Source organism: Vombatus ursinus, unplaced genomic scaffold, assembly GCF_900497805.2.
Source record: "Vombatus ursinus unplaced genomic scaffold, bare-nosed wombat genome assembly UNPS02014832.1, whole genome shotgun sequence".
NCBI lineage: Eukaryota > Metazoa > Chordata > Mammalia > Diprotodontia > Vombatidae > Vombatus > Vombatus ursinus.
In genome coordinates, this window is record NW_020954610.1 from 19,789,933 (window position 1) to 19,934,111 (window position 144,179).

General features: G+C 38.3%; 5 protein-coding genes across 6 annotated transcripts in view; 3 read left to right on the plus strand and 2 right to left on the minus strand.

The window, feature by feature from the left end:
- Positions 1-8,189: 8,189 nt before the first annotated feature.
- On the plus strand, positions 8,190-24,362 carry NDUFB6 (NADH:ubiquinone oxidoreductase subunit B6). The gene is made up of 4 exons (XM_027839002.1): positions 8,190-8,494; positions 14,822-14,914; positions 20,369-20,413; positions 24,268-24,362. Exons 1-4 carry the CDS (start codon positions 8,321-8,323, stop codon positions 24,337-24,339), a joined length of 384 nt encoding a protein of 127 aa, XP_027694803.1. The 5' UTR covers positions 8,190-8,320; the 3' UTR covers positions 24,340-24,362.
- Positions 24,363-24,581: 219 nt separating this feature from the next.
- SMIM27 (small integral membrane protein 27) lies at positions 24,582-25,757 on the minus strand. The gene is made up of 2 exons (XM_027839003.1): positions 25,355-25,757; positions 24,582-24,995 (listed from the first exon to the last, which is right to left on the minus strand). Exons 1-2 carry the CDS (start codon positions 25,397-25,399, stop codon positions 24,879-24,881), a joined length of 162 nt encoding a protein of 53 aa, XP_027694804.1. The 5' UTR covers positions 25,400-25,757; the 3' UTR covers positions 24,582-24,878.
- Positions 25,758-30,409: 4,652 nt separating this feature from the next.
- TOPORS (TOP1 binding arginine/serine rich protein) lies at positions 30,410-44,626 on the plus strand. The gene is made up of 2 exons (XM_027839727.1): positions 30,410-30,528; positions 40,896-44,626. Exon 2 carries the CDS (start codon positions 40,899-40,901, stop codon positions 43,869-43,871), a length of 2,973 nt encoding a protein of 990 aa, XP_027695528.1. The 5' UTR covers positions 30,410-30,528; positions 40,896-40,898; the 3' UTR covers positions 43,872-44,626.
- A 13,248-nt stretch (positions 44,627-57,874) lies between these two features.
- On the plus strand, positions 57,875-116,281 carry DDX58 (DExD/H-box helicase 58). Its single transcript, XM_027839451.1, has 18 exons — positions 57,875-58,084; positions 71,692-71,826; positions 72,236-72,417; positions 75,232-75,379; positions 76,849-76,980; positions 80,162-80,257; positions 80,967-81,120; positions 82,249-82,507; positions 85,965-86,127; positions 90,366-90,494; positions 92,791-92,948; positions 100,368-100,497; positions 101,976-102,124; positions 103,553-103,643; positions 105,449-105,619; positions 108,744-108,895; positions 111,989-112,132; positions 115,347-116,281. Exons 1-18 carry the CDS (start codon positions 57,979-57,981, stop codon positions 115,641-115,643), a joined length of 2,796 nt encoding a protein of 931 aa, XP_027695252.1. The 5' UTR covers positions 57,875-57,978; the 3' UTR covers positions 115,644-116,281.
- Positions 116,282-133,437: 17,156 nt separating this feature from the next.
- Positions 133,438-144,179, minus strand: part of ACO1 (aconitase 1) — a 93,792-nt gene continuing 83,050 nt past the window's right edge. The window contains exons 19-21 of one of the 2 annotated variants that reach the window (XM_027839369.1): positions 139,575-139,697; positions 137,433-137,618; positions 133,438-134,549 (exon numbers count right to left, since the gene is read on the minus strand). In XM_027839369.1, the coding sequence (XP_027695170.1) occupies positions 134,436-134,549; positions 137,433-137,618; positions 139,575-139,697 (423 nt within the window). In that variant the 3' untranslated portion in view covers positions 133,438-134,435. The remainder of the gene's footprint in view (positions 134,550-137,432; positions 137,619-139,574; positions 139,698-144,179) is intronic. The other variant, XM_027839370.1, reaches the window with a different exon arrangement.

Sequence of the window (144,179 nt, forward strand, 5' to 3'; positions counted from 1 at the left end):
AGAAAAAAGAGCTGCTATAAATATTTTCGTATGTTGTGGTCATTCAGTAATGAATTCTTCGTTACTTCATTTGGGGTTTGCTTGGCAAAGATGCTAAAATGGTCTTCCATTTTCTTCTCCAGCTCATTTTACAGATGAGGAAACTGAGGCAAACAGGGTTAAGTGATTTGCCTAGAGTCATACAGCTAGTGTCTGAGAACAGATTTGAACTCAGGTCTTTCTGATTCTAGGCCTGGTGCTCTATCCACTGTACCACCTAGCTGCCCATTTTTTGTATATATGGGTCCTTTTCTTCTTTCTTTGATGTCTTTGAGGGTATAGATTTAGCAGGAATATCACTGGATCAAAGGGTACTCCATTACTCCTCTCCTCTCCTCCCCATCCCTCTCCTCCCCTTCCCCCTCTGTTCTGCCCAAAGGAAGGTAAATTTTGATGGCCAAAAGCTACCTAGTTAGCTTGGGGTCTACTGGCTAGATCTCTTTCTCAAAGACTAAGCCTGAAACTCAATTCACTCTGGATCTCCTGGATTGGACAACAATAGGTCCCTGCCCAAGCACCACTTAATGGTTATTTTTTTGGTCCCTCCTGGCTCAGAGTGAATGTAAACAGTAACTGTTTTTCTTTTGACCAGTGGTCCCGAGGGTCTAACCCTCCCAATTTGATTTTTTTCTTTTTGGTTAAAGGGACCATCCTCTGACTCCCTCTTTAAAGAGGCCTCTTTATAGCCTCACTCAAATCCACTGAATGGGATTGCCTCACTCAAAGTGAGAACCTGGAAAGACCTTAGCTTAAAAAGGCCAAGGTCTCCCACTGCATCCTGGGCCATCTCCAGTTGATCTGACTGATATCTGGCCACTGGACCCAGTTGGCTCTGGAGGAGAAAGTGAGGCTGGTGACTTTGCACAGCCCTCCCTCACTCAAATCAAAGTCAATTGCAAGTCATTGCATCTCCCTGATGTCATGGTCCTCTTTGAGGATGAAGGATAAACCACAACCACAGTGCACAGGCTAATAGCTCTGGGAGCATAATTCCAATTTTGTTTATGTTCTTCAGCAAAGGTATTAAATATGCACTGATCATGAAGGACCATGGCACTGACTCGATTCCATGAGAAGTTCCTTGATCCAGCAGATTAGGCCCTGGTAACTGCTATTACATATACACAAATAAGTCCTACACATGGATTCAGCAAATAAATTGCAAGGGCAACAGCATAATATGAAACTGTAATATAACAGTGATCTAACAGCCAAAAAAGATTAATGTAATCTTAGCTTTCATTTATAGAAGTACAGTGTTCATAAATGGGGAGATAATAATCCAAATATATTTTGTCCTGGTCATGATATGTCTGTGTTCAGTGATGGGCACTGCATTTTGGAAAAGACATTGTGAATCTGGTACGCAACCATACAAGAATAAAAGGAATGGTAAAATGGTGAAACTATGCCAAATGAGGATTATTTGGGGGGTGGGGGAGAAGAGGACTGTTAGCTTAGTGAAAAATAAATTTAGGGAGTGACATGATTAGTGTCTTAAAATATTTTAGGGTTGTCATTCTGAAGATGGATTAGATTTGTTCTTCTTGGTCCTAGTGGATGAAACTAGAACCAATGTGTGGAAATTACAGTGGTAAAGACTGTAGCTTAACATAAAGAACTTCCTAACAATTAGAGCTATTCAAAATAGAATATAGTAGTACTAAAGTCTCATCACTAGGAGTCTTTAAGAAAAGGTTAAATACGTGTCAAGGATATTATAGAATAAATCCCTGCACTAGATGGTCTAGGGTTCTTTCAAATTCTAAGAGACTGATTCTGTAACTGTGCTCACATACTATTCCAAACACTCAGCAATCCACCCTTTCTCATCTACTTTTTCCTTGTTCCTCTCTCTCCAACTCTTACCCCTCCAGGCTCCTGTGTAAGGTCCAGACACTTTTATAATAATAGTCACGTTAGCCCAAATTTATTACTGGAAGATTTATTTTACAACAAACAAAGCTGCCCTCTTGTGGATACTCTCAGTATATGTAAGAGTAGAATTTCATAGACAGAATCTTAGTGGAGAAGACACCCTAAAGATTGTATATTCCTACTCTCTTGTTTTAAAAAATAAGAAACTGAAGCCCAGAGAGATTGAAGGACTTGGTCACTTAGCTAGTTAATAACATTGATCGATATATTTGAAACCAATCAATGCTACAGGAACTCCTTCAGATTTGTCAATCTGTCATTTATCATTTCCAATATTCATAGAATGCTAAAGCTGGAATAGATCTTAGAGTTAATCTAATTCAGGTGTTCTTAAATCTTTTTTGTGTGTCATGACTGCTCTGGCAAGTCTGGTGAAGCCTATGGACCTGTCATCTCAGAAAAATGCTTTTTAATGCATAAAATGAAATACATAGATTACAAAAGAAAGTAACTATATTGAAAAACAATAAAAATATTGTTAAAAAATAAGTTCACAGACCTCATGTTAGGCCAGCATTCTCCTTTTACAGAAAAGAAAACTAAAGCCCACTGAGGTTAAATGATTTGCCCAATGTCAGGTAATAAGGGACTGAGTTGGAATTCAGACCTAGATCTTTTGATTCCTAATTCACTGCTCTTTCCATTGCACCATGGGGTTAACATTGGGATTAATAATGGAGGTACAAATCTAGAAGACTAGAAGAATGGTGACACCTTTCAAGGAAACAGTTTGGTAGATGAGTGGGTTTTTGGGGAAAAGATAATGTTTTGCTTTGGAAATATTGAGTGTAAACTGTCTATTGCAAACATCCATCCCTTTGAAGGCAGAGGGAAGGCTTTCAGAGATTAGCTGCATGTGCTTCTGGGAAATGCAGTCTAGCATAGTTTCTTCTAGGGAACAAATTAGAAAAAACAGATTTTTTTTTTAAGGGTCAGTTGGTAAATATCCATCTGCACACTCCTGGTGAAAATATTCTCACTGACTTCTTGTGATAGGTAAATGCTGCCTAATAACACTATCACCACAAAGAGATGATAGAGGTTAAAATCTAGGTTTTATTATGCTTAAATACAAGTTCAGAGCTCAGAAAAAATAATTCTGAACTCCCATTAGGGTTCTCATAGTTTCCAATTACATCAGATAGACAGAGAAATAATTTTTGTTTTATGCCTTCACAAAGAAGACAGAATCTCACACGTTAACCAGGGGAAGGACAAACAAAATTTTACAGAGATAAATTTAAGGGAATTATTTTTCAAGTTAGTCTGGTGATATTTATCCTTCAAGGTTATATTTACAAAAGGCTAATTGAGAGAGGAGATTTATATGCCAAAAGATAACCACAAAGTCAGAGTATGTTGAGATCCTTCCATAAATAAAACTAATCAAATTATTTTAGGAAACCTTGCCTCCCTTTTGGCTTCTTATTTCAGGAATGTCTGAGGGACTTTACTAAGTTTTAGCATCTTTTTAGCATGATGGGACAAGTTTCAACCAACCAAACAGTCTCCTAAACAGGAAAGGTGACCCTGAATCCCAAATAATAAAGATTAATAAAAGGAAATTTAAAAATTTCTTTTAACACTGATTTGTTCCCATTTTGGGAAGCCCTGAGCCAAAGCAAAGACAGAATGGGATGACAACTGTGGGTTGTCAGAGGGGAGGAGAGAAGCTGAGAGTGAGGTTCAAATAGAAGTCAAGAGAGAGAGGGCGCAACACAAGGAGGAATTTTGCAATGCAAGTCAGCAGACTGAACAGGTAAGCCCTGAGGCTCAACAGCCTATGGGCCAAGGTGCAGCTTTACTTTACTTTTATTTTCAGTGGCCAAAATGGAACAGTTGGTATCCCCAAGCAGTGGATGTCTTGAACTACTGGTCATACTGACACTCTATCCTGTGGAATATGTTATCCAACTGTAAATCACAGTCTCCTCTTTACCTTTCCCTCTCTGCCAGAGAGAGGCAGAAGTTGATTCCTAAGCACATTCTGCCCTTTAAACTTTCCCTTCTAATTTCTGTTTTATTAGTTGGGTTTTGTTTTTAATTTTTGGGCAAAATCTGAATGATCCTACTGCTCTTGATTATTTTGGAATGGGAAGCTACAAAAGAGGGAGGCCAATGAATGTGTGGGATTACAGAGATACAAAAGAAAAAAGGAGCCAGGTTTGAATTTAGCTTTAAAATGTCACACTTTTCTCCTGGTTGGGGGCTGATCCAAATGAAAATAGCTTTGTGGGGTTTTTTTTTTTTTTTAAATAATTCTTACAAACTGGCTCAGATTCTTATAATCTGGCCAATAGCTCACTAACATTCAGACTCCTTAAGAATCTGCCCCATATGACAGATGTTCTAATAAACTTTGTCTTTGGCTGAAAGAAGGCTTGGGTTAAATTCTTTCAGCCAGGACTGTCGTTTTGTGATTTTGGAGTACCAGCACCCCTAAACCCCTAAACCTCAACATTTTGGTGTCCCATATAGGGAAACTGCCTACCCCCAAGTTCTTCTCTAGCCAAGACTGTGAGGTATGTAAGCCTCCCCCCTGCCCTTTCTTGCTCTGTAGTTGGGGTCGCTCTCTAAGAACCAAAGTTTTGGAGGTGCTTTTTAGACAAACAGTTATGAGGCTGTCTAGCACTCAGCCTGACACTCTCAGGCTCTCGGTCCACTAGGTCAGTTCAAGGCCATGGACCTGGGTACACCTTCCGTAGCATAGAGGACAAGGACAGACAGCCTATCAGGAAGTGTATGCCCAATTTGGTCAATTCTCTCTGGGCTAGGGAATTGGGGAAAACTGCAGTAGTTTTTTGGTTCCCTGAGGCTTACTTATCCCCTTCCCACTACACCCCTGAATCCTTCTTCATGGAGATTACAGGGAAAAGTTAGAACAGCTAAAAACATCTTGGCAGATTCTGGAGGTTTTGTGATTGATCATTAAGGAGTTTTGAAACACTTCCTTACGACCCTGGTCACTCCCTTCCCTTGAGTCAAGAGGGCATCTGTTAACCTCTCTCATAGGAGAAGAGAGTTTCACCCTTTACCCCTCACCTTTGATTTTGCCCTCCCCCACCTGGGAAAGGAAGGGGGGGGCAGCAGCTACAGTGTGGGCCCCGCTGGCAATGGCCTTCAGCCCTAGGGCAACCTTTGCCTGGAAGCATCACCTGGGTTCAGCACATCCTGCCCAAGGTTAAGAAGCTAGCCTCCCCACTTGGGTAAGCACGCTCTTTTAAATTTGTAGTTTTAAAATTAATGATGAGATGTTGATTCTTCGTGTAAATTAATTTGGAAATGCATTTAACAAAACTGAAGTCATCTGGTTGGTAATGGTTTGTTTCAAGTTTCAAATTGGTGAACTTTTTATATCAGTTATGTCAAGCAATTTTTCATAATTTGGTTACCACTAAAATAATTTGGCTATTGTTGGTTGTTGTTTTAATGAGTAAACTTGCCAAAAAGCTTGTTTGGGTTTTGATTTGCTGAGAATTTGCATGTAGAAATCTCTAATGATTGGCTTTTTACAACAGGACAAATTTAAACTTGAGATTTAAATCCTGGAAAATTTTTTCCTAAGCTGTAATTAGTGAAACTTGCTGTTTGAAGTAAAAAAGCTCATGGGATTTTATTTTGAGTTGTCTGATGGATCTTAATCCACTGATAATCAATAATCCAATTGAGAGGAATGCCACAAGCTACTCAGAGAAGGTGATACTGGTGGGAAGTCAACATTGGGAAAAGCTGAGAGGACAATTTTAGCCTCAGTCTAAGATGGTATCCTCCTGGCTCAATTTCCCTGTTATGTTCCTTTGAAAAAGGAATGTTACCCACCGGGCTATTCCTGAGTCTGGCTATGAAGTGGATTTGATACTGTATGGTTGGAAAACTGAATTCTCTGAATCCAAACAGAACTAAGGATGTTTTATCCTGTCATATCTGGGCCCTGCAATCTTTTCTGTCAGATTTGTGTCTTCTAGACTACAGGCCATTCACCTACAGTTGGTAGCAAACAGAGGGTACCAGCCAATGTCCCCCCATTGTTCCCTGAATGCAGCCTGTGCTTGGTTCCTGTCAACCTCCTCTTTGGGACCCCCTTGAGGCAGTGACAGCTCTACACCCTTTGCCAGCAGGAAGCAGTTTCAGAAGCCAAGTCCTTCATCCCTTACTTACCTCAAAAGAATTTGGATCCCATTTGTTTGAGGGGGAAATGATGAGGATGGGATCTAGACTCCAAAAAGGAAAAACCCTGGACTTTCCCACATGGCCAAAACTCTGGTGTTGCCTGAGGCTATAATCCCATCAACTGGCCTTTCATTGTGGCTATGCCCAAACTGTTAGCCTTAACCCTTAACCTAGCCTGGCCCTCCATTGTCTTATCTCTCTATGGCCTTAAATCCTTAATCTAGGATCCTTAATCCTTAATCCCAGCTAGGCTCCATTCTCCCTTGGCCAAGTGGTCCAGGTCCCTGGCATTCTATTACCTCACAGTCCTCCCCTCCCCCAGACTACTTAGCCACTCCTAGATTTCTCCCACAGTCTTTCTGTATAGCAGGTCCATCTTGTCTCCATTAAGGTGCTCAGATTCTTAAAATCTAGCCACTGCTCAGATTCTTATAATCTAGCCAGTAGCTCTCTAATGTTCAGACTCCTTAAGAGTCTGCCCAATATGACAAATGTTCTAATAACCTTGTCTTTGGCTAAAAAAAAATAATAATTCTAACAAACTCCCCAGTTGTAGAGAAATATTATGATACATGAATCTGGACCATAGGCAATATAGTGAGGCAAGACTGAACAAATTTAAGAGGTTAAAAGAGGCTTAATAAAAGCAGGATATTCTATTTAGAGGTAAATAGCCTCACACAATTTTACCCTCCCCCTTCCCATTCTCCTTTTGAAGGCAGTTTAATGGATTCAATATCTTCCTAAATGAGGGATCACTGTGATACTAAGTCTAGGGGGAAGTGGGGTCTAACGTGAAATGTCCAATAACCAGTAAGTGATGCTTACTGAATCTGAGGAAAGAGTCTACAGCTAGGTATCACCAGGATAGAGATAATCAATCATGGGAGCTAAAGATGTCACTATATCAGAGAGTATAGAAAGAAAAGATAATAAATAGGACCCTGGATAGAGCCTTGAGGAACACCCACAGTTAGAAGGTGGACTTAACTGGATGGTGAAACTTCAAAAGAGACTGAGAAAGAGCTCTTAGATTGGTAGGAGGAGAACTAGGAGGAGACAGTGTCATGAAAACTCAGAGAAGAGAGTATCTTGGAGGTGGTCAACAATTTCAGATGTAGCAAGGGTGAGGCCAAGGAGCATGAGAACAGAAAAAAACATTGGATTTGAGAATTAAGATAGTTGGTAATTTTGAAATAGGCAGCTAATAACATGACCTTTAATAAATTAGTTGTTGAGTGAATGAATCCTGCAGATAGGATTTACATGTGATATAAAACCAGAATGGAAGGAACCATATTTAATCAAACCAGATACTTTTACAGATAAGGAAACTGAAGCCCAGACAGATTAAGTGACTTGCCTAATGTCACGGTGGTCATAAATAGCAGAACCTCATTTTCAACCCCACAACTTCTGCCTTAAAATGCAGTGTTCTTTACATCATGCAGTCTCTCCCAGACTGATTGGTAAAACATTATATATTTACAAAAATAGAAAAAAAACTTAACCTTGTATGTTACAACTTTAAGAAATGTATTAATGTATATAATAGAGGGCAGGAATTTTTTCATTTTGTCTTGGTATTCCCAGCACCTCCCACAGTGCCTTACATTCACATAGGGGATGCTTGATTAAAGTTTGGCCAATAACATTTCAAGTCATGGAAGCGGCAGAAGAGGCAGTTAGCTTATATTGCAACTCGCTTGCATGAATGGTGAATTCACTACAGGAAGGATGGAAGTGAGTCAGTGTTTTATGACTTTCATCTTCCAAAGTCTAAATACGCCTGCTAAGTCAGAATTCCACACTTGCACTTTAAGCCCTAGGGATGGATGGTCAAGCAAAAGCAGCAGCCACTTTAATTCTTTCACTGCAATTCTGAACACCAGGAGGCGCCAAGCCATCTGTGAGAAGGAAACACGCGCGCGTGCGCAGATCCTCTCGACGTTCCCCACTCCGCCTTTCGCAGCCTTCGTTCTCCTCCACTCCCCGCCTTTATTTCCATCATTGCCCCAGGGCTGCCGATCGTTGGAACGGGTCTGGAGAGCAGGTGCCTACGTCATCACCGGGCGCCAGCGTCGCTGCCTACTGTCCGGGCAAGGTCGCTTGGTCCCTGAGCAGGGGTCTCTGCGGCTCGATCCAGTTTGTTCTAGGCGGCGAGATTGAGGAGATGTCGGGGTTCACTCCAGATGAGAAGCTGCGGCTGGAGCAGCTGCGAGCCCTGAGGAGACAGTGGCTAAAGGACCAGGAGCTGAGCCCCCGGGAGCCCGTACTGCCCCGGCAGAAGACTTTGTCGGGCTTCTGGGAGAACTTCCTGCAGACCGACTCCATCTGGAGGAGATTTGTGAGTGACGGTGACCCCGGCCCCACTTACCCTAGGACGTGCCTCCTCCCTCCCTGGAAAAAAAAAAAAAGCGGGGAGGGGGAAGCACCTCCAGAGGCCTTGCTCCTCTGAATATCCATCCCGGGAGCATTTCCTTTTGTCAGTCAGTCAGCGTTTACTAAATTAATTTAATTATTTTTATTTATTAAGTTTAAATTAAATAAACTAAGTGTTTTGTTTATTAAGTGCCTACTATGTCCAAGTAATGGTGCTAAGCTCTGGAGGTAGAAAAGTAAAAGGTAGTCAGCCCTTGCTCTCAGTGAGCTCACAGTCCAATGGGGGAGAGACGGTGTGCAAACAACTGTGTACAAACAAGCTATATACAGGATAAGTTGGAAATAATTAAGTTGTTAGTGCAACAACAGGGACATTTTTGAGGTTTCTAACGTCACTGAGATTCAGTTTCCTCTCTTGTAAAATCTGCCTCAGTTTCCTTGTCTGTAAAATGAGGATAATAATAGCACCCACATCCCATGGTTGTTGGGAGGATAAAATGATATAATATTTGTAAAGTGCTTTGCAAAACTTAAAGAGCTATTACCATTGACTACTTACTGCTAATAACAACTATTATTAAAGTGGATATAGCAATACCTTCACAGGATTGTTATGATTGTTATATATGGGAAAGCCTGAAGGGTTGTGTAAATATGAAATCATCATTAGTGGTGTTAGAAAAGACAGTCTCCCAAAACAGTCTCTAGGCCACTATTCAAAACTGATCATCCCACATTGTGAGAAGACTTTTCCCTCTATTCCCTCTCCCTTGCTACTACACTGCTCCTATCTCTTCCCTTACGTGTCTGGCCTTATGATTTCCAAAAATGTAAAGGTCCTTCCCCCTCCCCTTTTTTTTAAGACTATATACAATGTGGTATGGTTTTGGAAAAGCAGTATTTTAATTAATTATTAACTTAATTGTTAAGTTAAACAGTGTTTAACTTAATTATTGTTAGAATAAAAGAGGCAGACAGAGCTCTCTAGAGCTCCCTCCAAGATGCTCTAACTCTTAGTCAACCTTTGCTTTACCTAGTCCTGACAACAAGTAAAATTTGAATGCCATTGGTTGAAAATTGCCATCCTACAGAACAGTCTGTGAGCTGTCACTAATGTTCATTGTCACCAAATTAATGGTGAGAACTTGACCTAATCACCATTCTGTCGCTAATTAGCTGTGTGACCTTGGGAAGTCATCTAACTTTTTTGGGTCTTAGTGTGCTAATTTAAACCAAAATGAAAGAAGAAAGTAAGCTTGGATTAGGTGATCTCTGAAGTCCTTTCTAGTTTAAAATATCTATGACTTAAGGGCAAGCTGAGGCATTTATCTGAGTGAGATATCCTAGGGGCATGCAACCTGGTAATAGAGGAGTCTCATTGGCCTTAATTTAGAAAGGCCAAGGTCACCCACTGCATCCTGAGCCATCCCTAGTCATCTTGACCTTTGTCTCACCACTGGACTTTGATCACTCTGGAGGAGAGTGTGAAGCTGACCTTTCTGCAGTTCTGCCCCACTTATATCTAATTCATGTGAAAGTCCTCATTGGTCCTTCGAGAAGAAAGGATGAATAACAGCAACCATTGTCACCTCTCCTGTTTAGCACAGCAGTAGAAATGCTGGATGTAGAATTAAGATAGGAACAAAATTGAGGAAATCCTCATAAGTAAAAAAGAAACAAAATTATTCCTTTTTGCAGATGATATGATAATGTACTTAAAGAACCCTAAAGACAAAAAAAAATAATTCAAATTGAGCAAACTTGAAGGATATAAAATAAATCCATAAAAATCATCAGCATTTCTGCCATTAAAACCTAGCAAGAAGAGATAAGACAAATTCCATTCAGAATTACTACAGATTGTACAAAATACTTGAGTCAACCTTTCAAGATATATACAAGAACTATGTAAATAGAACTACAAGCAACTGTTTACAAAATAAAGAAAGACATAAATAATTGGAAAAATACTAATTGCTTATAGGTGGGATGAGCCAGTATAAAAAATGACAATACTATAGCTGAATTAATTTACTTATTCAATGCTATACCAATCAAGTATCAAAGGATTACTTTATAAACTAGAAAAAATAATAGAATTCATATGGAGACCAAAAAAAGGTCACTAATCTCAAGAGAAATAATGAAAAGAAATGGTAACAGAAAGGACCTAGCAGGTCCTTTACTATACTATACTGTACTATAATACAAAGCAGTTATTATTAAAATAATTTGGTACCATTTAAGAAATACCAGTCAGTGGAACAGATTACGTCTACAAGATACGGAAAATGTAACACCTTATGATTTGATAAATACAAAGCTGCTCACTATTTGATAAAAACTTCTGGGAAAATTGGACAGCAGTATGGAAGAAATTAGATTTAGCACATCAACATCATACCAAGATAAGCTCCAAATGGGTATGTCACACCTAGATATAAAAGTCATATTGTAAACAAATTAGAGAAACGTGGAATAAATTCCCTATCATATCTATGGGTAGGAGAAAAGTTCATGACCCACAGAATAGAGATCACAGAATAGAGATCATCAAATGAGATATTCATAAAAGACTTCAGCGCATTGTAGGTACTTAAAAATGCCCATCCCTTCACAGAAGATAAGATAGATCATTTTGATTTAATTTAAAACTTTTTGCACAAATGAATCTAATGAAGTTAAGAATAAAAAGGAAACAAATATCTAGGTAAAAAATCTTTGCAATAAGTTTTTCTGACAAAAGTCTTATGTGACCGGTAAAATCTGAAATAACTGAGGAAACAAAGGTTCAAACTTCTGAGCATATTAATTTATTAAGCAATACATGCCAATTGCATAACAAATAAGGACCAGGCCTCCTTGGCTTGGCACTGGACCCTAAACACAGGGGGAGACAGATTTTTATACATTAAAAGAAAACAATTAACAGCATATAAACCAGAATATTTAAGGAACTGATTCAAATTTATAAGAAAAAGAATCATTCCCTACTTGATAAATGGTCTAAGGATATGAACAGGTATTTCTTAAGGGGAGAAATCCAGCCTTATGAAAAAATGCCCCAAATCACTACTAATTAGAAAAATGCAAATTAAAGCAACTCAGATTTCACCTCATACTCATCAGAGTAACAGATAACAAAAAAGGAAAATAGTAAATGTTGAAGGACTTTGGACCCATGAATTGGTACAACCATTCTGGAAAACAATGTGGAATTATACAGAAAAAATTGATAAACTTAAAAAAAACCCCACTATGCTACTGCTAAGCCTATACTCAAACAAGGTCAGTCAACTAACACTTGAGGAAAGCCTTTTATTTAAAAAATAAATTAGAGTAGCTTTTTTGAGGAGGCAAAGAACTGGAAATTAAAGGTATGTCTTGGGGCAACTAGGTGGCGCGGTGGATAGAGCACTGGCCCTAAAGTCAGGAGGACCTGAGTTCAAATGAGGCCTCAGACCAAACACTTGACACTTACTAGATGTGTGACCCTGGGCAAATCACTTAACCCCAATTGCCTAAAAAAAAAAAAGAAAAAAAATGTAAAAAAAAAAAAAGTATGCCCTTCAATCGAGGAATGACTGAATAAGCCATGGTATAGGAATGTGATGGAGTATTACTGTGCTGCAAGAAATAAGGAAATTGGTGATTTCAGAAAAAAAGCAAAGACTTCTATGAACTAATACAGAGTGAAGTGAGCAGAACCAGAAGAACAGTTTATCCTCTGACATTAGTATTATAAAAATGAACAATTTTGAGGACTTGGGTCAACTGATGAGGAATGAAATGAGCAGTACCAGGAAAATAGTTTATACAGTAACAACACTGTAAAATATAACTTTGAAAGCTGTAAGATCTATGATCAATACAGTGGCCATTCATGATTTCAGAAGACTGATGCTGAAACATGCTATCCATGACAGAGAGATGATAAATTTAGGGTACAAAATGAGGTAAACATTTTTGTATGCAGCCATTGAGGGAATTTGTTTTGCTTGACTATGCATATATGTTTTAAGAATTTTTTTTTTTTGTCACTGGGGTAGGGAGAGGGAGAGAAAAAAAGATTTGTTAATTAAGGTGGGAAGGATGCCTACAGATGTAAAATGTTGTGTATACTTTCTTGACAGTTTTATTTTGTCACAAATCTCTCAAAGTGTGAGTAATCTATAAATGTAATGTAAAAATGAAATATCACAATATTTTAAAAAGAACTGTCATTATGGTGAGGATTTAATATTAATTATTTCAGCATCTAAATATGTTGAAATGATAATTAATGTCCAAGTCAAGTCAACAAGTATTAAAGCCCCTACTCTGTATGAGGCACCATGCTAAGCATTGGGGACACAAAGAAAGGCAAAAACATCCTCAAGGGGCTTCACTACAGCTATGATATAAGTGTTTCAGCCTTATTGACTTTAAGAGATAACCTGTTTTCAGTCCCATTTTTTTAAATTAAATTAAATTTTAAAATAGTTAGTGGGGAGGCATTTCAGGCTTAGCAGTTAACAGTCATGAATGAAAGAGAATAAACATTTGTATAGTGCTTACTATGTGTACCTGGCACTCTAAGTGCACCTATTATGTGCCAAGCACTGTGCAAAGTGCTCTATCTCATTTGATCCTCACAACCCTTCAAGGTAGGAGCTATTATTATCCCCACTTTACAGTTGAGGAAACTGAGAAAGACAGAAGTTAAGACTTGCCCAGGATAACATAGCTAGCAAGTGTCTGAGGCCCATCTTGAACTCGAAGTTTCTTTACTTGAGGCCTAGTACTCTATTAACTACACCATCCAGCTGTCTTACATGATTTGAGTTAGGTAACTTACAGATCTAGTAGCAAAGATGGGACTCTAAATGACCTACTCTGTCATGACTTATTAGTGATTCTTTGTCTCACTCCTAGTATTCACATCTTCCCCGTCTAATTGCTCACTTTGGAATATGACATAGAAGTAAATATAGCATTACTGTTGTTTTGTTAAAGATGAAATATGTAGCCTTAAAAAACAAGCTAAATAGTTTGGATTTTATTATTTCACTTATGATTTTAACTTTTTGTTAGATTAAGTTATTGCAAAAATTGGGATAAATTTGAGAGATCAACAGTTTATCAGGTATTTTGCTTTATGGTCTCATTCCACAGATGAGAAAACTGTGGGCCAGAGAGGTAAAAAATGAATTGTTCTCTGGTCAGAGAAGTAATAAATGGCAAAGCCAGAATTTGACCCTAAGTCTTCTGACTGGAGATTCACCATTCCTTACATTGCACCATTCTGCTCACATATCGCCCCTCCAAAAAAATTTGTTTAATTTCTCCCCTTTCCCTCCCAGACACTACTCTCTCACTTTCACGTTTTCTTCTTCAATACCTTTTATGTTAAGAATATCATTGTACTTTATTAAAACTTTGTCAAGGTGTCCAGGCAAACCTTCCATCTATTCTTTTATAGTTGCAAGCTACATGTTGATTATATAGATATTAATTAACCCTCCAGTACACCATATTCCCTGTTTGTTTCCCCATCACTGACTTTCCAGTTAATCCTCTCAGGAATGATTTTGGGTTCAGTAGGTTTATGAAGGCAGCTTCAGACCCTCAGAAGTCACTTGCTGCTGATTTTTGCTCAACCCCAGAGAAAATAGTTTTCTCAGTTTGTAGGTTCAGTGTTGTTTCTCTTATGTTTAGAAGCACAGGGTAAATGGAGCTTAACTTACTGTACGTTTGGGATTGGAAATTGATAACTCAATGGGGTTAATTTGACTTAGAGATTTCTATTGAATAAAACTTTTTCATAATTTATATATAAAATCTTAGACATTATCCAGGTTGTGTGGTAAAATATACCTAACATATTTCTTTTTTTGTTTGTTTTTGTTTTTAGGCAATTGGGGTTAAGTGACTTGCCCAGGGTCACATAGCTAGTAAGTGTCAAGTGTTTGGTCTGAGGCCGGATTTGAACTCAGGTCCTCTTGAATTCAGGGCCGGTGCTGTATCCACTGCACCACCTAGCTGCCCCAATATATTTTTTTAAAAGTCTTACTCTGTTATTCTTACAAAAAACCCTTTGCCTTAATGCCTGACTTGCTTTGTAATGGGTGTGTAATTCTCCCTCAGCGGTCCTGCCCTCAGTAGGGATCTTAGGCCAGGGTTTTTTGAAAAAAAATTGTGTGAACATCTTATAGAGGTTTAGAAAATACACAGCTTATATGTACAGATAATGTTATTACAGTGAATTTAGTTGGTATGTATGCTCCAAACATTCACTTTTGTTTATTTCTAGGCTTTTAAGACATATCGAAATGGAATGTTTGTTTTTGCTAATTTCCTTATACCAGCCTGGATTGTTCACTATTATGTCAAATATCATGTACAAGTAAGTATTTGAAGTAAATATTGTTTGGGGTTATGCATTTATTTTGTTGTAAAATAATGAAAAGCTAACTGTTATCCAGGTGTACGTCAAATTGCTTTACTTTGTAATTTCCAACTTAAAAACTGAAGGGTCAGTGTCCCCAAGACTCCTTCCTTTGAATTTGATTATTTGGAATGCATTTTATTAGAGAAATAATGTGGAGGTGGGGTGGGGGTGAGATGGGGGTGGTCCTGGAACAGCCAATGAAATTCATAAAGGAGTTGAACTCTACAACTAATAGTATTTGCCGTAGATTTGAAGCCTAGGACCAAGGGTTCTGGCAGTACAAGAAGGAGGAGAATAAGTTAATTAGTCAGCTAGCATTCATTAAACACATAATCTGTGCAGGCATTGTGGTAGGTGCTGGGTATTCAAAGGCAAAAATGAAAACATTTCTGCCTTCAAGGAGCTTATGTTCTGCTGGGGAAATACAATGTATTCAGAGATAAGTAAAGACAGGATATGTACAAAATGAACAAAGAATTATCTAGAGGGCAGGGACATGCAGCCAGGGAAGCAGAAGAGTCACGCTCATAATTGGGAGCTGCAAATAGGTACATGGAGCTGAAGCAGGGCATGAAAGAATAATACCTAATCGTTATGGAAAGATATGCTGGAGCCAGATTATGAACAACCAGAAGAATTTGGCACTAAAAGCAATGGGGAGCCACTAAAGCACCTTGAGCAGAGAATAGTGACATGGTCACCCTCCTGCTTCAGGAATATCAATTTGGCAGTTTTCTGGAAGATGAGACTAAGTACAATAATGAAAAGGCTAAAGTAATACGTAAGAGGTTATGTTGACCTGAACTAGGGTGGTGGTGCAAAGGACTCCCAGATATCATGAATCCAGCCCTCTTTCCTCAGAGCCAGCTAGGAGGTGCAATGGATAGATAGAGCTGGGCCTAGAACCTGGGAGACCTGAGTTCAAATCTGGCCTCAAACACTAATGTGTGACCTTGGGCAAATCACCTATTCTCTGTTGCCTCAGTTTCCTCAATTGTAAAATGGGGATAATAATAGCACCTACCTCCCAGGGTTGTGAGGATCAATTGAGATAATTTGTCAAAAGCTTTAGCATAATCTCCGACATATTGTGAGTGCTATATAAATGCTTTCCTTCCCATGTTCTCTTGAGTCCATTTTGAGGCAGTCTTTTTACACCTCTTGGATTAATTCATTACCTTACTTAACCTGGGGCCATCTCCAGTCATCCTGATCTGTATCTTGCCACTGGATCCACGTGGCTCTGGGGGAGAAAGTGAGGCTGGTGACTCTGCACAGCCCTCCTCACTTCAGTCCATTTCACTTGCAAGTCATGGCATCACCTTCATTATGTCATGATACTCATCAACAACGAAGGACAAACAGTAACAATCCTGTAACAAACAACAATCCAGTCTGATATCTTCAACTACCTGTTTGACATCTCCACCTGGATACCCCAAAGGCTCAGTTCACATGTCCAAATCAGAAATTGTCTTCCTCCCTGAGCCTGCCCCTTCTTTTAGCTGTCCTATTTCTGATGGGTTTACCACCACTCTTCCAGTCACTCATGCTCTGCAACCAAGACTTCTCTTCAACTCCTCAGTCTCATTTAACTCCTTAACTCTTCTCTGAGCTTATTACTTGCCAAATCTTGTTGATTGTACTTCCTCAGTGTTAGAAGGAAGTGAAGACTGTAAATTACAGTGGCTGATCTGCAAAAATAGAAGTTTACATACTAAAGAGTCCCTCCGTCACCCTCTGAATGTTCTTGCCTTGGTTTTTTGTGATACACTCGGGCGGTGGTTGTTTTCTGGCAGGTCTGACAGATTCTTCCCAGTCTCTTTTCAGGATCAACAGGATCCATCTACCTACTCCCTGCCCAGGATCTATGTCCTACTCCTTCCATTTGAGTATACTCCAAGGCTGTGTCCTGAGCTCTTCTCTCTCTCTCAGTGATGCTCCCAGCAACCTCCAGGAATTCAACCACCATCTTTGTCCACAAAGCCAGTTTTCCTCTCTTCAAAAGTTCATACTTTCATTTCTCTTTGTTCCTTAAGCTTTAGACATTTGTATATACATATATTAGGCCATGGGTTTTACTGCTGGCTCCTTTCTTGGATTTTGTTCTTCTATGAACTTCCAGGTGTCTCAACCACTGTTCTTCATTCACTAGAGCTCCTGTTTCTATGTTATCTATGTTGTGCCTATACAATGATGGTTTTGTCCCTAAGCTAACTTTTTTTTTAAACCCCTTTGCCTAGATTTACAAGACACCTAGGAAATAAACTTTTGTAGGCCTTCGTTAGGTGCACTTCATCCCTGGGAAGGAGTTTTGTCATCCCTGCATTTTAAACCATAGTCCAAAATCCCATTCTTGTATACTATGTTCTTAGTACCATCCAGATGAGTTTTTCTCCTCTACATTCCTTGCCTTTACTGGGGAGCAGTGGAATACACAACTTGGGTCACTATGCTCTTTAGTTTCTTGTTCAAGATTTTGTAGTTTGAGACAATACTTTTGGTCTCTTTTTGGTAATAGCATGTATCCATATGAATCACAAGAAGTGATTAGTAATCCATTTTTTGGTTTTTGTTTTTTTTAGTCATCCCTTTTTGATAATTCTTGGACCAAAAGAGTAGTCATAATTATTACTCTTCTATTCTTCCAACATTTATGATGATCTTGAACCTAAAAGCTTCTTTATAGCTCTACTGTTTCATTCCTTGAAGAACAAGCATCTACTTCCTCCTCAAAACATCTAGTTTTCCCTCTTAAGGAAAAGCCTTAGTTTTTTAGTTCTGAATGTAAATTGATTCTTTTCTTTCTCAGTGTTTAAATTCTTCTATTCCTTAGCCTCTTGATAAGGGTAAATTTCCCCTCTTCCACTTCAGACATCTTATTTTTCCTTTTTTTAGTTGAAACCCTATTTTCATTTTTTAAAAAAGAAACACTTTTTTGTTCTTATAACTTTGAGTCTGTTCCAGGTCTTCCTCTCCAGAAGAGAGACAATTGTACATTTGAAACACAGTCAGTTGGTATGGCAGAATAACAAACACCATGCACTCAAAGCATATCATTGCAAAATTCTTCCTACTAGCCTACTGATTTCAGTTTTTTAAAGCCTTGTTTTTTGATCTACCTATGTGTAGTTCAAAACACCCTTAAAGCTCCTGGACTATACAATCAATTTATTTTTTTAGTCTCAACAACTCTCAGAGCCACTCTTCTCTCTCCTTTTCCCAGGCTCCTTTCTTTCACCAACTTTGCCTCACTCCGTAATCCTCTGTATCAAATTGCTTTATGCACCAATTTGTTTCATTTACCTTTTCTTTCTTGTTTTGCCTACTACATATCCTTTACCTTCTCTTTGAGTACTTCTCTTCAAGTTCTTGCTCACCATTCCTCCTTAATCAGATTCCTTTTTTTTTTTTTAACGCACAAAACGATTTATTAATGTGACACTTATTTGTTGTTCAGTGTTGTGGGTAACATGTAGATAGAACCAGAACTCTGTAGCACGTTTTCTATGCCAGGTACTGTGCTAAGCCCTTTACAAGTATTATGTCATTTGAGCCTCGCAACAACCATGGGAGTTAGGTACTGTTATTTTCCCCATTTTACAGATGAGGAAAATGAGGGAGACAGGTTTAATGACTTGCTTAGGAGCAAAAAAGTATTTTACATCCAACCTACATGGAGTGAACAAAGGATTGATTCTTTGAGGCTACAGGATTCCCTGAAATAACTTACTTAAATCACATATTATGTAAAAACTAGTGACCCTCTTTCCTACTCTCTTAAGTTTCACTTAAAGAATGTGGACCTGGAGGTTTTCCTCCAGGTTTTCCTCAATTTCTCCAAAATTTTTCTTTGCTAAATTTAATTGCCCTCCAAACCACCAAATATTTTCCTTCTCCTTATTCAGCTCAATTACTTCTCTTTTTTTTCTATAATCTTTAACTCATAAGGAGAAGGAAGTCTTAGAACCTGATTTTACAGATGAGAAAAAAAGACCTATAAAGATTAAGTGACTTGTTGAGAGTCTCATGGTTTAGTTGGGAGTAGATTCCAGGTTTTCTGACTCTTACAGTGTTCTTAAAGTACTGAAATGTCTTTGTCATCTAAGCCAGTGGTTCTCAAAGGATGTGTCATAATATAATAATGTGCTACAAACTATGCTGTAATATGTTGGATTTTATATTATTGCAGATAAAATAAAATTTATAAATGGTTTTGCTTAATATAAATTTTACTGCTCCATGCAGATTGCACCCTCTCTTCAATTCAGCTTTTTTAGAAAGCTGCTTAGAGCACTGATAGGTTAAATGATTTGTGAGAGGTCACAGCCATTATGTATTTAGAGATAGGTCTTCTTGATTCTGAGTTCAGCAGCTTTCTGTTCTCTCCATTTTCTCTCTCCTTTTTTCCTTTCTCCTCTCTTACTACCTCCCAATTTTTTTTTTAAACTAACCAAGCACATGTATGGTAACATATAGTATTTGCAAAATAAACAATATTGTTATTATACATATGCACTTACCTCGGAACACATCAGAGCTCAAATTCACAAAAAAAGTCAACAAAAACACTTTATATATGAGAAACCTGACCCTCCCATGGTGCTGCCAAATTAAATGTTTAGTATGTCATAATTCTGTACAGCAAAGAATACCATGCTTTTTTGAGAACAACTGACCAAGACCCAATAATATACCTACAAAATAACCATTTTTAAGTGTATTATTTCTGAACATCCATGTCAAATGAATAAGTTGTAAATCCTATATCTGTATTATGTTTCCATTTTGGATAGGTAATACCATAATTTAGGGTGCTTTAGGCAAATTTTTAGCTCCAGTTCCTTCTATCCAAGAAAGGAAAAGTCTTATAAATTGAATGAAGCGGTCTCAGGGTCTGTATATGTCTGAAGATAATAGGAGAATGGTAGTACAGTAGTTATTTTATCCAGAGTTTATGCAGATGATATCTTTTCAGAATTCTTAAATGATTTTGCTTTTCTGGGTAATAAAAGTTAATTTGGTTTTGTTCTATTCCTGGCTCATAAACTGAGAAATACTGGTATGTTTTCAAGTGACATTTTAGATAAGTAGAAAATGATTTTTAAAACTGGTAGAAAATTTTTAGGCATTTTATTTCTTGAAAGAAAATGTGCTTCAAGATATTTGCAACTTGTGAATATAAAGGTTATTTTTATATTTCTATGTCCACATGACCTTATAAACTGTTTATTTCCCTAAAACAATGGTTGCATAACAATGTTCTTAACTTCTGAAAGTGGAAGAGCCATTTATGTTTTAAATAATTGGACGGGTATATATACTTAATAAGTGCTTATTGACAATGTTATTCTTTAGTTTTAGAAGAAAGTATCAAAATAAATTAACAGAACCTTATTTTTGTTGCAGACAAGGCCATATGGCATCGTTGAAAAGAAACCCAAAATATTTCCAGTAAGTCTTTTCAACTTATTTTTCTGAATTTTTTTCTTTTAGTTCTTTTTTATTTCATGTTGCCTTACCATCATCTAATGTTTTACCCCTTGTTGTCTAAATCTTGCTTTACGTATTGTAAAAGAAAAGGTAGAAAATGGAAGCATTGCTTGTTAGTAATGGCTGGAGTGGGCAGTCTGGATAGAAAAGTAACATGCTATGTGACCTTGGGCAGTGTTAAGTTTGTTTTGGAGAATTTTAGGTTCCTATAGTTTGTCACTGGCAATTACCTCTCTATAGGGGTAGGAAGAGGCAGCATGCTGCCTTCAGTTAATCTACCCAGATGCTAATGCTCACTGAGCACTATGTCCAAAAGATGCAGAATTCTTTGGCACAACTCCTGGATCACCTAGAGTGGCTTGAGTTTATCTTGTTAATTAGCATGGTAGTCAGAGCTGATATGGACACAGGGTCTCCAGTTCTAATCCCTGGATCATTCCTAGTAACCCGCTTGTCATTTCTTTTTACTAATGACCCCATTTTCAAATTCTGACTTTAGTTGTACATATAGCATTACATATAATATAGCATTATGGTAATTTAGTGTTATCTTTTTGGATTCATAAAATTTGACTCTTGGACCCTCATTCAGTTCTTACTGGCAAAGCAGAGCACAAGCCCTGGTTGGGGCCCATCAGACTGAAACAGTTTTGAATAGGGACCTCCCAATGAACTGTCATTTTAGGATTAGCCTAACTAAATGATGAATGGTCAGCCACCAGGTTTTGATTTTTTTTTTTTTTTTTTGGTCACAGAAACTCATTAGATCATCAAAGTGTGGAGGAGTCATAGCCCTTGTCATAGTCATTGGTAGAATGATGAAATCACAGCTCCCTGAGGTAGTGAATTGTGTATTCATAAAAGCAAAGTCAGTATTTAGTCAGTCAGCAAGCATTATGTGCCTTACAGCTTAATCTTCCTAAAACATTACTTTGAGCAAAATAATAAATCCATTTATGTAAAACATGAAACTCATAAAATGCTTTGTGAGGCAGATAATGCAAATAATATCCCCATTTTTACAGGTAAGAAAATTGACTTAGGTTAAGTGATTTGCCCAAGGCCTGGGCTTTAAACTGGGTTATAACTGGGATTTAAACTCAGATCTCCTGATTCCAAGTCAAGTCCTCTTTCCACCTAACTGTGTTGTCACCCTGCCATTCCTTTATTTCAGATGCCTTTATAGCCCTTTAGTTTATCATTTAATGTTCTCCATATTTTGGCCCTAGGTCTTTTTGAATTGTGGAGTAGAAACTAAACCAGAAAAAAGAATGGTCTCTTGTTGCCTAATTTGAAATTGAGAAGACTGGAATATTGTAAAGCAAAAATAACCAGTCATTTAAAATCTTTTTACTTGTTGGGTATAATAAATGCTTAATATTTTCCTTGTATACCTGATACCAGCTTAAATGCCTGAAACCACAGACTAGAGTCTCATATTCTGTAATACTTGAAGAGGACTTAAGCAGAAATGGAATTTCAGATGCTTTGTCATCACCTCCAGTTTTGAGCTGGTGAGGGTGGTCCAGAAAGAAATGTTTGTGTGTCCAGTCTGAGCCCTCCCCTTCACTGCCCCCACCCCCTCCATGAAAACAAGATCTTCCATTACAGGTTTTATTAAGCTAAATTATGTCCTAAACAAGGTGCCTTTTATTCTCATGAACCATCAGAAAATGGTTGCCAAATTTGCCAATTCTTTAATCATTTAATTAACAGGACTTTGACTTTTCTATAAAATTCATGCACATGCATGGTAAATCTAGTATTTGCAAAATAAACACTACTATTACACATGTGCACTAACCTCAGAACACACTCAGAGCTCAAACCTTTGCTCTGACTACTCACTAAACCTGGTTATATTTACTTCTACCTCCTCCTAGCTTATCTCAGTCTTGTTTATTCTTACTTAGAAGCTGCCTGGGATTAATCATGCTAGATTTTGTCTCTAGAACTTATTAGCTTTGAGACCTTGGGCAAGTCACTTTATTTCTTTGAAATTCAGTTTTCTCACCTCTTAAAGTGGAAATCAGAGCAACTACTTGCAGGGTATTGTGTGCACCAAAAGAGATACTTGGAAAATATTTTGCAAACTTTAAAATGCTTGAAGTAAGCTATTATTGTACTACATTTCATAGTCACCTTTATTATTCAAAGCCTAGATCATTTCCCTTTTATGAAGCTTTCGGAGAATGATCTCTTCAACACTTCAGTAAGTTGACAAGTCTTAGACTTTTTTGGTGAACTCTAGTCACCTAGCATTATCTAATTCTTTTATTATTTAAATTGTCTTATTAAGCACCGTGCTGAGCACTGAGGGTGTTAAGAAAGGCAAGAAGACATTCCCTGCTCTTAAGGAGATCACACTCTAATGGGGGGGGCCCTACACCATGGAAACAATTTATGCACAAACAAGTTATGTACAGGATAAATTGGAGATTAACAATACAGGGCATGTGCTACCTTTAAGGGGAATCACAAAAGGGTTAGGTTCTTTGAAAAAAACAAACAAACAAACTGAATCTTATGATTGGACTCTCTGTACCCAGGGTACATGTTTAGTAAGAAACAGAACATTAGAACTGGAGAGAACATTAGATAGCATTTAGTCTAACTCTTACTTTATGGTTTAGAGAAACAAGCTCAAGGTGGAACTGATTTAGTATTATAGGTTAGAGCTACAAGTGAAAGTGATCTCAGCAGTTGGATTTCTCATCTTACAGATGAGGGAACAATGCCAAAAAGGCTTGCCAAAAGGTCATGCAAGTCTGGAGCTACAGACTAAGCTGGGATCCTACCTAACCCAGGTCCTCAGACTTCAAATTCAGCATTTTCCCACTATATACTTACTCAAATCACAGAATTAGTGAAAGAACCAGGCTCAACGGAGTCAGGAAAACCTGAGCTTCATTTTGGTCATTGTTGAATAGTGTCTCACTCTTCATGACCCTGTGGACCATACCGTCCATGGGATTTTCTTGGCAAAGATAGTGGAGTAGTTTGCCATTTCCTTCTCCAGCTCATTTTATAGATGAGGCAACTGAGGCAAACAGGGGTAAGTGACTTGCCCAGGGTCACACAGCTAGAAAGTGTCTGAGGCCAGATTTGAACTCAGGAAGCTGCCCAATGTGAAATGTAGCAGTCTCTTAAAGCTTTCAACTCCTACTCTCCTATCTTGGGATGTACAGGTGGAAAAAATGTTTTGGAGCTGTGTAAATGATTGGGGAGAAAAATGCAGTAGGCCTTTTGTGTTGTCGTTCCCACGCAAAATACCTCTTTTCCATTTTATATATATTTATATTGTGTGGGGGGGGGGACTAGTGGAAAAAATAGGACATAAATTCTAAGACTGTACCTTCAGAAACTTGGTGTTTATTTAAAGTGATCCACTGACAACACAGTCAGTTTTGAATAATAAGCCAAACAAATGGGTCAAAATTTTGGTAAAAATATTGCAAACTTGGAAATTATACATAAATTATATTAATGATGGAGTTGAGTTCAAATTTAGACCTATCATCTTAAATAGTGGCAAGTTACTTAATCTCTCTGGTCTTGTTTCCCTTCTCCATAGAAGGATATGTAAATTACCTTTACAATCCCTTTCCATCCCTAAATTTATGATCCTATGATCTCAGTACATTTCACCAAGTCACCACTAACATGCAATTCAGGACTAAAATTGTGAAAGGTACCTGCTAGTTTGAATTTTTTTCAAGCACTAAATATTTCAATAAATATCTTGCTTTGCTTTGTACATGTTTAAGTAAATAGAACTGGGTAAACTATTTGTTGTGATCTTTGTTTTTTAACAGGGTGATAAAATTCTGGAGACTGGAGAAGTGATTCCACCAATGAAAGTTTGTGATATACATGATTATCATTAAAAAATGTTCTTAAAATTCCAAAAGCTTGTAAATCCAACTTTTGTTTCTGTACCAGAAAATATTTTCTGTATAAGTAACTTAATAAAGTTTACTCTTCAAAAAAATTGCCTTCATACCCTTCCTTACCTAGGGCCTAGGTCTTTTTGAATTGTTGAGTAGAAGCTAAACAATGTAAAAGAATGGTCTCTTGTTGCCTATTTTGACATTGAGAAGACTGGAGTATTGCAAAACAGAAATAACCAGACATTTAAAACTTTTTTACTTGTTGGGTATAACAGCTGCTCAATATTTTCCTTGAATACCTGATACCAGCTTAACTTTCTGAAATCACAGACTGGAGTTTCAGATGTTTTGTCATCACCCTCCAGTTTGAAGCTGGTGAGGGTGGATCCTGAGAAGAAATGATTGTGTGTCCTTCTTCCCTCCCCCTCCCCCTCAACAATGAAAACAAAATGTTCCCATTACAGATTTTATTAAACTAAATAACGTCCCAAAGAAGGTGCCCGATAAGATTGATGTCGAATGCCAGTTATATTCCTTCAGCCCCAGAAACTGAATATTACATTTGGATGTGTCTTCTCCAGCATGGACCGTGACGTCACCATGCACGCGTAGATCACGAACCCCCAAGAGAGGAAAACGATGGCCAGCAGCAGCTACAGCAGGAAGGACAGAGAAGTTATGATTACTGGGGAGGAGGGAGGAGGGGGGCGGGGACTGCCTTGTGGCCCCAGGCAAGTTGCTTTACAGCTCCGGGCCCGGAGCTCACCAGAAGCTTGCTACCCGTGAAACTGGGTCAGGTTCAAAAAAAAAAAAAAAGCTGGGGGGAGAGGAGAACCAGATGCTCGTGGACGGCACCGAAGTGCCCACGCAACAATAAATTAGTAGGCGTTTGCTACGTCTCAGACCCCGCCCTAAGCAATGAGAATGCAAACAAGGAAAAAAGAGCCAGAATCCAAGGAGCTTGCGTCCTGCAGGCTGAGGGTGCCTCGAGTTCTCTCTGCCCCGAACTTACCACGGCATAAACGAAGTTCAAAGTGCGGCGGCTAACGGGCCTCATGCTGACCTCGCGGCGACCCCGACGGGGCGGGGCAAGACAGACCACCAAGCTCACCTCCAAGAAGTCCCGGTCCTGATAGCAGCCATTTTGTTTCCGGGCACAAAGCGTCTGCGCCTTCAGCTGTCCAGCTTCTGCCCGAAGCTGACGTCGGGGCCATCACGTGATTGGAGGTTGTCAGCTGATAGTAAAGGTTTCGCTTTCTCCGCCGGGTTGACGGGAGAGGAAAACGGCTAAGGTGAAACGCCGAGTCATCCGTCCAGTATATGCAATCTTTATGAGAAAATCTCCTCTCTGTTATCAGACCCCATCCCACCTGGCCATTAGGTTTAATTGCACAGGATGATCAATTTAAACAAGTATCTTTTTAATGTAGTATTTTTATTTCTCCCCACTTATATGTAAAAACAATTTTTTGACATTAGTTTTCAAAACTTGGAGTTCTAGATCCTGTCCTTTGCTCTCTCCCCACCCCACCCCATCCCTTCATTGAGAAGGCAAGCAATTTTACAGGCAAAGCATTTCCATAATAGTCGTGTTAAAAAATAATTTTAAAAACTTTTCATTTTTTCCAATAAAGGCTTATTTTCGCATGTAACTAAAACAAGTATTCGTTTTGTATGATTTTGAAACTTCATTTTATTCCTTTATTGAATAAGTGATTGAATTTTTTTTTGGCTATTATATGTTCCCATATTTTGTAGATGCTGGCTTCTGCTAGGTACATTTCGTTTCCTTGAAATTAAGCTTTATTAATAAAACTTGTTCCCATTTTTTTTCTTTTGGAGGAGGGCGGGGGTGGGAGGTGGGAGGTGGGAGATAATAGCTGCTACCTGTTTCTTTGTGGCGATACTGTGAAAGGTAACCAAAGAACAGGGACTTAACTTTTCATTTTTTGCTTTGTATACTAAGAGCCTAGCAGGTTGCATGGGCCAAAAGGATGATACTAAATAAATGTTTGTTGAATTGTACTGTATGTTCAATTACCTTTGTGTTGAGCACTTACTCTATCTAGCCGAGTGAAATGATTAAACCAAGAACGTAATACAGAAGCCTTTAATATAGTATCCCAACATGGATACTTCTACTGACTGCTCAGATCAGATGATTTAGAGCTAAAATTAGATTGTTGTGACCTTGGGTTGCTTACTCTACCTCTCCAAAGTTCAATTTACTCATCTGTAAAATGGGCTAACTTTTGTACTTAACCACCTCAAAAGTGTAGTAAGAAAAGTATTTAATTGTTCAGTCTGTCTGACTCTTTGTGACCCCATTTGAGGTTTTCTTGGCAAAGGTAGTGGAGTGGTTTGCCATTTCTTTCTCCAGCTCATTTTATAGTTGAGGAATCTGAGGCAAACAGGGTTAAGTGACTTGTCCAGGGTAGTAAGTCCAGCTAGTAAGTGAGGCCAAATTTAAACCTCAGGAAGATGTCTTCCTGACTTCAGGCCAGGCACTCTGTCCTCTGTACCATTTTATTTTTAAAAAATGTATTCACTTATTTTTACATGCATTTATGTCTCTTTCAAGCTGTCTACCTTTCCTCTTCAGCAACAACTCCTCACCACCATCCTCTCTCCCCCAAAAAATGAAAAAAAAAATCTCATCATAAGTATGCATAAATCGCCTCAAAAATAAATTCCCACATTGGCCAGGCCTGAAAATGTATGTTTCCCTGTATTTCAATTCATCATCTGACAGGAGATGAGTGATATGTTTCATCTTTAGTCCTTTGAACTCATAGTTTATGACTGCAACAATCAGAATCCTAAGTATTTCAAAGTTATTTTTCTCCATAATGTCTTATGCATTGTTCTCCTAGTTCTACTAAGCTCTATGTCAGTTCTAGAAGTCTTCCCAAGTTTCTCTGAAACTATCCATTTCGTCATTTCTTACGACACAATAATATTCCATTCAAATATAATAATTTGTTCAGGCATTCCCCAATAGGACATCTGTTTAGTTTCCAATTTTTGGCTACTACAAAAAGAGCTGCTAAAATATTTTAGTACATGTAGGTCCTTTTTCTCTTTCTTTGATCTCTTTGAGGTGTAAGCCTAGTAGTGGTATAGCTGAGTCAATAGAGGCAAAGTATTTAGCATACAGTATTTCCAAATTGCAGAAAAGCACTAAGTGTTTAAGCACTATGTAAATATGAGTAGTTTTTACCTAGTCCAGTACCTCAATTTTACATATGAGGAATCTGAAGCCTCACGATCCTAGAAGTTTTGTGGTCTAGTTTCTAACTCAGATCTTCATATTCAAAATTAGTTTCTTCATTTATAAAATTTCCACTTCCTATGGCTGCTTCTACAACCCCTTATATTGTTCCTTTTGACATATACAGTTCCTGAATGTTTGGGGGTGATTCGATTCCATAACTATATTAAAGTATAGCCACACAAATACATAGAATCATACAGTACAAAGAAGCACCTAAACTGTTCTTAGCAGATTTAGCCAACGTTTTGTTTTTATTTTGGACCCCTGGATAGGATGTTGGTGGGTGGCTTGGGGTGGGGCTGATATTGAAATTGAATTTATGTATGGACCAGTTTTATTGCTATCCCTATAGCACAGCAATCTCTGCTATCATGCTAGGAAGAAACCCCATGGAGTTGCAGCTTGGCAACTGTTCCTGAAAGTGCTATAGCCCCAGCTACTAAAGACCCACAAAAGAAAATCTTTGCCATTAAAGTCCTTGGCACTGTTAAATGGTTCAGCCTCAGTCAGTAAAGATTTATTAAGTGTCAGGCACTCAAATGAAATTAAAGGAGAGATATTAACATCTGCTTTGCTACTGTACCCTAAGGACCATGGAACCTTTTCATTGGACTTTCAGTTGAAACCTTCCATTTGTGTTGTCTCCTCCATTAGAATGTGAGCTCTTTGAGAGCAGAGACTGCCTAACTTTTCTGTTTGTATCTTAGTTGCATTTGTACAGTGCTTTTGCATATAGTAACACCTCATAAGTTCTTCCTTCTGAAATTCAGAGTTCTTGTGGTTTGCACAATTCCCAAAGAGAGATGGCAGGGTGCTGTATATCTTTTCACAAAGTTAGCTGAATTATTGGAAGTTCCAGTTGAGAGCTGTTATTTTGTCTGATTTCAGGTGGATAAAATTGGCAATTTGGCACATTGGGCCTCACAAAGATGAATTTTCCCTTTATAGCTGATCTCCCATAGAGGACATGAAGGGAGGAAGTGAAATTTTTAAAAAGAGATGGTTTAGTGAGCTAGATTACAGGTGGTCTCTCCTGTTAGAATGTAATTGGTTTCTTCAGGGTAAGGAACTATTCGCTTTTTTCTTTGCTTGTACTGCTGGTTATCACTTAGTACAGTGTCCAGCATAGTAGGCCCTCAATGAATCCTTGCTGATTTATTGATTTGTGATAGTGGTTTGAAAAAAGAAACCTTTGAACCTAAAAATCTTACTGTTTTAGCTAGGTGAAAGAGTTCTCTGGTTTATCAAAGTGATGCAAATTTTGCTATTCTTTGAAACATTTTATCTTTGCAAGATATGATTTTCTATAGTAGCTATTTGACAAACTATGGATTCTGTTTAGAAGTTTTAAAAGAATGATAAATTATATTACTATATAATTATGGTTAATGCACCATGAATTAGAATAGCATACTGGAGAGAACTGGCCTTGGAGGGAGAAAAACTTTTTGTCAGTTCTGTCTCTGACACATACTGGCCCTGGAGGCAGAAAAACCTGTGTCTGTAAGTTCCTAACTCTAACACATACTGGCTGAGCAAGTCACTTAATCTCTTAGTGCCCTCTACCAGTCTTCTAAGTTTGTAAATTATAGAGGCCCTAACTGTTTAAGCGTTTTCTTCACTCGGGCATTACCTCTATCAATGAAATGGGACCAGCCTCCATTTCTGTTATGATCAATGACGTGTTTAAAGTAGCTACTTGAAAGAAAAGTTCATCCACATCGGTAATAGCATATCATGGTTATTATTTTAAAGTTAAAACTAGATGGAAAGTGCAAAGTATTGTAATCAGTTTCTATAAATTTTTACTGCATGACTTAAGGCTTGTTATAAAAATATTCTTAATTTTATTTAAATAAAAAACAAAATTATTTGCATGGACTGCTTTACAAAAGGAGGGGATTGGGGGAATGACATTTTTTGGAAACCACCGCATTTTAGATAATTAATAATGACTATTACAAGAGGCTTTTGGTTGTCAGACTTTTTTTTAAAATGGGTGTCTTTAAGTGGTAGGTTAAAATTCTAGTTCATAGGGAATTAATAGAGCTAGAGAGGAAATGGGGTCTTCGGCAATAATCTAGTCTAATTTCTTAACTTTACACATGAAGAAACTGAGGCCCAAGGAAGTAAAAGAAGGAAATACACATTAAGTGCCTTCTATGGGCCAGAGCACCGTGCTAAGCACTTTACAAACATTACCTCACGTGTTCCTCACACCCACCCTAAGAGGTAGGTGCCATTATTAACACCACTTGTTCAACTGTTGAAACTGAGGCGACTTGCCCAGTGTTACAGTATTGCTGGTGTCAGAAACTGAATTTGAAATCACATCTTGCTGACTCCAGGCCCACCGCTGCGCCCCCTAGCGGCCTCCAGCGACTCGCTCTACAGGTATCATTAGAGGCAGGGTTTGAACTTTGTCCCCAGATTCCTTAGTTAACGTTGGCTAAAACGGCCAGGCCATTTGTTCCCCCAGGAGGCAACCGAACGAAAGGGGCAGAAGGAAGGCTTGCAAAACCCAGCCCTGGTCGAGCCCCAGGACGGCCCCAGCACCACTCCCCCTACGTAGTCCCACCAGCTCCCCAGCAGGCGTGCTTTATCACGTCACCCGTGGCGCGTGCGCAAAGCGGTTGGCGGCTTGGGAGGGCGAGCGGATGTTGTCTTGTGACGAGCCCCGGGGGAGGATCCCGTCCCTTTCTTGCGTTAGCCGGGAGCCCGCTATTGGTGACCTGCGCCTGACGACACAAAGGTCGCCCCCGCTAGCTCCTCCTCCGCCTGAAAGAGGGAGGGGAGAGACGCTCGCTGGCGCTGCGAGGGAGAGAGCGGGTTTGTGCCGGTGGGCGACTGGATCGTTTGGGGGTATCCCCGCGACAGCCTTACTTGTCGGGACGGCGCCGGAACCCTGAGAGGTAAGCCGTCGGGGCGGGCAGGGGGCCCGGGACGAAGGCGGCGGCCCGATTCTGGAGCTCCGGGGTGTCGGTAGCGCTCTTCCCAGACTGGCGAGGCCGGGGCTTCGAAGAGCTGGGCCAGGGCCTGGCAGCTGTGGCCGTTGTTGCGGCCTGGAGGGGGCTCCCCGAACCCCGCCGAGTCTCGAGGTTTGTGAGTGGGGCAACCGCCTTGGCCCTCGGGGAGCCAGCGTTTGTGGAGAGGGGCCGAGAGATCAATATGGAGCTTCCTTCTGTTTGAAGAGAGAAGGCCGGGGCCGGGGCCGAAGCAGCAGCCTCTTGGGCCTCGGAGGCACCCAGCCAGCTACAGCGATTTAGATGTTATTCTAGTGAGAAAGGGCGAACGCCCCTGGGCGTTATTTGCAGCTCCGACGTAGGATCAATCTCGTATGAGCACCTACTGTGTGCCAGGCACTTGCTGTGCTAGGTGCTGGGTATACAAAGAAGGAGACTATCCCTACTCACTTCTAGTCTAGTGGGGATAAGTACAAATAGGTGTGCACTTATTCAGCATAAATATAACATATTTGTTAGAAATTCTTAACCGATGATCTCTAACTTGGATCTAAAGATTATTTTACTAATTATATTTTGATATAATTGATTTCCTTTATAATCTTATGTATTTTATTTTTGTGCTTGTAAAAACATTTTTCTGAAAATGTGTCTTTAAGCTTCCCCAGACTGTCAAAGCGGTGATGACACAAAAAAGGTCAGAACCCCTAGTATCTGTCTGTCTGTTTAATCTGTCATAGTTTTGTGGCACAGTGGATAGAATGCTGGACCTAGAATTAGGAAAACTTGAGTTGAAATTCCGCCTCAGACAGTAGCTATGTAAGTCACTTACCCAGTGTTTGCATCAACCTCATCTGTAAAATGAGGCAAATAGTAGTGGCATCAACCTTCCAGGTTTGTTGTGAGCTTCTAATGAGACCATATTTGTAAAACACTTTTCAAAGCTTCTATAAAATGCTAAAGCCAGTGTTTTGCAAACCGTTTATATTGCACCTTAAGGTTTGCAAAATGCTTCTTTAGCACTTATATATAGCACTTTAAGGTGTGCAAAACACTAGCTTTGGTATTTATGTAGCACTTTACAGTTTGCAAAGCGCTTTGCAAATATCTTATTTATTGTCAGCTGAGGCTAAGAAAAACTAAGTGACTTGTGTTTCACAACTAAATGTTTGAGGCAGTATTTAAATTGAGGTTCAACATATTATATCTTGGGCCACCATAGTTAATTAAAAACTGGATTCCTAAAGTCTTTGAACATTTTAGAAGGGATGGCACTAGTATTGGGTGGGGAGAGGTTGGTCAGGAAAAACATGCAGAAAAGATGGTTTCTGAGCTTCATCTTGAAGGAAAAGAGATGGCTGAGGTAAGGAGGGTGGGCATGTTGAATTCCCCATTAGGATATGATCTCCTTTAGGACAGGAATCTTGTTTTTATGCTTCTTTGTATCCCTAGCATAAGTTAGTATTAGTGCTTAGTAAATTCTTCTTGATGTAGTAGACTTAGTGCCTGTTCAAAAGCACTGAGAAGGAAGATGGAGAGAATGGAGCATCTTGAGTTGAATAGACAACAGGATCAGAGTGAACAGGATGCTTTGGTTGGATTGGAGAGCTTGGGTCTTGGGTAAGAGACTTTTTTGTTCACAGGCATGTGGAAAGGCCTACTTAGGTACAGCAGATTACTCAGTTACAGGGACACCTTGGAGATGTTGCTGGTTGGACTCCAGACCCCCAAAATAAATCGAATATCAAGCAAATATCTTGATAAAGTTAGTCACATGAGTTTTTTGGTTTCGCAGTGCATAGAAAATCTGTTTACACTATATACTGTAGTCTATTAAATGTGCTCTTGTATTATATCTTTAAAAAAAAGATGTACATACCTTAATTAAAAGGTACTTTATTGCTTAAAAAAATACTAACTATCATCTGAGCCTTCATTGAGTCATAATCTTTTTGCTGGTGGAGGATCTTGCCTTGACATTGATGACTGCTGACTGATTAGGGTGGTGGCTGCTGAAGTTTGGGGTGGCTGTGGCAATTTCTTAAAATAAGAAAAAAATGAAGTTTGATGAATTGATTGACTCTTCCTTCCACTTGAACATTTAGAGGGTTATTAATTGTTCTGATTTCAATATTATTTTGTCTCAGGGAATAGAGAAGCTCCTTTCTGGAGGGACCAATCAATCAGTTGGTGGAGCAGTCAGAACATTTACAACATTTATCATTTAAGTTCACCATCTTATATGGGCAAGATTTTCAGTGCCCCAAAACTATGTTAATAGTAATATCAAAGATCACATATCACCATAACAGGTATAATAGTAATGAAAAAGTTTGAATTATCATGATAATTACCAGAATGTGAAACGACAGAATGTGAGCACATGCTTTTGGAAACATGGTGCTGAAAGACTTACTAGAGATGGAATTACTGCAAATGCAATTATCTTTGAAGTACAATAAATTAAGTATGTCTGTAAACAGAATAAGGTAATCTTCTATTCAATTAATCATCTTTCAGATTCTTCCTGTGCACAAAGTACTGTGCCTTGGTCCTGAGAATAGAAAGTCAAAAGAACTTGTCTACCTTCAAAGAGTTTACTGTTGAGTATAGGCCAGGAACATGAGTAAGTTTTTTATATGGGTAGAATGTGCCAAGGAGAAAGCAAAGATCCAAGTAAAATACTCTAGAAAATTTGATGAGCATAAGATCATTTTCAGCTGGGGAGAAAGCTTCCTAGAGCAGATAACCCCTAATCTTTGTCTTAAAGGAACCAAATCAACTAACTTAGCATTTATTAAGTACCTGTCTGTTGCTTTGCATACAAATATAAGGGATGAAACAATCCCTACTAAAAAGAATTTTACTCTCTAATAGAGGAGATATACATATATAAGCACAAACAAATACATAGAGTAAATAGAAGTATGTAAATACAGGGTATTTTGGGAGGGAAGGTGTATCAAGTTAAGAGGAAGCAGGAAAAACTTCATGTAGAATGTGATGCTTGAGCTGCTCTTGAAGTAAAGGGATTCTAAGGAGCAAAGGTGAGCAATGAATTTCATGTGGTAGGGGATGGCTAGTGCAAAGGTGGGGGAGGGTGTGTGTGTGTTTAGCAGAGAGAGTGCTAATTTGACTGTATTAAATTAGATTGAAAGAGAGGGAGTGATGAGGGAATATTGTCCAGGGAGGTTGAAAAGATAGATTGGGAAGAGCTTTTAAAAGCCAAATAGAGGAATTTACATGTGATCCTAGAGGCAATAAGGAGCCTTTGGAGTTGATGGTGTAGGGGAGGTGACATGGCTAGGTCTTCTCTTAAGAGAAATCACTTTGGCAGCATTGTTTAGGAAAGACTAGAATGGGGAGAAAGGCTAGGAGACCAGTTAGGAAGTTGTTATAATAATCTAGTCAGGAGCTAGCGAAGGATTGAACTAAGTGGTAGCTGTATTCATGGAACAAAGATCAAATTGGTGATAGAAAATTCTGAAGACAACTGATTGGAGATATACATATATACACACATATATCATGAATGTGAGGAATTAAGCATGATGACAAGATTATGAATTCTAAATCTGGGAGATTGGAAGGGTAGTGGCACCTTTGGAAAAAATATTGCTATTTAGAAGAGGGGACTGATGTTCAAGAGAGAGACTAATGTGTTTCATATATAGATGTATGAATCTCCATACAGATGATATTTATGGGAGCTGATGAAGTTACCAAAGGAGTTAGAGAAGGCCAAAACCATGGGGAATACCCACAGTTAGAGGATGTGATAATGATGAGCGGCCAAAGAAAACTGGAAGAGCAGTCAGACCAGTAGGAGAATTAGGAGAGAGCAGTGTCATGAAAACTTATAGAAAATATACTGGAAGAGACAGTGACCAGCAGTGCCACATGCTACAGCCAGGTTGAGAAGAATGGAGACTGAGAAAAGACCATGAGGTTTGGCAATTTAGGGATAAGTGGTAACTTTGGAGAGAGCAGTTTCAGTTGATTGATGAGGTCTTGAGCCAAATTGCAAAAGGTGTAGGAGTAAAGGAGTTCAGAGGCAAGGAGAACAGACAGCTTTTTGGTAGGATTCTGGCTGAATGAGAAAGGGAGAAGAGAGATAGAGGGGATGATAAAGTCAAGTGAAGGGTTTTGGGTTTTTTATTTTGTAAATGTTTAAGGATGGGGGAGTCTTGGGCATGTTTGAAGGGAGAGGGAGAGGAACTAGTAGCTGAGAGAGGGTGAACATTCCAGAGAGGCAGATTGAGGTTGCAGTCTGCTGGAGGAGATGAGATCAGTTGGAGGGGGTAAAGAAGTTGACCTTGTTGTTAAGGACTGCCTCATTACTAGAGAATGGGGGAAAGGTGGTAAGAGTGGAAATTGTTGTCACGTGGTTTTGAGCTAGAGAGAATGGAAGAAGAGGGTGCTCTCATCAAGTGGATAGCAATGTAGTGTAGTCAGTAGGGTGATGGACCTGGAGTCAGGAAGATTTGGCTTCAATTTTTATACAAGATTTGCCTTGCTACATATACTATGGGATACTTTGCAAGTCACTTAACCTTTCTAAGCCTATTTCTTTATTTTTAAAATGGGGACGATAGTAGCACCTACTTTTACTGAGTTTTTTTGTGAGGAGCAAATCATATAATGTATGCACTTTGCAAATGCCATAGTATTATTAGGTGTTATCTTGCTGTTCTTACAAATTCCCTTGTCACAGGCTGTCCTCTCTGCTTAAAATTTACTCCCTTTTCAACTTTTTATCTCTTGCAATTGCTACCTTTCTTTAAAGTTCCACTCAAGCAACATGCTCTGTGTAAGGCCTTTCTAGATTAACCCAGCTGCTAGTGCTAGTGCCTCTCCTCCACTCCAAAAAAAACAAAAAATTACTTTGTATGGGGTGGGGGGTGGGTTATGTGAGGGTACAGATGATCTTGCCCCCAGTTTTCTTAAGGGCAGAAAATGTTTTATTTCCTGTTTCCCCAGGGCCCAGCCAAATGCCTGGACTGCAGTGGCCACTGAATAAATGCTTGTTGGTTGATATTAAAATTTGAAGAGAGTTTGTTCCGCCCTTCACTAATACCCAGATGAGAGAGCATGCAGGATCAATTTTGGAACCTGCTAGTAGTTTGTTTAGCTGAAGCAAGAGTATGTGAATGGGGAAGTAATGTGAAGTAAGTTTGGAAAAGGAGTTTAGAGTTGATTGAAGGACCTTAACTGCTGTTTTATTTCATATTTTATCCCTGTACTTAAACAAGATCAGGTGGAGATTTTTTTTTTACTTAAATGAATCATAATCAGACTATAAGGGAAAAAAACTCAAAGCATGTTACAGGACAGGCTACTACTGAAATGTTGATATGAAAATAGGTCTCATACTTAAGCAGAGGAATAACTTACCAACATTTTATACCGAGAATGAAATTTACCTCTTTATGATACTATCTTAATCTGTTTTTGGAAATATTGACACATCTGCTGCCATCTTTAAACTAGGAAGGGGAATGGGAGACTGGTAGCAAAATCTGAGCTAATTAAAACAATTAAGAGGCTAAGTAAGGGATGAGAAGTGACACCAAATATTTAAAATATAGCCCTCTCTGTCACACTGGTAATCCATATAGTAGGGATTTGACCTGTCATTTCATTGATCTAGAGAACTTCTGGATGAGGAAGCTCACTTTACAGGTAAAGGTCAATGCCTTCTGCAAACCCCAAACCCTGTTCTTAGTCTACATCATGACCTCCAATCCCTGGATCCCACAGTTCTCTCCAGACCATCACCCCTGTACTAGCTACAATCTTTCTTTTTCATCTTGACCCATTGGTGAACCAGTTCTACCTACACTCTACAGCTCTACAAAGTGGATAGATAGGTCTGGGCCTAGAGTCTGGAAGACCTAAATTCATGTCTGGCCTCAGACAGTTACTAATGTGTGATCCTGGGCAAATCACCTATTCTCTGTTTGCCTCAGTTTCCTCAGTTGTAAAATGGGGATAATAATAGTACCTACCCCCCAGGGTTCTGAGGATCAAATGAGATAATTTGTCAAGTGCTTAGCACAATCTCTGACATATTGTGAGTGCTATATAAATGCTTTCCTTCCCCTGTTCTCTTGAGTCTTTTTCAAGGCAATCCTTTTACACCTCTTGGATTAACTCAGGGGCCATCTCCAGGAGTCCTGATCTATATCTTGCCTCTGGACCCACATGGCTCTGGGGGAAAAAGGAGGCTGGTGACTTTGCACAGCTCCTCTTTACTTCAGTCCAATTCACTTGCAAGTCATGGCATCACCTTCCTGATGTCGTTGTCTTCTTTGACAACGAAGGACAAACATTAATCCTACTCACCACAGCAGCATTTCTAAACCTTTTGATCCCTCCTCAAACCTCCCATGACTTCCCCTCCCCTCACCCTTTCAACCAAGAGCCTTGCCTCATTTTATAGGAAAAAGTTGAGGCCATTTGCCAAGAACTCTCCTCTTCTCTCTTTTATCTCATCTTACTTAGACGTCTTCTGCCACTCCTTCTTAACCCGTCTCACATAAAGAGGTGGCCATTCACTTTGTCTAGGCTAATTCCGCTACATGCACAAGCAATTCCATTCCATCCTGTCTTCTCCACAACATTGTCTCATCTTTCATTCCCCACTCTCACTTTTCTTCAGTCTCTCCCTGTTCACTGGGTGCTTCCCTACTCCTAAGTCTTCTGATCCTCAAAAAACTCTCACTTGGTCAGTATATCCCCACTACCATCTCATATTGCTCCCTTTTTATAGCTAAAATATTGACTGAACTTTATAGGATTTAAAATGTAGGAAGTGCAATGTTAAAGCAGACTTACGGAAATCCAACACTTTTATAACATGGTCATTGAAATCACCAAATAGTTTAAGTTGATGATTCAGTATTTTCTTGTGTATTTCTCTTGAAAAAGCTACTTATAAATTATTCAGAACTCCCTAATCGGTAACTGCATTGCAAAAGTAGCTAATTTTGTCTTCGACAAGAATTGTGATATTCTTTTCTGTCTTCTTTTCTGCCTCCAGGCTCATCTTTCTATATTATTTTCCTTTCTAAAATGGAGACTCCTTACTTCAAGTGCGTATTGCTCCACTCTTCTGCTCAAAAAGTACTAGATTCTGGGTATCAGAGAAATCTGAGTTCTTGACTTAGCACTTCCAGTAACTTAGCATGGGGAGTACTAATATGATATTTTTTGTCACTAACCACACTGTTACAAAATTTTATATTATTTAATTTCCCTAGCTTCACCACTATTTTCTACAAAAAAAGTTTTTAAATCATCTTAGACTATTTTTATGTTAATTATTTCTCCACATTGGAGATATGAGGCAGCCTTTTCCCCTAGCACAATGCATGGCCAGCTTTTTAAAACTCCTGTGGAAAATTCATGGCTTTCTTTTTTTCCCCCCTAAATTCAAAAGTTACTATTTAAAAACTTGTCTCGTGCATATTGAAGTCCTTTTCAAGACAGGTCATTAACATTCACTATAACAAGGGTGTTGTAGAGACTTGATTTTCTAGTTGAAATATATGGCTTCTAATGTGAAGGGTAGTAAACTTCTGCAGGAGAGTTCATTTTATAACTGGGCCCTTTGAATCTCCTCTTTGCTTTCCTCCCTCACTTGAATGCTTCCCATTCAGTTCTTTTAGTTCAAATTTTCAGTGCTTGAAATCAGGTGTTCTTGGTCCATGAAAGTGTGTGTGTGTGTGTGTATGTGTGTATTTTAATATAATTTCCTTTGCAATCTTCTATATTTATGCATTTAATAATAATATTCTGAGGAGTGGTTCATAGGATTCGTTAGACTATCATGACATTGAAAAAAAAACTTAAATGGCTTCACTTTTTTTAGAACACCTACTTTAAATGATTCCAAGTTCCTCCTTGCCACTAAAGTTCCACTGCCACTCTTCCCCCTTAAACTAATCTAGCAGTTATGCTATATAGATAAGTATAGTAAGGCCTCATTAGTATTATTAAAAATAATATGACCACATCCTGATATTATAAAGTCTTTTGTCTTATTTTGAATGTAAGTTGTTCTTGAACAGAAGATAATTTGATGACTAATCTTATTTTTCCTTACTAGATCAATAGTTGTTTTGCTTGTGATAACCAAGCTAATAATAGGAATTTTGTTATTGTTTTAGTTAAGAGAGAGCATTCTGATTGGAATTGGTGGAATTCTGTCCATCTGAACCTTTCCCTAGCAGAAATTATTGTCTTTAACAAATTGTCTGACAGATTTTGACTAAAATGCACTTTTCTTCCATAATGTGAATCATAGATCAGCATAAATGCCAAAGAATCAAAGTTTCAGATGACCAGAGTACAACGTACAAAAGTGGGCTGATTGATTTGTACATGGGCTGTGTCCTGTTTTCAATGATAACTTTTATATGAGAAATGATGGTAATATGTCATCAAGGACATGTAACATTGGAAGAAAACAGGTAGTAAGAGCAATAAAAGATGAACTTCTCAAATTCTGCATTGGTATCCACAAAATATTGAGACCAGGAAGAAGGGCTCTAGTACATTTGGTCATCCTTAATGGGAGGAATTGTGAAAAACAGTGGGTGAAAATGGAACAGGATAAGAAGACATGGACGGGTTTCAGACTGCATTAGTAGAGGAAGTATCCACATCCACGAGGTCAGAGCCATCGAAATAAAATCTCAAAGTTGAAGCAGTTTTCTTCTAAGATTACCTTGTTTAAGCTTGTTGAATTTGATATATTTGGTACTCTCAATTGAAGATAAAGAATAGAGGGCTAATATTCATGGATAGTGAATAAATGAAATCCATGACTAATCCAATGTTACTTTAAGCAATCAGTTCAGATCTGCTATCAAAAATTTTTCCTAAGCCAATAACAAATAGTAAGATTGATTGATGGGCTATGAAACTTTTTTGTAGTGTATTTTAGGAATGAACAACATGTTGCAGAACTTAGACAATTAAAAAACTATGCATACCAGCCTCACAATAACTGATCTGACTTTTTTTGATAGGTCTGCAGTTTGTAATCCAATAAGAACTGAGGTGTAACTGTTTTCTACTATAATTCTTTGAATATCATTTGATGGTAGTGTGCTATGGTGATGAGCAGTGGATTTGGAGTCAGAAAACTTGAGTTCAAATGTTGCCTCTACTGCTTACTTACAGCTGTGTGTGTATGTGTGTGTGAAAGAGACAGACAGATACCTTAGGCAAATCCCTGAATGCCTTCTGGCAATTCAAAAGGTAAGGTGATTCATTTTTTTTCTTATCTGTAAAAAGAATAGGTAAGGCTAGAAAACCTCTAATGGCTCTTGCAGCTTACTATGATCCTTATTATGGATAAAATAAAATGACTGAATTTTTGTAAGTCTTTAAAAACATTTTTGAAATTTTTTACTTCCAGCAAAAGGAAACAATAAAACTTGGTTAAGCCTTTATGTACATAATTTTTATATTATGTACATAGTGAGCATAGAGGGAATCTGGTTACTGACTATACTGTGGAAAGAAAGATAACAAATGAAACTGAGGCATGAGAAAAAATAAACAAGATTGGGGCAGGGAAGAGTAGAACCACAGTAGGGGGAAAAACATAGGTAAGGAGGAGAGGGAATTTCAAAGGGAACAGAGAATTTGCGACATAGAACTGGAAGGAATCTTCATGATCATATAGTTCAAACCCATCATCCAATGAAATTGGAAACTGAGGCTTAGAGGGAAGATGATTTTCCTTTTGTCACAAAAGTGCTAAGTAGCAGAACTGGTATTTGAACACCTGATCCAGTGTCCAAGTTATTATTTCATTTTCAATAAATCTTATCAGCCAGTGTCAAGATGAATAAAGAAAACAAGCAGCAGGACAGACAAAATCTTCCTACAGTATCAGGTAGAAAGTCCTCTTGCAATAGCAGGTTAACTATAGAAGATGTCTTTTTTAGGAACCAAAAAAAAAAAAAATTCCCAGGAAGTCCAACAAATTAACCAAAGAAAAACTCTGGATACTAATAGAAAGTAGTAATAGAAAGTAGTCCTGAATGCCCATTCTTTAAATACCTCCTTTAGTTGTTTTTTAGAAATCAAAGAAGTAGAAAAATAAAATTCAGTAAAAAATAGCCTTCCTTTCAGGTTCCAAAGTAAGGAGCTCTAACTAGTTAGTTGAAGAATTTAACCACTCGTGAATACTTTTAGTATTGTATGTTACAAGGTTCTATGTTTCATTTATTTTTGTTACTATAACTTCATTCTTAATAAGGTTAACAACATAGTATACTGATGTTTCTTTTTCTTGACAGGTAATGGCATCGTCCTCTGAAGAATTTACAGTGGACAACTTTTCACCTAAAGCTGGTACCAGCAGGTTGCAGTGGACAGTTCCTGCTGATGCCTCTCCTGATTCTAAGTGTCCTATATGTTTGGACAAGTTTGACAATGTGGCATATCTAGGTCACTGCTTACATAAGTTTTGTTTCCGCTGTGTACAGGAATGGTCAAAAAACAAAGCTGAATGTCCACTCTGCAAACAGCCATTTCAGTCTATCTTCCATTCAGTGAGGGCAGAAAATGACTTTGAGGAATATGTGCTAAGGCCCTCATATAGGAACATGACCAAGGAATATGTTCCTAGTCCTGATGGGCTAAGATTTCGCCACCGAACAACTAGCTGGAGAAGGGAAAGAAGGGCTTCTGCTTATTCCCAAAGGAGTGCTTCTCTTCGAAGGACGGAAACACCACCTGACAACGGAGTACTGTTTGAAGGGTTATCTGCTCCACCAATACGACAGAGAGACAGTGGAATTCATCATATATTGAGACAGGAAGGAAGATCCTTGCGGAAAATTCAAGAATCAGATATGATTAATTTCAGAAGAACATTATATCGGTCTGGTATTCGTGTTAGACATATTCAAGATGGGGGCCGCTACAGGGATATTTCAGCTGAATTTTTCCGTAGAAATCCTGCTTGCCTTCACAGATTAGTTCCATGGTTAAAGCGTGAACTGACGGTTCTCTTTGGAACTCCTGGATCTTTAGTTAGTATTGTTCAGCACATTATCATGAGTAATGTTACTCGCTATGACCTAGAAAGTCAAGCTTTTGTTGATGACTTAAAACCTTTTTTACTTAGTCGGACTGACCATTTTTTACATGAATTTATCAGTTTTGCTCGATCTCCTTTTAACATGGAGGCTTTTGATCAACATGCTAATTATGACTGCCCTGCTCCTTCATATGAGGAAGGTAGCCAGTCAGATTCCTCAGTTATTACCATATCTCCCGATGAAGCAGATAATCAAGAACTAGATACTAATGTATTGACTTCTAGTCAAGCTTCATGGGATGATGAAACTCCAGGGCCATCATATTCAAGTTCAGAGCAGGTTTATGCAACTGTGTCTTCTTCTTTAATTACTTCTGACAGTTCAGATGAAGAACTTGTAAGAAGTCGACCTCAGACTCCAGTGGGTGTAAACACCAATTGGGACCTAAATGATGATGCTGATTCTTCATCAGATAGTTGTGTTATTGTTGGATATGTTAAACCATTAGCTGAGAGAACCCCAGAACTTGTTGAATTGTCCTCTGACTCTGAAGAATCAGAGTCTCAGAGAAATGAATCTGTGAAGAAGCCAGATCCCAGCTCCAGTGACAGTGATTTTAGTAGATGTTCATCTCCACATTCATTTGTTTCAAAAGATGGGCAAGTAAATAAAAGTCACTGTAATTTTGATGCCTCACCTTCTGGTAGGATACTTAGATCAAAAAAGGAGAAGCGATCAATTTCATCATCTCCCAGGGACTTCAGTTCATCAGTGATGGTAGAAAGAGTATGTTCTCCATGTAGCCGTAGACTGTCCAAAAAGAGGGGACGATCAAGAAACTCAGATTCATATTCTCAAAGCAGAGATGGACATGACCGAAAGAGCTGTAGGAAACATCATGGAAAGAGACGAACAAAAAGCAGACGGTCAAGAAGCAGAGATAGTCAACTTAAAGATAGAAAAGACAAGAAAGCATCAAGAACTAGAGATAACAGTTGGTCAAGAAAAAGCCAAACAATATCTTTAAGCAGTGAAAGCACTGTTTCCAGAGAGAGAAGCACATCAAGGTCTCGGAGCAGTGATCATGGTAAAAGAAGATCAAGAAGCAGAGATAGGGAACGATACTATTTAAGAAATAATCATACAAGACGATATCAATGGGAGTATACTTACTATAGTAGAAACAGGGATGGCTATGAGTCACCATATAGGAAGAGAACTCTAGCTCATTATCCTCAACAATCTTCCAGTCCAGAATTTAGAATTCAGACCTTTTCTGAATGGACAAATGCTCGAAAGGAAAGTAGTCACAGTGAAAGGAGGCATTACTACAATGAAAGGCACAGGTCCAGAAGTCGGTCCAGTAATAAATCAAGAGATGTGTCTGTAGGATCTGACCGAGTGAGATGTGAAAAACCTGGAGGGAAACGAAAGTACAAAACTCGGCACTTGGAGGGTACCCATAAAGAGACTGAACAATCTTATGAAGATTCTTCCAAGGGAAAGGGAGAATGTTATGAGAAATCTTCCAAGTTTGGTGAAAGCTACAAAAATGAGAGTGACAGCTTTTCGGATAGATCCAGCAGGGATAGACACAAGAGGAGGAAAAAGAGGGCCCGAAGCCTAAGTGTAGAGATAGTTTATGAAGGCAAAACTACTGACTCAAGTAGACATCATAAAAAGAAAAAGAAAAAACATAGGAGGAGACACAAGAGACATCATACAGGTAATTCTTCACAGTCTTCTCCAATTGTGATTACAATTGAGACTGATAGTGACAAGGAACCAGAAGTGAAAGAAAATATTGTGTCTGACAGTTGTGCCACCTTGATAACTCAGCATAGTAAAAAAGAATCTTCCTCTCCTGTCTTGGGGCCAATTAAGAGGAAAGATAGAATTGCTCTAAGTGATAGAATTATTATCCTGGACAAGGAATGTGAAATCACCCCATGTAATGGTGATTTGGATAATGTCACCAAGACTGTAGATAATCTTCCACTCCAGGAAACCTCAACTGAACAGCCTTCTGCTGAGAGTGAGAGCACCTTTGTTTCTGGTGTGGGCAACCAGCGCAGTGACATTGAATCTATACAGACTGAAACATCTGTACACTTGCCATCTCCAAAGACATCAGTAATAGAGACTTCTCCAGAACGACCTTCATTAATACTAAGACTGCCAAAGCATTTCATAGAGAAATCTTGTATTGGTCCTGAAGAAAAGACATAAATAACATGTTTTACATTTAATTAAGATAAGTAAAGATGAAACTTTCTGGTGAAGATATTTTTTTTTTCCCTTTAAACTCTTAAAGTGATTTTCAAGTTAAGGTTTTGTAAGAGCATTTTATTCAGAAAGTGAACAAAACTCAAAGATAAGCACTTTTGAGTAAAAAAAAAAACCTTGCTAACAGTTTATTTAAAACTTGTATTCTTTTTTTCTAAATAAAAATGTAAATTTTAGAAGTTGTAATTCATAAAGCCATATTGAATTCTCATTCTATAAAATATTCAATGGATATTTTAAAATTATGATTTTTAAGAGAGAATTATGGAAATTTGCTTACAAAACTTTATGATGGGTAAAGTTTTTTTTGTTTTTTAGAAAATTTGTATAATTTGAAAAAATCTTTAAAGGTTAATTCAGACTATTTTTATCTGCATGAATTACTTTGACTTCTGCCAAGAAATGTTTTCATGTTTTTTGTATACGTGTCTAACTTGACTGGTAATGAAATACGAGTTCAGCAAAAAGCTCCAATAAAGCAATAATATTTTAACCAAAAAAATCCACAGTAAATTTCCCACCACAATAGTTTTTCCCCTAGCATAGTGTGACATGCTTGAATTGAAGCCCCATCCTAGAAGCTATCTGATGGGAAAGCTGTCATTATTCCCACTTATACACTAGTAACTTTTACATATTTTACTTAGGATTATAAATATAAGATTTGTGTCCTCTGTCTAAAGAGTTTAGCATTTTTTGCAAAATATTTTACTTTAGTTTCTTATTATATTTGACTGTAACATATCCTTCAGTAGGAAATAATTTCATCCATGTCTCAACTGTTTTATAGTTGAGAAAATAACCATTCAGATTAAACACAGGTTTAGAGGTTAAGCAGCAGATTTTGGATTTATTGTGAATTTGACTTTTGAATAATATTTCCTTCAGTTTGGAATTAAAAATTATATACAAGGATATTAGTTTAAATGTGGTAATGAGAAACTTTTTGGGTTAAATAGTGAGTTCATAAAGAAAGGTAGAAGGAACATTATAGGAAAGACTGAGATAAACAGTTTTTTAAAAAGGGGTATCATGTTTTGAAAATGAAAAATTTTAGAGTATGATCTAGAAGACGATTTCCTTTATAATATTTATTTGTTCCATATAATTTTCAAATTATCAATTTTAATATTGGATTTAGTGATTTTATTTTTTTGAATATAATTTGTGGATTTAGTAACAGCCTTAACTTTAATATATTTCACTAAGTGGTCTGTAAAGTACCTAAAATTACCTGCTGAAGAATTTTTTTTAGTACTTTTCCCCCTTTTTTTAGACATATCAAATCACCATCTTTGCATCCTCTTTAGTTCTAAAGATATTTTTCTTTTAAGTTATTATGTATGTGTAAATCATACAATTTTTGTCTCCATTTTTCTGTTCCTTGCTAATGAAGTTGGGCTTCTTTAGAAGTTAGTATTTTGTCACATTTTAGCAGTATTCTACAGACCAGGGATGGGGAACCTTGGGCCTTGAGACCACATGTGGCATTCTAGGTTCTTGGGTGTGTGGCCTTTTGACTGAATCCAAGTTTTACAGAACAAATCCTTTTATTGAGGGGATTTTTTTCTGTGAAGTTTTGTGCCGGCCGTGCGGTACCCTCTCCTCCTATAAGGAGCAGGCTGCCAGAGTCATACTCACTGACAAGTCTTCGGTCCTCAGCCGGATAAACACACAGAGACGAGCCATCGGGAGGCGCCAACACCAGAGCTTTATTCAGAGGCCATCACAGCAAGGCCAAGCAGGAAGGCCAGAGCAACAGAGCAGGAGCCAAGAGAGAGAGCTCTGACCAGGCTCGTTCCTAAGTACCTACTAGCCCCTCCTCCCCAGCCCGCTTACTAGCCAATGATTGTAGGGTCAGATACCGGAAGGGGCTGTCTGAGTTTAGCACACCAAGGGGGAAGGAGTGACGTAGGAGGCTAGGACCAGATACAGGAAGGAGGCATCTGGGATTAGTGCATAGACAGAGTACGTGACCTAGGAAGTCAGGAAGGAGGCGTCTGGGGTTAGTGCTACACAAAGGGACCCAGGAAGTCAGGAAGGTCACAGGAAGGCGGCGTCTGGGGTTGACGTTGCATATAGGGAGGGGACTAAGCAAAGGGAACTCAGTCTTCTGCCGTCCCACTCCCACGTGGCACCGCCCCTTGTCTCAGGAGCACAAGCTCCAGCTACTTCCTTGCACCCAGCTTATCTCACATAGCACTGCCCACTGCCTCAGGGCTTCTCCGTACCCAGTCCATCCCAGTTCACCACGACTCCGCCTACTACAGCCCCTGCCTCGACTTCCAAAATACCCAGATTTTACCCTACTCTTGCCACAGCACCCAACCTGGTAGCTGCCAACATAGACAGTCCCTCACAATTCCCCCTTTTTGTTTAATGGAGGGGCGGAGACGGGGTCTCCATACTAGGCCTTCGGTTCTGAGTGCCTCTAAAGAACATCTAAGAATCCTAAGAAAACCTCCTAAAATAGTGGGTAGTAACAATAACAGTATAAATGCAGAAAAGTTATAAATGCCCAATGGGTTACAAGGGAAGGGATGGGGAAAGACGTATGCTTAATCCAATCGCTAAGGTGATGAACAATATCATCAGTCTTGTGCTGGGCCAAGTGTCAGATATGTTCTGCGCCAGTCTAATTAATACCTGCAAAGCCTGGAGTAGAGGAAAGATTTGTAGCCTAGATCTGGGAAAGGGCACGGGTATCATTACATCAAATAGAAAAGAAAAGAGAGTGTCATTTTGCATTGTGAAAGGGTGTCGCAAGTGGCGTTATGGTTTAAGGGTGTTACACAAATGGATCAATATCAGCCATCGCATGGCAACTACTGTCTCGATTCCAGCCACATAAGTTCATTCCCAATGTCCTGGGTAGCCAATGCTACTTTTTTGAATCTGCTCCTCCAGCTGCTGATCAATATCAGCCTTCACTTGGAGGGCTTGGGCGAATTTATTGGCCAGTTCCTCTATTTGTGAGGCAAGCAATTGCTGTCCACTATATAATTCCTGCATCTGGAACTCCTCGAAGATGGATGCTGCCAACGCCAAGTGCCCCAGCCATTCTCTCTTGTGTCCCAGGGCACTGGAGCTGACGCAACCTGTGGCAAAGTCCTGATCGCGCAAAAAGTGAGAACAGTTTACTCAGTTTAGACATCCTTAACTGTCTTTTCTTTCTGCTCTCTCTGAATTTACTGTTGACTGTGTTTCTTCTCCTGTCCTTGTTGTCTCTCCCGGGGCTTCTTCAACTCGTTTTGTTCTTCTTTCTGGTACCCAGCGACTCTGGCCATCAGAATCTGTAAGACATAAATACCCCGGCCCTCTCCACAACACTACAGATGGGCCTTGCCAGTATCCCTCATCGTCCTTCCAGAGGACTTTCTGGTTAAGGGATGGTGCATGTAGTGCTGTTTTTAAGGGGCCAGATGAATTACAAGTGGGTGGTGTTATTAGCTGTAGCATGCTAGGGGATAGGCCTGTGTCTCTATCTAGACAGAGAAAATTGTATGTATATAAAGCTTTATCCACATCTGCTTGGGTAGGCCACCGCCCAGAGCCCCAACCTCCTACTCCCCCTTTTTGTTTACTGAGGGTAGCTTTCAAGGTACGATGGGCTCGCTCAACAATAGCCTGACCTGTGGGGTTATAGGGGATCCCTGTAACATGCTTAATGCCAAAGGATGTAAAAAAGGCAGTCATTTGTGTAGATAAATAGGCAGGCCCGTTGTCAGTTTTAATGACATGAGGGATCCCCACAGAGGCAAAACAATGGTACAGATGCTTAATAACTGATGGGGTGTTCTCCTTACTGGATACAGTGGCCATTATAAATTTGGAAAAAGTATCAATGCAGACATGGATAGTGACACGGCCAAGGTGAGTAACATCCATTTGCCACAAGTCACTGGGAAAAAGACCTCATGGGTTAATCCCCTTACTGGGTGGAGGGGGGAGAAAAGGAACACAGTGCACACATCGCCTCACAATTTGTCGAGCCTGTTCACGAGTTAAACCATACAGGCGTCTCAGGGAGCTCGCTGGTAGGTAAAAAAAATCATGGGCTTGTTCAGGAGGGGTGAGGACTGGCAGTAGGGAGCACTGTAAAGCACGATCCGCTACATCGTTGCCCTCAAAAATGCCTCCTGAGGTGGACTGATGAGAATAAACATGGAGAATGTAGAGGGGGTTGATTCGCTGCAACAAATTTTGCTGTAATTCCCTCAGGAGAGAGGATATGGTGGACTTATGAGGTTGGAGGACGGCGTCCTCTATGCATTTAAGAACCTTTACTGCATATAGACTATCAGATTATGTTTATAGGCTCAGGATATTTACGGCAAGCATGGAGGATGGCAAAGAGCTCATTTTTCTGGGTAGAGTCATAGGGGGTTTCTAATACTGTTATTTCCTTGGAGGCCTCATGATAAATAGAGGCCTTATTGTTTTTTGTAGCATCAGTGAAAACATTTGGGCCTTGAACAGGTTCTCCCATAACCTTTCGTTGGGGTGGTACTAAGGTTATTTGCTCTAGCATAGGGAGAAGCAGGCAGGAGGAATGAGGACTTATCTTGGCCCATTGGGAGCAATGTGCCCAAGACCAATAGGTTTGCGTAATGGCTTCTCGCTGTCCAGGTTCAAAAATCGAGTAAAGTAAAGGTCGCTGCCCAGACAAGTGGACAGCCCTTTGTACTGCAGCTAAGGCTAGTTCCCCTAACATCTCATAATAATTTGGCAGTACCTTGTGAGCCTTCTTTGCATATACAAATTCTAACAATTTGGGACCTTGGTGTATAACACAAAAAGGGCTCTGTTGATTGACCAAGGAGACCTCTATTCTACCTTTGGGGTCCCATCTGGCGGTCTGGGCTTGGGCAGCAAGTGAGAATATTTGGGACACTGCTGCCTTAGCAGCAGGAGTCCATGCCCGAGGGGAGTTTAAATCTGAATTTCCTTTTAATATATCATATAAAGGCTGCATTACAGCAGGAGGAATGGGTGTTCAGGCCCTGAGCCATTGGATCTGTCCTACTAACTTTTGGAAGTGATTCAAGGTGGTTATCTTATAAAGCCCTAGTTCAGGAATTTGATTGCTAATAGAAACAGCCTCCATACGAAGGCCTAGGTATGTGAGTGGGTAGTTTTGTTGGACTTTGTCAGGGGCCACCACCAAACCATAATGAGCAAGTGCAGAGACGGTTTCTTTTACTAATCTTGCTAGTGTCTCATCACTGCTAGTGGCTAATAAAATATCGTCCATATAATGAAGTATTGTGGCTTTAGGCCATTTGTCCCTGATAGGGTCCAGCACTCTTCCCACATAAGCCTGACATAAGGTGGGACTGCAGCACATTCCTTGGGGCAGGACCTTCCACTGATATCTTAAATCTGGTCCTGCATTATTGGTAGTGGGTATGGTAAAGGCAAATCTCTTTCTATCTTCTGGGGATAATGGGATAGAGAAAAAACAATCTTGGATGTCTATGACTGTCACAGACCATCCAGAAGGCACTAAATTAGGAGAGGGGAGGCCAGGCTGTAGGGTTCCCATGGGCTCTAGGGTGGTGTTAACAGCCCTGAGATCTATTAACATTCGAAATTTCCCTGATTTCTTTTTTATTACAAACACTGGGCTGTTCCAGGGGCTGGATGTGGGCTCAATGTGCCCCACCTGTAACTGGTGCTGCACTATATCACGTAAAGCCTGGGCTTTCTCTGCAGGGAGGGGCCATTGGGGTACCCAGACTGGGTTATTAGATCTCCATGTTAGAGGAGTGGGTCTGATACAATAAAATTTCTGTTGTTGCCCAACGACCCCAATTAAAAATCCTGCGGGGGTGGTATATAAACAGATGCCCCACAAGCCTTCAAAATATCCCTTCCCCATAAATTGTATCTCAAACCAGAAACCACTGGGGTCGATTTGGAAAATTCCCTTGCTGTAAAGGGGAAGTCTGAACCACCGAGTAAAAGTCGGAGATTGTCCTGATGCAGCCCCGAGGGTGCATTCTGAGGGGGTGGAGCTTCCATCTGGTAAGCTTGTTGAGGGGCCCTCCTTGTCCCGCCTCCTGACTGGCTTGCAGCATTCTTTAGCATAATGGCCAGATTTGTCACAATTGTAACAGATTACCTTGGGGCGGGCTCCACCAGGTTTCTGGTGGCATTGCGCCTTGAACTGACCGGCTTTTCCGCATAGATAGTACAATTTAGTTTCTTTTGTTTTCAGCACTTCTGATAGTCCTCTCCAAACAGCTGCCCGTAGGCGGGCCACCGGGAAGGGTTTATCAGGACCTTTTTTAATCTTGGTCAGGGAGGGCCTTTGTTTCCCCAAAGCCTGAATCTTACTAAAAGCCCGTAGGGCACATTGGGAGACAGCTGCAAACGCTGTATTTAGTGCCTCTTTTAACTCCTTAAACTTCTTCCATTCTAAAGGGGCCCAGGTCCTTCCTCCATCGGATAAGTGTGGGGGAGGGGGCCGCCCCTCCGCGTGGCTTTCCTTGCTACGGTTTCCTGCTCTTTCTTGGCTCCTGCTCTCCCGCTCCTGCCCTCCTGCCCGGCCTTGCTTTCCTTTCTCTTGTTTATTTTCCCATTCCCTGTTTCCAGTGTCCTCTGTCTCACTCCCTGAGTCTGTCTCACTCCTAGATTCTTCCTCACTACTGATTTCCGTTTCTTTCACTCTTTTATATGCTTCTTTCCCTTGCACCTCCCGATCCGGGACCTTAACAAACAACTGTCCCATCTTCCTTCCTTCACCCTATCGGCTAAGGCTCTCATCTCTCTTCCCGTGACCAGACCAGCTGATCCTCGGGGCCTCTGGCCTATTTCCTCCGCCCCACGTTGGGCGCCACTTGTACTGGCCGCGCCGACCTTGTGCCGGCCGCGCCGTACCCTCTCCTCCTATAAGGAGCAGGCTGCCAGAGTCATACTCACTCACAAGTCTTCGGTCCTCAGCTGGATAAACACACAGAGACGAGCCATCGGGAGGCGCCAACACCAGAGCTTTATTCAGAGGCCATCACAGCAAACCATCACAGCAAGGCCAAGCAGGAAGGCCAGAGCAACAGAGCAGGAGCCAAGAGAGAGAGCTCTGACCAGGCTCGTTCCTAAGTACCTACTAGCCCCTCCTCCCCAGCCCGCTTACTAGCCAATGATTGTAGGGTCAGATACCGGAAGGGGCTGTCTGAGTTTAGCACACCAAGGGGGAAGGAGTGACGTAGGAGGCTAGGACCAGATACAGGAAGGAGGCGTCTGGGGTTAGTGCTACACAAAGGGACCCAGGAAGTCAGGAAGGTCACAGGAAGGAGGCGTCTGGGGTTGACGTTGCATATAGGGAGGGGACTAAGCAAAGGGAACTCAGTCCTCTGCCGTCCCACTCCCACGTGGCACCGCCCCTTGCCTCAGGAGCACAAGCTCCAGCTACTTCCTTGCACCCAGCTTATCTCACATAGCACTGCCCACTGCCTCAGGGCTTCTCCGTACCCAGTCCATCCCAGTTCACCACAACTCCGCCTACCACAGCCCCTGCCTCGACTTCCAAAATACCCAGATTTTACCCTACTCTTGCCACAGCACCCAACCTGGTAGCTGCCAACATAGACAGTCCCTCACAAAGTTTGAATTCAGTCAGCAGGCCACACTTGAGGACCTGGAGGGCCTTGAGGTTGCAGGTTCCCCACCCCTGCTATAACCTTACAGATCAACAGATATTAAGTAGTTGGTACATATGAAGAATTGTCTGTCAGGGCTAGAAGAAGAATATGTGATATACATAGTTACTAATGTTATGAGCTCTGGAGGCTTACAAGCTAAGAGAGAGAGGATATGATATATAAAACGTAACTATGATATTAAGTGGAATGTGACTGCCTAAATATGTAGGACTATATAACGTTCATTTGCAGTCCATTGAGGAGGGGGCATTTGAGTTGTCATGAGGGATGGGTTGGATTTCATAAGGTTTCAGAGCTGAGTAGACAGTCCAGGTATAGAGAACAGTGTTGTTCAATAAAGATATAGAGGAAGAAGAGCCTAAGATGTGTATAAGGGAGAGTAGCATTTTTTTTTTAATTTAGCCTACGACAATTTATTCCAGTTTATTAAAACATTTCTAGAAGAACATCTGTATTTCAGGATTTAAAAGTCTTTTTCAGTTCACTATTTTTTTAAAAAATGGGTTTACATTTCTACAATCCATATTGTAGCAACATTTGTTTAAATTAATGACATTTGTAGGTTAAAATGTCTTCTATTTTCTTAGCTATTTTTTCCTTTCCAATTTTTGCTTTTCTGAACTTTGTTCTGTGATTTTTTTAGAATCCTAAAGGAAAATTTGGCTACATATCTCAGAAGGATATAGCACTTTGAAAACTGAACTAGGTACTCAATAAATATTTGAATGCCAGAAGTTGGGAAGGAGGCAGTTTGTTTTAATTATGGCTCTACCACTTAGTTGTGTGATTTTAGGTAGAGTACTTACCTTCTTTAAACCTCATCTTCCTTATCTGTTAATTGAGAATGTTGAGCTAGATAAGCAGTTCTTAAAACATTTTTGGTTTCAAGACTCCTTTTCACATTTCAAAATTATTGAGGACCCCAAAGAGCTTTTTTTTATGTGGGTTGCATGGTGATTTTTATGGTGTTAGAATTAACCTGATAAAGTTTTAAAATATTCATTAAAATTATAATAAACTTTACATGTTGACATAAGTAACACTTTTTTATGAAAATTGTTTTCCTAAACAAAATTTAATGAGTAGTGCAATATTTTTATCTGCTTCTGCATTGATCTATTGAGGTAGGCTGTTTTGATCAAAATATATAAAGAAATCCAGTCACACAGATATGTAGTTGGGAAAGGGAGGAGTATTTTAATAAGCAAATGATGTCGTAGTCTTATGAAATTAGTTTTGCCCTTGTGGACTGCCTAAAAGAATGTTGGGGGGGATCTCCAGGGGTCTGGACTACACTGAAAACTACTGACCTAGATAATTGCTAAGGTTCTTTCCTAATCCAGCACCCTAGGATGGCCTAGCCCTTTTATTTAAAGACTACTTTCATTTTCTATTTCTTTGCCAATCAATATTTTCCATCAAATGCTTTATTTATCATTATCCAACACACTTTCCTTCTTCCATTCATGTAACATTATGGAGACTGCCAGTTACTGTCTCCATTTACGCAATCATAGAATCTCAGAGTAGGAATGGGGCCCTCTAGTCCAAGCTGAAACAAGAATCCCCTTTATGATATCCGTGAGTAGTGGTCTTGTAGCCTCATCTTAAAAACCTGTAGTGATGGACTTCACTATCTTCTGAGTTCCACTTTAATGTTAGTTATGTTGACCTTAAATCAACCAACAAATTTAATCCTTTTTCAACACTATTGTCCCTCAGAAAAAGTCATGCACAAATTCATTTTAACTGGAACAAGTTTTCCTTGACAAACATTGACTTTCATTGTCTTATAATGGAACAAGTACTGGTTTTGAACTGGGTTTGAGTTTGTACCTTGACTATTTGCTAGAATTATAGAAATAGAAATTTCCCCCAGCATCTCCCGCCATGTGGGCTAAGCTAGTCTTTTAAAGTTATTAAGGGTCAGCATAGTGGAAAGAGCACTGGCCTTTCTTTAAGTGAGGAGGACCTGAGTTCAAATATGACCTTAGATACCTACTCACTGGCCAAGTAATTTAATCCTAATTGCTTCCCACTCCCCAAAATAAGTTATTTAAACTGTCCTTGAGACTAGAATGGCTCAGGCTTTTGACTGGCTTCTTAGTCACCCAAGTACAAAAACAGAAAAGCTGGAAGTTCCAGCTCCATTAAGGTCCAGAGGTTGGACCTGTTGACCACCTTAGGCAATGAAGATGACGAAGATGATTTCAAATTTAATCAGTCCTGTGTCACTATCAAATTCCCGAGGCCTTCTTTCCCCCAATCCCCACCCACAGTGGGATAACTTTTGCACTATACCTCGGGTTTGTGGCAGAAAAAAAAATTGCAGCCCATAAAATGCTATATAAATGAGAACTTTAAGAAAAAAAACCTCCCTTGTATAAATTATGCTGTCACGAAAACTGGTTGAATTTTATCTTCTGCTACCCAATCCCTATTCTTTCTGGTGAAGGTGTATGAAGGTGAGTGAGGTTTGTGATGGTGAAGATTGGTTTATGAGATCCTTGAGTTTGAGGAAGGAGAACTTTGGACAAAAAGCAAGGTCTCCTGATTTGGTTCAAGGAAAAACATAATGCTCTGGTTAGCTTTAGGGCAGAATCCTTCTTCACATATCTTGTAATCACAATAGCGGGCTAGCTTGAAAGAAAAAAAAAACAGTATAACGTTTATGCCAAGCACTTTACAAATATCTCATCTGATGCTCACAACAGTCCTGGGAAGTAGGTGATGCTATCCGTATGTCACAGTTGAAACCAAGGAGGAAATTCTTGCCCAGGTCACACAACTAGCAAGTGTCTGAAACTGAACTTGAACTTGGGTCTTAATGGCTCCAGGCTATATGCAACTAACCAGCTTCCTTCCTCTAGCAGAGGTTCCCAAACTTATTTGGCCTACTGCCCCCTTTAAAAAAAAAATCAGCGCTCCCTTGGAAATCTTTAACCCTTAGGCAGTTTTTTAAAAAATTTGAACCATTTCAAAAAAATATATAAAATATATTTTTAAAATGAAGTATCTTTAATAATGTATTGTAAATTTGTGGGGTTTTTTCCTGCATTGAAATGTTGGTGATGCAATATTGCACCATGTAACTGTATAGTATAGTATGGTATTGTTAAGTCATTACATGCACATGTTCCTGCTTATGCATGCTGGACTGCCTGACAATGCACAACACCGATGGCCTGCCAATACTTTTTAGGACCTGTTGGAGGACTTGACCACTGATTGGTTATAATTTGCATTTTGTGTGTTTATCTGAAAAATAATGTAATCACTACAACTTTTAACTTTGTTACACAACAGATGAAACATGTATGAACCTATTTTTAAAATTTTTCTTTCCTTATGCTTCCAATGCCCCCTTATTTTTATTCAGTACCCGCCCCCCTGTACTTGAGGCTATTATGGCCCAGCCCTGGTTGGTTCTAGTGCCCCTTGGGGCATTATCTCCCACTTTGTCACCTCTGCTTCTAGAAGCAGAAGAACACAAGATTTAATCCAGTGGGTTCAATGATCCCAATGCAGATGAGCCCCCACACCTTTCTGTCCTGCCCTCATATCCTGTCTTCTCCATTTACAACATGTCAAAAACAACTTTTTACCCAAAACACACTTTCAATTTCCATATTTCTATTATGGGCTTTTCCCAGACTTTCAACCTTGAAGTCATCCTCAATTCTTCCTTGTCTCTCATGATTCATCTCCAATCAGTTGCCAAGTTGATGCTACCTCCATAGTCTCACATCTGACCCCTCACATGGCCACCATCCAAGTTCAGGCCCTTATCACCTTGCCTTCATCATTGTACATTCTCCTAATTGGTCTCATTCTCCAGTTTCTCTTCACCATCTTTCACACAGCTTGTTAAATTGATATTCCTAAGGAACATGTCTTACAATGTCAAACCTCTACTTTAGTAGCTCCCTACTGCTAGGTTAAAATTTAAGTTCCTCTTTTTGGCAATTAAAGCCAAAGCTCTTCACAGCTTGGCTTTCCAAACTTATTTCATCTTGCCACTCTTAACATACATTTTAAATAAAGTGAAACTCATCTGTTTCTGTTGATTATATAAAATATTCCATCGCCTGCTTTCTTGCCTTTGCACAATCTGTCCCCTACCCTGGAATGTTTTCTTCCCTCATCTCTACCTTTTGGAATCCCCAGCTTGCTTTCATTCTCTGCTCAGTTGCCAATCCTATTATACAGGCTTTTCTTTGATGTTCCTGGTTGTCACTGCTCTTCCACTGGCCCCTATCACTTTGTATGTAAGTAAAACTTTGTAAATATTTTGTATTTCCTTACCTGTGTACATGTTGTCCCCTACCCCAGTACAATGTAAACTTGAAAGTAGGTACTGTTTTTCATTTTTGCTATTTGAATCTGCAGTGCCTGACACATTGTAGGTGTGTTAGTGCTTGTTAAAATTGAATTGACTTGCCCAGAGGGTTGAGCGTGGTAGTTACTTCTGGAACCTGGGGAGATGGCAGCTTTGGAACTCACCCCAATATACCCACCCACTAACATGTTCCTGATAGCCATGAATCAAGCTAATGGTTTCAGGGCGGACATGGTCCCTTATACCAATTTGGGAGTCACTAACTACAATTCTGATAAGATGGACCAGCAGACCTCACTGTCACACTGATTATGAAAAGGGCCCCTGGGCTTTACCATTTGTCCTGTTACTCTGTTCTTCACACCTAGGTATGGCCATCTGCCCTTCAATTGAACCTTCCTTTATGTGTCCTCTCCACCAATTAGATTGTAAACTCCTTGAGAGCAGGGATTGTCTAGCTTTTCTATTTGTATTCCCAGTGTTTAACATAGTACTTGAGACAATAAGTTCTTAATAAATGCCTTTTCATTCATTCATAAGCATGTCATTTCTCAATGGGAATTTGAGAAGGGGGAAAGGACAGGACAGTTTACTTAGGTCATGGGCGGTGGGTTTGTGCTAGGGCTTTGCATGACCTGATAATTACCAATCATCTGCAGCTAAGTAGCATCCATAGCAAATCAGGAAGTTTTTTGTTTGTGTGTGTGTTTCCCCCCCCCAATAAAACCTCTCAGGAAAATTCACTGAATACTACGGTATTCAGTAAACGTGCATGACAGATAGCTTGGGCCAGCTGTTCACTGCTAGCATTAGCCAACACAATAGCTGACTACTGAAGAAATCTGAAAAATTAAATCCCCAACGGTGTAGTGGACAGGGAGAATTCAGCAGTGACCTCCAGAGAAAGTACTCTGTTGGTTTTGCCAGTGCCAAGAAATAGCTAGGTAACTGTAAGGTGTAGGATCAGTCTGTTTCCTGAAAGAAGCTGAAGAACACCTCAGCTTCCCAGGGGATTGTGGAGAATCATCTATTCTTTGAGAGAATGGAAGTGCTTCAAGGAGGAAACAAAAGAGAATCTGGAGGATTCTCCTAACTTGTCAGGAAGTTGAAAGGTAGAAAGTGACCCAGGGGAAAAGAAAGCACATTTAAAGCTATATTTTCATCTCTTCCATCTCAGAATCTTTGTCTTCCAGGCTCAGATCAAATGCTTCCTCTTTCATGAAGCCTTCCCTGGTGCTCTTCTTTGAATGCAAGGACTGATCCCCTTCTGAGTATAGAGGATCCAGAAAAGGGACTCTTAACAATTATCTGTGTTATGGACCTTTTTGGTAGTCTGATGAATCCTACTTAGAGTAACGTCTTTAAATGTATAAAATAAAATATATGATACGAAAGAAATCAATTATATTGAAATATGATTATCAAAATTAAAAAAAAACCCAGTTGATTTTGAAGACTCCAGGTTAAGAACCTCTGATCTAGAGCAAGTAGGGACCTTAGAGATTATCTAATTAATAACTGACTTTTATTAAGTACTCACTACGTGCCAGATACTGTACAGTGATGATTTTTTCTTAAAGGCTTAAACAGGCTACCCCCAACCCCCTTATTTTACAAAAGAGGCCCAGAGAGGTTAAAACTACCGTCTTGTTCAAGGTCACACAGGGGGCAGTTTTTGACTTATTAAGTCTAATGGGTGCTTAATAAATCCTTGTCCGATTAAAATGCCTTCCAAGTTTTTTTCCACTTGGCGCTTGCTGAGTGAGCCAAATCTAGGTTTCTTTTCTTCAAAGTTAGTCGCAGTTTCGATTTTCTCTTTCCCTGTTGAGCTTCCCTTCCAGCTCATAGGGAGGCAGGCCATCAGCTCATTTGCAGGAACCACCCTCTCGCTCTGTTCGGGTAGCTTGCCACGCCCGGATCCCTCCCCGTCCTGCCTCAGTCATTTAAAGGAGTCTGAGCACCGGGCGAACCGCCTGGTTCCCGTGATTGGCGGGCGCTTGGAGCCTCACGCTTGAGCTTCCTCGGGTGCTAAAGAGTTGACAACAACATGACGGCAGAGGAAAAGAGAAACCTGGAGTTTTTCGGAAACCACATAAAGAACATATTGGATCCCACGTATGTCTTGGACTACATGACTGACTGGTTCTCACAAGGTGAGAGGCTACGTGCCTTCAGGCTTCCCTCTAGCTGTTCCCTTCATCTGCAAGGAGTCACCCTTTGCCCAGTTTCGGGTTATAGGGTGGTTGAATCCTTACCTGGGCCTTTAAGCCTCAACAGCGCCTGCTGCCAGGCTGACCTGCAAGCCTGCTGCGGGTGTTTGGTGGTTTCCATGGGCATCTGGTGGTGCGGTTTATTCCGTGATTTTAGTTTGTTGGCGTTCCTCTAGGAGTTCCTACTTCGAGAGCCGTGTGTTGGGGGAGACGGGGTAGAGTGGGGAAGGATGGCATGAGATAGTCACTCAGTCTTGGGAATGGCCGTAGAGACCATCTGGTCCGGACCTTCATTTTAAAGTTGTGAAAACGGTCCAGAGAGATAAAAAGAAGCACCTCAGGTTGCACAGCTTGCTAGTGACCAACCTAAATTATGAACTCTTTAGTATTTCCAAAGTTACTGTAAATGTTATAGCCAGCCTTTCCCTTTGATGCATTTTAATAAAGGTTTAATAATAATAACGATAGTGATGATGATGATGATGATGATGATTATACAGTGATTGTCTCAGACCCTTTGAGGCAAGTAGTGCAAGTATTTCCACCTGAGGAGAAACTGAGGTTCAGAGTTTAAAGTGACTTATCCACAGGCACACAGCTTATAAGTGTTAGAGTTGGGACTAGACCCAATCAGCCAGTCAGTAATATTTATTAAGCACCTCTTAAGTACCAGGCACAGTGCTAAGCCGTTGGAGGTGGATGGGGGCGGTGGGGAGTGGGGAGAGGTGGGCAGGAATTCAAAGAAAGCTAAAGAGAGAATCTCTGCCCTCAGGGAGCTTACAGTCTAATAGGGGAGACAACATGTGAATAAAAGAGACCCCAGAGTCCTTCTGACTTTAAATCCAGTGTTTTCATTCTGCTGTAACACACTGCATCTCATGTCTAATAGAGATTCTTTTCTGTCTTTTGATCCAGATTCCCGGGGCCAAGTGATAGACCACCTATCTACACTGTAGTTGAATATTCATTGACAACAACTGCATAGGCTGAGAGGGCAAGGCAGGATTTGACTCAGGGAATTTGGAGGGAATGTGCAAAGGTAATCAGGGACCACTCAAGATGTTAAGTAGTTGAAGAGTAGCTGGGCAAGAGTGTAGGAAAAAGGAAGATATATGATTATAGGGAGAAGGCAGCTGTCATATCACAGTAATTCTTTAAAAGCAAAATGGTATGAAGAGAAAACTGAATTTGGAGTCAGAGTTTGAGTTCTGATTCGCAGACCCTTTCACTACAGTGGTCTTCCAAACCTTTTTAGCCCTCATCCAACCTCTAATGATTGCAGCCTGGGATGGTTCCAATTCCTCTAATCTTTGAAATACTGTCTTCTCTAGGTTTCTTCAACACTGCCCTCATCTGGTTCTCCTACTTTTCAGACCACTGCTTCCTAGACTCTTATTACATCATTCTCTAGGTCATGCTCACTGTGTTCTGTCCTACGTACTCTTCTCCCTCTAAACTGTCTGTCTTGGTAATCTCATCAGTTCTAATAGGTCATTCTCAGATCTGTTTATCCAGCCCTAATGTTTTTCCTCACCTCCGGTCTCATACCACCAAATGCCTACTTTGACCTCTTGAACCAGATATCCTGTAGACATCTCAAACTCAAAATATCCAAAACATCTTTCTTCACAAGCCCTCCTCTCTTCCCTATGATAGTCTAAGACACTGAAATACTCCTGGTAGCCGGGGCTCACAACCTGCTTGATTCCTTGTTCTCACTTTGTTACCCCATATATCCAGTTTGTGGTTAAAATTGGTAGTCACTCATCACTTGAACTACTGCAGTAGCTTTCTGGTTGGTCATTTCCCATTCCAGTCTCTCTTCCACTCAGCTCCCAAAGTTATTTTTGCAAGGCATAGGTCTGACCACATCATAGCCCCCATCCTCATGTAATAAATTCTAATGGCTCCAGATTATCTCCAGAATCAAATATAAAATTCTCCTTTTGGCTTCTAAAGCCCTTCACAACTTGGCCTCTTCTTACCTTTCCAGTCTTATACTTTACTCACTTTACTTCCCTTTGTGTTCTCTGTGATCTTGAGACACTGCCCCCCTTGCTGTTCCTTACACACAACGCTTGGTACCTCCCAGCCACATGCCTTTTCACTGGCTTTCTCCAGTGTCTGAAATTCCATCTCTTTTCACCTTCACCTCCACCTCCTGGATTTCCTGGCTTTTTGGAAAACTTAGTTCAAACCCCTCCCCCCCCATCTGCAAGAAGCCTTTCCTGGTTTCTTCTTCTTTCGCCCTCACTGCTAATGCCTTTGCTTTGAGATTATGGATATCTTACTCTGTAGCTTTCTTGTATGTACAAAATTGTGCTAATTCCGCCCCCCCCCCTTAGAATATGAGCTCCTTGAGGGCAGGGACCATATTTTTATCTTTCTTTGTGTCCCCATTGCTTTTCTCCTTGTTTGGCCCATAGTAAGTCCTAATAAATGCTTACTGATTGATTTTTCCTATATACTAGATGTGTAAAATGGAAATAATGAAGTTTGAATTACCCATTTCACAGTATAGTTGAGAGAACAAAATGAAATAATATATTAAAATATTCTATAAACTTATGTAAATTCAAGTTACCATCACTTATCTATTTTATCTAATCTATCTACCTATCTATCTATTTATTTTTCAATTTACCAGCATTTATTTTCTCTCTCCTGCTGGGGGAAAAAAACCAACCTTTAACAATTATGCAGTCAAATAAAACACTTTTGGACATTGATCACATTCGAAAACGAGTATATGATTCTGCATATGTAATTCATTGCATTAATCAGAATTCTTAAGTCTCATAAATCAATACATTTTTTAAAAAGTAGTGCCTAAGTATAAAGCACTTAGTGGGAGACACCGGATCTTTCTTCAAATTGAAAGAAATTTTGCAAAATGTAATCAAATAAAGCTTAGTTGAATGTTCCTAAGCAAATAATTTAACAACAGTATCTTGGGCTACCAATTACTATCAATAAAATCTGCTTCTTAAATCTCTTTATAAACTGCCATGTTTTTACTTTTCCAGTTTTCTTATCCCTTACTTACATCCTTCCCTTATTCTTCAATCTAGTGTCACTGGCCTCCTTCTTTGCAGTTCTTAGCATAATCTTTCATCCTATGATTGAATGAATTTTCACTAGCTGTTTCTTATGCCTGAACTCTCCACTCAACATTTTTGTTCATTTCTTGTTGTCAACAATTTCCTTAGGGTGTAAAATAAATGATGAAGGAGATCAATGAATTGGGCATGCAATTAAAAAAGCTAGAAAAAGAACAAATTAAAATCTCCAATTAAATATCAAATTAGAAATACTGAAAACCAAAGGAGAGCTTAATAAAATTGAAATCAAGGAAACTATTGAACTAATAAATAAAACTAAGAGCTGGTTTCATGGAAAAAAAGCAATAAAATAGATAAACTTTTGGTTAATTTGATTAAAAAAAAGAAAGCCAAATTACCAGTATCAAAAATGAAAAGGGTGAATTTATCACCAATGAAGAGGAAATTAAAACAGAAATTAGGCGCTATTTTGCCTAATTATATGCCAATAAATTTGACAATCTTAGTGAAATGGATGAATACTTACAAAAATATAAATTGCCTAGATTAACAGAAGAGGAAATAAAATACTTAACCCCATTTCAGAAAAAGAAATTGAACAAGCCATCAATGAACTCCCTAGGAAAAAATCTCCATGGCCAGATGAATTTACAAGTGAATTCTACCAAACATTTAAAGAACAATTAATTTCAATACTATATAAACTGTTTGGGAAAATAGGCAAAGAAGGAGTCCTACCAAATTCTTTTTGTGATACAAATAATACTGATACCTAAACCAGGAAGAGCCAAAACAGAGAAAGAAAATTGAAGACCAGTTTCCCTAATGAGTATAGAAGTAAAAATTTTAAATAAAATATTAGCAAAAAGATTACAGCAACTTATCATGAGAATAATACACTATGATCAGGTAGGATTTATACCAAGAATGCAGGGCTGGTTCAATATTAGGAAAATTATCAGCATTAAAAAAAATAAAATCAATGATAAATCTTCGTTAATGGATAGGAATAATTTGGTTAACTCTTCTTGAGTAATTCCAAATTGTTTCCCCGAATAGTTATATCCTTGTAGTTAGAGTTAATGTTTCGAATTTGGCAGTGAAGTATATATATATTCCTTCAACAGTAATTAAAATTATCCAGTATTCATCTTCATGTCTTTGTTCTTTCCTTTTACATCGTTGTAATTCTAATGTATATTGTTTTACTGGTTCTGTTTACTTGATTTTTTTTTATGAGTTTATATTCTTTCCCATATTTTTGGAATTCTTAATATTTCCTATCTCTTGTGGAACAATAATATTCTATTACTTTGATGGCTAAATTTTGTTTAGTCATTCCACACAAATGATAATACCTACTTTGTTTCCAAATATTTGACATTCACAAAGAGTGCTGCAATGAATTTACATATATGTAGAGTAGCTCATTCTGTCAAGATTACTTGCTTAGCAATAAGCTTTGACCCTCAGGTCAAATGGGTATAAATATTTTAGTCATTTTTATAGCCTAATTACAAATTGCTTTCCAGAATATTTATACTAATTCACACCTTCACCAAGAGTGCTATAATGAGCCTGCTTTCTCCAATGGGAATTTTGAAAATTGTGATTATGTCTTCTTTGCTTCTGTCTTTGACTCCCTTTTCTTCCAAACCTCCTCTATCATCCAAACCCTTTACGATCAATTCCCTCTGTGACTCCTTTACCAAGTTGTTGCCTCTTTTTTCATGACTTTTGTGCTTCTCTCATTTTTCCCCCTGGTTTTTCCTCTATCTCTCTTATATGATTTTTAAAATTTTTTTTGAGCTTTTCTAGGAATTCTTTTTTTTTTTTGCCTGAGACCAATTCATGTTTTTCTTTGAGTCATTGCATGTAGCTATTTTGACTTTATAGTCTTCAGAGTTCATGTTTTAATCTTGCCTCTCACCATGGTAACTTCCTATGGTCATAGTCTTTTTTAATTATTTGCTCATTTTTCCAGTCTATGTCTGGACTTTTAACTTTTTGTTAAAGTTGAGCTCTTCTTCCTGGGTAGAGGGGGCATTGTCTCAAACTTTGGGTTTTTCATGTTGTTATTTTCAGAGCTAGTTCTGGGGGTCTATAACTTTTCAGTTCTTCCAAGGTGGTGTGATCTTTGGAGAAGTGTGGTAACTGTTTTCCTGGCCAGTGCTCTGGTCTGTGAGCAACCACAAGCAGTTTTTTCCACACTGGAACTTTGACCAGAGTCGCTATTCCTCTGCAGCTGCACATTCCAGTATGCTAGTGCTCAACTCCTTATGCTGTGATGTATATGGGCAACACAACAGAATCTTGCACCCAGTGTCAGCAAAGGGTCCCCTGAAATTTCCTTCTGATAAGTTGTCTGACTCCCTTACCATCTATAGGCTAAGACAGGGGTGGGAAACCTGTGGCCTTCTAGGTCCTTGGGTATGGCCTTTTGACTGAGTCCAAGTTTTACAGAAGAAATCCTTTTATTAAGGGGATTTGTTCTGTAAAGTTTGGAATCAGTCAACGAGCCGGCTGCTGGCTTGCTAGATTAGACTCCACTGTCGCCCTAGTGAGACAGACCTCTCCTACTAACCTTATAAGTTGCCTTGGGCTAGAAAATTGTTTCACCCCGTCCTTTTGTTGGTTCTGTCCTTCCAGAATTCATTTTGAGTCACTGTTTTAAAGCTGTTAGGATAAGAATTTGGGAAACTCAAGTAAGTCCCTGCCTTTACTCCATCATCTTTGCTCTGCCCCCAATCAATTCCTTCTGAACATGGAGTCCTTCACTACTGGGCTGATCTTGCAATCATCTGACCTTGCAAATTTCCAAAGGTTGGAAGATCCAGAGGTCCCATTGGTCCACAGCAAGGTCCACTGGAGCAGTAGGGATTGATGATAGAATTTGAATCTTGAGCTGAGTGACACAATGAGAACAATCTTAGAAAGTCTTCTATAGGGATGGTAATATTTCCTGGCAGAGAGGAGTATTAACTATAGGTGACTGTAGAAGGGCATCAACCTTTGAAGCCCAGCAGAGAGCTATACTCAAGATGAACTTCAAAAGAACTATAAAAGGCAGGAGTTCTAAGGAATTTTTTAGTGCCTTTCATGCTCTCACCTATCAATTCAGTAGCTTCTTGGGGATTACAAAGGTCCCTTGTCATTTTCTCTACTGCAAACTGCATTTCTCCCCTGGAACTGTTACTCTGCTCTCCCTGTGAATGACATCTGAAGGCTCTACAGTCTTTATGGATCTTTATTATAAGGCTGCAGTTTTGTCAAGCTGAATAAGCTCATTCACTCTCACTGACATGGGGTTTTGAGCAGCTGTCATGGAAGGCACAAGAAAAAAGGCTTTGGAGGTATCCTGTTTTCAGGACTTGAGGCTCTGGAGAGGAAGCTCTAGTGTCTTCTTCCTCCTGGACGGCAGAAACTCCAGAACAGCTCATTCTGTGGGTGCTATGATGAGTTGGTTTCCTTTTGGACCCACCTCCTGTGAAATTTTTGTGTCCACTTCAGCTTCCGGCCTTCCTGACTGAAACCTGTCTGGCTCAGCCCATTTCTCCACTGGTTTTTGTTCCTTGCCAGATTTCACTCCTGCTCATGCTGTGAAATTACACCAAGTGGTCGGTTTTCTGCCTTAGATTTGGGGAAGATGCCTTGGAGGCCACATGAATGAGGCCACTGTCCAAGAGACTATGGCTCTTGTGCTGCCTCACCCTGAGCCCTGTGAGCAGTGGCACCCCATAAGCAGCGAGTCCCTGGGTGGTGGCTATGCTGGGTGCTGAGGCCTGGCCTCCACTCCTGCTGCTGCCCAAGTTACCATTATTTAATGGAATAATAGTTAGACTTTGTGCTCAGTTGTGTCTTCTGTCAATCAATGGCAGACATTTTTTTTCCTTTGGAGTTTTTTTGTTTTTAAAAATTGAAATATTCCTTGAACCCTATGATGATATCCCAGGATACTTATGGGATATTACTGGTCCCAGGGGTTTGCTTAGTTTGAAATGGCTCTTGAAAGCCAATTATTAAATTTTCATTGTGTACAATTATACTTCAGAAACCAGCAAATGTTACAAATCTGAGCTTGATTGTTTTGTTGATTGTCTGGACTCAAAAAATGATGGGTAATATGTTAATAATGCAGATTAAACTTAAAAGTTTTTTGTGTATCAATTTTTTTTTTCCCAGAGAGGTACTTAAACATTTACCAGCATACTGCTGCCTAATCCCAACACAGATGTCAAAGGCAGCCCTGGAGTAGCCCATAAATGTGGTCAGCATTGGGCACCAGGGAAGTTACTATCCTACCCACTTAACCAAGAGAGAAATTGGAACACAAGAGGTTAGCCAAGATCATTTATTCAGCCCTAAAGTTGCACCAAAATATTAAAATTAAAACAATGATCTTGAAAAGTAATAAAGTTCCCTAAGTCCCACTCGTTCTTTTAGGTGGTTTTGTTTAGTCTTTCTACAAATAAACTTTATGTGTCTGTGAATGGGGGAGGCATTTGGTTCTTGTTGGGAAGGGCTTGTCTCAGCAAAATGGAATATTCGCCTTTTTAAAAGCAAAGAAACACTTCAAAGAAAAAAAAAATCACTTCTGCCCTTGTTTGACAGAAGACATGACTGAGCACAAAGTCTAACTAATATTCCACTAAATAATAGTAACTTGAATTTATATAAGCTTACAAAGCATTTTAATACTTATTTCATTATAATTATTATCTCATTTGATCCTTACAATAACCCTGGAAGGTTAAGTGCTATTATTATCCCCATTTTACTTCATATGAGAAAACTGAGGCAAACAGGTTAAGTGACTTGCCTAGGATCACATAGCTAATAAATGTCTGAGGCTGGATTTGAACTTGAGTCTTTCTGACTCCAGGCATCATATTTAGTCTTATGAACTCTAGAATTGACTTCTGGACTCAAAGTAGGCTCAAAGTAGGTTAAGAATTAATTATTCTGAACTTTCGAGCCCACCTCAGTTCTTTCTAGAATCTTTAAATCAATCCACAAGTGATTATTGAGCACTTGGTGGGGTATACTCATCTCTGTCTTCAAGGAGTTGATAGGCTAGTTAAGAGATGAAGTGAGTATACATGAAACTAATGTTAAAGTATGTGTGCTACTATTAGATAAAAGTGCAAAATCAATGCAGGCTCTAGTATTCAGGGAGGACTTCATGGAATTTGAATTTAATGAGAATGAGTAGATAAGGCTATGTTTTTGTTCTAAGCAGAAGGGAGAAGAGAGATCTGTTAATTCTTGAGACTAGATTCTTTCAGGGTTTGGGGAAAGGCATTATTCAGCATACTCACCCCAAAGGTTGAATCATTGGAATATAATAATAAAGAAAGTATAGACATATTCAAATCTCATCAACCATTTAGCTACTCCCTAGGCACTAGGATGCCCCACTCTGGGTTACAGAGATTTATGTGACTAGGAAATCTACTACTTTACCAGCCAAGACTCAGGATGAAACTAACCCACTGTCTCTTAGGTTTTTTTTCTTTTTAATAGATTTTTAAAATTTATTTCATTATTTCTCAATTACATATATAAAAAAATTAATATTCATTTTTAAAAAATTTTGAGTTCCCAATTTTGCCCTTCCCTCCTTCCCCTTCCTCACCCCTTGAGAAGGTAAGCAATATGTAATCAATTATATATGTGAAATCATGCAAAATGTATTTCCATATTAGTCATGTTGTAAAAGAAAAACCACACACACAGACAGACAAGAAAAGTAGAGAAAGTTTAAAAAGTATGTTACAATCAGCACTTAGTTGATCAGTTCTCTCTCTGGAGGCAGATAGCATTTTTCATCATGGGCCCTTTGAAATTGTCTTAGATCATTAAATTGATCAGAGTAGCTAAGTTTTTCATAGTTAATCATTCTTACAATATTGCTGTTACTGTGTCCGGTGTTCTCCTAGGTCTATGTACTTCACTTTGCGTTAGTTCGTACAAATCTTCCCCGGTTTTTCTGAAACCAACTGCCCCTTATTTCTTATAGCACAGTAGTATTCCATCACAATCATATACCACAACTTGTTCAGCCAATTTTCAATTGCTAGCCATTCCTTCCATTTCCAATTCTTTGTCACCACAAAAAGATCTGCTATAATTTTTTTTTTTTTTTTTTGCTTTTTGGTGAGGCAATCAGGGTTAAGTGACTTGCCCAGGGTCACATGTCTAGTAAGTGTCAAGTGTCTGAGGCTGGATTTGAACTCAGGTCCTCCTGACTACAAGGCTGAGCTCTATTCACTGCGCCACCTAGCTGCCCCTACTATAAATATTTTTGTACAAATAGGTCCTTTCCCCTTTTCTTTGATCTCTTTGGGATACAGACGTAGTAGTGATATTGCTGGGTCAAAGTGTATGCACAATTTTATAGCCTTTTGGCTTAATTCCAAATTGTTCTCCATATTGGTTGGACTAGAAGATCCACTACTAGAGTAACAGCAGGGAGCTCTCCCAAATTTCCCTCTAAACAACTTTAAAAGAATTCCTCAAAACGAATTCTGGAGCAGCAAAACCAACAAAAGGATAGGGTGAAACAATTTTCTAGCCCAAGACAACTTACAAGGTTGACAGGAAAGGTTTCTCTCACTGGGGTGAGAGTGGAGCACAGTCCAGCGCAGGCCCTGCCTGGGCAAACTACCAGCAGGCCTTGGAGGAGACTGAATCTACAGCAGCCAATTCCTGCAGTCAGACCACTGGTTAGAAAGAGATTGCAGGGGAACCTTTGCTAGCCCAAGGTGCAGGACTCTGTTACGTTGCCCATATATGGTTTCATTTCACAGTCCCAGGGCAAGGAGGAGGAGGACGAGCACACAAGAGCATGTGACCAAAGAAGTATGGGGGCCCTAGTCACAGTTCCAGGGTGGAGAAGAATGCTCATGGTCACTCACAGACCAGGAAAGCAGTGACCACACCTCTCCTTAGATCATACCACCCTGGAAGAACTGAAAACTTACAGACACCTCCAGAACTAGCTCTGAATATAGTAGCATGAAAAACCTGAAACTTGGAACAGTGCCCCCTCTATTCTGGGAGCAGAGTCCAACTTTAACGTAAAGTTAAATGTTAAAAAAAAAAAAAAGATAGGAAAAATGAGCAAACAACAACAACAAAAAGAACCTGACCATAGAAAGCTTACTATTGTGACAGGGGAGATCAAAACACAAACTCAGAAGAAACAACAAAGTAAAAACAGCCACATCCAAAGCCTCAAAGAAAAATGTGAATTGGTCTCAGTACCCAAACGAATTCCCAGAGGAGCTCAAAAAGGATTTTAAAACTCAAATAAGAGAAATAAAGGAAAAATAAAAATTGGGAAAAGAAATGAGTTATGCAAGAAAATCATGAAAAAAGAGTCAACAGCTTGGTAAAGAAGGTATAAAAAAAAAAAACAGAATAGACCAAATGCTAAAAGAGGTACAAAAATCCATTGAAGAAAAGAACTTAAAAAGCAGAATTGGCCAAGTGCAAAAAAAAAAAAAAAAGGCACAAAAATTCACTGAAGAGAATAACTCCTTGGAAAGTAGCATTGGCCAAATGGAAAAGGAGGTGCAAAGCTCACTCACTGAAGAAAACAATTCCTTAAAAAATAAAATTGAGTAAGTGGAAGCTAATGATTCCATGAGACATCAAAAAACAAACAAAATCAAAAGAATGAAAAAAATAGAAGAAAATGTGAAATATCTCATGGGCAAAACAACTGACCTAGAAAATAAATCTAGGAGAGATAATTTACGAATTATTGCACTACCTGAAAGCCATGATCAAGAAAAAAGCCTCATGTCATATTTCAATAAATTATCAAGGAAAACTACCCTGATATCCTAGAACCAGAGGGTAAAAGAGAAATGAAAAGAATCTACCAATCTCTTCCTGAAAAAAATTCCAAATGAAAACTCTCAGGAATATTATAGCCAAATTACAGAGCTCCCAGGTCAAGGAGAAAATATTATAAGGAGCCAGAAAGAAACATACAAACACAAGGTTTTGTAGCTTTTACATTAAAGGAGTAGAGGGCTTGGAATATGATGTTCCAGAGGGCAAAGGAGCTAGGATTACAACCAAGAATCACATACCCAGTAAAACTGAATCCTTTAGGGGAAAAATAAGATATTTAATGAAATAGAGGACTTTTAAGCATTCCTGATGAAAAGACCATAGCTGAAATAAAATCAGATTTTAAAATACAAGACTCAAGAGAAACATAAAAGGGTAAACAGGAAAGAGAAATCACAAGAGATTCAGTAAGGTTAAACTGTTTACATTTATATACGGGAAGATGTTACTTGTAACTTCTAAGAACTTTATAATTATTAGGACAGTTAGAAGGAGTATACATAGAGGGCACAGGTATCAGTTGATTATGATGGAGTGATATCTAAAAAAATAAAAATTAAGGGGTGAGAAAGAGGGATGCAGTGGGAAAAGGAAGAAGGAAGAGGCAGAATGGGGTAAATTATTTCACATAAAAGAGGTGTAAAAGATCCTTTACATTGGAGAGGAACATGGAGGTTGTGGTAGACAGTGCTTGAACCTTACTCTCATCAGAATTGTCTCAAAGAGGGAATAACTTACACATCCAGTTGGATATAGAAATCTATCTTACCCTACATAGAAGTAGGAGGAGAAGGGGATAAGAGAAGGTGACAAGGGGTGGGGCCTGACAGAAGGGAGGGTAGATTGGGGGAAGCAGTAGTCAGAAGCAAAACATTTTTCAGGAGGGACAGGATGAGAGGAGAGAAAGAAAAGGATAAACTAGGGGGGAGACAGGGTGGAGGAAAATATACAGTTAGAAATCATAACTGTGGGAAAAAAATTTTCCAGCAAATTTCTCTGATAAAGGCCTCATTTGTCAAATGTATAGAGAACTGAATTAACTTTATAAGAGTACAAGTCATTCCGCAATTGATAAATGGTCAAATAATATGAACGGTTTTCAGAAGAAGAAATCAAAGCTATCATTAGTCAGATTTAAAAAAATACTCTAAATCACTACTGACTAGAGATATGCAAATTAAAACAACTCTGAGGTACCATTTCACACCTACCAGATTGGGTAATATGATAGAAAGGGAAAATGATAAATGTTGGAGGTGATATGGGAAAATTAGAACACTTAAAGCATTGTTGGTGGAGTTGTGAACTGATTCAACCATTCTGGAGAGCAATTTGGAACTATGCCCAAAAGGCTATAAAACTGTACTCATGCGCCCTGGGAATAACATTGTCTGCCAGATCACTAGCCATGCCTCCAGCCTCGTCCACTAAGCCATCATCTAGTGAAGAAACTCTAGTTGAGATCTGACAGAACTCTCTTTGTGTAGGTACTGTGGCCCTCACTTCCTCCACAGCCTCAGCTACTGAAGACCTAGAAAGAAAAGTTCTCATCAAGGTCTTTAACATTGTCAAATGGTTCAGCGTCAGGAAAAGATGTGGATTTTATCAATGGGAATGACAAATAAAGATACATTTCCATTTGCATTGCTCCCGAAGGACCTCTGAGTCTTTTAATCTGTGTTGAAGCTGAACCTTATATGTGTATAAATATGTTGTCTTCCCGTTAGTATAGTTTTTGCAGGTAAAGATTGTCTTGCTCTATCTGTATCTTCAAATATATTGATATACTGAGAAGAATTGTTTCAGAATTACAGAAATTTTCCAGACTGAGATGGAATATTGTGGCACATCCTTGTGCCATACCACATCATGAAAGATTTAAAAAATTTATCTTCGAAGTAGAGATAAATGCTTCACTGCGTGGAAACTCATCATATTTAAACCTCATTGAAAACTTACAGGTTATAATTAAGGCTTACTTGAAAAATGGACAGTTCATCAAAGGTGCATTTAAAATCTACTGTAATTAAAAGGTAGTTTCATGATTAAAGAATGTGTCAAAATCATGAACGCAGTGTCAAAACATAAAAAAGTAATTGTAGCAAAAGCATGTAGTGCATATTAACAATTTTTAAAGATAGAGTTGTAAGGCTTATATTGTTTAAGTCAATAAATTTAATTACTTGGTCCCAATTAATATGCACACTCCAGTAACAAGAGCTCTCATTTATATAATGTTTTATAGTTGATAAAGCATTTTTTCATATCGACTTCTCCAGATAGTCAATGTAAAGTATTATTATCCATGTCTTGTAGATAAGGAAACATAGTCTCTGAGTGGTGCTTTGGCCTGGAATCCTGGCTCTGACGATTACTAGCCACTTAATCTTAGCCAAGTCACTTTGATAAGATTATTATTGTGTACAATTATGGTAGGTCTTGAATGCCAAGCACCGAAGAGAGTTACATGGTAAGCAAGAGGGAACCATTATAAATTTTTGAGCAGGGGACCATGTGTTGAAAGCTACGTCCCAGGAAAAAAGTAATCTGGTAGTGATGTGCAGGATAGTTTGTTGGTTGTGTAATATTGAGTGATCCACCTTTTGTTTTCCTTACTATTGCTAGAAAATATACAGACCATCCAAGCTATGAAAACAAATAAGGGAGTGACAGCAGCTGCTACGCTTTTTCTGGAGTGCTTATTAAAATTTGAAGAGACTGGCTGGTTCCGGGGCTTCCTGGATGCCCTTCACGGAGCAGGTGAGTTTCTTCTTTCTGACAAACATCTGAGTAATATAATTTAGTGGCTGGTAAGTAGAAGTGAAAACAAGGAGGGGGGGAATTACCTCCCTTCTTTCTTTGCAGAAGGTGGGGGATTAGGGTTGTGGAATATTGCATATACTGCCAGATATCCTTGTGCTGGTTAGCTTTGCTAACTGATTATACTTTTTTTTTTTTTGTTGTTATGAGGAAAGACCCTTTTGGGGGAGAGCCAAGGAGAATGGAAGGAATATTTGGAAATGAAGGGAGTGGAAAACAAAAGATAGCAACAAAAAAATGTAAAGTTATTCTCCGGATATGAATTTACCTGGGTAGGGTTTTGGTTCAAAAACAAGTTTAAGGCACAAAACTTAGATGTTTTATTTTCTCCTGTTTTTTTTCCCCCTAGGTTATACTGGGCTTGCTGAAGCTATTCAAAGTTGGAATTTCCAAAAGATCGAGAAGTTAGAGAAGCCCAAATTGCTTTTGAAATTTTTACATAAAGAATTTAAAGATAACATTCATGCAGACATCATCCTTCCTAGAATTTCTGAGTGCCTAATAAATCAGCAATGTGAAGAGATCAGACAGGTATGTACAGCTCTTCAATGCTAAGACAAACAAACAAAAAACCTAGTTTATATTTTTTTGAAAGTTTGAGGGGGAAAATGCACTAGTCTTCTAATTAATTTCTTAGGACAATGGAAAGCACAGAGAATTTAAAACTCTCACTTGAAAAGCTCACTTTATCCAATAACCTTTAGTATCCTTGCCTAACTCAGAAGTAATTTACAAGAAAAAAGTCTTAAATGGACATCTCCATCTTGATGTTCTGTAGGCATTGCAAATACAAGTCCCAAATAGAACTCCTTATTGTTCCTTGCAAACCCTCCATGTCTAGGCACCCAAGTTTGCCTCCATGGAGTCATCCTTGACACACAACCCCCACCCCTCAAGACAGATAAGCTGCAAGTGTTGTTGATTCTTTCTCTGTGGTTCTTCTTAGTCCCCCTTTTTGTCACTAATTTCTTATTCAAATTAATAATAATGATAAGAATAATAACTTCTATATATTGCATTAATGTTTAGGAAGTGCTTTACCAAAATTATATTTCTCCTCTAAATAACCCTGAGAGATAGGTGCTATTATTTTTCTCTTTTTACAGATGAGGAAATTGAGGCAGATGGAGATTAGTTAAGTGACTTGCCTGGTCACATAGGATAGTAAGTATTTGAGGCTGGATTTGAACTTGAACCTTCCTGATTTCAAGTCTTGGTCTCTCTCTGTTGTACCATGTTGTATACCCTCAGTAAAATGTAAGTTATTTGAAGGCAGAAGCTGTTATTCATTTTGCCTTTGCATCCCCAGTACTTAGTATAGTGTTTAGCACATAGTAGTCATTTAATAAATAGTTGTTGGATTGAATTGGATCGAATCAATATCTGTATCCTCAACCTTTTGGTTATGTCATCCAACTATCAGTGAAATAACTAAAACTAGAAAGGAAAAGGGAAGAAAAGAAGCAAATTCACTCAATTTATGAAATGAATATAGCATTTTAGAAGGATGTTTTTGTTATTATAGTGCTACTGTTTAAACAGTTGTTAAACTACTACTACCACTACCACTACCTCCACCACAACCACCACTACTATTACTACCACAATTAAGACAAGGCCTTGCATATGGCAGGAACTTAATAAATATTTATGTGGACAAGTAATTTTTAATAATGAATAAGTATATAATTATATAAAATAATAATTATGAATTATGTAAGCTATATGACAAATTATATAAACTGATTAATAATAATTGTAACTACTACTATAATTTATTATTAAAAGTCTCATTCTATTTTATTAGAATATAGATAGGTTGGGGATAAGAAGTGGGAATCGGATCGTTTCTAAAATAGTAATAACTTTTTTAAAATTTAATTTAATTTTTTTTAAGGCAGTTGGGGTTAAGTGACTTTCCCAGGGTCACACAGCTAGGAAGTGTCAAGTGTTTGGTCTGAGGCCGGATTTGAACTCAGGTCCTCCTGACTTCAGGGCCGGTGCTCTATCCACTGCATCACCTAGCTGCCCCAGTAAAACTTTTTTAAAAAGATAGACACAAGAGAAAAGTGATGCTATGTGGTTTGGAAGACAACTTAAAGTCAAGAAGTCTTGGGGTCAAGTTCTGCCTCTGATATACTGTCTATATGATTGGGCACAAGTCACTTAACCTCTTAAGATCCCCAGGCAATTCTCTAAGATTCTAAGTTGAGCAGCCATTTATTGCTGCCCCCTTGCATTGGCAGAGGGGTTTTGTCCTCATAGGGAATCAATCCTCTATACAAATAAAGTCACAGGCAAAGATTTTTCTCATTCACCACTATTAAAAGAGTTATATTGCATTCTCAGATATGACTTCATCAGACCTCAGGGACCCAAAATCTTTATCAGAGGAACACTTCTCCAATGTTATTATGAGATAACATTCACCAATGGTAAATTAGTAATAGTTACCATTTATATAATACCTTTTAATTTGCAAAATATTTTAGTCTTACTTATTCTCATTGAATTCTGTATTAGATTCAGTTTTTGGTTGGGGAATCATCTCTGCTTTTATAATTTGCTACCAAACTTTTATAAACATATTTTCCCATAAATGAAAATGGTCTGTAATAAGGAAGATTATTTTGAGGGTTCTGTCACTAATGGGCAGCAGCATGTAATGGGAAATACAAACAAATAAAAAAAAACTGACCTAGATTTTAGTCCCAGCTTTGTTACTAATTGATGTTTAAGCTTAGGCTAAATACTTAGCCTATTTCAGCCTCAGTTACTTCTTCTGTGGGATAAGATCTGGCTAGATATTATAGGGTCATAGATTTCATGATGGAAGGTTCTTTCAGAGTCATTTACAACCTCTTCATTTTTCAAGTGATGAAACAGGTTCAGAGACTCTCAAGGTTGCACAGGTAGAAATGAGCAAAGCCAAAAGTTGAATCCAAGTCCTCTGACTGGAGATTTAGGATTCCTGTCATAGTGCCACACTGCTAAGGTCCTCTCCTGCTCTGAAATTATGTGAACTCAATATTTCAATAACCCATGACACTATTTACCAGGACTTGACTTTAAGCTCTTCTTGAGAATGTCAGTGGGAGAAATGGTACATTGGACTGAAAGTTGAGAAGCCTAAATTCTGTTTTTGGTCCTGCAATTAACTTTCCATATACCCTTATACCAATACTCCCTTAGTTTCCTCGTATCAGCATCAGATAATAGATTTTTAGAACCTTTTTCACTTGAGAACTCATGGAACCAAATTATGTTGTCATAATCTAGTAACTGTCAAGTTAGTGTTCTTTCATGCATGAATAAAAAGATTTTTCAACAAATTCTATATGCCAGGTTCAAAACAACTTAGGGAATATTGCTGGTGCAGATAAACTGGTTGAACATCTTCTTCGATCAGACAAAGAAAACTGGCCCAAAGTGCTGAAGTTGGCTTTAGAAGCTGAAGAATATGAATTTAGTAAGCTGTGGACCCTGGAGGAAGGTAGAGTGTCACAAGACAGACTGTTGAAATGGGAAGTGGGGGGATATTGAAGGAAAAAAAACCTTTGCCTCCTCCTTTTTTTGCTTGTTCATTCTTGAATGCAGGGGTAAGCAGATATGGCTGTCTCAAAGAGAAGCTGTGAAATGATATTTTGGGAATTTAGTAGATACCAACACACATAATAGTTTGCCTCTAGAACCCTAGACGTGAACAGAAGTTAGCTTGTCTTGGTATAAAATAGACTGAATGGGCCATATAATCTCAAAGGATTAACTTGTTAAAACTCATTATGACTCATTCAAAACTGACTGAGGTGGCTTTTTTTTCTTTTGTTTCTTTTTTAAACTTGAATCTTGGTAGTTGGTATAAGCTAGGAGTATATACTAGGTCTGAAGAATTTGAGAAAAATTGAATCTTTTTTTGGAACCAATCTGGGGCTCAGATTAACTACACTGATTGTCTGGGATCTCTTGAGCTGATTTAGAAAATCTGAACACATCTCCCGTGAAGATGATTCCACATCAGTCCATTGTTTCAGAGACTTGATTACTTGACTAGTAGTCTAGGGACAAGATTTCTAGTCCTGACTTTGCTTCTTACTTGGGCAAATTACTTAAATTGTTTGATCCTCAGTTTTCCCACTTGTAAAACGAGGAATAATATTTCCCTTTATGCCCACTCCAGGTTTATCATGAGCATCAAATGGGAAAATGTATATGAAAACTGTTTACTGTAAATTCTTCATAATATGTTATAATTACTTTATAAATGTGGTGTTGTTATTACATTCTCAAAAGATCCATGATTTTTATCATTCCCCAGCAATGTAGATTACATTCCATATGTGTCATATTAGACACTGTGGCCAAAAAAATTCATCACTTGGTGGCCAATTTTTTGGTGATGAGATGATAGTGGTGGTGGCAATTGTCAGAAATCCTAATCTAGACTTTCTTGGACACCTTGGACTATAAGTCTAGAAATCATTTACATAGGCACATGCTTTCTTGGTGCTGGAGTTATTTAGAGACAAATATTATAAAGGCTTGTTGAGTCACATTGGAATGAGTTACATTATAGGATTCCAAACATTGAATGTTTCTGACTTTAAGCTGGAGAATATGTAAAGAATATGTAAATATTTCATGTGTGAGATATCTAAAAACATATCTAAATATCTATATATTTCTAAATGTATCTAAATATTTCAAAGCATTACCATGTTGTAAAAGTTGAGAATACATCATCTATTCACCTATCCGTTTATCAATTTGTCTCTGTGGTATGAACTAGATGAGTAGATTTTTCTTATTACTCTTCCTCAGTATCATATGATCATCAATCTTATGGACAAACCTGCATTATCCATCCTAAATATCCCTAAAAAGATCCCATCAGCCACCTTAAATTCCCTAAAATGATGAGATCACTTGTGTTAAGATTCTAAAATGCTCATTGTCCTTGTTCAGATACAAATGGAACAAAAAATGCTGAGATGTATGATTCCCAGGGTGAAGAGAGTGGAGTGTCTACAATGCAGATATGTTACAAAGAAGAATTGGAACAGCAAAATCTCAGTGAGAATTCATGTCCACTTTCTGGTATGCAAAGTTGTTTATTCTTCTAATCAATAACACTGTGTTTTAAAAATCTAATAATGAAATATGATTGTGAATTTCTTTAACATTGCCAACAGGAACCCAACTCTAATCTCTCTTCCATAGAACAACTCTTAAGATATTTAAAGATAGCTAACTTATTTGCCCTAAGGCTCTCTTCTCCAGATTAAACATTCTTGCTTCAGCCAATCCGTGTGTAGCATGTTTTTTTTTTAACTCTTTTATTCCTTTGGTTGCCTTCTTGTATATGCATTTCAGCTTGTCAATTGTCTTTCTAAAATGTGACTCCAAGAACAAAACACAATACTACATATGTGGTCTAATGACAGCAGAGTATGATGAGACTATGATTTCCATTGTTCTAAACCACTTATAATTTAATTGACTAATTAATACAACTTAATATCATTTTAGTTTTGGGTAGAGACTGCCATTACAGTGTTAATTCATTGAAATTAATAGTTAATGGGACGCAAATTTGTTAATTCAACTTAAGATTGTGTTAGGTTTGGAAGCCTTTTTTGGGGGGGTGCTATATTAAACTTTTGATTCACTGAATTTTCAATCTATTAAAAAAAAAACCCGGTCTATATCATATAAATTGTTGTTTGGTCATGTCTCTCCTATCTTGTCCTGCAGTTGACTTTTTGGAGCCCACAGGTAGCACTTTGTATTTATCCCCATTAAGCATCTTATTAGATTCAGTCCATCATTCTACCCTGTTGAGATATTTTTTGGCTTCTGTTTCTGTCATACAATGTTAACTATCCTTCCCCACTTGGTCATATGTAAATTTGATAAGCATGTCATCTGTTCTTTCATCCATAAAATGAATAAATACATTGAAGACACCAGAGCCAGGGACAAGGTACCAAGGATATGGCAAAGAAGAAAACCCGTAATGCTAATATTAATCACAGTTCTTTGGGTATAGTCATAGGAACAAAGCTTTAGAGCTAAAAGGTGCCTCAGAGATCAGATCCAAAGCCCTCATTTCATAGAAAAGGAAACTGAGGCCCAGAGATGTTAAGTGGCTTACTTTGTGTCACAAAGCTAAGTAAGTGTCTGATGTAAGAGTCAAACCCAGGTCTTCTAGACCTGTCCAGAGCTCTGTCTTTACTGAACTGTCATCTAATCAATACCTAAGTACATCTAATTCTACTGTGATCTAGTTCACATTTCTTTTTCTTCTTAAGAATATTATTAAAGGCTTTCTTAAATGCCTTGTCAAAATTTAGATGTACTAGGAACATACTGAGATTTGGGCAAAATGTCAGGGTTGATTGATAGAACTTTTATAGAAATTTTAATAGATTTTAAATTGTAATGGGTTAATAGAAATTTATATGCTTTATAGTGATAATCGATGAGGTTATGACAGTGAATAAGATGTTCAAGGAAAAGAATGTAGAGAAAAAGAAGAAGAGAGAACTTTCAATAAAATTTATTTAGTTTAGGAATGTATAGTGACTCCAAAAATGAGAAGCATGTGGATAGCCCTACTCAATATTCTTTGGAGGAAATCTTACTTGCAGAGGCTGATTAAATCCCCTACTGATATGTTTTGACTCCTTCATAAAAACTTGGCAGTTTTATGAGAATAAATAATGATAAATTGTTACTGATGAGTCATTAGGGTATGTAAATAATTAAGGCTGTGTTTACACTTTATAGCAGTGGAAGAGGAAAGGGGAATTGTGAGTAGGGATAGAGACGACTCTATGTCTACATGTCTGCAAGTTTGGGAAACATACTCAAATGTTGTTTTATTTGGAATATAGGAACTGAAGTTTAGTTGTATTTTAATAAACATTTGATTCTGAGTTAACTTTCAGAACAAGTTACTTTTCTGTCTGTAAGAGCCAACAGAATCTTGGCAAAAGTAGTGATTAAAAATTCATCTTATTTATTTCTCATATTAAACCTATCTTATTAGTCCCAGAAATACAACATTTTCACAATTCAGTGAACAGATGTCTTAGCTGATAAAGAGGAATCCGTTTTAAAAAGAATTAACTTGGTTTATATTTATCGACAACTACCTAACTTCTCATTCTTCTTGACCTATGTTGTCCTATCCAGCATGATCTAATAGATAGAGAGTTGGATTCAGGTTCTGTATCTGACAGTGTTCTAGGCCAGGGCTTCTCAAACTTTTTCTACTCAGAACCTACAGTTTAAGAAGTACTTAGGGCAACTCTCTAAAACCAAAAATTGCAGAGAAGATGGTTTCAATAAGTAGCCATTATGTATTTGTTATCCATCATCTAGATGAGTGAAGCTATCTCTTCAAACTTGATCTCAAAAGGTATTGCTCTTCTTGACATATGCCCTCCCTGCAAGGCCCTAAGATCTGTTCTTTAAGAACAAATCTATTTATTTGACTTTTACTTTTTTCCCACTTGCCACTGACTTGATTGATCTCCCTGCCTCAGGTCTGTTTCCACCATCTTTCCTGATATCTGACCATGTCATTCCCTTACTCAACAAACTCTAATGTCTCCTTATTACCTCTGGGTTCAAATACAACTACCATTTGACATTTAAAGCCTTTATACAAACTGGCTTCAAAAATACCTTTCCTGTCTTATTATATATTACTTCCCTTTAGGGATTTTATAATCCCTCTAAAGCTGCCTTCCTTATAAAGCACTGTCGGTTTCCTTACCCTATGCCTTTGCACAGGCTGCCAGGAATGGTATTCCCTTATCACCTCTGTATCTTAGAATGCTTAGTTTCCTTCAAGGATCCCTACCTCCTATGTGAGGCCTTTTCAAACTTCTTCATACTTCTCTCCAAAATTATTTTGAATATGTTTTATGCATTTATTTTTAATGTACTTGTGTGCATATGTGTTTTCCTTGACACAATGGAAGCCCCTTGAAGGTAGGAACAGTTTCATTTTTTGCCTCTATACCTACCATAGTACTTAATAAATGTTGGTAGATTGATCCTTGTTAATTGAGGGCTAAAGTAACTATGTTAACAAGGACTACAAAGTTTATGATGAAAGCAATATACGGGAAGTGCTTAGAGTCCTTGGAAGGAAGACTTTATGTCAATAAGACAGTAGTTCCTTTCCATTGGAAAAGAGATGTTAAGAAACATGGGACTACTCCTTAGAATGATAGATGTTTAATCACTCTGCATCTTTGTCTTACAGAAATTCCTGAGAAGTCACTGAAGCCAAAGAGTTACCAGCTGGAACTTGCCAGCCCAGCTTTAGAAGGAAAAAATACAATAATATGTGCTCCCACTGGTAAGCCCACCTCCATCCTTTCTCCTCCCCATATAAGGGAAAAGGTTGAGACCTACCCATCTTTCCTACTCATATGCTTTTTTGAAAGTACTGTTATAAAACATATATGGTCCCAGTTAGTCTAATCCCAAGGTATTTTGTTGTTAATGCAATTTAAGTTTGTTAATTCAGCTTAAGGTTGTATTAGTTTGAAGTAAAAGACTAATGTGGAAGATTGTTCTGGACACCTGAACATAGGTGTGGGTATTCCTTCCACTAATGCAGATTGCAACCTCTTCATTCCTAAGTAGATGGTCTTTATGAGATTCTGTAGCCCCAAAAGGGATATAACCTGGTCACTGACATTTTTGATGTTGAACTTCTCAAGTAACCTTAGCTAGTCTTTGAAGGACAGATGTAGAGGCTATTGCCAGACCCCTACTTGGGAACCTTTCCTGCTTGGTATGACATGATAGAGCTTGTACTCAGACTAGTCTAGACTTCAGGAACCGTGGGTCACCTACATATGATGAAGTATAATAATATAACTTTGGAGAGGGGAAGGCCAGGGCAAAGAGGATTGATAGCATTGGTGGCAACAGTATCTGCCATCAGCCTAGCAGGTTTAGGGGAAGGTAGCAGGGTATGGATTTATGGATGAAGAAAAGAATTTTTAAAAGTGACCTCTTTTTTATTACATATATTATTCTCCTTCTCTCTATGTGAAAAGGATGTGGGAAAACGTTTGCTGCACTTCTCATATGTGAAAATCATCTGACAAATAACCCAGCAAGACAGAAAAGGAAGATTGTTTTCTTGGCTCCTCAAGTTCCATTGTACGAACAACAGACATCTGTGTTCAAAAATCACTTTGAAAGGCTTGGGTAGGTATAACTGTCATCAGCGTTTATTCCTTGTTTCATGGAATCAGGAAGACATGGGTTCAAATCCTGCCTCTGACACTGGCTGTGTGACCTTGAACAAATTACTTTACCTTTTCTTCATCTGTTAAAATGAGGATAAAAATGGTAACACCTGCTTCAAGGGTTGTGAGATTAAAATAAGGTAACATACATATAGCCCTTTACAGACCTTGAAGTATAATATAAATCTATTATATAAATACTATAATATTAGCCATTATAAATATAATATAAATATTAGCCATTATCATTTGGAAGTATAGTATTTCAAATTTTTTCTTGAGGCATTATGCTACTTGCAATTTTTGCTTGAGAGTCAGCACGGCATTATAAATGTAGGGCTGGCCCTGGTGTAGCACTGAGAGACTATTGGCAATTTAGCTAATGCTTCAGTGCCTTAGGCAACTCTCTAAAGTTATATGTTAGCTAAGTTGCTGAGATACACCAGAGGAGGAAATTTTCATACTGGGAGTTCTACACATGCATGGAATAAAAGATTCAGATCAGGTCATGGTTGGCCTTAAGTTGTACCCAAATTGTTAGGTAAACTAGAAATCCTAACCTCTCTAGCCAAATCTTTCCAGATGAGTAAGCAACCTGTGCAGACATAAATTTGACATTTCAGACATCATATTTCAGTTTCAGTTGTCTTAACTCTGTTTAGCATGAGCCTCCCCTCGTATTCTGAAAGAGTTAACATTCCTTCAAATAAGAGCCGTTTATGCCCAGGTAATAACTGCTTCATCTGGCATCAGCCAACCCAGCATCTCCTATTTTGGATTCCCTACTCTTACCATATTGGGTTTAAAGGAGAGGAATAGAGACTGGATCTGTGTTTTCATTGGGATAGGGTGCTCCTAGGTGAAGAAATTCCCTCCGCCATTGCAGTTTGGTACCTGCCTGATAACTCAGTTTTGTAGAATTGCCCAGAACCTTAAGAGGCTATGTAATTTGTCCAGGGTTACCCAGACAATAGGTGTCAAATCTTTCTTTTGCCTGTCTTCCTGGCTCCAAGGCCATGCCTCTGTCCAGTATACCATGTTGCTTCTAGTTGGCGTTTTTAACAGAAAAATCTCCAATCTCTCCCAGGTACAAAGTCGCAGGTATTTGTGGAGAAATAGCTGAGGACGCTCCTGTGGAATGTGTTGTTGACAACAATGATATCATTGTGCTGACCCCACAGATCCTTGTGAACAGCATCAATAGTGGGACCATTCGATCGCTCTCTGTTTTCACCCTGATGATCTTTGATGAATGCCACAATACCAGCAAAAAACATCCTTACAATGTGCTCATGATCAATTACTTGGATCAGAAACTTGGAAGATCAGCAAACCCACTGCCTCAGGTGCGCCATGAATGAAATTCAGTTGTAGCAAACTCCCAGGGGCAGCTGACTAGCTGTCCATGTAGACAGTTGAAAGAGTAGTAGCTCTGGAGTCCGAGCGCCTGGATTAAAATCCTGCTTTTGGCAGCTACAACTGCACAAATCGCTGAATCTTCCTGGGCCTCCATGTTATCATCTGTAAAATGAGAAAGCCTTTATTAAGTACCTACTATGTGCCAGGCACTGTACTAAGCATTGGGGATATAAAAAAAGGCAAAAGAAGTCCCTGCCCTTGAGGAGCTCACAGTCTAACTGGAGGATTGGACTAAGATGGCCTCTGGGGTCTCTTCAGGCTCTGGATCTATGATCTTTACTCCTCAGTGATAAGAATATGACTAATACCACCTCTTTTTTTAAGTGACTCTTATGATTTTCTTTGATGTCTCTCTCCAGGTCGCAGACCTGAAGTGCTAGTGGTTGTTATTCTCATGATTGTTATAAAAACTATTACTTATAGTCAGGGTAGTGTAATGTTCAGAGCCAGCCTTGAAATCAGGAATACCTGGGTTCAAGTCCTTGTAGTCACTTAACCTCCAGATGGCAGCTAGGTTGTGTGGTGGGTTGTCAGGAAGTTCTGGAGCCAGGAAGATCTGAGTACAAATCTGGTCTTAGATGTTTACTAGCTGTGTGACTCTGGGAAAGTCACTTAACCACTGCCTCAGTCTCCACATCTATAAAATGGAGTATTATATCACCTTCATCCCAAGGTTATTTTGAGGATCAAAGGAGATAATATTTGTAAGGAACTCTGCAAACTAAAAGCATAATTTAAATGCTGTTATTATTGTTGTTGTTATTATAGTGCCCCAGGTAATTCTTCAGCTATTGATTGCAGAACAATTGCCAGTATGCTTTGGCAGCCAGGTGGTATAGTTGATAAAGTTCTGCATTTAGAGTCAGGATGACCTGAATCTGAATCTTGCCATAGACACTTACTAGGTGTGTGACTTTGGACAAGTTGCTTAACCTTTCTCAGCCTGTTTCCTCATCTTTAAAATGGGGATAATAATAGCACTTGCTTCACAGGGTTTTTGTGAGGATCAAATGAGATACTGTGAATAACTGAGAAATGTAAAGTACTTTATAAATGTTAGCTATCATTGTTAGAGGATGTTTTTTTTGCCACGGAGTTTCCAATAGAGGAAATAACACAACATATTTACAAAACTCTTATATGTATAGCACTTGACTTTTTTTGTAGAATGTTGTCATGTTCTCTATAACATTTTTTTACATCATTCTCTGCAACAGATGTTGGCACCTAAACAACAATTCTCATCTGTTTGCTTCTGTTGACGTATAAGCAGAAGGGAGGTGCCCAGATGGGACTAAGAGCCATTTTGTACTTTTTCTTCTTTCATGTGTGGCTGTGGCCAAAATATTCATTACTTGGTAGCAATCCCACTCAAGATACTGTGGTAGATAATAACTGAGGAAACAATCTTCGCTGTAAGATTTATTAAAAAAACAGGCATAATAAATGGGTCAGTGGATTCCCCAATCTGTCCAAAGACCCTGAATACAAAGTGAGACAGATTTTTATGTATTAAAAACAATTAATCAAATAAGACCAATTAATTAAAAGAAAACAATTAACCAGAATACAAAATTAGGTAATCTGATTTCTCATTGGAGGAAAGATTAGGGACTTTCCAAGTTGGGAAAGGGGGAATGAAAAGATGAAATTAGAAAAGAAGTGTCCCACTCCCCTCAAAGTGTTTGTATTCAATCAAAGAAACATGGAAACAATAACTGATTGACCAGTATAGGTCCAGTTTTCAGATAAGACAGATAGGTTGTTTGAGTTGTATAATTGTGAGAAAACTCCTTGCATTAATCTTTGGATTTGACTGGGTTTTTGGTCAGCATAACCTCCGTCCTTAGTTAAGGTCTGAGAAGCAGGTCTAGCTTCCCAGAAACTCAGGAGTAGGTTCAAAAATGCAATGAAGTTTTTCCACAATTTCCACAGTTGAATAACATTTTCTCACAAGACATAAATTGGACTAGACCCATAATTGAATTGAAAAGGAACTGAGCTAGCTCTAGAATTGAGTCACAAAATGCAGTCAGTGTTGGTTCACTTTAATATGCTGTCTCCAAAATTAGCTTGTATTTATTTTACATACATCTATCACATGTATGTGTTGTCACCCTTAGAGAAGGTAAGGCCTTCAGGTAAAAACTATTCATTATTTTCTTCCGGTATCTCGAAGTGCATATATTAGGTGCTTAATAAATGCTTATTGATTGTTTGAATACACTTGTTAAAATGAGTATAACATATCCTAGCGAAAAGAGAACATTGGACTTGGAGCCTAGTCGTAGCTCTCCAATTAACTTTAGAATCTTTTTTTTTTTTTCAAGGCTATTGGGGTTAAGTGACTTGCCCAGGGTCACACAGCTAGTAAGTGTCAAGTGTTTGGTCTGAGTTCACATTTGAACTCGTGTCCTCCTGACTTCAAGGCCAGTGCTCTATCCACTGCGCCACCTAGCTGCCCCAACTTTAGAATCTTTATGGAAATCCTAAAGAGAGAGCCTTAGAACTAAATTTTATATTAAAAGCAATAGAAACAAAAACAGCAAGCAAGATCTTGAATTTCACACCATCTCTGGTGCCTTCTTTTTGCTTTGAAGCCATTTAATTTTTCCTGTGAGCACCTCTACAGCAGAGGTGTCAAACAGGAACTCTAGCAACTTGTAACACTTGTGATCACAGCTGAACTAGATTAGAAGGTAATTGGGAAATATTTAACAAAATAAATAAAAATACCATGAAACATAAATAATGTTAATATGTGGTTTTCTAAGTCAAAATGGGGCAGCAGGACAACTTTCAGTGGCCCTATTTTTCTTCAAGTTTGATATCACTGCTCTACAGGGAGAAAATTTGCTTTAATGGAAAGAATGCAGGACAGGGTAGGAGACCTTGGTTCTAATCATGAAGGCAATTTATTTTCCCCCATTGAGTGTTTTTGTTCTTTTGGAAACTAGGTCATAAACCAGAGTCTTTGCAGGTACCTAACTCATTCATTTACTCATTCAGCTTGTGTTTCTTGAGTGACACCTTTCTGCTGTCAGAATTATACGCTCTTTGCTCTAAATGTTAGGAAAGTAATTTCTTTGGCTTGAGTCAATGGCTTGTTTGTCAAGTTATTGTCCTCTTTTAAAAAAATGTTAACTGGAGGGAATGGGGTAGGTGACATTTTTAGAAGCTTATTGCCTTTTTTTTTTTTTTTTGAGGCAGTTGGGGTTAAGTGACTTGTCCAAGTTCACACAGCTAGTAAATATCTAAAGCTGGCTGTGAACTCAGGTCCTTCTGACTCCAGGGCCAGTGCTCTATTCATTGTGCCACCTAGCTGCCTCAAAGCTTACTATTTTTCCAAGAAATGTAACTGTTGGGGTGATTGTGTGTTCTTAGGTCATTGGATTGACTGCTTCCATAGGAGTTGGTGATGCCAAAGATAAGTCTGGTGCGATAGAACATATTTGTCAGCTCTGTGCCTGTCTTGATGCATCGGTCATATCAACAGTCAAAAAGAATGTGAGTGATTTGGAGCAAGTTGTTTACAAACCAGAGAAATGTAAGTAAAGTCTAGTAATAAGTTCCTTGGGACTCTATTTTATTCAGCTGTTAATGTTAGTACTTGACTCTGTTTTATTCTGCTATTAACATTAGATATTCTTCATCCACGCTTCTTAAATGAGTTCATTCCGTGGACTTGGAACTTTCATCTCTATTCATTGTAAAAGATCTTTTCCCACTCCTTGTAAGAAATCTGTTCTCCTCTTGGAGCTTTGGTGCTTTCTTTACTCACTAAGCAGTAGATAAACATCAGTGGTGTTGGGCCTATTGAGGCCAAAGTCCCTGTTAGAGTATATTTATTGAGCAGTTAGGTGGTGAAGTGGATAGAATGCCAGTCCTAGAGTCAGAAGGACCTGATTTCAAATGTGGCCTCAGACACTTAACCTTGTGTGCTTCCATTCTTCATCTGTAAAATGAGCTGGAGGGGCAGCTAGGTGGTGCAGTGGATAGAGCGCCGGCCCTGAAGTCAGGAGGACCTGAGTTCAAATCCGGCATCAGGCCAAACACTTGACACTTACTAGCTGTGTGACCCTGGGAAAGTCACTTAACCCCAATTGCCTCACCAAAAAAAAAAAAAAATGAGCTGGAGAGGAGTCAAACTACTCCAGTATCATTGCCAAGAAAACCTCAAATCACAAAGTGTCAGACATGACTAATCAACTGAACAGCAAGAACAACAAAGCATATTTAGGTGGTTTGGTGGATAAAGTGCTGGACTTAGAGTTAGGAAGACTTGAGGTATCTATTCCTTAGATACCTACTAGCTGCAGGACCCTACTAGCTGCAGGACCCTGAGCAACTCCCTTAAACTCTAATTGGCTTATTTTCCTCATGTGCAAAGTGGGGATAATAATAGCACCTACCTTACAGTTTTTGTGAGAATTAAATGAGAAAATATTTGTAAAGTGCTTTGTTACCTTAAAGCACTATATAACTATTATTGTTATTAGTTAACCTGGCATGGAAATGGGAAATACCAGAGTCAAAAGTCATCCCAGAAGAACAGCTGGGGTTTTGAACATATCCAAGCCACCAGGGATAATGTGGGGAGCCACAGAGTGAGATGAAAAAAATGTGAATTATTGAAGTCCTCTAGAAATGTAGAGATGAGTCCTGTTAGTTGATGATTTAAAGGAAGGAAATTATTATTAAGTGCCTGTGTATTAGGGACTATGCTAAATGCTTCACAAATATTGTTTCATTTGATCCTCACAACAACCCAAGGAGATGAATGCTATTATTATCCCCAATTTACAGTTGAGGACACCGAGGCAGAAAAGGTTCAGTGACTTGCCCAGAGTGACACAGCTAGTAAGTGTACGAAACTAGATTTGAACTCAGGTGTTCCTGACTCCGGGCTCAGTGCTATACACACTGCATCACCTAGCTGCCTCAGAGATAAGATGTCATTGGCAGAATAATCATAATAGCTACCATTTACATAACATTTACATACCAGGCACTGTTCTAAGCACTTTTACAATTATTACCTCATTTGATCCTCACAACAACCCTGGAAGATAGATGTAATTATTATTCCTATTTTACAAATGATGAAACAGACAAACAAAGGTTGTGATTTGCCCAGGGTCATACAGCTAGTAAGTGTTTGAGGCCAGTTTTGAACTCAGGTCTTTCTGACTCCAGACCTGGTACTCTATCAATGGATAGAGCACCACCTGTCTGCCTCAGAGGCAGGATATCATTGGCAGAAGGATGTCATAAGCAGATACTGTGAATTCCAAATGACAAGAAACAGAGTTTAGTGGCCAGGAAAACACCTTATTTAAAAAAGAAAGCTGACTCCTTTTTCTTTCCTTTTGAATCAGGGAGAACAGAAAATGAGACTTCCATGGAAAATCAGTGTGGGGAATACAGTATCAGTTGGAAGAGCCAGATGTCTGCTATAGCTAGAGAGAAGCAGTGAGAATGAGGTTTAGAAAAAATGGCAGTTTGCCCACAGTCTAGAGAAGAGAAAGTGGGGTTGAGTGATAGGAAGTGGGACAAATTGTATAAAAGGTAGAAAGAATTAAGAGATTTGGATTGAGTCAGCAAGTATGCTATATTGAGATTAGTTGAAGGAACTGAGGTATTTGTCCTGGAGAAGAGAAAACTTAAGACAGTTGTGAAAGATGTTAAGATGTTGGTTTAAAAAGTTGAAAAGGATCTTCAAGTTATTTGAAGGACTTATGGGGAAGAGGAATATTTGTTCTGTTTGGTCCCAGAAAGAAAAAAGGAGCAGTGAGTACAAGTTGCAAGGAAGTAGATTTAGTCTATATGTAAGGAAAAAATACTCAGCCGTTAGGGCTCCCCCACAGTACCACGGGGCATCTCTGTAGGTATGGAGGGTTCTGTATTACTTGATGCTTTGACTAAATGACCACTTCTCAGGTATATAGGAAAGGGGATCTTTTTTAGGTATGGATTGGACTTAGTGGCCTCTCCAGTCCCTTCCAACTCCGAAGTTACCTCTGTGATTCTTTATAAATAAGCTCCTTGAGGGCAAAACAACTGTTATTTTTCCTCTTTTATCTCCAGCTCTTAGCACAATGTCTTGCATATATAGTAGGGAGTGAAAGGATGTTTGTTGAATTTGTTGGATCCACAGGTCTTTACTGGGATTGTGATACGGGCTGTAGGAGGTACAGAAATATGTAACACCGTCAATATACTCAGAATTATACTCATTGAAGAAGCAAAATGAGCATGTATAAGAGACAGTTTAGCCCTTGATTGGACCCTATTGCACTTAGAGAATAGGAAGACTTAAGTAGATTGGATTAGTCAGGAAAGGCATTATAGTGGAGGTGATATCAGAATAGGACCTTGAAGGATGGTATAAAGTCTTACAGAGAATGAGATAGGGGACAATGGAACCGCTACATTTGAAGTCTCCCACCACAGGACCCATTTTGTGTACAGTATGGACAAAGGCACAAAGGGACCCACACATAGAGAAGAGACCAACCTGTCTGTAATGGGATGTTTATTGGGTAGGAGGGAAATAAAGTTGGAAGAATAGAGTGTGTATAGATTAGGGTAGACTTTCAAAGTCAGGCAGGCAAGTTTTTGAGTATGTATAATGTGTTTTCTCTTGGTACCCTTATCACATATATGTATACATATGTGTGTATACACACACACACACAAAGAGCTCCAGACTTTTCCCTAAGCTTCAGTTTGATTTCACAAACTGTCTATTGGAAATTTCACATTGGATAACCTATAGACATCTCAAACTCAAAGTCCTGAATTGGACTTACTATCTTTTTTTTCCCCCCAGACTTCATCCTTTTCCAAACTTCCCAATTTCTGTTGAAGGCACCACCATACTTTCAAACTCTCAAGTTCATAACCTTGGTATTATTCTGGACTCCTCACTCTTCCTCACCCCACATGACCAGTCAGTTGCAAAATCTTACTGTTTCTCCTACCATATTTCTCGATCTAATCTCTCATATAGCTATCACTTTAGTTCAGTCTCTCCTCATACCTTGCCCAGAATATTACAATAGCTACCAAAGTAATTATCCTTATGTAGATTTGGCCATGTGACTTTCCTACTCCATTGGCTTTCTATTGCCTCTACAATAAAATACAAACCTACTCCCAACCAGTCTTTCTATCTTCACTGGATATTCCTCCCTGATTCCTGTACTCTGTGAGCCAGCCTACCTGGCCTTCTTTGTGTTCCCCACACACAACAATCCATTTCCTGTCTGTGACTTTTCACTGGCCATTCCGCATACCTGGAGTGCATTCTCTCCTTACTTTCACCTCATAGAAGCCCTCTGTTCCTTTAAGATGGAGTTCAGGCTTCTGTGTGAAACATTTCCTGACTCTTCCCCTCCCCCAACTGCAGGTACTCTCCCTGCCTGAACTATCTTGTATCAAACTACTTTGTATATATATCAATTCACTTTATGTTTGTGCCGTATACACTTACACATATACTTGTCTCTTCTTTTAGAATGTGAGCTCCTTGTGAGTAAGTATAATTTCACTCTTTGTATATGTGTGTGTGTATATATATACATATAAATACACATATATATCTACATCTACATCCATACATATATACATATATAAACTTATACACACACACACACACATACACATATATAGTACTTAATGTTTTGTATAATGGTTTGTGTAAAGGTATGTACCTGGTATGTACCTGGATTGGAACTAACACATTCTAAGCAGGCTAAGCTTATTCTCTTCTCATGATTCTAGTGTTCAGGAAAGTTGAATCACAGCCTGTCAACAGATTTAAATTTGTGATTTCTAAGCTGATGGAAGAGGCAGAGAATCTGATAGAAAAGACTTTTAAAGAATGTGGTCTAACCCCAGAATATCAACTAGGTGAGTGAATGTCTTAAATTCTCCCCTCCAATACACATATATACATGTTTACATATGACCTACTCACATAATTTTTGTGCTGTATCATTCATCGTTCATACCTGGTAAATGCATAGCCAATTCTAAGTGGTCCACTTTTCTAGATAAAGTAAGCCAGATACTTCATATTTGTCTGTTTTTCCTTCAAAGCTAACATCTTTACCAGTGCCCTAAATCCCATTTTTCCTCTCCCTCTCATACATTCATAGATTTAGAGACTTAAAGCTTATCTAGTTCAGCCTATTCAAATGAGAAAACTGAGGTCAAATGGCTTATCTATGGTCACACCAATAGTAACTGTCAGAAGCAGTATCTGAACCTAGATTTTCTTATCTCCAAGTCCACCACTCTCCAGCATCTCCAGGCACATGGACCATTGTCTGGCACTTACCTAGCTTTATCACTTACTCCTCTCCTACTTATAGAAGCATCAATTATAGAGCTGGGAAGGACCTTAGAGACCATAAATCTCTACAGCTAAAGAATTCTTTATACCAACTAAACTAGTCTAACTTGTCTTCAGAAAACACAGCTGGCATGTTTTCCTGCTTTTGCTCTTCATGTTTTCTCTAGCTGGAATGTCCCAACTGCCATCCACCCCAAAACCATCTCCAACTATTAAAATCTTAGCCCTTGATCTGGGACTTAATAGAGAAATTGTCCTTCCTCCCATTTTCCCCACTCTGAAACTTTTCTTGATTCTCTGTAGTTAGAAGCAGGAATTGTACCTGTCGCTCCCTCCTCTGGATTTCCATTAACACTTAATTTTTTTTTATCTCTTTTGTTTGCGTGTCATTCATTATCAACTAATATCCCTCCCCTGTCCCCTGCCCACTGAGCCACGTCTAGCAAACAAAGAATAAAAAAAAGCTGCAAGTGATTCAATAAGTCTAACCAACACATCATTGAGGCCTGATGGCAGGCACCCATAGTTCTCTGTCCTCTGCAAAGGTGAGAGGGAGGTACGTTTTCATCTTGTCTTTGGGGTTAAACTTGAATGTTATAATTACACAGCATTCAATTTCTTTCATTGTTCTTTCCATTTATGTTGTTGTAATCATTGTACAATATTATTTTCCTGATTGTGTTGATTTATATGTCAGTCTTATAAGTCTTTCCATACTTCTGAATTCTTCACATTCCTCATTTTTTATGGCAGTTAATAGTCTGTTACATTCATGTAACATAGCTTATTTAAATATTTTCCATTTGATGGACATCTACTTTGTTTCCAATTCTTTGTACCACAAAGAGTGCTATTGTGAATATTTTGGGATGTATAGGGACTTTGTTTTGAGCGTAGGTCTAGCAGGAGCACAATGCTTAAAAATAATTGACTTGTGTTGTGATGCTTCCAAATACATCCAAACAAGTGCCATCTATAATGTACATTCCTCAAATGAAATTTAAGCAAAACTACCTAATAATGTGATTGCAAATGATAGCAACATGAAACTTTATATTTATATAGTTGTTGACTGCTAAAAGAAAGGAAGTATTGGTGTTTTAACTTTAATAGAATAGTATGGTACCATCATTGTCTGTTAACTCTTTTTGTTGAGGCAGAATTTTGCTGCCTCTTAGCCAACTCTTTTCTACACTGCTGAAGTGACACTTATCATATACTAAATTGTTTTGTAATTATTTTATACAATCATACCTTGGACTAGGGGTAGGCAAGGCAGAATAATAATATCTGAAGCTAGGAGGGACCTTAAAGATCATCCAGTCCAAGCCTTCATTTTAGGGTGGAAGAAACTGAAGCCTCTAACACAGAAGATTACCCAGAGAGTAATTAAGAGAGCAATTGATTTGAACACAGATCTTATGACTCCAACAAAACAAAACAAAAACCCAGTTCAATATTTTTTTTTCCCTCCAACATTTCTCATCACCCTGTTCTTATCTTACTCCCCTCCCCTTGAGGACTGAGTCAGTCATTATTTTTTTTTAAAAAGCATTTTAAATATTTTCCCTCAGTAGCTTTGGTTGTTGGCAGAAAATACCTCTGAAGTCAGGGCATTTCTTAGGGTCATTGATTTATAACTGGATGAACCTTAGTTTATCTAGTCCAGCTGTCTCATTTTAAAGATGAGGAAAGTGATGCACAGAGAAAAGAAGTGATTTGCTCATAATCACAGGTTAATCTTAGTGCCCCCATTGGCTAAAATTTAGGGGAAATAGAAGTGGAAGCGAGGTTGATAAAGTGATTTGGCAATTCATGAACAGTGCTAAACTATGTTTGTTTGGTTTCCAGAGAATTTATCTAAAATTCAGAATAGAGTCTTTGGAACCCAGAAATATGAACAATGGATCATTGATGTTCACAAAAAGTGCATGCTATTGCAAATGGAGGACAAAAATAAAGAAAGAAGGATTTGTAAAGAGCTTTTTCTATATACTTCGAATTTACGGGTAAGTGCCTTATTTGTCATAGTTTTACTGGGTGAAGCTATTACTGAGCTTACAATATAGGCTAACTTTGTGCCCTGATTCCCAAGAACCTCGAAATAAAGTTTGTAGGAGGTGAGGGGATCATGCTTACAATGGGGATATTGAGAGAGTAGAGTAAGTTAGGCCTCTTGGGTTTCCTTTGGCCCAGAAATAGCTGATAGGCAGAAGTTGTCTTTTAGGGTTATCACAGGAACGTGGTTCTAGAACTGTAAGGTATCTCTGAGAACAACCTTGTTATTTTACAGATTAGGAAACTGAGACCCAAGGAGATTAAGTGACTTGCCCAAAGTCACACAGATAGTAAGTATCAGAGGTGGGATTCAAATCAACATCCTCTGATTCTGGAGTCAGTCCTCTTTCCACTATACCATGTTGCCTCTTCATTGTGGTTTTTTCTGGAATGTTAGACTTTATTTTATAATACTTGGTTCTCACCTTCCATTTTGTTCCCAATAAATAAATAAATGAATGAATGAATGAATGAATATTTGTTTATTTATTTATTTCAGCTCATTCTTTTGGTCTTGTACCCATGTACCCATTTTGACTTTATCTTGGAATAGGGTATAAGATATTAGTCTATGTCTAGTTTCTGCCATACTATTTTCCAATTTTCCCAGCAGTTTTTTGTTAAATAGTGAGTTCTTATCCCAGAAGCTAGAGTCTTTGGATTTATCAAATAGTAAATTACTGTAGTCATTGACTATTGTGTCTTGTGTACCAAACCTATTCCACTGATCCACCATACTATTTCTTAGCCAGTATCAAGTAGTTTTGGTGATTACTGTTTTATAATACAATTTGAGATCTGGTACAGATAGACCACCTTCCCTTCCATTTCTTTTCATTAATTCCCTTGATATTCTAGACCTTTTGTTCTTCCAGATAAATTTTGTTATTATTTTTTCTAGTCCTATAAAATAATTTTTGGTAGTTTAATTGACATGGCACTGAATAAGTAAATTATTTTTAGTAGAATTGTCATTTTTATTATATTAGTTCGGCCTACCCTTGAGCAACTGATATTTTCCCAATTATTTAGATCTGACTTTATTTGTGTGAAAAGTGTTTTGTGATTGTGTTCGTAGAGTTCCTGGGTTTGTTTTGGCAGATAGACTTCCAAATATTTTATAACGTCTACCATAACTTTAAATGGAATTTCTCTTTCTGTCTCTCGCTGTTGGGCTTTGTTAGTAATATATAGAAATGCCAATGATTTATCTGGGTTTATTTTATATCCTGCAACTTTGCTAAAGTTGTTTATTATTTTAAGGAGTTTTTTACTTGATTCTCTAGGATTCTCTAAGTATACCATCATATCATCTGCAAAGAGTGATAGCTTTATTTCTTCTTTGCCTCTTCTAAATTCCTTCAATTTCTTTTTCTTCTCTTTGCTAAAACTAACATTTCTAGTGCAATAGTGAATAACAGTGGTGATAGTGTGCTTCCTTGTTTCACCCTCAATCTTATTGGAAATGCATCTAGCTTATCCCCATTACATATAATGCTTGCTGATGGTTTTAAATAGATGCTTCCTATCATTTTAAGGAAGACTCCATTTATTCCTGTGCTCTCTAATGTTTTTAATAGGAATGGGGGTTGTATTTCTTCAAAGGTTTTTCTGTATCTATTGAGATCATTATATGATTTCTGTTAGATTTTTGTTCATATGGTCAATTATGCTGATAGTTTACCTAATATTGAATCAGCCCTTCATTCCTGGTATAAATCCTACCAGGTTATAGTGTATTATTCTCAAGATTAGTTGATGTAATCTCTTTGTTAATATTTTATTTAAAGTTTTAGCATCTATATTCATTAGGGAAAATGGTCTATAATTTTCTTTCTCTGTTTTGACTCTTCCCAGTTTAGGTATTAGCACCATATTTTGTATCATAAAAAGAATTTGGTAAGACTCCTTCTTCACCTATATTCCCAAATAGTTTGTATAGTATTGGAATTAATTGCTCTTTAAATATTTGATAGAATTCACTTGTAAATCCATCTGTCCCTGGAGATTTTTTGCTTAGGGAGTTCATTGGTGGCTTGTTCAATTTCTTTTTCTGAAATGGGGTTATTTAAATATTTTGTTTCCTCTTCTGTTAACCTGAGCAATTTATGTTTCTGTAAATATTCATCCATTTCACTAAGTTGTCAAATTTATTGGCATACAGTTGGACAAAATATCTCCTAATTATTGTTTTAATTTCCTCTTCATTGGTGGTGAATTCACCTTTTCCATTTTTTGATATTGGTAATTTGATTTTCTTCTTTCCTTTTTAAAATCAAATTAACCAAAAGTTTATCTATTTTATTGTTTTTTTTTCATAAAAACCAGCTCTTCGTCTTATTTATTAGTTTTCGATAGTTTTCTTAATTTCAATTTTATTTTTCTCTCCTTTAGCTTTCAGAATTTCTAATTTGGTATTTAATTGGGGATTTTAAATTTGTTCTTTTCTAGCTTTTTTAGTTGCATGTCCAATTCATTGATCTCCTCTTTCTCTATTTTATTCATGTAAGCACTTAGAGATATAAAATTTCCCTTAAGAGCCACTTTCACTGCATCCCGTATGTTTTGGTATGTTGTCTCATTACTGTCATTCTCTTGGATGAAGTTCTTGATTGTTTCTGTGATTTATTGTTTGACCCCCTCATTCTTTAGGATTAGATTATTTAGTTTCCAATTAATTTTTAATCTATCTTTCCATGGCCCTTTATTACACATAATTTTTATTGCATCATGATCTGAAAAGGATGCATTTAATATTTATGCCTTTCTGCATTGGATTGTGAGGTTTTTATGCCCTAATAAATGGTCAATTTTTGTGTAGGTGCCATGTACCACTGAGAAAAAGGTATATCCCTTTCTGTCCCCATTCAGTTTTTTACAGAGGTCTACCATATCTAACTTTTCTAAAATTCTATTCACCTCCTTAACTTTTTTTCTTATTCATTTTGTGGTTAGATTTATCTAGTTCTGAGAGGGGGAGGTTGAGGTCCCCCACTAGTATAATTTTGCTGTCTGTTTCTTCCTTTAACTCCCTTAACTTCTTCTCTAAGAATCAGGATGCTATACCACTTTGTGCGTATATGTTTAGTAACGATATTACTTCATTGTCTATGGTGCCTTTTAGCAGGATGTAGTTTCCTTCCTTATCTCTTTTAATTAGATCTATTTTTGCTTTTGCTTTGTCTGAGATGAGGATTGCTACCCCTGCTTTTTTTACTTCAGCTGAAGCATAATATATTCTACTCCAGCCTTTTTATCTTTACTCTGTGTGTATCTCTCTGCTTCAAATGTGTTTCTTGTAAACAGCATATTGTAGGATCCTGGTTTTTGATCCACTCTGCTATTTGCTTCCATTTTATGGGAGAGTTCATCCCAGTCACATTCACAGTTATGATTACTAACTGTGTCTTACTCTCCATCCTATTTCCCCCCTGTTTATGTTTTTCTTTCTCCTTTCTCCCTTTCCCTTCCTGCTAGTGTTTTGCTTTTGACCACCACCTCCCTCAATCTGCCTTCCTTTTTTTCAGCCCCTTCTCTTTTCTTTCCCCTTTCCCCTCCTACTTCCTATAGGGTAAGTTAGATTTCTGTAACTAAACTATGTTATTCCCTCTGAGCCAAATCTGATGAGAGTAAGGTTCAAACAATGCTCATCTCCCTCCCTTCTTTCCCTCTACTGTAATAGGCCTCTTCATGTGATATAATTTACCCTTTTCTGTCTCCTCCTTTCTTCTTCTCCCTGTACAATCCCATTTCACCTTTTTATTAGTTTTTTTAATCATCCCATCAAAGTCAACTTATACTCATGCTTTCTGTCTATGTATACCCCTTCTAAATGTCATAATTAAAATACAGTTCTCAAGAATTACAAGTATCATCTTCCCCTATAGAGATGTGAACAGTTTGCCCTTATTGAATAACATGTTTTTTTTCTTTCCTGTTTACTTTTTTATGCCTCTCTTGAGTCTTGTATTTGAAGATCAAATTTTCTGTTGAGCTCTGGTCTTTTCATCAGGAAGGTTTGGAAGTCCCCTATTTCATTGAATGTCCATCTCCTCCTCTGAAAGATTATGCTCAATTTCATGAGGTAGTTGATCCTTGGTTGTAGCTCCTTTGCCTGACAGATTATCATATTCCAAACCCTCCAATTTTTTAATGTAGAAGCCACAAGGTCCTGCATAATCCTGACTGTGGTTCCACAATATTTAAATTGTTTCTTTCTGGTTGCTTGCAGTATTTTCTCCTTCATCTGGTAATTTGGGTATTTGGCTACAATATTCCTTGGCATTTTCATTTTGGGAATCTCAGGAGGTGATCAGTGGATTCTTTTAATGACTATTTTATCCTCTGGTTCTAAGATCTCATGGCAGTTTTCCTTGATAATTTCTTAAAAGATGTTATCCAGGCTCTTTTTTTTCATCATGGCTTTCTGGTGGACCAATAATTCTTAAATAATCTCTCCTGGATCTATTTTCCAAATCAGTTGTTTTTCCAATGAGATATTTTATGTTTTCTTCTATTTTTTCATTCTTTTGATTTTGTTTGACTGATTCTTGATGTCTCATAGAGTCATTAGCTTCCACTTGGCCAATTCTACTTTTTAATGAATTGGTTTCTTCAGTTAGCTTTTGTATCTCCTTTTCCATTTGGCCAATTCTACTTTTTAAGGAGTTGTTTTCTTCTGTGTACTTTTTCCATTTGGTCAATTGTATTTTTTAAGCACTTGTTTTCTACAGTCAATTTTTGTCCATCCTTTTCCAAGCTGCTGACTCTCTCTTTCATACCTCTCATTTCTTTTCCCAATTTTTCTTCTACTTCTCTTATTTGACTTTTAAAATCCTTCTTGAGCTCTTCCAAGAAGGCTTTTTTGGCTTGAGACCAGTTCATATTTCCCTTCGAGGTTTACAGATGTGGGTATATTGACAACATTGTCCTCTTCTGAATTTGTATTTTGCTCTTCCCTGTCCCCATAGAAAGAATCTATGGTCATTGTCCGTTTCTGCTTTTTTGCTCATGTTTGCCTATTTTCTGGCTTTTAAAGTTGAGCTCTCCTGCTGGAGCAGAGGGGGCTCTCTCCCAAGCTTCTTGTGCTGGGGGACAGGTACCTGGTCACTGGCTTTGTGTGCTGGGGTCTATAGGGATCTGGCAGCTCACCTGGTGTTGAGCTGGGATCCTCGTGGTGGTGGCTGGCATGTACTGAGGCCAGGTGTGATTTACCTGCACTTCCTCAGGGCTACCCTACAGTTCTCAGGGTGGGAGTGGAGTTGGGGGTCTGGCTTCTGGAGGATGCCCACTCACCTGGGCTGCACTGAAGTATAGGGAGGCTTGGCTACTAGAGGACACCTGCCTGCCAGTTCACATGGTGTTTCTCCTACCTGGAGTCTGCCCGTTCCCCTCGAGCTTAGGATCTCCTGCTGGTTTGCTGAGGTGGGGCTTGCCAGGACATCTCCAGTCCTGTACTGCTCCCTTTTCACCAGAGTGAGAGGGACCTTTCCTGTTAATCCCTCAAGTCTCCCAGGCTAAAAGACTACTGTACCCTATCTTTCTGCTGGCACTGCTGTTCCAGAATTTTTCATAGGGTGATATTTTCTGGGTTGTTAGAGGTCAATAAGGGAGAGTGAGAGTGACTTACTGCTTACTCCACCATCTTGGCTCCCAGAAGTCCAATTTTCTCCTTTCATTCTTACACCTTTTTTTCATCATTTCTCTAAATATTCTAGATCTTTTATTCCTCCAAATAAATTTTGTTATTCTTTTATCTCACTCTGTAAAGTTTCTCATCGGTAGTTTGATCATGTAACACTAAGTATGAAAATTAATTTTGGTAGCCTTGTCATTTTTATGATATTGGCACAGTGAGGCCTCTATTTCTAGTGATGCAGAAAGGAGTGATGTACCTTTGTGGGATTCATCAATCAACCAGGCTTGGGTTTTTTCCTTATTGGAATAGCAGTTTCCAATTATAAGAATAAATTGATGAACTCTGATGTGACGTGTGGACCCTGACAGCAAGCAAAAAGCTGGCATCCAACCTGCCTCCCTGAATGACACTAGATGGAATGATGTTAGGGGCTTGGTGACTGATCTAGCCTTTAGAAAAAAAGAGGTCCCATGTACCCCTGGATTTTTTATCCTATGAAGACCTTCTTAGATACTTGATAATCTCCAGCTACCCAACAATGTGGCCATATCCTAGACTTCATCCCACAACACTGTTCCACTGCTGAAATCCTGAACTTAATTTAACAGCCATTTTCTATGGCCACAACCTCTATATCTGTCCCAGTCCCCTTACCCCAATGCTCTTACCCTATAACTGTTTATCATCAAAACAGTCATCATTCAAGCCTTTCCATATGACTTTGTACATTAACACACATACACACTCCTACCTTTGACTCAATTAAGTTCCTTACCCAACCAGGACTTCATTATCAGACATTTCATTGCCATTCATACCACTTTCTTGACTTCCATTTCTTTAGATTCAATTCAACAAATATTTATCCAGCTTCAACTATATGTAGAGCTAAACTTCAGCTTGTAGTTAACATTCCCTCTCCCCCTCCTCGTGCCAGCCTCTAGCTTTGAATTATCCATATCTGCCTTCTCCAGCCCTATTCCAAATCCAAAGGATGCTGCTAGAAGTAGAGTTATACAAATTTGATCACCACTATTTTCTCTTGTGTAATTTTAACTGGCCTCTTGTTGTAGTGTTTTCGAACTGCAAAGGTCATCTGATCCATGAATTCTTAGCCTGGAGTTTATGGTCCCCTAAGCAAGTGTGAATAAATTTTAGAGTGTCCATGAACTTAAGTGGCTGAAAAATTTGCATCTTTATTTTCATTAATCTCTAGATGAAATTTAACATTTCCTTCATTTATGAATATAGAAATCATCCTTCTGAGAAGACATCCATATATACTCTGTACTACCAAAGGAGTCACTTTTACTCTTCTGTAAAATCAGGGGTTGGACAAGATCATTATTTCTTACAGAATGGTAATATTCTGTCACATTCATGTACCATGCTTTTCTGAGCCACTCCCCAGCCAATGTAAATCCATTTTGTTTCTAGTTCTTCGCTATCACATAAAGTGCTGCTATAAATATTTTGGTCATTTTCTTAGTATAATTTACAAAGACTATCCAGAATGGTTTGATCAGTTCACCACTTCATTAATTATATGAATGGTTGGTGTTGGACCAATTCATCACTTCATAAAGCACATGAATATGCCTGGTTTTTTTAATTGGCTTTCCAGAATTTATTCATATCTTTACCAATTTGCTTGGTTGTGAGGTAAAACCTCAAGTTCTTTTAACTTATAACTATTTACTCTTAGTGATTCCTCATCTTTAATTCTAAATAGAAATATAATGATGCCATCATCATCAGTGAAGATGCTCGAATCCAAGATGCTGTGAGATACTTGAAAGAATTCTTCAGAGAAGCAGAGTCATTTGATGAGACTGAGCAGTACCTCATTCATCGGTTTAAAGGTAGGTGATTCTGGTGGAGAAGAACAGTGATGGAGAAGACTGGAGAACCAGTGCTCTACATTTCCCAAATATCATAGTAAGTCATCAGTGTATCTGACACATAAAATTGGTGTCAAAAGGAAATATTGCAGAATGGTTAGGGATTTTGTCTCAGAATTAGGAAGAGCTGGATTCAGGGCCTGTCTCTAACATATATTATGTAACCCTGGGAAAATCAATGAACCTCTAAATGTTCCCAGGCAGCTCTCTAAGGTTAAAAATTACAGAGCAGGTGCAGATCTATATTAGTAAAAGGAATTTTCTCTCTGGAAATTTACTTCTTCAGTATAATGCTAGGTCTGGACAAAAAAAAAACAACCCAAATCCAAAGACAACAAAACCCACACCTTTCTTGGCAGTGATCAGTGAAGTGTGACTAGGATTAATAAAATAATGAAGATATGAGAAAGAATTAGAAGATCCCTAGTGAACATTTCAACTTATAGTGAAATAGTAGCAGATTATAGAAATAATGCCTTGCCAAGTGCAAGTTATAAGATACATTGCTTGAGTCACTTAATATTTTGAGGAGATTAAAATACAAGGATATAATAATTATCAAAGAAAAGGGAAATGATCTATATGTACAAAATTATTTACAGCAGTTCTTTTTGTTGTGGCAAAGAATTGAGGGGATGCCCATCAATTGGGAAAAGGCTGAACAAGTTGTGGTATATGATTATTATGGCATATCATTATGCTATAAGAAATGATGAGCAGAATGATTTCAGAAAAACCTGGGAAGGTGAAGCAAGCAGAACCAGAACACTGTACACAGTAACAGTAATATAGTGATGATGATCAACTGTGAAAGACTTAGCTATTCTGATCAAGACAGTGAACCAAGACAGTTCCAAAGGACCCATGTTAAAAAATATTCTCCACCTCCAGAGAGAGAACTGATGAATTGAGTGAAGATTAAAGCATACTTTTTCACTTTCTTTATTTTTCTTGCTTTTTATAGTATTTTATATGCAACATAGCTAATATAGAAATATTTTTCATGAAAAAGGATGTAGAAGTAGTAGTACTAGCTGCTTGCATTTATATAGTATTATAAAGTTTGCAAAACACTTTACAAATATTTTGTTTTATCTTTAAAACAACTGAGAGGTATATGCTAGTAATATTCCCATTTTAAATATGAGAAAACTGAGGCAGGTTAAGTCATTTGCCTAAGGTCAAACTGCCACTGTCTGGCACTGCATTTGAATTCTTTCAGAGGAAATAGTCTTCATATGTTGAGTTCCTCCAGTAACTGCTTGTTTTATATAATTCTCTATAGTCTTCCGAGGGCTCTCACATTCCTTAGCCTAAACCCTGGCCAGAGATTGAGAGGGCCAGCTCTTGAGCTACATCTATTAAAGTATGATCTAATTACTGATGAGTCTAAGAAGGCCTTAATAAAAAAAGTATATCCCCCCCTTTTGTTTTTCCAGAAAAGATTCAGGAACTAGAAGATATTTCAACAGATCCAAGCAATGAGAATCTCAAGTTGAATGAGCTCACTTTCATCTTGGAAGAACAATATCACGAAAACCCAGAGACCCAGACCATTTTCTTTGTGAAGACAAGAGCTCTGGCAGATGTAAGCCATGTTTCTCTAAACTTTGGAAGGGAGTATTCTGTGGGAATAGAAAGAACTGTGGGTGTGGAGTCAGAAGATTTGGGTTTTAATGGTTCTGCCATTTCCTACCCATGTAATCTTGGGCAAAGTCAGGCCTCCTTTGTGGGTCTCAATTTCCTTGAGTGTAAAATGAGGGGGCTAGAGTAGCTAGCAGCTAGGTGGTTGCAGTGGATAGAGTGCCAGGCCTGCAGTCAGGAAGACTCATCTTCCTGAGTTCAAATCTGGCCTCAGACAGTTACTAGCTATGTGATCCTGGATATGTTAACTTAACCCTGTTTGCCTCTGTTCCTCATCTGTAAAATGATCTGGAGAAGGAAATAGCAAACCACTCCAGTATCTTTGCCAAGAAAACCACAAAGGGGATCATGAAGAGTTGGACGTGGCTGAACAAGAAAGAGAAGCTGATCTCAGGGGCAGCTAGGTGGCTAAGTGGATAGAGCACCAGCCCTGGAGTCAGGAGGACCTGAGTTCAAATCTGGCCTCAGACATTTGACACTAGCTATGTGACACTGGGCAAGTCACTTAACCCCAGTTGCCTCACAAAATAAAAAAAAAAAAGCAAAAGTAACTGACCTCTTGGGTCCCTTCCAGGTCTGAATCTGTGATCCTATCCATAAGAGGGATCAAGAATATTTATTAGTAGGTGTTCTCTGAAATAGTTAGAAAAAGAAGAACAAAACAAAAACCAACCAATCCACCAAAATCCAAACCATCCTCCCCTTCTTCCTCTCCTCACAGTCAACTGGTTTTGCCTTGGTAAAGTTTTTCAGGGCTTGTTTATGTTATTGATATGGTATGTTTTTGGTGACGCATTAAGGAAATTACTTTTCTTTTCCGAATGGAGAGCTACCTAGGTTATTTAATTTTTTTAAATTCAGTTTTTAAAGTTTAATTGTTATTGATGCCTTTTGCTTGTATATAACAATAATTTCTGCGTATATACTCCTTCCCCTTTCCCCAAAACCCAGTAGTGAGGCTTTTCTTGTAACAAAGGAAAAAAGAAAAAAAGAAATTAAAACTAAAGTCATGTCTGAGAATATGTCCATATTCTTTGGTCCCTACCTCTCTAGTGAAAAAAGTAAGGTACATTTCCCTACTTATTTTGAAGTACAAGATGGCTAATTATTATTAATCATTATTGTTTTATAGCATACAGTTTTATTTTACTCTTTAAGTAAACAAGCATTTATTAAGCATCTACCGTGTGTCAAGCACTGTGCTAAGCACTGGAGATACAAAAAAAGGCAAAAAAAAAAAACCCAAAAAACCAAAAGCAATCTCTGAACTCAAGTCTTTCTGATTCTACTCTGGTGCTCTGTCAGCTAGGCCATCCAACATGGTTGAGGCTCTTCTCTGAAAATAATTACTAATGGATAATTTTTCCTTTAGGCTTTGAAGAAATGGATGGAAGAAAATCCCAAACTAAGCTATCTAAAACCTGTTGTGTTGACTGGACGTGGCAAAAGAAATCAGAATACAGGTATTTTATATTAGAATAGCTTCAGAGTGAGGATGAATAAGTATATATCTTTAACTTTATTTTAAAAATAATTTTATTGATATTTCTTATTTTTATATCATCTAATTTCTTTCTATATCTCTTCCATTCCCTTCTGTCAGTAAACTATTCCTTATAAACATTAGAGGGGAAAAAAAAGAGGAAGAAGAAAAAAAGAATTAACAAAACTGATCAATCCATTGAAAAAAATCTGACAATACATGTCATGATCTGTAGACCTTCTAGCTCTCCCCTTTCCCACCTTTGCAAAGATAGCACCTGTGTCTTCTCATAGTTCTCCTTTTGGGGTCAGTTTGTTCATTGTAATTTTGCAATATTCATTTTCTTATTGTTTTGTGGTGATGGTTCTTTCATACTCAAACTAGATTACAAAGTAATCTGACTAAAAATCACTTGATGTCACTCCCTTTTCATTAAATGTTTTTTGTTCTTAACTAGTTAAATAGGATCTACAAGAAATGAAACAGAGATCTAACTCTTGAAAAGGTTGATGACCCCAACCTACAAGATAAACTCCCAATCTTGAAATTCAGATGATCTTTCCAGCCTCTCTACCTTCTCTCTCCTAGGACCTTGCAGATAATTGATGTTTAATATTTCTTATTTATGTTGATGAAAAAAATTCGTCTTGACCTAATAATGAGACCATTCTTGATTCCTTAACTGGAAATGTAGGAGGAATAAACTCAAAACCTATATGGGCACCATCAATTACAGTGAAGACATTTGAAAGAGCTTTCTAATCTCTACACCAGGGGTTCTTAACTTTTTTATGTGTGTCATGGACCCCTTTGGAAGTCTCATGAAGCCAATGGACCCTTTCTCAGAATGATGTTTTTAAATGAATAAAAGAAAATATAGAGAATTATAAAGGAAACAATTATATTGAAATATAATTATCCAAGTGTTTAAAAGAACAAGTTCACAGACCTCAGGTTAAGAAACCTCTGTTCTTCGTCAATGAGAAAACTCAGTTACTTAAATGCAATTGCTAAGGGAATAGATGGGAATTGCTTTATAGTTGCTTATCAGTTAGTTAAGTGGAAGGAATAAGCTTACCTAAACCTTAAAGTGCTATATAAATGCTGTTGTTTATTTTTGTTGTTGTTGTGTCACCCAACCCCTACGGGACTCTCTATCCTCAATTACAAAATGAAAGGGTTGGATTAGATAGTCTCTGCAGTCCATTCCTCAGCTGTGTCCTGTGATCTGCTTGGAATACTATCGCAGGCTTGTGACTCCATCCAGGCAGTGTTCTGCAAGGATTTTTCCCCACTTTCCAGGTTAGGAAACTAAGGCTGAATGATGTCAAGTAACTTGCTCAGATTCACAAAGAATCCAGTCCGTTTCAGCTCTTTATGATCTAATATATAGGGGTAACAATGTACCACTTACCACTCAAGCTGCCAGTCTTTCATAAATCATTCTCTCCACGTATCCAGTCTACCTTCTCTTCCATTCATACGGGACTTATAAATGTCAACATGGACGTGGTTTAGTTCCTATAATGATGCTTCAGCTCAGTTACTGGACAAAAAGTCTCACATTTAAGATTTCAAGAGTTGAATTAACAATGTAGGTTGTTTAAGAACTATGTGATTCTTAGTATCCTCTGTCCCCCTCCTCCTTTCAACCACTTCACCATTATGATAACTGGGTCCTCTCAGTTATGATGGTCAATTTTGTATTTGTCTGTTTCACGAGATTCCAAATTTGAACTTTCTTTACCCCATTATTGTTCTTTGACTTTTAACACTGTGACACAGGTATGACTCTCCCATCACAGAAGGGTGTACTGGATACATTCAGAACCAGTGGAGAGAACAAGATTCTGATTGCCACTTCAGTTGCTGATGAAGGCATTGACATTGCACAATGCAATCTGGTCATTTTGTATGAATATGTTGGCAACGTCATCAAGATGATTCAAACCAGAGGTCAGAGAAACTTTGGAGTCATTGTTTTCAGTGTTTCTACCAACTAATTCTCCTGCTTAGAATAGACTTAATCTCTACAGTTTCTTTGTTTGTCTCAGTCTTTGCCTTTTAAAAAACTATCTTGACAACATCTGGGTTTATGACCCAATGGTCATGGAAGGAAGTGAGGACATTTGTCACAGAGCTGACACACTCTAAATTCTAGGCAAACTAACCTAAATGGTAAGAATTTATAAATTAGTAATTTGTTTTTGTTGCAAGTCCTTGCCATACTTCAGACTGTTCAGGATTCTTTAGTATGATTTAACTAATTCTTCCAAAATTTGTTATTTTGTCACTAACTAGAGCTGATTTAATGAAAACATGAGAAGAAATTAGACAAGATTTTGTGGACTATTTTTTTGTAACACATCTTATTACATGGTTGACTGAGATATATAGAGAATACAATGTGCCACGGTGTTTGTTGTTTGTTGTTTACTGTAAAAAATTGACTAAGTATACCAGAATTCAACTTTCAAGGCTTTCTTCCAGAAAGGTTTCACCCACACATATGTTAAGTTCATAAGGGACTCCATGAAAACCACATGACAACCACAGAAACGATTTGTTCACTGATTTCTTGAGTAACAAAATCAAGTAAGGCATTAAATAAGGAGATTAAATAAGACATTAAATGTAGTGTTTGCAATTATTATGGAAAATGTCAATGTTCCTCTTAGAATATGGCACTCAGAAGCGAAACTTATAGGAAAGATATGATTTCATTAGTACAGTGAGACTCTTACCTCTCTCTTTCTAAACACTATGTCCTTCTTAATGCAACATAAAATCAAAATGACTTTTTTTTGGCTGCCATGTCACACTGTTGGCAGTTGGCAGTCCAGTAAAATCCCCATATGATTTTTCATATCAATTTTGTCTAGCTATCCTGTACTTGCACCATTGGTTAATTGATTGTGAGGAAGAACCCAAGTGTAGGATTTTAACCTAACTAGTGACTTTGTAGGATTGTACCTATGATATGATCCAACCTTTCTAAATAAAAAGAATCCCAGAGTTGGAAGGAATTTAGGGGTCATGTAGTCCAGTGTTTTCCAGCCACCTGTCTGCTGAACATATGTAACATTCTGGAAAACTTTTACAGCTAAAGGTACTATTTTATAGCCTGTAAATGAAAAAAGAAAAAAAAAACCCTGACTTATCCTCTCTTGTTCCTCTTGCTTTTCTTTGTTATCCCTAGTACTTAGCACAAAGCCTGGTACAAAATAAGCAATTAACAAATGCTTTTTATGCACCCTCCCTGTGTCATGCTCTGTATTTCACTCTAGCTCCTGTCCCTGCCTTCTGAGCCATAGGGAACGTTAATACATAGGCTAAAGGTTAAGAGACAGGGTGGGATATGACAAAATATAGTTTAATTATGGTCTGGGTTGGAAAATGCCATCTTCTCAGGAAACATAAGTTCCTTCTGCATCTCTGACAGGTGATAATCCTGGCTCTGCTGAAGTATCTCAGGTGGAGAGGTCAGTATATCATTAGGCAACTCATTCTGTTTTTTAAGCAGCTTTAATTGTTAGGAGGTTCATTGGATTTAAAGCTGGGAAGGACCTCAGAAATTATCTAGTTTTACCACTGCATGTTACATATGAGAAAACTGAAGCCCAGAGTGGTTAAGGGAATTGCTCAGGACCACACAGATGTTAAATGATGGAGCTGGATCTTTTGCCTCTTCTTCCCCATATCCTATGCTGTCATGGAAGTGATTCAAGTCAATAAACATGAAGTGTCTGCCATGCATCAATACTGAGAGGCAGCATGGAATAGTGGGGGAGAGCACACCTCAGAGTTAGGAAGACCTTGGTTGAAGACCAGTCTCTGACACATTCTGGCTAGGTGACCACAGAGCGAGGCAGTTATCTCAGGGCCTCATAGAACTCTCTAAGAGGTAAGATGCAGAGAAGGTGATGGTCTGCATTGGTAGAGGAAGATAGCCTACACTAATGAAATTGCATATTATATAATCTAGACTATGTATCTCCCCACCCAACCCCCCAACAATCAGCCCAACAACGTTTAACTACTGTGCTAGAAATAGAAATAAAAGGTAAAAAAGGGAATAAGCATTTATGTAGCACGCTTCGCTAAACGCTTTACAACTATTATCTCATTTGATCCTCACAATAACCTGGGAGGTAGGTGGTATTATTATTATTATCCTCATTTTATAATTGAAGAAACTGAGGCAAACAGAGAATGGGTGACTTGCCTAGGGTCACACATTAGTAAGCATCTGAGACTAGATTTGAACTCAGGTCCTCCTGACTTCAGGCCTATCTCTCTATCCATTGCATCACCTGGCTACCTCCTAAAATCTGGTACATTTCCTGCTGGCACTATAGGAACTCATATTTTAGTGAAGGAGATATAATGTGTGCATGTGTGTGTGTGTGTGTATATGAATATATGTATATGTAGATCTCTGTGTATATATGTGTGAATATATGTACATCTTTGTATACGTGTGAATACATATACTTCATGTGTAAATTTATGTTTTTGTGTATTAGATATATGTACAAATATATATGTGTATGTATACATATATACATATAAAATAAAATTCTAGACAGGAATACACAAATACACACACAGATAAACAAAATATAAGGTACTTAGTGATGGGAACAAAGGAACAACATAATATTCTAGTAATATTTGAGGGGAACCTGAAGATTGGTGCTACTGGAAGAGATGAAAGCAAAAAAGAAAGGTGGAGATGAGGAACAAGTGCATTTCAGGCACAAGAAGTAGCCTAGACAAGCAGCAGGAGATGCCATGTTGGCATAAGAGAACAGCTGGTGGTTTAGTTTGGCTGGAATGTAGAATGTATCAAAAGGAATAATGTGAAGTAAGGCTAGAAAAGGTAGGTTGGAACCATATGTGGAGGTCCATAATGGCCAAGCTAAGGATTTTTTATTTTCCCAAATTGGAAATAGGGACCGTGTTTGTTCCATAAAGCAAAATAAGCCTGTGGGCATTGTCCTATGTTATCCTCTTTTCTGATGGCATTCTGTGCTTTTAAAGTCTGAAAACATAATAAATGGCATATCCTATCTTACAGGTCGTGGAAGAGCAAGAGGGAGCAAATGCTTCCTTCTGTCTAGTAAGGAAGAAGTAATTGAAAAAGAACAGATCAATATATATAAAGAAAAAATGATGAATGATGCCATAGAAGAAATACAGACATGGAATGAGGAAGTACTTATAAGAAAGGTGAGTTTTCTTATCGGGCTAATGGTTGGGGTGATAAAGGCCTGGGCAAAAACTGACTCAGGTTAAATACAGGTGATAATGGTCCTGATGAAGCTATAAGGATCATACTTCCATTGCCTTCTTATTAAAGGGATTAAAATTAAAGGTATTAACCTTTGTTTGCTAGAGTTGGGGAAAATTTCAGGCTAAGGCTTTTGGAGTTTATCATGTAGGCCAAGGAGTCACCAATATCTTCCAAGCTATATTATACGGATTGATGAGTGGTTAGATAGGTTGGACTGAAGAAGAAAGGAGTGGGGAAAAGAGGATAATGAGGGGAAAATTAGGGCTATTGTCACTGATGGGAAATAGGACCACGTTAAGAAGCTACGGATGAATGCCTGGCTCCAAATCCAGCATTCTATCCACTACACCATACTGCCTTTCTTGGCAAATAATAGCATGCTTCTCCTCTTAGACTGGCTTTTCCTATAGAACTTTCATAATAAAATAAGAAGAATTCTTATTTTTCCTCTGAACTTTGAAATCATCTCTCCCCAAATTCAGAGTGCCTGTATCTACCCAGATTTTGGCCTTCCTTGTCTATCATGAGGACTAAACTTGAGTAGTCACTTCCTTTTAAGTTTGTCTTCACTTCTAAGTAAACAGCCAGTTCCTCTTTAGACCTGTGAAAATACCTTGGAGCAGTCTGAGAAAAAGTATTTCTTCTAAATGTCTTAATGAAATTTCGTTCCAAAAACCCCTGGAAAGGCACTGAACTCCCTCTGGGAGGAAAAATCTTTTGGCTTTATGCAGGCTAAATCATAGAATGTTAGAACAGGAAGTTCTCGTTGACATCATGTTCTACTTCCTCATTATATATATGATTAAAAATATGTGTGTGTGTGTGTGTGTGTGTGTGTGTGTGTGTGTGTGAGAGAGAGAGAGAGAGAGAAGGGGTTTCAGGACCTTACTGCCTACAAGTTTTGGTTTTTTTTAAAATTCTCTTGTTAATTGATTTATTTTTAGTTTTCAGCATTCACTTCCAGAAGATTTTGAGTTCCAAATTTTCTCCCCATCTCGTCCCTCCCCCCACCCCAAGATGGCATACATTCTGAATGTAATTCTTCCTCTAATCTGCTCAACCTTCTATCTCCCCCCGCCCTTCTCTTATCCCTTTCCCCTTCTATTTTCCTGTAGAGCAGGATAGATTTCTATACCCCATTGCTTGTATCTTATTTCCCAGTTGCATGTAAAAATAATTTTTAACATTTGTTTTTAAAACTTTGGGTTCCAAATTTTCTCTCTTCCTCCCTCTCCACCCACCCTCATTGAGAAGACAAGCAACTCAATACAGGTTATACATGTCCTACAAGTTTTTTTTTTTTTGCTAGAGAATAATTTCACTTCTCTTTCAACTCACTTTGTCTCCTTCAGACAGAATCATTTATATTTCATTTCACACACTTATGGGCTAATTTTCTCACTACAACTTGAAATTGTGGATAAGTGAATACTAGTTTGACCTCTAGGGCACAGTTGTTCTCTCTTTTTTCTGGGGCATCCTCAGTCTCAAAAGTCAGTGCTCTTTTGACTATAAGATACTCCCTCCCTCAGTAAATAAATATCAGTACTTTTATTGCTTCAAAAATGAGATCTTGATGCTTGGAAAAGTACTGAGAAGCCAAGTGCTCCTTGAATTGGAAATAGTAGTCTTTTTTGGGGGAGGGGGAAATACAATTTTCTTTAGATAAAATATTCTTCATAACAAATTTTGACATTTACCAAAAAACCTATCTAAAATTTGGAAACATATGCATTTTAAAAATTATTATTTTTCATCAAAGAAAATCCTTACTATTTTTTCCATTTTACTGAGGGGAAACCCCTTTTTCATGAAGTTACATTGCCATCTAGTGACATTTTAGTGTATTGACATTAAAGACAAACCATCATCATTATTATCGTCACTTGAAATCAAAAGATACCTGCTAGGCACAGTAGAGGACTTTGGGCAGAAGGTAGTCTTGGAGATCGTCCTATTTCACCCCCACATTTTACAGTTGGGGATATTAAGGCTCAGAATGGTGAATGGACTTGCTCAAAGTCATCTAGGTAATCAGTAGCAGAACTAGGATTCCCTTAATTACAGAATCTCCAAATTGTACCTGAACAAGAGTCCATCTTACATTGTACCCAGTAAGTGGTTATCCAGCTTTTTCTCCTAGTATTGTGAAACCCAGTTCCTCTTTAGCCATCCCATTTCACTTTTGGATAGTTGTAATTATCAAGAAGTTTTTTCTTTGCAATAAACCTGTTGGTAGCTTCTACTCATTGCTCCTCGTTCCGACCTTGAGGCCAAGCAGAACAAGCCCAATCCTTCTTCTTTGTAGCCTTTGAGCTATTTGAAAATAGCAGTCATGGCCCCTTTAAGTCTAATCTTCTTTTTGGTTAAATATCCCCAGCTCTTTCTCTTGCTCCTCAGATGCTCCTCAGATGGTTTAAACTGCCCTTTTTAATGACTAGAATGATCTTTTTTGTTTTCAGAATTTCAACGCAGAGAGCTTGCCATCTTTCTTGTGTTGACTTTCTCTGTAGAATTTACATGGAATCGTAATTATGCTTTTAATGAGTCCTCTGACTCCAAATCTAGTGGAGTCTCTGATTTGTGATCTCAGATCTCTGATCTGTGTCAATCTGGTCAATAAACTAGGAATACAGGCTTTGAACCAGACATTGACATCCCTTTATCCTTAGCACAACAGAAGAGGTGAGGTACAGAAAATTGTACAGTCCTAATAAGGGTATGGTATTGTGAGCATTCAGTATTCCTCCAATGCTGAGTTAGAAGATGGATGTGCAGAACAGGAGAGCAGTCATAGAAGGCCATGAAATGTCAAATGCCAAGGGACAGGAGTACTAGGCAGGATCACTTGTTTCCTCCATGACACAGGCCCCAACAGTAAGCATTTATTAAGCACATGCTATGTGCTGAGTGTTTTGTCTAGCCAGACTGCTACCTGGCCTTAGCTTTTCAAGTGCCAATGTTGAATGGGGCTATTCAGGTATCTTGAGGACTAATATGTTTTAAAACAATGCTTTAATTTTTCTTAGATCCATGATTTGCAACTTCAAGAAAAAGCTATCAGAGATAATATAATAGTAGCTAAACCACAGCTGGAGGAGAACAACAAAAGACTACTTTGTAGGAAATGCAAAGTCTTTGCATGCCATACAGCTGACATTAGAATGGTAGAGGTAAGCAAAATTTCACTAATTTGTCCCCATTACAATTTCAATAGTTGGTTAAAGCTCATCCATGCTCATTTATTTTAAAATGTTTTTTATGTTTTATTGATAACTTTTATTTTTACATAATAGTAATTTCCTGACATTTTCAATTCTCCTAAACTAAACGCCTGCTGAACCCTCCCTGCATCACAGAAAAAGCAGTTAAGCAGAAACAACCAATATAGTAGCCTTGACTGACTGTGTATAATAATCATATAAATAGCTAACATTTATATTGCATTTACCATGTGTCAGTCACTGTCCTAAGCACTTTATAATTATTATCTCACTCGAACCTCACAGCAACTCTTGTGAGGTAGATGCTATTATTATCCCTGTTTCAATCATGTCTAACTCTTCGTGACCCCATTTGGGGTTTTCTTGACAAAGATACTAGAGTGGTTTGCCATTTCCTTCTCCAGCTCATTTTACAGATGAAGGTGAGGCAAACAAGGTTAAGGGACTTGCCCAGGGTCACACTGCTTGTAAATGTTTGAGGCTGTCTTTAAACTCAGGTATCCCTGACTCTAGGCCCGATACTCCATGCTCTATGACACCACCTAGCTGTGCATCAGTAGCTTCATCTCATCTCTCTACTGAGAAGAGGGAACTACGTTTCATCATCTCTTCTCATGGATCAAGACTGATCATTGTAATTAATCAGAATTCACTTGCCTTTCATTGTGGTTTTCATGTATGTTACTGTGGGCATTGTGTATCTTGTTCTGGTCCTACTTCTTTCCTTCCTGCAAGGTGTTCATATAGGTCTTCCCCTGCTTTTCTGAAATTCTCGTAATTGTCATTTCTTACAGTATATTAAAGTTCCATTACATTCATCTACCATAATTTGTTTAGCTGTTCCCAATCAAGGGGCACTCACTTTGTTTTTTGCTACCATCAAGGTGTAGGTATGAATATTTTTGTATTTTTGCAACCTTTACTTCTGTGTTTAACTTTCTTATGGCATTTGTCCAGTATTGGGATGACTGGATCCAAGGGTTTGAACAACTCAGTGATTTCTAGAATAGTTAGATGAATTAACAGCTCTACCAACAGTTAATTAGTGTGCCTGTCTTCTTATATCTCCTCCAGTATTTTCAGTTTCAGAGAGTAGTAGGTCTGACATACCTAATGATTTTGTTTGTAACTATAATGTAATTTTTGCTTTGTTACCAAGTTTGTTTGCTTACCATTAACTGACAACCCCCATCCCCAAAAGTGAGATTTTTTTATCCAAGTTTTTTACTAAAAACAAGTTACTGCTTGTTATTCTATTTGAAGAAAAAAGAATTAATGTATATTCAAAAAATTAAAAGCTTTTGTCATCTTAGTCAAGTTGATCAGTATAAGGTGAAAATAGTTATTTAATTTGCAATTTTTTAATTAGTGATTTGAAGTATTTTTCATATGGATATTGGTAGTTCATAATTTTTATTTTTTTATTTTTTTCATAATTTTTATTTTGAAAGCTGTTGATTCATGTCCTTTGTCCACTTATCTATTGGGGAAATGCTCATATATTTTAGCATATTTATATCAAGAATATTATCTTTTCTATATGGGTTAATTTTCATAAACTTTTTTTGTAACAAGGTGATATGTATGTAGAAAGCTGAATCCGTTATACCTTTTGTTTTTAAGTTTCTGAATGTAAAACTTACCACCTTTCTGTCTAGCAAGATTTCTCTTGCTATAGAATAAAAAGGGAGAGGGGAAAATGTTCAGCAAGACCAGCCAACCTATTAAGAGTGTCTGACAGCATATCCACACCCACCATCTCCGATATCCCAAATGAAGAGAGAGGTTTGTTTTCTTATCCTTCTCCAGAGAAGACCATGTCAGCAGTGTGAAGCCTGTCCTTTTACCCATTTGAAAAGGTTTTTTATATGAACCAGGTGATTACAGGCTCATTCTTAGGTTGGCTATAAAGGTGATGTTTTTCAGCTTTCAAAAACTAGCTTCTAAGTTTTGGAGAGAGTGAGATGTGCATTAATGAAGGGAGGGTCCACACTCTCCCTATAGATTGTACAAGTATCTTAAGTACTGTATCAACTGTACTTTGACTAAGGTTTCCTTCTACATCCAAAAGTGTCATTGTAATGCTTAGCTTACTCTTTAGCAAGTTGAAATCCAAAATCATTCTATTATTGGATAAAAGTAGTAAAAAATTATGCTGGGTAATGTATTTAACACTGACAAACTATTTCTTTAGGCCTTAGTTTCCTCGTCTATAAAATAATGGAATATGACTAATTCTAATTAAGTAGAATGTGGGGTTGGGCCTAGATAACATACCAATGAAAACCAAGGAACCGTTTTGAGATCAGCAGCATTCCTGTAAATAATAAAGGTGTGTCGGAGAATTTAAGAATATTAAAGTATTTTCATTTATAAGTACCCATCTTTCTAAATTTTACATCATATTGGCCTTTGTGTCTAGAAAATGGTTTCTTTGCAGGTAAAGGAGCTAACAGTTTGATTTAAAATTAAAATTTTAATAAATGGATCAGTTCTTTTATTGAATTCTCATGATTGTACAACTATTTTTGTATAGTTTTGTCACTTTTTTAAATTTAGCATTTCTTTTTATTTCATTTTTGTGTGATTCCCTATGGGATTATGTATACTCAGATATACATTAATTTTTGGCCATTTCTCTTAGACTATTATTATACAGATCTATGTGGCTTTAGGTGAATGCATGGCCCCTTAGATAGCTAAGAATTTGAGAGTTTTAGTCCTAAATTCATGAAGGCTGTCTGTCTTCCAAATAATTCTCATCCCCTTCATATTTTAGCCCCAGTCTTTGTAGGTAGGATTCCCCGTTTGAGGACATTTAGGTTAAATCATAGAATTATAGATTAAGAACTAGAAGAGACCTTAGAGGATATGTAGAACAAACTTCCTGATTTACAGTTGAGGAAACTGAGACCCAGAAAGGTTCAGTGACTTGCCCACTGTCTTACACATGACACATAGCTAGGTTGGGAGTTGAATGAAGGTCCTCAGACTCCACATACAGTCTTTTCTAGATATATTGCTTGTGCCATCTGTAAAATGGGGATAATACTGCTTGTCTCTGTCCTTGCATATGTATGGCCCCTGACAAGTCTCTTTATAGATCATGTTCCTATTTTAGAATTTTCCTGTGATGTGTATCATTCTGTTCTTGCTTCTTTAGGACACTCATCACGTTGTGATAGGGGATGCATTTAAGGAATCATTTGTGACTGAGCCACACCCTAAACCGAAGTGCTTTGGAGTCTTGGAGAAGACAGGAAAAATATTCTGTGCAGAACGTAGCTGCCATCATGATTGGGGAATATTTGCAAGATATAAGACATTTGTTGTTCCTATCATAAAAATTGATAGTTTTGTGGTGGAAGATGTTGCAACTGGGCTTCAGACTCTGTACTCCCAGTGGAAGCAATGTAACTTTAAGATGATCTCATTTGATGCTAGAGAAATGTCAAATTGAGGACAGGTTCTTTCCCTCCCTAGTTAATGTAAATGCTGTTGTTGATTCCGCTCAGAGACTAGTTAATCTATGGATGTTCTTGAAAATGCCTAACATGTTCTAATTCTCAATTTTTCAAAAGTTCTTTGTACACTTTTCTTTAAAAAGCTGCTTTAGTAAATACATAGTGATTTCTCAGTATACCATAATTTGAAAAGCCATTCACCTCTCTAGCCCACCCCAGTGTCCCATTTCTAGTTTGCCTTCTCAAAAAGAGCTTTCAGGTCCTGAGAAGTGCAAACAATGAATCCAGCTAAATGGTTCCATTATTCAGATTTGTACTGCATATTTCCATTGGAACCAAATACCATACTTCACACAATTGTAACTTTGAATATCACAAATTCAGATACATGCAACCACTTCAAGAGATTTCCTTATTTTCATTAATTGGGACCTCGCGGTAAATTTTTTCATACCTATGGATCCTTTTTCTCTTTGATCTCTTTGGGATATACAGGCCTAGTAATTATATCAGTGAGTTCTCAAAAGGCATAATATAATACATTTAAGTAACTTTTTGAACATAGTTTGAAATTTCTTTTACATGATGACTGGACCAATAGACTTTTAATAAACATAGAGTAGAGGGAGATTGATTTATAGTCTGTGTTTGGGTTTTTTATCCTAATCTCTCTCCTCCAAAAAATGAATCCAAAAAGAATAGTTGTGATTAAATATAGTGTTTTAAGGTTTACAAAATACTCCATACACATGATTTCTTTTGATCCACAGAGGTGGAAATGACTTACCTGTGGTTGAATAGCTAAGCAAGTATTCCAGGCAGGATTCAAACTCAGGTTATTCATGACTCTGGGGTCAGTGTTCTTTCCACTGCACCATAATGCCTTTCACATAGGATCATCTGTTTAGAGCTGAAAGGAATCTTAAAGGCTATCAGGTCCAACCTTCTCATTTTACAGACAAGGAAACTGAGGTATGGAGCAGTTAATTTTTATGTGTAATGTTACACAGCAAGTAAGTATTGGATGCTACATTTGAACTCATCTTCCTGAATTCCAGTGCCCTTTCCCTTACGTGATGTTGCCTCTTACACACATGGCATATGCATTCACTGACTGCTAATGAAAAAAAGAGCTTTAAATTAAAGGAACCCTTTTGAGATCAGCAATAGTAAGATAAACAGGTTGCTTGTTTAAATAAGAATTTGAAAATATTCAAGGACTCTTGTTTCTAAGTAGCATTTCCATCTTTCTAAAGTCTAAACTAACAATCCCTGAAACATTTTCATGGGGTCTGCAAGGTTAAAACTTTTTTCACAATAATACTAAGATATTTTCTGGCTACCAGTTCATAAAGTATACTTGAACTGTTCCTAAATAATTATCATCTTAGAAATGCAAATTTAAACAACTCTGAGGCACCACCTCACATTTATAAGATTAGCTAATATGACAGAAAAGGAAAATGACAAATGTTGGAGAGGATGTGGGAAAACTGGGACACTAATGCACCATTGGTGGAGTTGTGAATTGATCCCACCATTCTGGAGAGCAATTTGGAACTATGTCAAAAAGCTTATAAAACTGTATATCCTTTGACCCCTCAACACTACTAAAGATTTTTAAAAAAGGAAGGGGAAGGGACATATATGCACAAAAATATTTGTAGCAGCTCTTTTTGTGGTGGGAAAAATTGGAAATTGAAGGGATTCCTATCAATTGGGGAATAGCTGAACAAGTTGTGGTATGTGATTCTGTTGGAATACTATTGTGTTACGAGAAATGATAAGCAGGGAGCTCCAAGATGGTGGGAAAAAGTCAGCAACTCAGCAACTCACTTGAGCTCTCCCCAAAACTCCTCTGAACACCCTTAAATAATGCCAGAAGACAATTCTTGGAGCGGCAGAACCCATAAAAGGATAGGGTGAAATAATTTTCCAGCCAAAGACAAATTAGAAGGTTGGTAGGAAAGGTCTGCCACACCTGGGTTAGAGTGGAACACAGTCCAGCTCAGGCTGCACTAGAGCAGCAAACCAGGAGCAGGCCGTGGGGGGCACTGACTCAGCAAGCAACTGTTTCTGGAGCTTTGATCCCACAGACAGTAAAGGGACTGAACAACTGATCAGAAGGAATGGCACTAGGGGCAGAACTCTGTTGCTTTGCCCATACTCAGATCTGGTCACAGTCCCAGGGTGAAGAGGAGCACTAGCACAGCAGAGCTTGTGACAGCAGTGAGCGAGGACCCTCGTCACAATTCCAGGGCAGAAAAGAGTGCTTGTGGTCACTCAGACCAGAGCACAGGCCAGGAGTGTAGTAAATGCACCTCTCTTTAGATCGTACCACCTTGGTAGAACTGAAAACTTACAGTTCCCTAAAAGTATCTCTGAAAACAGCTGCACAAAACCCCTGAAGCTTGGGAAAGTGTGCCTTCCGCTCAAGAAGCAGAGCCTCACTTTAACAAAGAGTTAAACATCAAGAAATAGGCTGGGAAAATGAGCAAACAATGGGGAAAAAAAGTCTGACTACTGAAAGTTACGATGATGACAAGGAAGATCAAAACACACACTCAGAAGACACAAAGTCAAAGCTACTACATCCAAAGCCTCCAGGAAAATGTGAATTGGTCTCAGGCCACGGAAGAGCTCAAAAAAAGATTCTGAAAATCAAGTAAGAGAGGTAGAGGAAAAACAGGGAAGAGAAATGAGAGTGATGCAAGAAAATCATGAAATATAGTTAGTAATAGTATCTGTGGGAAAAAAAATGAAGCAGGTTTCTCTGTGGTCTCATTTTTCAAATGAGAACTGAGTCAAATTTATAAAAATAAGAGCCATTCCCTAATTGATAAATGATCAAAAGATATGAACAGTTTTCAGATGAAATAATCAAAGCTATCTATAGCCATATGAAAAATTGCTCTGACTCACTGTTGATTGGAGAAATGCAAATTAAAACAATTCTGAGGTACTACCTTATACCTATTAGATTGGCTAATAAGACAGCAAAGGTAAATGACAAATGTTGGAGGGGATGTGGGAAAAATGAGACGTAAATGCACTGTTTGTGGAGTTGTGAACTGATTCAACCAGTCTTTAGAGCAATTTGGAACTATGCACAAAGGGCTTTGACCTAGCAATACCACTACTAGATATGTATTCCAAAAGAGATAAAAAACAAAAAGGAAAAAGACCTATATGTACAAAAATATTTATAGCAGTTCTTTTCTGGCGGCAAAAAATTGGAAACTGAAGGTATGCACATCAGTTGAAGAATGGCTGAACAAATTGTGCTGTGTGATTGTGATGGAATACTACTGTGCTCTAAGAAATGATGAGCAGGATGCTCTCAGAAAAACCTGGAAAGACTCACATGAGCTGATATAAAGTGAAATGTTTTGTGTACAAAGTAACAACAATATTGTGAGATGATCAGCTGTGAATGACCTAGCCCATTCTCAGCAAAGCAATACAATGATCCAAGACAATTCTGAAGGACTTATGATGAAAAATGCTATCCATCCCCAGAGAAAGAATTGATGGTGTCTTAATACAGATTGAAGCATACTTTTTTTGCTTTCTTTATTTTTCTTGAATTTTTTTTAATGTATGTTTTCTTTCACAGCTGACCAATATGGAAATGTTTTGCATGACTACACATGTATAACCTATATCGAATTACTTGCCTTCTGAAAGAGGGAAGTGGGGAGGGAGGGAGGTAGGTAGAGAATTTGGAACTCAAAGTTTTAAAAATGAATGTTAAAAATTGTTTTTACGTATAATTAGGAGAAAATAAAGTACTAAATAATTTTTTAAAAAAGAAATGATGAGCAGTATGGTTTCAGGAAAACCTGGAAAGACTTAAATGAACTGGTGCAAAGTGAAGTGAGTTGAACCATTGTACACAGTAACAGTAATATGGTACGATGATCAAATGTAAATGACTTAGCTATTCTCAGCAACACAATGATCCAAGACAGTTCTGAGGACTCATGAAACTGCTAACCACCTCCAGGGAAAGAACTGATGGAGTCTGAATGCAAATAGAAACATACTTTTTTAACTTTATTTTTGTTTTTTTTGTCTGTGTTTTCTTTTACAACATGGCTATATGTATAATCTATATTACATGTTTTCCTTCCCAAAGAAGGGAGAGGAAAGAGAAGGGATAGAATTTGTAACTCAAAATTTAAAAAAAAGGAATATTAAAATTGTTTTTACATGTAATTGAAAAAAATATAAAAAATTTAAGAAGCTATCCTCTTATCCCCAAGCTGGATTTCCCCTGTACTGCCCCATCTTTGTAATACAAGAAGAAAACTGCACCTTCAACTACCAGACTTCTGTTCTAATTCAGATCACATCAGTGGGAAAAATAATTTAATAGCATGCAGCGTTTACGTAATGCTTTGCAAACAGTACATGTTATCTCACTTGATCCTCACACCAACCTATGAGGTAGGTGTTATTATTATTCCCATCATAAAGATGGGGAAACTGAGGTGACTTGTCTGAGGCAGGATTTGATCTCAGGTTTTCCTTACTACAAAGCCAACACTTTTACCCACTTACCCTCTGCTTGCTTCAGTTTCTGCATCTGAAAAACAGGGATAATAATAGCACCTGATTTTCAGGGTTGTAGTGAGCATCAAATGATATAATATATGTAAAGTGCTTTTCAAACCTTAAAATGCTAAAGACTAGACATTATTATTATGTTAATTATTTTAAAGGAAGCATGCAAGCTCTAATGTATTTTGATTACTGATTAGTATAGAAGCATAGATTGATGAAAATATCCTTTTGCAGTCTTTTGTGATTCCATCTGACTGGCCTCAGCAAATTAATGAACTCTTGGTCTAAAGAAATGACACATTATACTTTAAATCAAATTTACTTACTTTTGAGTTTATTTCTATTGCAATTGAACTGGGATGGTTTATCCTAAATAAAATAAAATTAAAAAAAAAACCCTGAAGTACCACTTATTTTTATGCATGTGATCTATTCAAATTAAAGTGTAGCAGCCAGCTGCTACTCATTTTCCACAAGAACAGAACAGTGGAACGAGACATAAGCCACAAGATGATAAATTCAGAATTTCTCAAGAGGGAAAGTTGTTAAACATTAGAAGAGAAGATTCCGTAACTTCCCTCAATAACCTACCTAGTCTAGTCCTTTAAAAATAGGGTAGCTTATCAACTATCTGGGAAGAGTTATTTAAAGTTGGCCACTAACTAGCTCGGTCACTTTGGGAGGATTCTTTACCTCTCTAGACCTGTTTTCTTTTCTTTAAAATGATGGAAATTAATATAGATGAAGTTATTTGTAGACCAGGAAAATTGGCATTTCTCACATGGAGCCAAGATATGGTTTCCAGGAAGGAATTAGAACCAACAGATCAGATGAAATGCTCCACCCCAGTAAAATAACTTTGTAAATCTTCCTTATTAAAACTGTAATACGATCACATTGCTTCAAAGATTATCTACCATGTCAAAACTGGGGGGCTATTTTCTAATAAGGAAGAGTTTCCTTTTTTAAGCATGAAGCCTGGTTCTAATCTTGGTCACAAATAACTTTCTGTGAGCTCTTAGCCCATTTTCTCAACTTTCAAATGAAGGAGTCAAACTAAATTATCTTTAAGCTCTCTTCTAGCTCTAAATCTAGTGATCTTATAAATATATTTGACCCTAGGCCAGGAAATAGTTTTCTAGTGTTGGTGGGCTTATAGCTGTTCTTCTTTTCTTCTGTGAGACGGGGAAATGTTACATGATACTTCACAGAACTTTGACAATCCCACAGCACCTTTGGGGAGTCTGCCCATACCATTCACTTCTTCAGAGACAAGAAGATACCAGTTCACCTATTCTAGGTCTTGATAAACACCTTATATATAATTCAAGAATTATTTCTATAATAGAGTTGAATGATATTCTGTCCATTTTATTATTTTTTAGGGCAAAGATCAGTCCTCTCACCTTTGGCATCCTAGGGAGTGGCAAAAATATACTATTAAATTGATGCTAAGGTAAACAACCTTAGCCTACTTAATTGAACATAAACCACAGTTCCTAAAAAATTCCACTTGGGATCCAAATTGGCTTCAACTTGCTTTTCCAGCCTGATTTCTCATTACTCCCCCTTTACACAGACTATATTGTAGTAAAACTGCCTGTTCTTGTGGAAGGTGCTATTATTACTTCCATTTTACAGAAGAGGAAACTGAGGGAGACAGAGGTTAAATGACTTACCCAAGAGATCACATGGCTAGTGTCTGTAGTCAGAGGATTTGAACTCAGGTCTTCCTGATTTGGGGTCTAATACTCTATCCATTGAGCCACCTAGCCATGTTTTCATCTCTCTCAACTGTGATTTATGCAGGTCCTCTTCGGACTACACATTCTCTTCCTCTCAGCCCTTCAGAATCCTTAACCTCTGAGCTCATTAAAGGTGCTCCCTCCCTGATTGGTCTAGAAAATGTGCCCCTCCCTTCTTGAGGGTTCCTTGAATACCATATTTCATCACATAATCTTTGCAGATTTTATGCCAATTTTTTTGCAAGAAATTGGGGTGCAACCATTATGTGAAGCTTTAAAAAAAAACTACCAATAACAAATTGTACCGGTATTACTTAAAATTCATTTATTACTAAACTGTCTTTGGTGCAAGGTTAGGATGCATGGAATACTTGTGAATACACTTCAAAATTGGGAAGATGCAAGTCTTACCATATCATGTGACTTACTCTTGGAAGCTTCACCTACCTGCCTACGGCTCTTCAGTGAGTTAAGTGACAATACCATTAGTATTAGCAGTGATCTAAGCAAACCATGAAAGTCGACTTTTGGACACATATTGACGACATGCATATGTGCACTGAGAATTCTAGGGTCGAAACTGGCAATGTGCGAGAGATAAATGCATATCCATATACCACTGGTGAATAATACATTGCTGCTCTGTTTACCTTTTAAGTGGTGTGATGAACAGAATTATACCACATGATAATTACATGAGGAAAGGTTATAAACCAATTTTTGGACTGATAAAAACAGGATGCAATAATTGTGCAGTGGTGAAGATTATGCAGTGAAATAACAGTATTTTAGTTCTCTCCTTTGCCCCTCCTCACCTCCCAGCCCACCTTGTATTTTACTTACCTGTGAATATTGCTCCTAGTATGGGAATTTTTAACTTGGGGTCCACAATTTTTTTATCTTGATAAATTTATTTCAATACACTGATTGCCTTTGTAATCCTATGTATTTTTATTTTATGCATTTAAAAACATTTTTTCTGAGTGGTTCATGGGTTTCACCAGGTCCCCGACCAAAAAAAAAGGTTAAGGACCCCTGCCCTAATAGAATGTAAGCTTTTTGTGGACAGATACTATTATCTCTTGTATTAGGGCCTAGCAATGCTTTGCATATAAGTGCTTAATAAATGTCTACCTCCATATTGACATGAAAACTTTGTATCTAATTGAAGAAATAATATATTACATTTAAAATCCTTAAAGGTAGGGACTTTTTCATTTGAGGGGAGGGGACAACTTCATTGCCCTGTACATAGTGATTTAATAAATGTTCAGTGAATTGAAGTTTGAGCTGTGATATATAGCACTTTCCTGGAGTCTCTGACATGGTATCACAGCAAAATTTCCCCCTAAAACCCCAAAGAAATTATTTTTAGTCTTCCTAACCACTGCCCTAACTTAACCATGAATAGCAACTTGGGTAAAATATATGGTTCTTCTCTCTGATGACTAGGAAGTAAGTATACCTGCATCTTTTTTACTCCCTTCTGGGGAATATCCCCCTATTCCCCTTCAGAAGGCAACAGAACACATCCCACATACAGATGTTGGTTAACCGTGGAAGCTGTTTGTGGGTAAACCAGAGGTGCTTCTGTCATTTTGGAGGGAGAGAAAATCAGCAGCTTTAGGTTTAGAGAAGAGTAAAATTAAAAAAAAAAAAAAAGTCACAAGACTATGCTTTCCGAAAGGGACCAACAAGTCTTCTCAGGTAGCCAATGGAATAACTTTAGATCAAGAAAAGGAACATAGACTTCCTGAGGAGTCATTCAAAAAGACCCTGGACCAAAAATAGACTCACCCAGGGGACTTTACAGAGATATTTAAAGCTATCTTCAGAGCTAAAATATGCATTCACTCTATAGGGAAAAAACACATTAGCCAATTTTAGGATAGCCAAGGAGGTGCACGTCATGCCTGGACTATTGCAATAACCTGCTTGTGGGTCTGCTTATCTTAGTTCTTTCTCCATTCCCATCTATCCTCCATTTAGTCACCAAAGTGATTTTCCTAAAGCACAGGTTCAATCATGTCCTTCCCCTACCTAATAAATTCCAGTGGTTCCCTATCACCTCTAGGATCAAATACAAAATGCGCTGGCATTCAAAGTTCTTTGTATCCTAGTCTTTTCCAACCTTCTCAGTCTTCTTACACCTTATTTTCCCTGCCATATATTCTTTAATCCAATGATGGTGCCCTTCTGCTATTCCATCAACAAGTCATTTCATCTCTCAACTCTGGGTATTTTCTCTTGCTGTACCCTATGCCTGGGATGTTCTTCCTCCTACAGTCTGTCTATTGACTTCCCTGGCTTCCTTTAAGTCCCAACTAAAATCCCGTCTTTTACAGGACGGATTTTCCTAATCCCTCTTAATTCTAGTCCCTTCCCTATGGTAATTATCTCCTATTTCTATGTAGAAGATACATAATATCTGTATATAGCTTGCTTTGTATATATTTGTTTGCACGTTGTCTCCCCCATTTAATTGTAAGCTCCTTGAGGGCAGGGACTGTCTTTTGCTTCTTTGTATATACTCAGCACCTGCACAGTACCTGGCACACAGTAGGTGCTTAATAAATGTTTATCAATTGATAGAACCTTGGGCCTTGAGTCAGAAGACCTAGGTTCAATTCTAGCCAGACATTTACTAGCTATGTGATCCCAGGTTAAGCCTCCTAACCTCTAAATTTTCTCAAATGTAAAATGGAGATAATAATAGCACTTATCTCCCAGGGTTGTTTTGAAGATCAAATATTTATAAAGTGCTTAGCACAGTACTTGGCACAGAGTAAGTGCTTAATAAATGCTTGTTTCTTTCCTTGCTTTCAATTAAAGATCCATTATTTATCCTACTTGCATGCAACAGAAAGTAGAAAAATATTAGGTACTATGTTCCTGAAACAGAAGCTTGCTAGTGACCCCAACTTACCATGATAGGAATCTCTGGCAGCCTATAATCTCACCAGATGCCAGCGGCAGTCATTGACTTTAAGTTTATGGAAGTAAGGTGATCAGCAAGGGTGATGTCTATTCCTATGTCTCTGTGTAGCTGGGATAGGCAGGAGGCAGCTAGATGGTACACAGGATAGAACACTGGGCCTGGAGTTAAGAAGACCCAAGTTCAAATCCACTTCAGACACTCACTAGCTGTGTAACTCTGGGCAAGCCACTTAATCTCTGTTTGCTTTAATCCATTGAAGAAGAAAATGGCAGACCCCTCTAGTATCTTTGCCAAGAAAACCCCATATGGGGTCATGAAGAGTTGGTCATGACTGAACAAGTTGTGATAGATTTATCAACAAGTAGATAGGCACAACTCTCAAAGATCTTCTATAAAAGTTAAAGTACCTACAAGTATGCCCCCACCTACAAAATTGCAAATCCTCGGATGATCCTTAGAGCGGAAGTAAAATTTGGCCTTAATCTTTGGTTATTATTTGTGGTGAGACTGAGGTAACAACTTGAAGCAAGTGCATGTTTAAACGGGCTTTTTCATGTGTACCCTAAGTACAAGTTTGAACTTTAGTGACAATCTAACTCCACCTGGTTTCTTAGTAATGATGCCATCATGGCAGCTAATGCTTTCTAATTTACATTCACATGTTAGTCTTTTCAAAGAACCAGTTGCCAGTTGCTGAAGTCACTACAATTGCTTAAGGTTAGAAATAATCTGTGGGAATTGTGTGTTCCCTTAGCAATTGCATAACTAGGGACAGGGAAGTACTTTGGAACAACACACCCCTTACACAAGGGATTAGTACCAAACCTTAGTATATTCCAGCCAAAAAAAAAAAAGTGTAAGAAAAATGTTTCTGCACAGCAAATCTCCAAATCATATTTACTTACTTATTGACTTAATTCTACTTTTCTTCCTTAGGATTCCCTGCTTTTCATGCATTTTTTCAACCAATAAACATCTATTTAATACCTACAGCAAAGCAGAGTATTGTGTTAATTGCTAGAGGAAATACAAATTTAAATTAGATCATTCTTTTATGTATAGGGCTCACAATCTGACAGATTAGGCAGATAACTGTTATTGTTCAGTCATGTCCAATTCTTCATGATCCCACCTGGGATTTTCTGGGCAAGGATACTGAAGTGGTTTGCCATTTCCTTTACAACTTTTTTTCTTTTTTTTCTTTTCTTTTTTTTTTTTTTTTTTGGTTCTTGTTGTCCTTAATTTTCAAAGAGGACCAAAATGACATCACTATGCTAGAGTTAGGTTTTAGTCTATCTAACTGTGGCTGATCAGACCAATATGAGCTCAGAATGTTCTACCACAGGTCGAGCACAAATAGTCTGTGTAAACCTTTGGGGTGGATTCTCTAAATTTGTGATTCTTGTGTTTCTCTTGAGCTATTTCAATTTTGCTTTGCTCACAGAGCACAGCACTTTTTCTGATGTGGGCATACCATGCTATGTGGTCCTGTGTGAGTTCTCCATAAACAGTCTTTTTGGCAAGTGTGTCTTTTGCATTCAAACAACATGGCCAGCCCATTGGAGCTGTGCTCTCTGAAGCAGAGTTTGAATGCTTGGTAGTTTAGTTTGAGAAAGGATCTCAATGTATGGTATCTTATCCTGCCAAATAATCTTCAGAATCTTCCTAAGATAATTCAAATGGAAGTGATTCAGTTTCCTGGCATGGCACTAGTCTACTCTCCAGGTTTCATAGGCATACAACAATGAGGTCAGCACAACAGCTCTGTAGACTTTCAGTTTGGTAGTCAGTCTAATACCTCCTCTGTCCCACACTTTCCTTTGGAGCCTCCCAAACACCGAGCTAGCTCTGACAATGTATGTGTCAACCTCATTATCAATGTGTACATCCCCGGAAAGTACACTACCAAGGTAAGTGAACTTAATCCACAGTATTCAAAACTTTTCCATTTGTTGTAACCGACGGTTCCACGTATGGATGATGTGGTGGTGGGTGATGGAGCACCTGTGTTTTCTTGGTGGTGTTAGGCCAAAATTAGCACAAGCAGCAGAGAATCAATCCATACTTTGTTGCATCACAGCTTCAGAAGCCACATTGAGTACACAATCATGTGCAAACAGAAAACCACGCACTAACATTCCCTTCACTTTGGTCTTGGCTAGTAGTCTTTTCAAGTTGAAAGATTTGCCACCAGTGCAGTAGCTGAGCTTGATGCCATGTTCATCCTCATTGAAATCATTTGACAATATGGCAGAAAACATCATGCTAAAAAGCATGGGAACAAACACACAGCCTTGTTTCACTCCACTGGTGAGTGGGAAAAGCACAGGCATTGTCCATTATCCAGAACCCATGCCACTATGAAATTGACATACACTGCTGATGAACTTCTCTGGACAACCAAATTTTGACATAATTTTCCATAAGCCCTCACGGCTGACAGTATTAAAGGCCTTCATCAGATCTACAAATGTTGTATACAGACCTCTGTTTTGCTCCTGGCATTTCTCTTGGAGTTGTTGGGCAGCAAACACCATATCAACTATTCCTCAGCCCTTTCTAAAGCCACACTGGCTCTCAGGTAGATGACCATCTTCCAGGTGAAGGATCAGCCTATTAAGGAGGAGTCTGGCAAGAATCTTGCCATCAACGACTAAGAGAGAGAGAACCCCCTGTGACTGTCACAGGAAAACCTATTTCCTTTACCTTTATAGAGATGGACAATGGAGGCATCCTTGAACTCCGGGGGATAACCTCCTCTTGCCATATAACCTGGAAAATTTCAGTCAGCTTTTTTGTCTGTTTGTTTTTGGTGAGGCAATTGGGGTTAAGTGACTTGCCCAGAGTCACACAGCTAGTAAGTGTCAAGTGTCTGGTCTGAGACCGGATTTGAACTCAGGTCCTCCTGACTCCAGGGCCAGTGCTCTATCCATTGCACCACCTAGCTGCCCCCAGTCAGCTTTTGTATGAGTAATGGACTCCCTACCTTGTAAATCTCAGCTGGAACAGAAATCAGCAGCAGGTGCTTTGCCACACAAAAGGAGCCTAATGGCATTCAAAACCTCTTCTTTAGTTGGAACTTCAGCTAGGGAGGGATCGACTTCAACTTGAGGTAAACGGTCAATGGCTTCAGCATTGATTGATGATGGTGTGTTGAGAACATTATGGAAGTGTTCAGTCCATCTCTCTAGGATCATGTCCTCATCACTAATCAATGTGGCTCCATCAGCACTGAGTAGATGAGATGCACCATAGGTCTTTGACCCATAAATAGCCTTCAGGGCATCATAAAAGCGCTTTGGATTGTTACTATCAGCACACAACTGAATTTCATCTGCCTTCTTACTGAACCAAGAATCCTGCACCTCTCTAAGCTTTGCTTGTACTTTACTTTTGATGGAATTAAACGCTGCCTTCTTATAGATGGATGAACTATCCTGCTGGTAAACCCTGTGGAGTTCTTGTTTTTCATTTGGCAACTTCTGAATTTCCCTATCATTTTCATCAAACCAGTTTTGATGTTTGTGAGTGTTCTGACCCAGATGAGCAAATGCAGAGCTGTACACCAAATCTCTGAAAGCTGCCCACTCCTTTTCTGCTCTACTGTTGCCAACTGTGGGTTGGCTCAACTTTCCCTCCAAGTCAGTAACAAATTGCTCAGAGATGAGCTCTAATCTGTTGAAATTAATTCTTTTGGTAGTTATTTTGCCTTGAGTACTCTGCTTTTGTTGAATGCAAATATTTAGCTTAGAGAAGATAAGTCTACGATCAATCCATCACTCTGCGCCATACATTGCCTTCATCACTCTCACATCCTATTTGTCTCTTTTCCTTACAATCACATAATCTATTAAATGCCAATGTTTGCTGCAGGGGTGCATCCATGAAGTTTTATTGCGTTTAGATAAATGGAAGATAGTGTTGGTGATGAGGTCATGAGATGCACAAGTCTTCAGTAGTAAGTGACCATTGTTGTTGCTGTTTCCAACTCCATTCCTCCCTCGAACTCTCTGCCAAGTCTAGTAGTCTGAGCCTACTCTAGCATTAAAGTCAGCCAGAATTATAAGCTTGTCCTCCTTTGGCACATTGATGATAAGTGTCTCCAGGTTTTCATAAAATTTTTCTTTAACCTCATCAAGGTTCGTCATGGTGGGAGCACAGGCACTGATGATGGTGGTGTGACCTTTTCCTGCAAGTGGCAATTCCATTTTCATGAGCCTGTCATTCACTCCTTTTGGTAGGCATACAAGCTTGTTGACTAGATTAGTTTTGATTGCAAAACCTACACTAGCTTCATGGTTCTCCCCTTCACTGTGGCCACTCCAGAAAAACATGTAACCAGCTCCAACTTCAGTAAGCTGACCTTCATTTGCCAGCCTTGTCTCACTCAGAGCTGCTATATGGATGTGATACCTGCTGGGTTCTCTTGCAACAAGAGCTGTTCATCTTTCAGGTTTACTTCAGGTCTACCTCTCACCTGTGGCTCCAAGAAGCTGTAGCATGCCCAGCAGCCACACTCCAGTAAATTGTTTTGGCAGATGGGCTAAACCAGGTCGAGGGTAACCAAAGGTATGAGGATATGAGGGTAACCAAGAAACCCATTAATGAGTTAGGAGGGTGTCTACCCCAAGCAGGCAAAGACTTCCCGTGGTAGAATGGATTGATGAGAACAATTTGTTCCAATGGCCACAAAGGCAGCTAAAACAGGCACTGTGGAGCACTTAAAGCTTGGTTAGATATCAAAGATTATCCATTGCATCTTGAGCCATCACCAGTCATCTTGATTCTGTCCTGCCACTGGACTGTGATAACTCTAGAGGAGAGGGTGAGACTGACGACTTCACGCAACTATGCCTCACTTAAATCCAATTTACGCACAAATCAAAGGACATCACCCATACCATTTTACCTATCTCAAAGTCCTGTGGTGATGGGCAAGTGACAAAGTAGCAGGCGCAGATACACTGGGAGCTGTAGTCATAATCCTGCACACAGGTGGCCCAGGCCATAGGGTTGTTTCTCACTGGAAGCAGCAGTGGGATTCAGGAGCCCCCTGGGTATCTGAGTAGCCTTTTAAGGATTGCACTGCTCCCCCCTGGGGTGAGGAAATGGCTAGAAAAAGTGCCCTAAAATTGTCTGCTTACCCAACCCTGGCCTGATAACTGCAGCAGGCAGGGAATTTCATTCTGTTGTCGAAACAAAAAAAAATGTACAAAAACGTCTGCAAAGACAATTCCACTCACCATCTGCACGTGGAATGTGCGCATACTTATAGACAACACAAAATCCAGCAGACCTGAAAGATGAACCAACTCATTTTTAACAGATGAGGAAATGGAAGCAAACAGGGTTAAGTGACTTGCCCAGGGTCACATCACTGCTGTGAGGCTGGATTTGAACTCAGGTCTTCCTGAATCCAGTCCTGGCCCTCTATCCACTGTGCCACCTAGCTCATTATTCATGAACCCATTTGGGGTTTGCTTGGCAAAGATGCTGAAACAGTCTTCCTTTTCCTTCTTCAGCTAATTTTACAGATTAGGAACTGAGGCAAACAGGGTTAAGTGACCTGGCTAGGGTCTCACAACCAGTGAGGCCAGATTTGAACTCAGAAAGATACATTCCTGACTTCAGGCCCAACATTCTATCTACTGTATCACCTAGCTGCCCTAGTCATACACAATATTGCTTGATAAATGAATTAATGAAATGCAAAACAAAGTTCTGTGAGGTCAAGGGTGAAGGTCACTACCACCTTGGGCAGTGGGGGGAAGGGAAGAAATCAGGAAAGGCTCCAGGGAAGAGGTTTCATTTGAGTTGTGATTCAAAAGATGGATGACAGCAGTTCCCATAGATTTAATTATCTATAAACAAATGAACCCCAAATATATAGATCTAGCCCCAGTCTCTTCTAAGCTCCATCTGCAAAGTACATCCAAAACAGAACCCCTTATCTTTCCCCAAACCTTTCCTCCATCAAAACTTCCCTATTTTTGTACTACAATCTTTCCAGACACTCGGATTCCCAATTTTGGCATTATTATTGATTCCTCACTCTCTTTCACTCTGATTATCCTAACAGTTGACCAATCTTATTATTTCTACCCCTAACATCTCCCCTTCTCTCTACTCATATGGCCACTACTCCAGTTCAGGCCCTCATCACACTGGCCTCAACTACTACACAAACCTCATGGAGTTTTGCTGCTTTCCTCCTCCTGTCTCCAATCCATCCCCCACACAGCTGCCAAAATGATTTTCCTAAACTGAAGGTTCTATGATGTCACTCCCCTCAATAACATCCCCTAATCAATAAACTCCAATGGTTCTCTACTCCCTTTATGATGAGATATAAGCTTCTCTCATAGTTTTTAAGGATCTTCACAATTTGGCCTCAACCCTCCTTTACAACTTTATTATATATTACTCTCCATCTAGCCAAACTAGTCTTCTCTGTGTTCTTCACAGGACACTATCTCCACTCTTTGTGCCTCTGTAGCGTTCCTCCCTATAACCGAAATACTCACTCTCATCCTCCCCACTTTCACTTCCTAGAACCCTATTTTCTTCAAATCTTTGCTCAAGCTATACCTTCCCCACGAGGCCTTTCCTGATCCTCCCAGACTTGTTTCCTCCCTCCTCCAATTTACCTGGTTTGTCTTGTGAAGGAAATTTGATTTTTAATAATAATTGATATGATATGTGTAATGAATATACCAATAGATTAGATTTTTCAGAATTGCCTTTTCCAGCTTGTGAGTCACTCACAACGCAGCTTGAATCTATCACACTTTGACAAGACTCACAATCGTTGGCATCCTTCTGCCTGCATACCTGAAGTGAAGCAAATCAGATTGTAGAACCTGTTCCTGTCACAGCGGGTGGGCCCTGTGACCCACCAGGTAACAACCCCCAAGGGTTTGAGCAATAGTGCTCCCACAAGACTCCAGAATTGTTGTATTGTCTTCCATTTGTGAGTTTGTTACGAGAAACCACTTTGACACTGGAAACGGATTGTTTATAATCCATCTTCCCTGTCCCTTCCCACTTGTGATTTATGTATATAATCTCTGCCTTCACTTCAGCAAGGTGGAATTCTGATTAGGAGAATTTCTGATTTGCAAATCTGTTCCTCATAATGAAACTAATTAATTAAATGGCTACCTGATTATTGGCACTTTGTCTCTGGCCTGCTGTTTTATCATTAGCAGGTTAGAGACTGGCTCAGTAAAATCCTGTTAACAATCTTTTGTATATATGTGCATATTGTGTTCCCTGAGCTCCTTCCTTGAGGACAGAGAGTATTTCATCCAGTGCTTGGTGCATAATAGGTGCTGAATGGACTAATTTACTAGAGTAAGAAAAAAAATAAAGGATCCCTTTTTTTTTCTCTTTCTCCTTCTCTCTCTAGACATTAGCCCTATACTAGAGAAAGGATACTGTTACTTACTGGATTATACTTTAGACAAATACTTTCTTTTCATTACCTTTGGACCTGTAAGGAGGAAGGCTGTCAGCATCATCAATGGACTTCCATTCTTGATAGCCTATGGTCTGACACCTGTCTGAGAGGTGTCAAAGAACCCCCCCAGAGGAGAACAACTTGGTCATTTTCATCAGGGCTGTTAACTACCAGCCCTATGAATATCTATAAACATGTCAGATCTTTTTTTTTTTTTTAAGCTCTCAGAGTTTCTCTGAGAAAAGCAGAGTAAAGATGAAATACCATCTCATTCATTCATGTGTTTGCATCAGGATATAGTGGAAGAGTATTGGGTTTGAAGTCAGAAGACCTGAAACCTAGTCCAACATTGCCAAAACTTGCTGTGTATTCTTGGGTAAGTAATAAACCTCTCTGGTCCTCCTTTATAAAATGAGAGGATTGGAATAGATGATATTCTAAGATTCCTTCCAGTTCTGTGTCTGCAATAGTCTACAGAAATATCGAAATACTCATTTTATACAGCCAGTAGACTGAAGGCATGCAGAAAATCTGTCATATACAAGGGGCCTTAAAATTCATTTTAAAAAATTGGTTACAGCAGGCAAATTTAAATGCAAACTTCCACCTAGTGTGTATTCTGGTGATCTGAGCCAAGATTTAATTAAACAGGAGAATGCTGAATTTGAGGTTAAAGCTCCATTACAATTACCATATGAAAAGTACTGTCCCAAATAGCTCCATTTCAAAGTTTAAAGTGAGCAGATAAATTTCATAGGATGGAAGTTCTGCTACAGGTTTTCTGGCCACTTAAGAAACAAAGCAAATTGAGAAAGAAGGTGGTGGAGGAGGTGAACTGGGGTTGGAACCAAACAACATGAAGGCAAAGGTCTGAGGCTCTACTGCTAACTATGTGACTTTGGGAGACATTTTGCTTCTTTTATTTGTTGTCTTATCTGTAAAGTAAGACAGGCTAAAGTCCCTTCCATTTCTGATAGTATCTCAGACTATTTTTAATTTGATATTTCTGTTTTTGTACAGTGAAAATATAGTTATAGAAATAGAAGAAAATTTCATTTCTTCTTACAAGAAAAGAATCTTGAAGGTCATCCAGGGTTCAAAATGTTGAGAGACAGTGACTCACTTCACCCTAAATAGTTTGTTCCAAGGATACAGCAACACATAGAAAAATTTGCTTCCAAAGTCAACAAGATTTTTTTTTTTTGAAAATAGATTTAATCTTATTCAAGTTAGAAATGTTCTCTTTCCATTCCAACCACTCTTTCAACACCCCCATCCCCCATCTCATAAACACACCCACATCCACTCCCACATACGTCAATGCCCATTCTTACAAAATGCAAAACAGAGCTGCTGGGAAGAGATAGAAAAGTTCGTGTGTGTGTGTGATTAATCTGTAAAAAGCTACAGAATCAAATCATTTTGAGGTTTAGAATAGGTTAGCATTCTAATCCTCTGATTTTGAGAACATGTTGAGGGCTGAGGGTAGAGGAGCTGGGAAGAGGGAGAGAAGAATCAAAATAATTACTGGGATTTGGAGGGTAGAAATTTTTCTTTTGTTTACAGTCAGTTAATAATGCTGATAAAACATATAGGAAAGAAGGATGCCACCTAAAAATCAAATGTCTCAGTGAAGAAGAAGAATCCACTTCCAGGTAGGAATAATAAAAGAAGACACACCAACAAGTAGAGGGACTCTGGTGTGTGTATCTGTGGATGTGTCCATTTTAACAAAGAGAATGAGAATAAAAATCAAATACCCAAAATAGCAGCTCCAAGGGAGCTCAATTTGCTTCCTGGCACTAAGAACACTAACTCACACTTATTCTATCCACCAGCTCTGAAAAAAAGAAAAAAAATTTAAGTGAATCAGATTTTGTGCATTGAGAAATGAGAAAAAAAACCAACAAAAATAACCCACCTCAATGCACACTCATTCTAACACAGTGTCACAAATTCCAAAAAAATGTGCTCCATCAGAAGGCAATATTCATGTTAGGGTTTATATGAATCTGGGGCCAGTGATTATGGCATGTTTTCGTCTTGATTGCAGGAGATGAGTCCTGATGGGTGCACAGGCCTACTTGACCATCTTACGAATCATGTAGTTGAGGATTCCCCCATTTTGGAAATAAGTGAGCTCCACATCTGTGTCAAGCCTCATGATAGCCTGGAAGGTCTTTCCCGTATCCAGCTATGAGAATAAAAGAAGAAAAGGGTCATTCAAAGAAGTCAAAATGAAAAACATGTATTTATTAAGCACCTATAGTATGCCAGACACTACGCTAAGGATATAGATAAAAGTGAGAAGTGTCCCTGACCTCAAGGAACTCATATTCTACTGAGGGGATACAATATATACACAGATAAGTAAAAAACTAGCTAAATATAAAATAAACGCATCACTGTTGATGGGAACAAGGAGAAGCCTAACAACTAGGAGAGTCACAGGTTCCCAGGGGCAAAGGTGAGGAAGAACATGCCAGAGACGGTGAGGTGGACTGTCGTGCATAAGAAGCAGCAAGGCCAGTTTGGCTGGAGCAGAACAGGAGAGGAAGTAATGTGTAATCAGCCTAGACAGATAGGCTGGGGCTGACCAAATTGTGAAGAAGGGCTTAAATGTCAAACAGTGACAAAGAGGACCAAGTGATGGTTCTTGAGCAAGGGAGTGAGATAGTCCACAAGTTTTATTCAGTGATTAACTAAATACCAGGCTCTGGCAAGGTGCTGGGGATATAAAGAAGGATAAAAGGTAGTCCCTGCTCTCAAGAAGCTCATGGTCTAGTGGTCAGATATGCGCTTTAAGAATATCCATTTGGCAGCTGAATGAAGGAAGGGCTAAAGATAAAGTGTATTTCACGGATACCATTGGTGAAGGTTCCACTTACACCATTCTATGGGACAGATAACCAGTATATGGCACCCAGAGGCTTAGACAGAGTAGTTGCCTCTATCTTCCCACACAAAGAGTCCTTGGCTCTGGCTTAGTGGGAGTGGGCACTATGAATGGGATTAAATTTTAATTCCCTTTCTCTGAGTATGAGAGAAAACAACAGGAAGGGGAATCTCGAGGGCTGCTCATTCAGGGCAACGTCTGTTGAGAAAATCACAGATAAGGACTCAGCCAACCCTCACCAGGGAGCTTCTCTGCATGACATAAACTGCCACTTTCAGAAGAGTTACCATAAAGATTTCTTCATGAATATTTCACAGTCCTCAATGGTCTTGCCTTAAATAAGGCAAACCAACAATGGGCTCTATATGTTCTCAAGGAAAAAAAAAATCGACTAATGAAACCAAAGAAGCTAGAGAATATGTCTGCTGTTCACAGGAAAATTTTTCTATGAACAAAAACTATCATTTGTTTAAAAGCACACTTTTATGGAATGGAGTATGAAGGTTCTCTTTGTGAAAAGCTTAGTTTGCATTTAATTATCAGCAGCAGTAGGTACCCAGCAATCACTGTGCACCCTGCCAAAATTTTAAAATCAACTTCACTGGGAAATGATGTACGGCAGCCACAAAAAGGCATATAAAAACAGTTAAATAAAAATCAGGCAGTGGGCTTAGTTAGAACTGAGAATGGATCTCAAAAGAACTAAATAAATATTCTTTTTTCTTTCTTTTTCAAAACCCTTTTAGTTGGGTTTTCATGATAAGTGGTATTAAGGAGTGAACTTAGAATATATGGGCTATGAGACACATTCTCTTGGCCTGATGAGATAGGAAGCCATAGTGGGAACAGTTAGGAGTGGGATGGGTGAAATGAATTTGTGTGAGGGGAATCCAAAACCATTTTGGAAGGTTAGCACAAAATCAAGGTACACTACAAGAATAAATCACAAAATCAATAGGTGGTCCCCTATCTCAAATATATAAAGAACTTTATAAAATCTAAATGGTCAATGAATATGAACAGTTTTTAGGTAAAAAAAATCAAAACAATTTATAATCATATGAAAAAATGCTCTAAATCATTATTGATGAGAGAAATGCAAATTAAAACTACGTTGAGATATCATTTTACACCTATTAGATAAGCTAAAATGATTGAAGGGAAAATCAGCAAATATTGGAAAAATTGGGACACAAATTCATTGTTGGTGGAATTGTGAACTGATTCAAACATTTTGGAGAGCAATCTAGAATTATGCCCAAAGAGTTATTAAACTGTGTATACCCTCTGACCCAGCAATACCACTATGAGTTTATTTCCAAAGATGACTAGGGAAAAAGGGAGAAGAACCTATATCTTCTAAAGATATTTAAAGTAGTTCTCTTTGTGGTGTCAAAAGAACCGGAAATTTTGAGGATGCCCACCAAGTGAGCAATGGCTGAACAGGCTGTGGTATATGATTGTGATGGAATACTACTGTGCTATAAGAAATTATGAGCTTGATGATCTTAGAAAAATATGAATAGATTTCCACAAAATAACAAAGAGCAAAATGAGAAAACCAACAGAATATTGTATATAGTAATAGCAATATTGTTTTAAGAACTTTGAGTGAATGAGTAATTTTGACTATTATAAATACCCAAATTAACTACAAAGGATATATGAAGGAAGAAGCTATCTGCATCCAGAGAAAGAACTGATAAATAGAAGTATGTAAGAATGATTTTACATATATACACATTTGTGTCTAATGGCAGCCATCTATAGGGCAGGGGGGAAGAGAGGGAAGAAAAAGAAAGAAAATTACATGATAACTTTATTATATATTTAAAAGGAATAGCGAGTTGTACATAATAGAGTTGCAGTTTCATGTGTAATCATCTTTTTAAAAATTCTGTGATGGAAATGTTTTATTCCACAAATTAAAAATAAAATAAATAAAAATTTAAAAAACAAACAAAAAAAATCAATAGGTATCAGCTTGGCTTATGATGTTATACAGGCAGAAGAAGAAAAGCAGATTTCAGCAGTGTATCTATGACTACTCCAAATCTTCGACGTAGTTTTAGTTCCTGAGCCCTAAGGATCAAGATGCTACGACTTTCTCCTGAAAGGAAGATTGAGCGCGATCTGGAGAACACACTACAGTTCAATGTGAACCGGGATGGTCCAGTTTACCTGAATCTGGATATTCATTCGTGGCTTGAGGTTTTCTGGAATGATGATAGTGTAACGCTCCCGTCCCGTGAGGCCAAGCCCATCAGCATTCTCCCCAGGGAGATATTCCAGAGGGATGACTCCCATCCCTACTAGGTTGCTGCGGTGAATTCGTTCATAACTCTCAGCTAGGATAGCTTTGATTCCCTGATGAGGAGGGAAAAAAATCTCGTATTTCATTTTTCTCCCCATCAAATACACAAGGACACAGAAAGCTTCTTACATAAACTGAACACTTTAAAATCATAACTTTCTTTAAAAACTTTTTTTTAATTGATTCCTTTTTTTTTTAAACAATAACTTCTTTTTTTGGGGGGAGAGGCAACTGGGGTTAAGTTACGTGCCCAGGGTCACATAGCTAGTAAGTGTCTGAGGATGGATTTGAACTCAGGTCTTCCTGACTCCAGGGCCAGCGCTCCATCCACTGTACCACCTAGCTGCCCCTCATGATAACTTTCCTACTTTTTCTTTATAACTAAGTGTCTGAGATCATTTTTGAACTCAGGTCTTCCTGACTGCAGGCCTAACATCTACTGTGCCATGTACATGTGAGACACGGCTTAAAATCACATGGTTTCTTGCTTCAAATATCTGTTTTCTACCCATTATATCATATTACTTCTTAAAAGTAAAAACTTGACTACTCAAGAGTCCTAGGGAAACTTTGATTTATTAAACAGACAGATATTCCAGCTCACTGAGGATTTACACTTCCACATTTTAACTGTCTTATAAAAATGAACATACTTTATAATGCGTTATACCCTTTGTCTCTTCATGTTAGTTGTGTATTAGCCAATACAGATTAGCTGCTTTGTGGCTAGGCATCAAGATTCCATTAGAATCCTTTCATAAGCAGAATTTTAAAAAGAGTAGGATTAAAGATAATTTGAAAAATGCACCCTTAAAGATAATTCACAAGTCATAAAACTCATCCTGTGCCAAGATAAGCACCTAGCACATTTTTTTTTTCTTTCAGGCATCTGTACATGAAAGAAATGTGGCTTGTGCAATTCCTTATCCTTTGGCTAATGAAAATGCTGCCCATGAGATTTATTCAATTCGATAAGCATTTATTTGTTATGCACTTTCTATGTGCTAGGTATAGTGCTAGTGAGATAAAAACAAAAACTGAAACGGTTTTTGCCCCCAGGGAGCTTATATGTTACTAGTGGGGTTGGGGGGTGGGGAGAGGCTCTGTCTGTCTGTCTATCTATCTATCTATAATACACATATACATACATGTATTAAAATCTTTTCATAAGCAGAATTTTACAAACAGCAGTTTTAAGGGTAAACCATTTATTATATATAGGGTTTGCATATATTATACACATATATTACAAAAGATACATAAAAAATAATTTTGGTTAGAGGTGGAGTGGCGGGGTAGGGAGTGGGTGCTAAAAAACTATGAGGATCAGGAAAGGCCTCATGTAATAGTTGCCCTTGCGCTGAACCTTGAAGGGATCCAGGCATTGCAAGAGATGAAGCTAATGAAGGAGAATGTCCTAGGCACGGAAACAGGCTACATAAAGGAATAGAAGGAGATGAGCATTATACACAAAGCAGAGTAAGTAGGCTGGTCTGGCTATAGTATATGAGAAATGGATTAATATGAAATAAATTTAGAAAGACAGGTAATAATGAAAGTGAATAACATTTTTATAGTGCTTAAAGTTTGCAAAGTACTTCATCTACAGATCACTTGATGTTCACAACTGCCTGAGGTAGGTGCTATATTATCCCTATTTTACAGATGAGTCTGAGTGAAGTTACCTGACTCACCCAGGGTCACAGGGGTCACAGACGCCAGATTGTGAAGGACTTTAAATGCCAAAGAGAGGGGTTTGTATTTTATCCTACAATCACTAGGGAAGCTTCTTCAATAGGGCAATGATATACTTACCCTTCTTCGCTTAAAATAAATGTCAGGCTTTTACTTTTTAAGCTTGCTTGTGTGGTTCCACACTTGATCTGAATCTACCATGTTGTGAAGTTTAAGTCTTTAAAGGTTTGTAGAACAAAATATCATGCCTGCCACGATTGTTTGAAGGGGGCTGCTACCCACATAGTTGTCTCATTTTTGTCTGCATGACTTACCAGCAGAAAAGGGCCCTTGGCTGCCCAGTCTCGGGAACTCCCAGATCCATACTCTTTTCCAGCTAGTACTATCAGAGGGATACCTGCCTTCTGGTAGCAATCAGCAGCATCAAATACATCAAGCTAAAAGAGAAAGGGAAAAAAAGTTTCTGAAAAACATTACTCAGGGCAGAGAGTACATACACTAATTTTCAGGGAACTCCCATGAAAATGGTAGAGGCGAGAGGTCTGCTATTAAGGCCGGGAAGACCTAAGGCATTTATATGTGTATGGACATGGATACGGACATGGACATAGATATGGATATGGATGAGTAAAAAAGCAGAGTCCCCTACCTACCCAACCCAAACAGGAGTTTAGCAGAAATTCTCAAGTATTCCTGTTGTGGATACATAACTCAACATAAAGTAGCCAAAAAATGTTTTGAAATGATCAAAAGCATCTTTCCTTCTACATAATCAAGGCCAAGGGCAGGAAAAAAAATACTGGCGTTTAGGAGTGAGAGAGGGACAGACAATATAATATTTTTCTCAAGGAGAACATGAAGTATTCTGTTTTGGGATTACACAAATGAGCCAGATTTAATCTGTGGTGATTAAACAATGAAGCAATTATTCTTACTGGCTTTGAAAACCACAAATAAAATCCCTTAAGAGAGAGACGGTGCTCTCTAAGAAAGAAATTAAATGAAGATGTTTGTCCAAGGTATCAACTAAGCTTTTTCACATCAGTATTTTGGGAGACTGATAGTCTGTGGTTACCTCATGCAGCATTACAGTAATCTAGGTATGATGCTGTGTTTTCAGATGGAAAGACAAAATGAGCACACACATCATTATAGAAACATTTTTATCTCTTGACTGCCAAAAAGATGATCCTATGATCAAATAAAGCCTGAATCTTTCCAAAGTCTATTTGGAATAATAAAGAAAAACAATTTCCCTAACATTTTCAAAGAAGTCTTTATGCCTTCCTTGAACATTAAGATTACATACACATTATTTACAAACACTGACATCTCATACGTTAAATGCTTTAAAATTTTTAAAAGTGCTTCCATAACCTTTCTCCTTTGCTTAATTCTCAGAACAATCCTTATTGAGATAGATGGTGTCATTTATTTATTCATTCACTCACAATCTAGCGTTACTACCAGGTCCTTCCATGCACTCTGCATTCCAACCAAACTGGACTACTCTTAGACCCCTGAGCACACCGAATTCAGTAGGTGGATGCTTAATAAATGTTTTATAAATAATTGATGCCTCTATATTTGAGATACTGTGTGTAACTCTGGTCATCACAATGAAAGAAAATAATGGCACCGGACATCAAAGATGAGAAATTTTTGTTATCACAAAGAACTGGAAACAGAAGTTCCTGTCAATCGGGGAATGGCTGAACAAATTACAGTAAACAAATAGAATAGAATTTTATTGTACCATAAGAAATAATGAAAGGGACAGGTTTAGGAGAAACCTGGGACGACTTGTATGAGTTGATGGAGGGTGAAGTTAACAAAACGAGGAGATCAGTTTATACAATAAACAATAAAAAACATTGTTTAGGCAGTCAACTGAATGAAATGAGAACTCTGATCATCACAATGACTAAAAACAATTCACAATGACTGATGATGATACCAGCAATATTTTTTCTCTTAAATAAGTGGCCTGGTTTTCAATCACATTTATAACATATGTTTGTGTACAATTTTAATGCATTTTCAATTATTCACTGTGGTGGTGTAATCGATAAAATGCTGGACTTGGGAGTCAGGAAAACCTGAATTCAGGCCAGCCTTGTCCACTTACTAGCTGTGTGATGCTGGGCAAATCACTTGACTGCTGTCTGCCTCAGTTTACTCATCTGTAAAATGGCGATACTAATGGGACCAACCACTTAGGACTGTTGTGAGGATCAATGAGATATTTTTAATGTGCTTTGGAAACCTTAAAGTGCTATATAAATGTTATCTAGCTATCTAACTAAAGTACACTGTAAAAGATACGGCCACACTTTGTTGATATTTCATTTGAATGACTACATACATGAGAAGATGATGTGAAATATTTGTAAAGCAATATAGTTATAAGTCAGACTAGAATGTCTCTGAATTAGTTATGAAATGCTATTGCTAGTTTGCTTTTAGGTCAAATTAATTTAAAATTATTAAACTTTCAAAACAAGAGATTTAAGCTAAAGAATCATCTTTACTTGTGACATGTATAAGTTATAGATTAATAATAATAACAATAATAATAGCTAGTATTTCTACAGCACCTACTATGTGCCAGGCATTATGCTAAGCACTTAACAAATATTTTCTCAATTGTTCCTCACAACAACCCTGGGTGATGGGTAATGTTATTATTCTCATTTGGCAAGTGAGGAAACTGAGGAAAACAGAGGTTAAGTGACTTGCCTAGGGTCACACAGCTAATTAGAATAACAATTATGACTGCAATCTAATCCATACGTGGTCTTGCTGGATATGGTTCCTTAATAAGTACACTCTCATTTCCTTTCATTTGACCTTCCCCCCAAAAGAGAAAAGAACACTTTCAAGTTAATTCTAGTTAATCACTGAGCTCCCATTTCATTAAATAAGCTGTTATTCCACTACAAAGGAATTCTGGGCTGGAGGATCTAATTCCAGGTCTATCATTAATTAACTGAGTGACCTTTTTTCAGCTTTATTTTTTAACCATCTATAAAACAGAGATGCTATGTATTAAAACTGTATCTCATTCTGGTCCCTCCTGATAACCTGCCCTCCCTTCTAGTCAGCATAGTAAGTTTATAAGTAGCCAGCATGAAGTAGCAATAGCAGAAAATCAGATTGCAAAGAAGAACATGGAAATCATGTACAAATCACGCCAAAGATCAAAGGAGCATAATTTACAAACTGTATCATATATCAACCAAAAATCACATCCTGGTAATATGTGCTGAGTCAGGGGAAGCCATCTAGGCTTTGCTGTCAGGGACTTTTAGTCTTATGATATGATACGCTCAGACAAATTCCAGACATCCCTGTAAGACCAGCAGAACATCAAATAGTGCTGATAATTTTAAGATGATGCAGACATGTTAACTTTTAAAGTTGTGATATTGTAATGAACTAACTCCAAGGTGGAGCAGATAAGAGTTAGTCTGTTCCCCTCTGAAACCCTATAAAAATGAGACCTCAAAATCCTTTCCCACCAAGCATTCTTCATCTCCACTGAGTTCATGTTGCTGAGTGCCCCCAACTTTAATCTATGGTGATTCTCTTTCCACCGCCCCATCCTCTTCCCCACGCCGTCTGCTTTCCTCTATTACCTCAAACCAATCCCCATGTCATCTGCCTCTGTATTCCTTTTCACCGTTTGTCTCTGTACTTGCTGTGCTGTTTGACCCCTTGTACGCCTTATTAAAGTGTGACTGCAATATCACTTCCCACTGATATTGTAGTTTTTACGAGCAAGTACCCAAAGAACTCGGTGTGCCCATCCCATTTTATAATTTCATAAATTATCAATTCATGTGGCCATCGAGGCTGAAAAGTCAACAAATTCAATTCAATACACACTTATGAAACACCAACTCTGTGTAAGGCACTGGGCTCACCTCTAGGAAGAAGATTAAAAACAATCTGCAGGGCTTACAATAAGAACAGAGCCAGGAAGACCTTGAAATTTTATGTATTTGATTTTCTGCATTTCCAAGAAGCAGTCAATTACTTTCACCAGATTGTCAAAGGCATTCATAACACACATAAAAGGGTAAGAACCTCTGCTCCAAGGCTGTAAGTTTCAGCATTGGTGCTGACCTACAATGTAGAGGGAGTTTCTTCATTGAGGTGATCCTTGTATCAATGAAACAACAGGTCTAGCTCCTATCCCATACTCAAGCTCCTCTGCTGCATCCCTGTGGTGTGGAAATGGGCCTGAGCTCTAGGGGGCCTCGTAGAACACTGTCATTAGACCAATTTCTCTACTTGGAACTCTTCAAAAAGCTTCACATGTGGTGTCTACAACAGACTTTATCCACCACTGCCTGGGGTCAGCCTAAGTATCACTAGTGAGGAGGCCACCAGCTAATTAATCTTTTGGCTGTAAATGATGAAAAAATAGAAAATGGCCCTCAGTTCCATCTGGGCATCTCCCTTCCGTTTATACATCAATAATGGCAAAGTGAGAGAGGAGGATGCTAAGAATCACATCATTAATTTAAATACTGGTCCTCTTAACTTACATCAATGACAAAAAGAAGGTTCACAAATTCTCTTTGGAGGAGGGATATAGTAGGGAAGGAATGTGGTACAGTGGTAAGATCATTTTCCTGGGTCAAAGGACCCGGGTTGAAGTCCTAACTTCGATGCTTACTACCTGTGTCACGTCAGACAAATCAACTTAACCTGTAGAAACCTCAGTTTTCTCCTCTGTAAAACAATGGGACTGTTTCCCAGTACTTGGCAAATAGTTTGTACTTAATAAATGTTTTCCCATTCATTTGTCTTCTATATTCTCTGTCACCTAAATCAGTTTGTAAAATATCAGTAAACTCTTCAGTTGGACAAAAAATAAAATAAAATGAAGGGGCTGACCTCAAGAGCCTCTG

Bases quoted from the DNA above. Each gene is read 5' to 3' on its own strand.
- DDX58 (XM_027839451.1), top strand. From the start codon at position 57,979: ATGACGGCAGAGGAAAAGAGAAACCTGGAGTTTTTCGGAAACCACATA. The intron at 103,644-105,448 runs GTATTTTATATT...ACTGTGACACAG, and splicing joins CAAAAGAAATCAGAATACAG to GTATGACTCTCCCATCACAG. The intron at 112,133-115,346 runs GTAAGCAAAATT...TTGCTTCTTTAG, and splicing joins CTGACATTAGAATGGTAGAG to GACACTCATCACGTTGTGAT.
- SMIM27 (XM_027839003.1), bottom strand. From the start codon at position 25,399: ATGAGGCCCGTTAGCCGCCGCACTTTGAACTTCGTTTATGCCGTG. The intron at 24,996-25,354 runs GTAAGTTCGGGG...TTCCTGCTGTAG, and splicing joins TGAACTTCGTTTATGCCGTG to CTGCTGCTGGCCATCGTTTT.
- NDUFB6 (XM_027839002.1), top strand. From the start codon at position 8,321: ATGTCGGGGTTCACTCCAGATGAGAAGCTGCGGCTGGAGCAGCTGCGA. The intron at 8,495-14,821 runs GTGAGTGACGGT...GTTTATTTCTAG, and splicing joins ACTCCATCTGGAGGAGATTT to GCTTTTAAGACATATCGAAA. The intron at 20,414-24,267 runs GTAAGTCTTTTC...GTTTTTTAACAG, and splicing joins AGAAACCCAAAATATTTCCA to GGTGATAAAATTCTGGAGAC.
- TOPORS (XM_027839727.1), top strand. From the start codon at position 40,899: ATGGCATCGTCCTCTGAAGAATTTACAGTGGACAACTTTTCACCTAAA.